Source organism: Sarcophilus harrisii, chromosome 3, assembly GCF_902635505.1.
Source record: "Sarcophilus harrisii chromosome 3, mSarHar1.11, whole genome shotgun sequence".
In the NCBI taxonomy this organism is placed as follows: domain Eukaryota; kingdom Metazoa; phylum Chordata; class Mammalia; order Dasyuromorphia; family Dasyuridae; genus Sarcophilus; species Sarcophilus harrisii.
In genome coordinates, this window is record NC_045428.1 from 5,196,450 (window position 1) to 5,340,628 (window position 144,179).

Genomic DNA, 144,179 nt, shown 5'->3' on the forward strand with positions numbered 1-144,179 from the left:
TAATTCACAATGATGGGTCAGAGGAAAGGACCAAGCCTCCCTACTCAGCTTCCCCCAAATTCAATGAAGCATGTAGCCTATTAAAACCCCATCCAGTCTTACCGTGATTTGTCCCCAGAGATGGATGATACTTCTAGCATGTGGTGGAAAAGCCTAATGATCTTAGTGGCAGTTATGAAAAGACATCAAAAGCCTAAGTATATATTTTTCTTCTTTTGGGTATCTTTTTAACCAATCACTTTTTCTCTGTAGTCCAAGTCAAAGCCTAATGCTCTTGGCCATAAGAGGTTTCCAGCTGTATCACGGTAACCTCCAATTAATGCTCTCTGGCTATAGGATGCCTAGAGCCCCTAAACCTGAACTAATCTATAATCTTATAAAATTAGAAGGAAACTTCAGGGGCATTTAGCCCAAACTTCCACCTTGTAATGGCGGAATCTATTTCTTAATGATTCTAGAAGGAGGCCATTCTGACTCTATTTGAACATTTCTAATGGCTTGGAACTCCCTCCCTCAAGAAGCAATTCATTCTGGGTTTTGTTAGTTTAAATTATTTAAAAATTATTTGCTTCAATAAGCAAAAGAGACCTCCCTGCAAACTCAATCTATTCATCCAGTTTTTTTTTCAGAAGAAAAAACACTGAACTTAAATTTTAGGCTCTAAGCTTAGATTTCAGATTTTCTATTCACTGACTCTTAAGATCTTAGAAAAATTACCTACTTTCTTTGGGCCTCATTTTAAGAACAATTAGAAAGCTATTGCAATAAAAGAGGTGAAAGGGGTAGAAGTCCTGAGCTAGGGTGGGAGCTGTGTGAGTAGAGAGGTGGAAAAGGGGGAATTAAGGAGACATTGTAGAGAAAGAATAAGCCAAAGTTGAACACTGACTAGGTAGAGGAAAGGGAGAGAGGCAAGAGAGAAGTAAAACTCCTGAAGCTTCTTGTCCAGGAAAGGGACGTGACCAATCCTGTGCCTTGGGAATGTCACTGGCAGGGGTGGGGAAGATGGATTCAAGTCTCATCCATTTTCTTGCTCTTTTAATCTTCCAGTTACATCAAGGTCCTTTGGGAAGTAGATCAGGCACGAGCCATAAATAATTATATAGCACTTACATGGATTGAGTGCTAGATGCTTTTATCATTATCATCAACATCATCATCATTAGGACATGACTAGATAGCAATAATTATACTTTATTTCATTTAAAGTTCTATATTTCATCATCTTCTAAAATTTTGTAAAATAGACTCACTCATAGTAAGCTTTCAGCGTTTTCAAAAACCCAAAATGTGTCCTTAGAACATTTAACTTGTAATACTCCCCCCATTCTATATTTACAAATCTGATTTTTAAAAATCTATTTGTAGGATCCTTATACTCTTATCATTTCCTGAGAGATATTCAAAGAAATCATTGGCTTTCATTTCATAATGAAAGTACAGTATCATCTGAGGAGACCTAGGGAAGTAGGAGAATTTTCATAAAGCTCTACCCTTCCCAAGGGCTTAACCTCCAAATAAAGAAGGCAAGATGTTAAATCTGAGTTCATTTCCATATGATTGAATTAAATGAAACCAAACCATGACAGATTTCTTTTCTTCATCCATGACATCTTTACCTAAAATCAGATCCAGTCTAGAAGTGGAATAAGATCAGCTTATACCCCACAGAAAGGATCTGAAGATGAATCAAGAAGCAGCTGTCAGACATATAACTTTCAGAACAGATGATTATTGACATACAAAGTTCATATGTTATTTAAAGTACTTATTACAATACTCAAAAGTTTTCAGTTTCAGTAGGAAACACTATTCTCTTTCACAAAGCAGCATGTAAGTTGTATCCATGTCTACCTCGACCAACATATAGTTAGTTAATACTGAAACATGCATATATGTATCTGTATGTGTGATTGTATAGACACACGTATATATATTCTTAGTAGAGCTTAAGACTTTGTTTCTCTTCCCTGTTATATTTACTTCAAAATTCTGTTTGATGTTCACACGTATCCAGCATTTTGTTTTTTGGATCAGAGTTGTGACTTCTTTGGTGGAGGAAACTCCCAGAGGAAATTTGCCAGAGGGATAAAAGAAATATAAAATTAAGCCCCTTTCCTCTCCCAAAGAAGATCAGTACCTGCTCTGTAACTTAAAATTTTACTGAGTTATCTGAAACCTCCAGAGAGTAATTGCCTACCCAGATCCCATAGTTAACAAGTGACAGATCTGGGACTGCAATTCAAGTTTGGTAGCTCCACATTCAGGCCTCTGTCCATTGTACCAAAAAACATCATCATTATAAATTTGAATTCTTCAACTCTGTTACAATTTTTCTTAATTTCTTACAAAAGCAAACAATGTCCTAACACAATCTTCCCCCCCCCCACTTTTATCTTTTTGTTATTATTATTATTGTGTTATTTTTGTTTTGTTATTATTGTTATTATTATTAACACTAGCTTTGTATTTTCAAAACATATGCAAAGATAATTTTCAACATTCACCTTTGCAAAATCTTGTGTTCCAAAATTTTCTCCCTCCCTTGCCTCCTTCCCCTCAACAGCAAGTAATCCAATATATAAGTTAGAGATACCCAATTCTTCTATACATATTTCCATATTTATCATACTGCACAAGAAAGATCATCAAAGGGGGGAAAAAAGGAGAAAGAAATAAAAAGCAAGCAAACAATATCAAAAAGATGAAAACACTATATTGTGATCCCCATTCAGTCCCCACAGTCCTCTCTCTTAGAGATGGCTCTCTCCATCACAAGTCTATTGGAAATGGCCTGAATCACCTCATTGTTGAAAAGAACCAAGTCCCTCATCTGATCATCATATAATCTTGTTGCTGTGTAGAATTTTCTCTTGGTTCTAATCACTTCATTTAGCACCAGTTCATGTGGGTCTTTCCAGGCTTTTCTGAAATCTGCTGATTTTATCATTTCTTATAGAATAATAATATTTCATTACGTTCATATACCATAACATTTTCAGCCATTCTGCAGCTGATGGGCATCCGCTTAGTTTCCAATCCCTTGCCGCTACAAAAGGGGCTACTGCAAATATTTTTGCACATGTGGGTCCCTTTCTCTCCTATAAGATCTCTTTAGGATATAAGCCCAGTAGAGACACTGCTGGATTAAAGGGTAAGTACAGTTTGACAGCCCTTTGGGCTACTTCCAAAATACTCTCCAGAATGATTGAATCAGTTCACAACTTCACCAATAATGCATAAGTGTTCCAGTTTTCCCACATCCCCCCCAACATTCATCATTAGCTTTTCTTGTCTTCTTTGCCAATCTGAGAAGTGTGTCATGGTACCTCAGAGTTGCCCTAGGACAATTTAAGCTGCATACATTTAAAGAATGGCTGGTGATTTTCCAGTGAACCAGAGATGTAGAAGAAACTAATATAAATAATATATGACAGAAGCAGTTTGCATTTTCCATTCCATATGTCCAGATTCAGAGAATTCTGAGGAAAATAAGTCCCTACTACTTTCAAACATATGTGTCCACCCAATCCCAGTTGAGCTTTTCCTTGCCAATCTTCCATTCTACTGTCCAATACTGACCTTGGTTCAGAAGCCTAATTAATTCTGGTTGTTGGCATTTGGGAAAAACTCAAGAAATTGCCCCAAAAAAGTCCATTATTCATAGTCTAAACAAATCATCTCAAAATATTCCTACATACTGATGAACTGATATTTACAGAATCATTTACATGTATTTTCTTTAATTAGCAAACACATCTCAATGATTGATATTCATAACTTCGAGCCGTGGGTTTGTCCAGTTGTCTATCTCTATGTAAATGTTTCATAATATCTATATTTCTGTTTTTCTTAGTATTCATGTAAAATTATCCACAACTCTCCCAGTGATCTTGGTAGAAAAGGAAACCAGAAAATTAAACACCTGTCTCATTGGGAAGTGTAATATTTACATCTCTGCCACCCTGTCTCTTTCTCTAAGATCCCTATTGTAAACATGTTTGTAGTGACTTTCACATACTTGAAACTTTAACCCAAGGTCACAAAGACAGAAAAGCTGTTTGTGTTGTAACAATATAATAATAATAATAATAATAATAATAATAATAATAATAAATACAGGAAGAAGAGGAAGGAAGTAGATCCTATAAGCCACATGAGAGCAACAGTCACTCTACTGTTATAAACACCAACATTTAAGTACTAAGGACTTTGATGAATGGCTGACCTATTTTTTTCCTTACTTAGGAAACATAGGACAGATTATCTGCATGACTTGATGCCTTAAGGAAATGAGTTCAATTCCCTGTTGTTCCCAGTGTTTCAATGGAAAGATGCATTTTTTCATATTAATAAATAGTGTTTCCAACATTTAATTAAATTGGAGATATGGCTTGTGACCATCAATCAATGGTGCATCTCTTTTCCAGGAGTTATTGATCATAAGAAGGATTGTCTTGGATAAAAATATGGAATGTATGAGTTGGGAGGGACAACAAGACTGTCCACTCCAATCCTCATATTTTACAAGTCAGGGCTTTCCAGCCCTCTGGAGATGTGAGTAGTCCAAAGTCAGACAGCTGCTTAGAGGAAGAGCCACTTCTTCTGACTCCCAGACTAGTAGGCTTTCCTTCAAACTATAAAATTTCTTGCAGCATTAATATTTTGGACTAATTCACCTTTTCAACTATTCTCTTTCCTTTTTCTCTCAGTCCTTAAAATTCACAGTCTTTATAGTTTGACAATGTCAAAAAGGATGATCTTTCCTCTTTAGGATTTGTGATACAACTCCCACCTGGTCTCCTCCTACTTATCTGCACATATGACCGCTTCTTTGCTCCATCATCCATATTGAAATAACTCCTTTACTGTGAGTAGACCTTACTGTTCTGTTTTGGATCATCTTTTTTTTTTTTTTTTTTTTTTTTTTTTTCATTCTATTTGTCTTGATGACCTTCTCATAGACTTGATTGTGAACTTCATTCATATAGCTACCAGATCTAAAAGTCTGGGCTTAGTCTTTCTATTGAGCTCCAGTCCATTATTTCCAACTATCTATTAGACATTTTCAGCTTCTCCAACTAAAGCTCTCATACTCAAAATGTTGAAAAGAGGGCTCATTATCTTTTCATCCAAAAAATATCCTTCTTGATTCTCTTAATTCTGAAATATGTTGTCATCTTTCGAAACCCAAGCCATTGTAACTATTCATTCTCCTCGATTTCCAGAATCCATTTAGTTGACAATTTCATGTTGATTCTCCCTCCACAATGACCCTCATTTTTTCCCCCTCTCTTCGCTCTGCTCAGTCACTCCTCTAGTATATTTCTCTAGCTATTTCTCTTATTATCTCTTAACTAGCTTATCACCAAAGCCTTCTAACCGGGTTCTCTGGTTCCTGTCTCTGCCCTTTTTGATTCATTATCTATACAGTACCAGAGTGAGGCTGCTAAAGAAAATGTCTGACCCTATGACGCATCTATTCAAAATGGACCAGTGATCCTCTTTAAAACAAAACAAAAAAACAAGCAAACAAACAAAAAAAGCCAACCACAACAACAAAACAAACAACAAAACAAAACAAAACCTAGTTTTCTCTTTATCTGTTAAAGCCCTTTCCAACCTTCACTTTCTAGGCTTAATATACGTTATTGTCTTCACACATTTTATAGTCCAAACAAACACACTTTCTTGCTATTTTTCAGAACATAGTCGATCTCTGATCTTTATGCCTTTGCACAGGCTGCTCCGGAACCTCAAATGTTCTCCTTACCTTCACTAATTAGAATCGCTATCTTCTCATTTAGTCTTCACCTTCCTAATTCACTCACTAGCTCCCTCAACATCACAATGCTCCCAAATCTTTGCATCCCTCCTCAAAACACCCATTGCTTCCTCTTCCCTCATCTTCTCAGTTGAGAACTTCATTGGAAGAAAAAATAAGTAATTGCTGAGAACATCTCATTTCCTCATTTGCCAGATGCCTCCTACAATCTCCACCTTCACGTATGTCTCACATGAGATTGTGCATTTTTTTTTCTTTCTTCTTCTCCTTTCCCTCCTCCCCACCCTTCTTTTCCTTCTCCTCATCCTTCTTCTATTCATCTGTCATAAACACATTCTACAATCCAGTGACATTGCCTTCTTCACTGTTTCTCTAACAACTTTCCAGCTCTTGATTCTGGGTATTTTCACTAGTTTTTCTATATTCCTGGAATTCTCTCCAATTACTTCTTTTCCCTAATTTCCTAAAAAGTAGCAGCTAAAATCCCACCTTATAAGGGAAACCTTCCTGATCTTTACTGATTACAAAAGCTTTCCTTTGTTATTCTTTCTACAGCTTGTTTGTATATTCACATATTGTGAATGCCCTACTAGATTGTGAGTACCTAAAAGGCAATGACCCTTTTGTTCCCTTTTTTGTTTTGTTTTGTTTCCAGTACTTCTCCTAGTAACAGGCATATAGCAGGAGCTTAACAAATGTTTATTGAACTGCTGATCTTTCCTTCCAAGATGAGCATAATTGTCCCATGTTCTTGAGGTCTTTCCATGTGCTTTAAACTACTTTTGTCTCCCTCTCAATTTTCTTTGTAATATTTGGTGGATTTATTTGCTCTGCTCACAATGTATTTATTTCGATATGTACATATCGTGGCCCAAATAGAATACAAGACTCTTGTAGAAAGGAATTAAAAAAAAATCCCTAGCCCTGAACAAAGGCCTTTTATTTTTGTCTTTTTTTTTTTTTTCTCCCCAGGGCCCAGTGCTAAGTCTGGCACACAGTAAGGGTTTGAGAAAGCACACTCACACACATCGCCCCAAAGAGAACTACAACACTCCAGTACATTATTTTGACATAAAACAGGTTCTAAGGCTCTCATATAAATACAATGGGACTGGTTCATGATGTGGTTTCATGTTTTCACATCAAAACACATACAACCATACAAGGAAAAGTCAAACAAAACTTGATTGATCATCATCTCTGCATCCTTGAACAATCATTGCAGATGAATTATATGATCTGAGAATTAGAGATTTGTTTGAGGAAATTGTACAGCATTTCTGGGGTCCCTGAGTTTCCCTAACATGCAACTACAGTGAGTGAGTGTGTGTGTGTGTGTGTGTGTGTGTGTGTATTGACAGGAAATGACAGGGGATCATGATATACCACCAACAATAAAAATGTAAAAACTCAGGTGATTCAAAGGAAAAGGGCACAAATAGACCATAATATATTAGCAGTAAGACTTTACAAAAAGGGTTTTAAGGGATGTCATTTGAGATATAAGGGTGAGCTGATTGTTCCTGTGGCAAATAAGGATGACAGATAGTTAACTCATGTGACAGTTAGGGAAGGGACCTAGAAGAAAGCCTCCAGATTGTTATATGGATCATATACGGAGGATTTATAGAAGATGGTATAAAAAGGCATGAGTACATCTCAATCTGTACCCATGTAGAGGATTCCTGTAGAAGAAACGACAGATATATTGAAGTGTAAAGAGCTAAGTTTCCTACTATGTTTATCCCAAGCCTTCAACTTCATCTATATTTTTGAAGCCATTATAATGAAACAAAGTAAAGATGGAGACCAATGCAGTGGCTAACCAAAAGGACAACTTTATTAAGAGAGGTGGGCAAGACCGTTCACCTCAGGAAACAAAACAAGCGGGTCTACACACATATGACCCTTTGGTTCAAAACATAATTCATTAAATTCAATGTCAGACTTGATTTAAAAAACAATAGTATGTGATCTGTTGAGAGAGGAAGGGAGGGAGAAAAAGGGAGAGAGTGGGGAAAGGGGGAGAACGAGAAGGAGAGGGAGAGAGGGAAAGGAGAGGGAGGGAGTCGATTGCATAGATGAGTTATTGTAAGTGTGTAATTTACAGAGTGAAGCCCCAAGTTCAAGCAAGGGTAAAATAGGATGTTGAACAAAGCTCTGTCATCCAGCCATCCAGGAGACATCTGGTCAATCACAAACACCTCAAGAATTTTCCTATTAAAGTCTCAGCAAAATAATGGCCAGTATGTGGGGTATGGTGACCAACTTGCTGGCCATGGCCCCATGCAAGGAATGAGTAGAAGGTCCATCTGTACCTTCCAGCAGATAAAAAGTCATCTTAAAACCAGTTACTCACTACTACTTCTCCTAATGAGTCTACCACAGCCAAAATATACCTGTAATAAAAATAGAGTTTGGGAGAGATACCTTTATTGAAAATCCCCCCAACATAATTCCTGAAGTCTCCCTGCGGCCTACCAAGTACTATCAAATATATATTACAAGGTTTCAATTGTGTTGGTATTCATAAAGTAGCCATTAATGCCTCAGGGCACTGCTGCATCTCGATTTTAAACATTTCAACATCTTAAAATTTCATGAAGGTCCTTTCAAATCACCAAACAATCTGCTGATGTCTTTTCATAGTGTCTACAGTGTGTCATTTGAGGTCAGGGGGCTTCTGGGCCTGAGTAACAGCTGTTCATCTCTCAGTTTCTAAGAATGACTGTCCTGTGCCCTCCCCTTTCACCATTTCCAATATTTCAGAATTGAAAAATAGAGTTATTGCATCCTGGAGCAACTTTTCAACATAGGGCATTAGGCAGGCAAATTTATCTCAAAAATCACATTTCTAGGAATCCTTCTTTTTAAAAGCTGCTCCCCTCACTCCTTTTCTTTCAAGGTTCAGACTTCAAAATTAAAACTTATTCAAACTTGGAGCCAACAGGCAAGTAAGCTGTAACCGACACCTTGTGGACTGCTTTGTGATTAGTTATTACAAGGGCCAAAGTGACAGCTACCGTAATCTTGAAGACCCACTTTATCAAAAATAGGCAAAGAAATCTGCTGTTAAAAGGTGTTTCACCCAACAGCTGGAAACTCTTTAGAGGATGTTGGACATGCGTAGGACTGAAATTCCGTGGAGAAAGCACAAAATCACTCTTACAGGCTGGGTCAAAACATTTTCTTCCTAATGTTTCTAGAAAGGTAAAGTTCTGAAACTTTATGATCATCCCATCAAATCATTCACTGCATTTTACCCCCCACAAAATAATCCAGATTATTAGGAAACAACGTTTAATGTGCATAGCTCCTTAATGGCTATCGTGTGAAGAGAGTAAGACAGGCCCTTCCTGTCTTACTCAAGTATTAGGGCTAATACTTGATTGAAAATAAAAGTTCAGATGATCTGGCTTGCCAAACTCTTCTATGAGTTTCCATTATATGACTGTAATAATGTGTGTGAGACCAGGCAATACTACTGGATGGCATTTACAGCATATTGAAGTGAGCAATACTTATTATACACATTTTAGTGAATGAAAGTGATTTTTCCATAGTTTTTTTTTTTTTTTTTTTTCTTGGTGGCACTAATGGAACTTTTCAAAACAAACTGAGGTTCACTCAAACTGAGGGAAAAAATGGCCAATTCTTGCCTATGAAGAATCACGGTGAAGGTTTTCTTTATATTTGCTATTCTTCCATTTGAAATAAAATGAGTTCATTCATTCCCACCTCCTCAAGTGAGTAAAAAAAGTCACCAAAAGGAGAACTAAGAATTAAAAGAGATCCCTTAATGAGAGCAATCAAAACTCAATTATTCTGGAAATGATGAAGTGGAATGTGAGAGACTCAGGCCACTGAACATTTCCACTTCTTGCAGGTATCATTCATTTTGTATTTTCTTACTGTGTATATGTATCTCCTCGGTAGAATAGAAGCTCCTTGAGGAGCAGGGGCTGTTTCCTTTTTATCTTTGTAACCTCGGTGCCAAGAACGATGTCTGCTACGTATTAGCCCCTTAATAAGTATGTGTCCAGTGGAATTGGATTTCTTCCTCCCACAAGATTTTGTTCATTGAACGACTAATTCAATAGATTAAGAAATGAAATGATCAGAAGTGAACTACACAACCATACAATCTGTAACACACTCGCAGCTCCCGGGAGGAAGATGTTCCAAGCAATGGAGGGGTGGCCCCTTCCCTCCATGAGCAGAGATAATGGAGAGCTGGCTGGGGCTCACAGTTAAGTAAGATATGTTTGACTGCAAAGTCAAACGTGTTTAAGGCAATACTGCTCTTTAGAGACACCGCTCTTTCTTTGTCTTAAAGTGCAACTTTCATCAGAAAAGTGACTCTTTTGATGAGTGTCCTGGTTTCCTCTCCCCTGGTTGACTTTTCTAGATCCCCTTTCCTGAGGACCGGTTTTGATTTGACAGCACCAAGGAGCACCTTTGATTTCAACATTTCTCCACATCTCTTGATCTCTCTCCTTGCATCAGAAAGAAGAGGAATTTAGCTGACACTCTGCTCAATGCAGCATTAACAGGACAGGGCCCCATCAAGCTCCCCTTTGGCATAGGGCCCAGAGGAAGGAAGATTTGCTGGTGTCAATAAAAGGGAAGCAAATATGGCTTCGTGACCTGCAGGCACCACTGGAGACACAGGAAAGGAGAATCACTTTCCATAGTCACTTTTCTGACTCTAAGCAGACTAAATAAATAAATAAATGTCATCTGGAACTAAATGGGTTTACTCCTTTTGTAGGGATACCACTTATTTGTATGTGTGTAAATAAAAAAGGCATTGCGATAAAAGAGCAGCATCCAGGGAAACTCAACCATCACACTTTTCCTATGTGTTTGCTGCCCAGAATTGACCCATTTCTTTCTTGGACTTAATCCTGCTTTGTTTCTAAGTTTAAAAAAAAACTCAAAAGGCCCCTGTATAATGGGGTTTCACTATAGTTCAATTGGGGCTTCATACAGCTATGACTAGTATATTTCCTCTTTTTTTAAATTAGCACTGAAAACATGAATAACTATCCCAAAGCCAATGGACATAGAGGCAACACTTAGAAAAAAATCAAGCCCCTGAATATAAAATAAAACATATACACAAAAAAGTAGAATATTTCCATGATAACAGCAGTTTCTGAAATAAAACATTTGGCACAGGATTCAATGTACAGAAGGTCTTCCAATAGTATTATATAAAAAATAAAATAAAATAAACAAACAACAAAAACAAAAATAAACACCACCAAGATTAGTTGTTTTGGTTCCTGGTAAAACTCCCCAACCTGGCAAATCCTAAAATGTAGAAAGGTATGAACAATCACCAGAAACGCGCGATCAGAAGACACTATAGGGTCTTCTCAGAGATGCAACATTTGATGTTGGACCAATATGGTAACTGTGATCCAGGAAAGGGAGCTTCTCGTTGGCCTTTCCTTTTTAACATGAAATCAGTCTTTGTAATAGACCATACATGTAACAAAGAGAAAGGAACCTCAAAGTTTAAGGTCTAAATTTCTAAATCTCGCCCACAGATTTTCCATCAATTCTTTGGCCCCAAAACTGGGGGGTGGGGGTGGGAGTCGGGGAATATGTATCTGAAGGATCTTATTTTTCATCTGAAATTTAAGCGTCTAGTGAACTTTCTGCCTTTCTATCCAGTTGGCTGTGGCTTATGATCATCGATGTCCCATTAGGAGGAGAGGATGATTGGAAGAATGGCAGTAATGGATCCAGTGGCTTTCCTATATGCTCTTCCCCCACGCTCCACTTATATTTGGGAAGGAACCAGCAAGCCAAGTCCCTGCACTACAAAGAAATGAAATCAGGGGAATGCAATTAAGTCTCTTGAGATAAAGGGACAAAAGCTGATGGGCTAGGGAGTTTGGAGTCACAGGTTTAAAGCATAAAATAACATGCCTACAGAGGTTAGTTTTGCACATGGCCCAGAGAGGGTCAGAAGAGTAAAAGAAAGATTTGCTATCACATTATAAAAGACTTTAAAGCACAAGGCCATTTGACTGATTCACTGCCCTGGGTTTGGAGCAGAGGACTGACCTTTTTTGGTATTTCTTAACATTACCACAGTGGTCTAGATTTCAAGGGAAGAAGAGTGGGATTCAACTGAATGGACTGTAGTATTTACTCCATTTTCTGGTGAGAAAAAAAAATTGCTCCTCCAAAAAAAAAAAAAAGAAAGAAAGGGTTTTAATTACATATAATAGACAAAGAGGCTAATGTATGTATATTTAAATTCTTCTCTTTTCAAAGCCTAGGCACTTTTCACTGAAGTGATGCTAAATTGGCCAGCCATTAGGGCAGAAAAAGATACTCTCAGCCCAAACCCAATGCCAGCGGCTGAGCCATGGGCAGAATCTGGGGAGGTGTCTAAGATATTGTGGGCTTCATCACAGAAGCATCTTCTGTGGACAATTTATGGAACTATATACAACTAGAGAAAACATGGGGGAAACCAGAGAAAGGGAAAATTGTGACTTTCATAAAGTAGAAAAATAAACATTTCTCAAGTTTTTCAAAAGTAAGATATTGTTTGCTAAATTATGAATTAAAAAATGTTGTGCATTTTGTTTCTTTAAAGTCACTGTGACTGGCAAACTTCCAGAACATGGGACACAAACAACAGGGCAGGCAGAATAATACCCAGATTGCTAGAGTTGGCCAGTTTCTATGTTTGAGTATCAGAGGCCTCACTACAGTTAACTCAAAATTTGGCAGGTTCCATTTTCCGTTCTACCTTCAAATTTTCTTTTCCTCATGAAATGATGTCATTTCCAGAGACATCAGCTTTCTCCTAGTTTCATAAGTAACTAGTCCTCTTGCTTCTCTCCCTTCAGAATAAACGCTTCTCCCTATTCACCAAGTACCAATTGGTTTTCAAACTAACGAGTTATAGACACTCACGCAGAATGAGAGCTTCATTTTAGTCTGTTTTCAGAACTGACTGTGGTGGGGAACACCAACTTATCATGGCCTCCTGGTTAGCTTTTACCCACTCACACCTTTTCTATCTGGAGAATACTTGGCAACAAGCAAGGTGCATACCACCAAGAGAAAATCCCCTCCAAAACAGGATTGACGAGCGACTACCATTGGTTATTTTCCATTTCCATTATACAAGCATGGACGGAAGGTAAGAGCTTCCATGAGAGCAGTATCAAGGCTAGAAACTAGGTTTCTCTAAGGCATCAATTAATTCCTGTTTTCTGAACGTTAGGAAGACTGTTTCTGAAGAGTTCGTTATCCAGAATATTTACTTGGGCATCAGCAAAACTTAGAAGCCAGCACGCATGGGAGGGTTAAACAGATTTGCATCATCTTTGAGCTCACATGGAAAGTAGCTACCATGTCACCAGGCCAAATAGATAATGAGGATGGCTACAAGTACTCGCTAAGTAGTAAGGAAGATCGCATTCTCAGAGCCGAGAACACATGAGTACTATCATCAAATTATTTAAGTGGGAACAAAAGGAGGAGGGGGAAAAAAGGCATCACTGGGGCCAATGGAGCTTTATCCGTGCTCTCCTTTTTCCTGACTGGCTTTACTAGGGAATAACAAATGTTTTATGAGATGATATACATCATCTGTGTAACAAGTGACAAATATTACACCGAGGGCTATCCCTCCAAGTCACTTGAGCTCTGCCACAGAGAATCCACCAAGCTCCATTCTTTAGGAAAAGAAAGGGAGCTCAGGCTAAGGCAAAAACTCTGTAGCACTTTTCCTATTGGGCTAGAGTTTATATATAACAGGAATCTTTCTGCTTTCTGCTACTGAAGGGGAAAGATTCCCATTGTATCAAGTCATCTGTCCCTTTGTAAGTCATGCTTTTTCAGTTTATTTTATATTTCAGGAAGGGGATGTAGTTTCTTGCAAAGCATAAGTGCCATCTCTCATAACATCACCCAGTGCGCAAATAATTAAAATGATTTCTTTTAGGAGTTTTTTCTGCTATAAAAACCAGGAGGCATCAAAGCCTACTCTTCCCTCTGCTAATTTGGATCACAATGGGATTCCAAAGCCCTCAGCCAAAGAAATGGCTGCATTGAGGCAGCAGCCCAGCTCTAGAGATTACTATACTGCCCAAATGAGCAAAAGCAATAAGAAGCTTTGAAATGAACATATACTTGTATAAGTGGCCAGGGGAGAGTGGAGAGGACACAGTTCTGGTGATGCAAACTTAGGAGAAAGAACAAAATGAAACAAAATGAGGAAGGCATCGGATATAATCCAGTAATGTTGACTACAGGCAGCCAGATTCAAGGTCGGTTCTTGGTCTTTACTGTTTAGAACGGTGACCTAGAAAGAGAAATGCAGAGAAGAAAGCCAGTGAGAAATCTTTGGATACAACTTTCCAGACAATCCATTATTTACATTCTGAGCTAATGAGAACATTTTTCTTTTCTCTGATTTTTAGTCGATCTGCTCAGGCGTCTTCAAGAATTAGCCCTGCTGATTTAGAACTGGAAGGGACATTAGAGGTCATTCTATCCACCTCCCTCCCTCACCACTACTTCCAGTTTTTCATATGAGGAAACAGAAAATCAGAAAGTAATTCGCTTAAAGTTACATGAGTAATAAATGACACAGCCAGAAATCAAACCCAGAGTGTTGAACTTCAGGTCTATCATATTTTGTATTGTACTGCTTTGTCTCTCAATTTAAGGCACATTGGGTATGTGAAAAGTCATGGATTGGGAATCACACAGAAATTGGTTGTTTTTAGTTTTTGTTTAACAGTTTCACTTAGAATGAAGCAAGCTGAGTAGCATTGGAGTGAGCTGGCAGATCTTTTGCATCCATATTGAGATGATCATCAATTTAGAAAAGGAGGGAAACCTTAAGGTCATTGAATTCAATACTGGCAGAGTAAAGAGACAAGGAAGGTGACATCATCTTGCTGAAAGGTATCATAGGTAATGAAGTTATAGTAATACTCAACACACATGCACCAAATGATATAGCATCCATATTCTTCAGGGGGAAGTTAAGTGAGTTACCTAAAGAAATAGTCAGTAAAACTATAGTAATGGAGGACCTCAATTTCTCCCTCTATTTATTTAATAAGTCTATTTATTTATTTATTTAGCTCCAAACTTTTGGAGCAAAAACTCATTATTTGACAAAAAGTGCTGGGGATATTGGAAAACGGTATGGAAGAAATCTGACATAGACCAACATCTCCCACCATATACTAGGTACGTGATTAGGATATAAAGAATGAAACCATAAACAAATTAGGAGAGCAAGGAATAGTTTACCTTTCAGGAAAATGGAGAAGGGAAGATTTTATGACCAAATGAAATGAAAATTGGAAAAAATATTGGACAAGGAAAATCAATATAAGCAAGATTAGAAAGGAAGCAGAAAGATGGAAAACACTTTTTAAAATCTGATAAAGGCCTCATTACTCAAATACACAGAGAACTGAGTCAAAATGATTAGAATATAAGTCATTCCTCCAATGGATAAATGGTGAGAAGATATGAGTAGTTTTTAGAAAAAGAAGCTATCTATAGTCATATGAAAAAAAAAAAGTTCTATTATTACTGATGATTAGAAAAATATTTTGAGTATTTTAGAAATACAAATTTGAGTATCTGAGAAATACAATCTAGAGAGCTAGCCAGGTGGTTGATGGAGAGATTTAGGTATATGCATGTTACATACACTAAGTACATGAAAGGGTGACAATGAATACCAAAGCATTTATTAAGTGTTTACTGTATGTTAGATCCTGTACACTCACATACTAATATAGTCCTTAGGCAGACAAAGTAATTGGATACCAAGAAAGTCTTGAGGTGGAGAACAGCTTCTTCTTGAAACTAATGCTCTTTCCCTCCTGTTTTTTGGGGAAGTAGGTTGAGGTGGATTTCTCTGGTGACACTTTATGCTTCTCCTGCCATCCCCAAAGTCCTGAGATGTCTGAGGAGCTCGTGGCAGGTTTGTATCAGCTACAACCCATGACATTCAGGAAACTGACATAGGAGTGAAGGTCAAGGATATCATTTAAAAGGACCCTACGGATGGAAAAGATGGGGTGGTTGCATGGCAAGAATGAGACCCCCACTAAGTGACTGGATCAAGTGCTCCAAAAACGTCCTCAGAATGAGAAAAGGAAAATATGAGAAAGATCACTTCTCTACTTCTTCGGAGAACCCTTGGTAACATTTATGAAAGGATAGAAGTGAACAAAATTCATACGACATAGAGTGACTCAGTGTGAGTAAAGAACCTCATGATGGGCAGGTAGGAAAAAAGGAAGAGCTGCCTCATGGGAGGTGAGTTCATGGATACTCTCAGTAAGAAAAAGCCCCCTACCTATAGAAGCAAAAGTAGAACGGGGGGAGAAGTTGAGGAGGGGAGCAGATCCATCTCTGGAGGACTTCAAGAGATGCCTGGATACCTTCCTATCAAGTTGGATGCAAAAGGATTCCTTGCCCAGCTCTGGGATGGACAATTTTGCCCCCAGAGCCACTTCTTACTCTGTGATCCTGACTTCTACTGAGCAAATGTACTTTGATTTAAATATTCAAATATCCAGAATTAGACTAAAGAGGTATCAATTTATGGGGAAAAAAAACTACATACAAGACACTATTTCCTATCCCCTAGCCTTTGGTCCCTGGTTCCCTGCACCAGAGGCAGCTTAGGGCTGGAGGAAACAAGACCTTAGTTTAAATCTAACCTTAGACATTTACAAGCATTTTGACCTTGGAAAATTTATTTCATTTCTGATTCCCTTAAGTTTCCTCAACCATAAAATGGGGATAATACTAGCACCTACTTCTCAAAGTTCTTTTTAGGACCAAATTAGCTAATTATTTGTAAAGTACTTAGCACAGTGCTTAGTATATAGCTGGTATTGTAAAATATTTATTCCATTCTTCCAATGGATAGCAATATTACAGAATAATTCCACTGCCAAATTTAGAACAATGAATTAGCTCACGGTCTCAGATGGGAAATCATCCCTGACCATGCACAGCTGCCTCACCCCGACTGCTTCCCAGGGCCTACAGGTCCTGAGAACGCCCGACTTCCTGCTCCTACCTTTGTGAGATGACTCAGCTTTGGAAAATGGCCGCGTGGAACTATGCTGGTTTGAGAAGTGTGTGTAGTCTGAGTCCGCAGCGTCCACCATGGTGGGGGGTGGAGGCCTGAAAGAAAAGTCATGGTTACACACTGCTCCTGGTGATGGAAATGCTGACCCTCAGCTGCTAGCACAGCTCTACGGACGCCAAGGCAGGAATCACGGCTTTATTCTCAGCTTTGTCCCTAAGCAATCACAGAAGGGGCCCAGGGCAACTAGTCTATCATTCTGGGAATGGAAGGGCTTTGAGAGGAGGCCATGGACTGCAGGGGAGAACCCGGGTTCCAATTCTAATTCCAATTCTAAACTCAAGACATTCTCATTGGCTGTCTTTCTTGCCTTCAAAGCTCTCCCTCTTCATCTCTGCTTCTTGGCTTCCTCCAAGTCCCAGCTAAAATCCATCTCCTGTAACTTTTGCATTTTTTATCATTCCCAGCACCTTCTCTACTGATTATCACCAGTCTATCTCGCATATATTTTCTTTGTACATAGTTGTTCTCATCTGATCTCTCCCATTAAATTGTGAGATCTCTGAGCCAGGGCCAGTCTTTTTCCTTTCTTTGCATCCCTTCTGCTCAGTATAGTTCCTGGCACATAGATAAATACACGCTTGGTAAAATGTCTATTGACCGACAGATTAAATGATTTAAACTGGAATCTTCAAGGGATTTTAGAGAAAAGAACTAGGTAGTTCAATACTGAATTCATTTGCTACAAATGATCTACTTTGTGGATTTTGCCAGTGACAGATTCTAAGTGGATGGCCTTCCCAAAAGGCCATCAGAATGTTTCCCCTCCTGCCCCTCTGCATAAAAAGGCACACTGGGGCCCGACAGCAAATATTCCCACTGAAAAACCTGACGGAGATGTCAAATATGCTAGTGGTTTGGGGTTATGCACGTGGCTGCTAGAGAAATAGTGTTAGCATTAACACTCCCTCTGGGTAAAGAGGAAATAGGTCTCCCAAGAAGCAGGGCCTTACTCTGGCCCAACCAAAATCTCTGATTCTGGAAGGATTTTATAACTTGGAAAGAGAAGGATATTTTTAAAAGAAGGATAAAATGTAGTAAGTTCAAATCTGGATAAGAAAACAAATACGAGGAAGAGGGAAAGAAGGAAAGAAATGAAGAAATGAGGAGACAATGGAGTAAAGGAAAAAAGGAAAAAAAAGAAGAAAAGACATAGAAGTGGAAAGGAAAATGGAGATAAACAGGACAAGAGAAAGGAAAGCAAGCCCAGAGTGGACAAGATGAGTGAACCCTGCAGCCCACTAGGTGGCAGTGCAGTGCTTTGATTCAAGGATGGGCAGCTAGCCCTTGTCACACACTTTCCTAGGACTGCTGTGATTTTAATGAGTTCTTGCAGAGGTTCTTGGGGAGTAGACTAAAATTCAGGCCCAATCTCACATTCAAAAAACGTCCCAAGTGTGAGCTGTGTGACAGGAGCCTTTTTGGCCATCCAGGACAAGAGACAGCCAAAAGAAACATGGCGCGGACTCGGTTCCTGGGACTTCCAGAAAGGGGTTGTTGGGGGCAAAGACGGTTCTCAAATGTCCATTTTTTTCTTGATGCCCCCTTCATTCTGGACTTTATTATTAAGAAAAGTAAAGTTTAAAAAGCCTCCAGCTCAAATAGCAAAAAGACTTGAGAAAAGGGCTCACTTTGGGCAAAGTCATTGATGAATCCCTTAGAGGGACATGCAAAGATGGCTGGATTCACCATCTTAAGCCCTGACTACCCCTTAGTGCCCTGTAACAGTGGTCGAGTCATTTTACTTTCTCTTGGCTTCCTCAGTTTCTTATTCTGAGCCCCTTAACGAGGGGTTTGGAGAAGGTGACCTTGAAGATGCTTTTCAGCCTGTTAAATCCGATCAAAATCAGCCACTCCGGGAGGATTCTTTAAAAGGTCAAATCATGTTTATAAAATGATTTCATTTCCTAGAAGTAAAAGGTCACTAAGGAATATTAAGAGAAGGGGAAAAAGGCTAATTAAAATAGGGATGGGCCTTGGAGCAGAGATAAAAAGCTTATTGTTAATGTGGTTTTCCTAATTACTGAATCTTTGAATTTATTCAATTTTCCAAGAGGGTTATTTTGTTTTCTTTTGCTAATTTCCTGAGAAAGAGTGGGAAGTGCTGAATGAGATGGAAGAATTGGATTCATGACCCAAGACATCCCAAGCACGATAGCTCCCCTGATGAAAGAAGAAAAATTAGGAGAGAGGCAAGCCCAGATGTGCTAACCACTGTTTCGCATTAATGTTTCTACTTAAACGACCTTGAAATCTTCTTTGTTGAATTGTTACTACCGGCCAAAAAGACTTTATTTTCTTCACCTACCGAGGCTTGATTTTGTTTTTTTCCTGGATTTGAAAGGACATCTCGATGTGATGAAGATATAGAGTTGCCCTTAGTGTTTACATATATGCTGATATGTATAGGAACATATGGTGTAGAATAGAGCCGGCCTCACAGGCACGAAGTCCTGATGGATCACAGAGCAAGTGACCTGGATGGCTCCCAACATACCAAGAGAAGGACGAGGTACCCTGTATGAAGAGTGCCTTCCCATAAATGGAGGAAATCACAGGTTGGGAGCAGAAAAATTTAGATGAGCACCAGTGTATCTTCACATCTCAGTGGAAATACATTTAAGGAAACACCAGCAGAGAATTTCCAGGACTCTACTATCAAACAGCATGAAGATTTGCTCATGACTCTAAAGGTTCTCTTCCTTTTCTCCCTTCCTGGATCCTTCACCTTCCCACTCTCTCAAGAAACACTATTTTTCTGGATTAAAATGTATATTCATTTCATTTTAATTAATTAAATGAGTATTAAAATGACCTCTGAGAGAAGAGGAGCCAGCTACTTTCTCAGCTGCTGATTCTAAAGACTTAAGGAACAAAAGTGTCCTAGAAAGCTCTGAATTTCTCTTCCAAAAAAACCCAAACAAACAAAAATGGCTGAACCTAGGCTGAAAGTCAGGCTTCTAGATTCAGAAGTGGCACCCTGTCACAAAGGAGTGATAAGAATCTGGCAGCAGCATTTCCTAAGTCACCTCTTTATCTTCAGCCCTTTCAAACAGAAGATGTCTTTGGAAAAATACAAAAAGACCCTCGGTAAAGATCTGGCACAGGATGTTAGGGATGAGAGAGGGGTTTTCAGCCGAAAAGCTACCATTCCTTCTCTACAATACTGCTCATGTTTTAGAGATTTATTAATACTATAACAAACCCAATCCAGATTCAGATTATTATTATTATATTATATTTTTATTAATGTTGTTATTTTAATGATGTTTTATTTATTATTACTTATTTAATATAATGATAATATATTATTATCATAATATTATAATTCAGAGTAATCAAAATATGATTTCTGTCACTTGGGTCTCATTTCTCTTTAATAAACTTCCCCTCACGGTTCCAGATGCTTTTTCTTTTTCTTTTCTTTTATTTTTTTCATTTCAGAAGACAACAGAAAGTATTATAGAGAGCCTGAGTACAGATCACTTCATTGACTCCTGAAAAATACTGGCCCTCCAACCCCCTCCCCCAGTCACTCTGGCTCTCAGGGAAAGAAAGGCAGCTCAGAACAGCTGAAGTTACACTCCATAACCCTTTAGGACAAGGAAGCAGAAAGTGAGGAAGATAATTGCAGCTATCTGAGCCAGGGAGCCTGAGATGGGCACTTGTCTGGGCCTCCGAGCCTCGGGTAGACAGATGCACGCAGACACATGAGCCCAGATGCCGGGGAAATTCAAGAATGCACAAGAGATTTGATGCTCTGGGTGATATCCCAGGAGAAAAGACTTTGGCTTCTTTTCTCCATCAACTCAACCATCGCTTCAGTTCACCTTACTGGAAGGTCAAAGGCACATCCTTTCCCACATCACGTTTTCAAAGATCTGAAACTCCCCTGCTTTGGCCCACACACTCCTACCCAGAATACCGCCCATGAAAGCAATAAGACTTCAAGACCGAGATAGCCGGCACGTGGTCGGCAGCCCCAAAACTGATAGATTTGATTGCCAAGCCATCATCTGGGATCTGTGAAAGATACCAGAGAAAGCGGGGAACGTTAAGTAGATTGACATTCAAAAAAGGGAAGACAACAGAGGCTGTGAAGTTGACTTAATTGCCTGGCAAAATTCTCAGAAGTATTATTAAAGGGAGGGTTGGAGAGGATTTAGAAAAGGAAACGTCAATCACTGGGAGTCCTGAGGGCTCCCTCTAGAATGGGTCGGATCAGACTATATCCAGTTCCCTTTTGGACCAGAGTTTCTAAACTGGAAGCCTGAGGATTGAGGGCTGTATCTAGAATTTTAGCAGTAGGTGTGATAATCACTTGACTATGATTCTTATGGAAAAGAGGGACCTGTGTGGGCCTGTCATGAACAGCAACAGCAACTTAGAAGAAACTGTATAATCAGTATCTTGTAGAAACTCATTTATTCCTAAGCCATTTCCAAAACAGGCAAGTTAAGTGTCTGATGGGAACTTTCTATTGGAGGTCACATTTCAGGCAGCAAAGCCTCCTTGCTGCCTAGATCCAGATAATCACCATCCAAACCATGGGGCAAGAGTAATAAGGGAAAATAATTGGTGCTGATCCACAAAGTTGCAAAACAGAAAAAGGAGGCAATCGAGTTACATCACTAAAATCTGCAGAACTGTTTGGACAGGAGATTTCTCTGCCTTAAGGATAAGGAAAACGACTTGCGTCAATATTAAGTCACTTAGGGAACAAAATCTGGCACAGAGAAGAAGCCAGAGAGGTCTGATAAAGATATAAAAGTTGCAGGGGGAATTGGGGAGCCGCTAGGTGGTACAGTGGATAGAAAGTCAGGAAGACTCATCTTCAGCCACAGACACTTACTAGCTGTATGAGAATAGCCAAGGTACTTAAATCTGCCTTAGTTTTCTCTAATTGAGTCCAAGAAGGAAATGGCAAACTATTCTAGAATCTGTGCCAAGAAAACTCCCAAATGGAGTTAAGGAGAGACAATTAAATAACAGCAAAAGGGGGAATTATGTAGTCTTTTATCCCAGCTACCCACATACGTGGATTAGGCCTCCATGTATGGATTCTGGCTGTAACATGTGACAATCAGTTTCTCATTAACTTAAGTTCTGTCTCCTGACTTTTATGCCCTACACTCCCCCATCCCCCTCATGCTGAGTGAATGTGACTTTCCAAATTGTATTCTGAACAGCTGCCGTTTCCTCTCTTCCTCCTGGGCCATCTCACCAAACTCCAGACAACCTCTTCCCAGCATAAACACTTGCCCAAAGCCAAGGTCAAAGGTCCCCCTTTTCCAAGCTGAGCTTTTGCCCAGTGATCTTACCGAGCTGGCTTCTCATTCTTAGACCAGGAGCTTTCATGGGCCTCTTTTGACTTTGGCCTTGTTGTTTCTGCTGTTTTGGACTAGGAAACAAAAAGGAAGTTTAAGGAAAACTGGATAATGATATAACTGCTTTAAAAAAAAAAAGTATTTTTCAATTTTATGTAAAAAAAAACACGTTTTTCAAAATTTTGAGTAACAAATTCTCTCCCTCCTCTCCACTCTTTCCTCAGTGAGAAGGCAATTTGATAATGTTATACATATGCAGTCCTGCAGAACATTTCCACATTAGTCCCATCATAAAAGAAAATGCAGAACAAAACAAACAATAATGAAACCAAGAAATATAGTGTTGGTTTTTCTTTTTGTTTGTTTGTTGAGTTTTTTTAAGTGTGTTTCAATCTATATTCAGACTCCATCAGTTCTTCCTCTGGCTTTGATAGCATTTTTCACCATAAATCCTTCAGAGTTGTCTTAGATCATTGTATTACTGAGAATAGCTCCAGTGATCAATATTATTATTATGGTATACTGCATTCTCCCGGCTCTGCTCATCTCACTTTGCATCAGTCCGTACCAGTCTTCTCAGGTTTTTCTGAAAGCACCCTATTTGATATTTCTTAATACAATAATATTCCATCACAGTCATATACCACAACTTGTTTAGCCATTCCCTAACTGATGGGGTATATTCTCAATTTCCAATTCTTTATCACCATAAAAAGAGCCGCTATAATTATCCTTGTACAAATAGGTCCTTTTTTTTTTTTTTTTTTTAAATCTCTTTGGGATATAGAACTAGTAATGGTATTGCTGGGTCAAAGGGTATGCCCAGTTTGATTGCCATCGGAGCACAGTTCCAGAATGCTCTCCCAAATGACTGGGTCAGTTCACAAATTCACCAATAGCGCATGAGTATTCCAATTTCCCCACATCTACTCTAACCTTTGTCATTTTCTTTTTCTGTCATATTGGCCAATGTGATAGATGGGAGGTGGTATCTCTGGGTTGTTTAAATTTGTAATTCTCTAATCAATAGCAAATCAGAGCATTTTTTCTATATAGCTTTGATTTTTTCTTCTGAAAATTGCTTGTTCATATCCTTTGTACATTTATCCTTTGAGGACTGACTTGCAATCTTATAAATTTGACCCCATTCTTTAGATAGCTGAGAAATGAGAACAACTTGCTAAAATTTATTTTAAACTTTTCTCTTTTCTAATGATAGACCCAGACTTGGAGTTAGCAAGACCTGGAGTTTGCAGTTAACCTCAGGAACTAGCTTTTAAGCTTGGACAAATAATTTCTCTGTGCCTCAATTTATTTCACTAAAATATGAAGCCCTTCCCTGCATTGTAAAAAGGTTAAAATGCTATCACGTGTGCAAAGGGCTTCAGAAGCCTTGCATTCCTACATTAAGGATAGTGACCATTTCAGTAGGACTAAGATTTGCAAAGCTCTTCACACACACCAGCTCACTGGATCCTCACAACAACCCCAGAAGAAAGGCGTTATTTTATTCATACATACATATATATACACATACACATACATGTGTGTATATATATATATATACACATATATTATATATATGTATATATGAGTGTATATGTGCATATATATATGCAGGTATGTATATATACACACATACACACAAACATATATATGCATATAATATACTTTTACATATATGTATATATTAGTTGTTGTTGAGTCAATTTATTCATGTCTGAATCTTCATGACCCCATCTGGTTTTCTTGGCAAAGACACTGGGATGGCCCGCCATTTCCTTCTCCAGCCCATTTTATACTTAAGAAAGAGGCAACAGTGTTGAGAGTCCAGAGTCACGCAGCTAGTACATGTCTGAGATCTGAAGCCATAAAGATGAGTCTTCCTGACTCCATGTCCAGCCCTCTCTCCATTGTACCACTTCACTGCCTTAACAAATAGGGTTAAGAGACTTGTCCGGGGTCAGACAACTAGTAAGTAATTGAAGCTGCATTTGAATTCGCGACTTCCTGATCTAAGTTTAGTATTTTATCCACCGCATCATTTAGCAGCAGATATAAGACTAGAAAGGTAGGAGGAAGGGATCGTGTTATGTTTAAAACCAAGGGGGAAAACTTTGAATTTGATCCAGTAAGAAAAAGCTACTGGAATTTACTGAACAGGGTTGGGGAGATTGATCTGGTCCAGCCCTCACTTTGGCAGCTGAGTGGAGGATGGACTATGGCATTCCACCATGAGTCCAGGTGTGAGGCAATAAAGGCTTGCCCTGTGTAGAGGTAGCATCAGGTGACAAGTGTCCTACATAATAGGTTAGAAAGGTCAAAATGACAGGACTTGACAAGGGACTGGATATGGGAGGAAGGATGAAGAGTCTAGAGTAACTCTTGGCTTTCATTCTCCAGGATGTGGACAGCCTGTGTCACAAAGGGCCCACTTGGTTAACCAAAATCACCCAATTCCCTTATAAGAGTGGGGCCTCTGGAGAAAGGAGCTGGGCAAAAGTACCTTCCAGTCTGGGTCCTGCTTCCTCTTTTCCAAGGAGGACTTCTCCCGTTCCTTTGCCTTCTTATAGGCTTTCTTCTCTTCAGCCATGAGCATGCGGGCGATCTCCTGGAAGACAAAGCCAGCATCGCTGGGAAAGGCCACCCCACTGGAGCCAGGGAAGGATGCCTCTCAGCTCTCACTGGAGCACAGGGTAACTTACCTCATCCTGAGCTACTTGGGCGGCTCTCTTGTCCACCTGATTAGCCTGAAAGGGAAGGAAATGTAGAAATGAAGCGACACTGGGCAGCCGCATGACTTGAGTAAGACTTCAGAGGATGAGAGACCCCCATAGGATTTGGAGAGAAGGTCTGAGAGAGGACTGAGGTCACATCTCAGATCCCTGTGGGGAACATTCCCAATGGGAATTGTACTAATAACTTTCCTTGTCCCAGAACTCATCATCAAACCCGACACATGGGATACTGATGTGTAAGTGACAAAAGGAGATGTTATCATCAGGACCGGGGAACAGAACAAGAGAAGATGGGTGGGTGAGGGGCTGTCACTGCCTTTCAACATCCATCTGCCATTGACTTACCCAGATGGAAGAGAAAAACAAGTACCCTCTCTCCCATTCAGTCACACACACACACACACGCACACACACACGCACACACACACACACACGCACACACACACACAGTCTCTTCTCCAGTCTATTAAGCTAGTGAGTGCCATAGAACAGACAATTTCACTGGGGTTATGCAAAAAATAAATAAAAATCAATAAATCTGGCCCGGATCTCTCCGTGTCTATCTTTGCTCACCATGAGTTCTTCTTCCTGAAGCTTCCTGGCAATTTCGGCATCGTACAGTTCCTGGTCCCTGTGGGTCATTCTCGGTGGTGTATAGATGGTGTCTTTTGTCCCTCTTGGCTTCATTCCTAGAAAAACTCAATGCAGTCAGTCAGCCTGCTCATTTCCCAACCAGGGTGAAAAGTGAGGATGAGGAAATCTCCCCAGAGCACCTGGCATCCCCTGGCACCGTGTACAATGCCCGTCTTTTCTCAGCACCAGCCCTGGGCCAGTTCTAGCTGTTTCCTGCAAACAAGCTCATAGAAGAGCAGACCCTCATCACATTCACATCCACAGCTTGCTCCTAGACCTGCCCGGAGCTATTTGCAAGAAGCCTGCTTAGAAAGTTCCCCTCTCACATCCTTTCTTAGTGAGTATGAAAGCTGCTGCTGAATCAGTTGCAACTTTAGACATTTATTCCAGTCAACTTGGCCCATCTAGAAATGGGAAATGAGAAAAGAAGAAGTGAGAAAAACGAAAGCAACCACAAGAAGAGGGAGTTGAGGAAGAGAAACTTGGTAGAACATTTCCAAACTTCCAAAAGCCTGGGAGAATTTTTTTTTTTCCCAATCTACTATACCTCAGGGGAAAAGAGCAAATCTTTGTTAGACTAAAAACCCCAAATGTAGGTGACGCTAAATGCGTCAGACAGAAGTGAAAAACCAAATCATTCACTGTACAGTGAAATCGGGACCCTTCTTAAGGATGACGAATAGGTCTTCAGCTAAGGACATGAGTTAGGCCCAACTCATGCTACACCTTCTACAAGAGGCTTTTCCTAATCCCATTTCCAACCCTGGGTTGCTATCATTCTCCCTCAAAGTGACTCTGTATTTGATTTCTACGTGTAATGTGCCATACCGAACTGTGAACACCTGCATTTTCCTTTTTTTTTTTTTTTTCTTGGATTAGAAGAAGAATGGAGGATCCTGGATAGAAAGAATATGGAAATATCAGCAGGAGAAAGGCTGACTGGAACAAGAAACCCTGAGTTCTTTTCCTTGTATATTTTACATGTAACTTCTTTGTGGGAGGGGATTATTTCATTTTTGTTTTTATATTCCCAGAACCTTTGAGAAGCAGCTTGGAATACTGAATAGAGCCAGCCTGAGAACCAGGAATTCCTGGGTTCAACTCTTTATTCTAATACTTTGTGGACTGTATAGTCAAGGGAAAAGTCATTTAATCCTTTACTATCTCCAGACAACTTTGAGACTCTCACCTGCTGAGGTGTGAATCACCTGCACTGGAGAAGAAAGTTCCTTCCTCCTCCTCTTCCTCATATCAATGAAATAATAGATTTGGGCAAAAATGTCAAAATAAACATTGCCTAGTGCTAGTGCTATGCCAGGCACCTGGGAGGCCCTTCATAAATGTCTGAATGATGGGATGTAGTGTTAAATTCACCTATTTTATAATAACACAGAATGATCATCCAAAGCATTTTCCAGCTCATCTTTCAATCTGGCCCTGACATGGTGAGCTCCTTTGGTAGGACACTACCCTCTCCTCCCCAGGCAGGAAGGGCAGCCCCCACTATCCTTCTCCTAGCACCAGGCTGTCGCAGAATCCAAGTGATCCATTTTCCCCATGAGATTTCTGCTCAGGTTGTCTGACGATACACTCAGATTAGAGAACACCACTGGCGTTAGAGATGGCAGAGACTTACTTCAAATCACACCTCTGATATTTATCAGCAAGTCACTCAACTGTTTGCATTTCAGTGGTAACAATCTCTGAAGAATAGGGTTATATGTCTTTAAAAGACTCCAGGGAAGTTAAAAGGAAAGCCCCCAAAGGAATAATGGACCAAATGCTTCTCTGGGGCCCAGACCTCACTGAAACAAAATCAATGGTTGCCAAGAGGGAAGTGATTTAATCCCAGTAAATATTATCACGATGAGGCAACATAGTAAACCAAGACTGTTCTACTACTGCAACAGTGACGGTCTGAGCCGTGCAGCAGTGAAGAACCCAGAAGCTGCACTGATATAAGGATATATCCATTTGGATCCCAGAGCACCTGCTGTGGGTCACAAGATCTAGAGTCTTGCCCAGCTCCAGTCCAAGCCCCTGGCCAGGGTGGAGTCCATCAGATGATGCTGATGCTCTAGGATTCTAACAACAGCCTTACAGACCCTTACAGGTGAAAATGCCTCTGAGAGAATCCAAAAGCCCATGCTTGCCTCCAAGTCCTGCATGCCTTATTGCTAATCTGACCGTCTCTGTAATTATGTTCTTCTGAAACCAGGAAAGGAGAAACATTAAGGGTTTATTCATTTGTTTGGAGAAGAAGGGATTATCCTCCTCCCAGAATCCACCGAGCATCTCCAGAAGTGCCCCTGGCATCGGGCCCTTCCCTGGCTCTGCCCTTGGCATGGGAGTCCTAGCAAAATGTGGAAGGAGAAGTTAAGAGTCCGAAATACTTTCTAGCTCCTCTTTTCCTCAACTAAGTTCACTTCCACGACAAGAAAGGGCAGTGGGCTCATGTAAGTGAGGCTGAAATGAATCTGATCCCCCAAATGCTTTCAAACCTAGGAGCTCACAAACAGAGAGGCCTCTGCCCAAATCACCTACTGCCCATTTCAGCCAGGCTCAGTGTACAGTGAGGTCTCTAGTTTCCACGGTCCTCCATTACCTGTGTCATCGAAATAGTGTTTTTCCTCCCTCTTGGAGGAGACAGGCGGCCTTGTCCTGGGACCTTCCTTTTTATCTCTGGATTCCCCCATCCCACAGTCTCTCTTATGCCTTTCTTCTTTCCTATGAGCCCCTGGCTTCTGGGAGCACTTGGGCGAGAGTCGGTCTTGGTGGTGGGATCGAGAGTCATCGGGATGTCTCGTGGAACCATGGCTAAAGCTGTGGTCCCGATCGTCAGATTCCACGCTCAGGAAAACGTCCCCACCGATCTTGGGAAGGGGAGATCTCGGGAGTCTCTCGTGTCCAGAGAGCTTCCTTTCCTGGGCTTCCCAGCTAGTCTGGGGGTCATCCCTGGGCTTGCTAAGCCTGAGGGAAGGCACAGAATTCTCCCCGGCATACTGCTCCTCGCATTCATCCGTGTCTTCTGAAGGCCTACTGGGTCTGTCCCTCCTCCGCCTCACAGGCCTGTCTTCTTGCTGCCTTCGAGACCTTGGGGGCTCAGAACCCAGCTCCCTGTTCCTCCTTGACCTTGGAGGGTCTGGGGATGGAGCAGGGAGGTATGACAAAGAGAGAAGCAAGTTAGCTCAAAGTTAGCACACGGGAACAGCCTACACCAACTCATACAATGGGGGGGGGGGGGGCCCTGTTCAACATGCAACAGAATGGACAAGACGCCTGCACTGAGCTCACGAATCAACCAAAGCTTGCACAGGCTGGCACGGTAGAGTGAAGGACATGAGCATTTGCAGCATCTGCAAGGGGCAAGTCAGAGAACGACGTGGGCAAAGCAGGCCTCACAGAGCTGACGGAAATAGTGACCGAGTCAGTCATTCATACATGCCCTTTGAGGTCTGACTGTGATTGAGGAAGCTGCCATCTTCCGGAGGGCTCTGCCAATGAGGAAACACCCTGTACTGAGGCAGATGGGTTCCCTATGGCACAGAGAATTAAAGCGATGCCGGGACGCTGAGTCACACAGCCAGTACGGATATACCTCAGCCACCCTGACTCCAATGCTGGAGGCTCTATCCACTAAACCACACTGTTCCTCTTAAGTTATAAGTTACTGCCCATACTCTGAGCTATACGGGCTGCGTGTCTCTGAGCAAAATGCTTCCCCTCTCAATGCCCTGGCAGCTCTCTGAGACTTGGATGGGCAGGGTAGGCTCAGATCTCCATGAGCAGAGAAATCAGCTCACTGGGAGACCCCCCACCCTAAGGAAGACACGGCCCGAGCCTCGGCCCACTCTTCCAGGCGCCAAAACAAAAGTTTACACATGTGCCACTGGATACTTCTGATTTAGAACGAAATTGGGTATGTTTGCAGACAGAAACAATTTTGTAAGTAAATATGTTTACGTGTATGAGGTTTAGAAAATTCAAGAGACTTCCTTTCTGGGTAATTAATATAATGCTACTACTTCATTAATTAAGGGAATAATCATTTGGTCTCTTTTTGACCAAAGTTAAAAAGGGCAGAGGATTCACAGTTCATATGCCCTTGGAAAAATGAGTGTTTCAAAGGATGGCAATCTACTCTGATTAATAATTAATAATTAATGAGGATGAATATCATAATGAGAGGTGGCCCTATTCTAAGGGGTTAGGGGAGGTAACTTTGCTTCTATCATTCACTTCTAAATTACTCCACCTTTGGCAATCTAATTAGTTTATCTTAGTTTATAGCCTTTAGTTTATAAAGATAAATAGTTTATCACCACTCAAATGTGTGGAGATAGAGCCACTTTAGATTAAATTTCCTGTAAATCTGGCTGGGTCTGAACAAGATGGAGGACAAAACTGATTCGAACTTGTCCTTCAGAGACTAGAAAAAGTGGTGACTCTGGATCTCCCCAAGTCACTTATTATTAATTAATTAATGGTTATTAACAATGATCTCTCAAATGCTTCACCAACATGGATAGCTAGTCCATGGATGATGTATGGATCTCATGTTTACAAAAACACAATGGATCCTCTTCTAGATTTGGCTCTGGCCACAGGCACAGGAGATTTACATTTGATAAGGCTGAAGTACATGTGTGTGAATGTGAATAGCATCCTCTGTTCTTCCATAGGCTGAGAAGCAGCGTGGGGTAGGAGATAGAGCCTCAAAGTCAGGAGCATCTGGGCTGCCTTTTCAAGATCCACTACAACACACTGGCATATCTAGAAATAGAAATACATATCTATACACATACACACATGTGCATGTATGTATTTGGACATTAGAGACACTGATATGTACGTGTGTGTGTACATACACACGTACAAAGCTGTCTCACTGTAGCTCTACCTGCCCACGTGATGCTCCCTTGTGAGCTGGCGTCCCCAAGGAGCAGTCCTGTGAACAGATCCCAAGCTAAGCTTTCTATATTTGGCGTCCCTTGGGCATATGGCATCTGGAGGATTCCCAATTCGAACGGGATCTGCAAATGCTCATTGGGGAAGGAGTCCGATACACCCCTTGTGATCTGCTGATCAAAGGGAAAGGCGATCCGACAGGAGACACAGACACGGGGGGAGATGGTTAGTCGATTAGTCAAGCAAGGTGCAAATCAAACCGAGCCAAGTCATCCACACAGATGGAAAAGCCAAGAAGCTAGAGCGGGAAAGGTATTGGAAAGGGCTGGTCCCAAGAGGTAGAGAGATCCTGGGGGGGGACGATGGGCTAGCTGGAAACGCTGCTCCCAGGACGGCGGGCTGGCCCGGATCAACGGCCAGGGAATTGGGACACCTGGCAGATGTGGCCTCTCATTTCCTGAACAGGAACATGGGTGAGGACAGAACACCTGGGAGCACGGGAGCCCACGACAGGGCCCGGGTTCCGATCCCAGCTCTGTTTCTCGCCAGTTTGTACCCTGGGTGAGCCCTGTAGCATTCCTAGGCCTGGGGGCAGGGCTTACACAGCTCCATAGAGGAGAGGTAGGACCCATCGGTGTCTGAACCTCTTTCCAACTTTTGATTTCTGAGACTCACACTCTCTCTCTCAACTTTCTCTCCTGTTTTCTGTCCTGCTCAGTTTCTCCAGGTCTGGCTCTTTCCTCAGAGGGGTCAAGCACAACCTCCCCTCTTCCCAAGTGGCTCTGAAAGGCAGCATCACCTAGCGGAGGGACTTTTGATTTGTAGTTGGGAAGACCTGGATCTGAACCCTGGGTCAAGGCCCTTCAAGCCTGAGTGCTCCTGGGTAAGGGGCTCCCTCTGAAAAGAAGAGACTGGGGAGACATGGGTTCTAGGGTCCCTGCAGGCTCCAGGGCTCAAATCCTATGACACTCACTATCAACACACTCCTCAAGAGGTCACTTCCCTTTTCTGGGCCTCAGTTCCACATCTGGAAAAATGGGAATGCGAGTGGGTCTGAGTCATGGAGTCTCTGAAGAGATGATGCTTCTCTGCAAACTTTAAGGGAGCGTAGAAATGAAAGCCATTACTGCCATTAATTAAAGAAAAATATTGACCGTGTATCCACAAAACCCTTTTAGACCTTAGATGTGAACCTCATTAACAGCCATCTGTCTCTGCCGTCTCTGGGTAAAATGGGCACTCACCACTCCACGGTAAAAGATGGACCTTGCCCAGCAGGGATGCAGGAAGTTTGACCCTGGGGACCGAGGAAACCCTGCAGGGGCTTCTGGGAACGAAGGACCATTTTAAGCTGACCCTTCCCAACACATGGGTCAGAGAAGAAAAGATCCACCACCAGCACACAGCAAGGGAGACAGCAAGCACCCATGGGGGCCTCGCCTCTCGCCACCCGAAAGCTATTTTCGATCAAATATCAGAGATCATTAAGGCGAAGAAGTGAAGAAAAATTTGCAAATTGGATCTCACGTGAAATCAGCAAAATGGATCAATCAAACGTGTCAATATCCCAGAGGAAGTAGCTGAGAGGAAGCTGTTGTCCCCCACACCAGCGCATCTCAATTAATCCCATCGGGGTGTTTAATCAGCATGGCGCATGTTGGAGAAGGCTTCTGGGAAGGTCACCCCCCCCCCCAACCCACACACACCCACCATTCCCGGGCCAGGCCCGATGTGACATGCTCAAAATATGAGTCATAGTCCAAGGAGGGAAGGAGAGAAGGGAGGGAGGGGAGGAAGGATGCACAACAGCCAAGCTTCCAGCCCCCTGAGGCCGCTGGGAGCAGTTTTCTTTCCCACTCTGGTCAGCTAGAGCCCTGATCTCTTTGTTAGCGTCAGACCCAGGGCAGCCGCTTTCCAGATCCCAGGAAGAAGGGCAGCCAGATCCCAGGCCCCTTTGCAGGCCACCCAAACAAAAAGGAGTGGCTGCCGGGCAAGCCTAGGAGGGTGAGGCAGCAGGCCCCAGAGGGTGAGGCAGCAGATCCTGGAGACCATTACCTCCATTGGCCAAGTAGTAGCCATCATCATAAGGGGTCTCTGGAGAGCGCTTCTTTCGCCTTTTCTCTTCTTGTAACTCTCTCTCTTGCAACAGGCGAGCGATGTCCTGGAGGAGAGAGGGAAAGAAAGGAGAATCACTAGGACGCCATCTCTTGTTTATGTGACACTTGGAAGGTTTTCTCCCGGCCAGCCCCGGGTCAAGGACGCGAGTATTATGAGGAGGGAAACTGAAGACGATGACGTTAAATAGCAACAAACGGCATTTATTATTAGCTTTCATAAAGCATAAACATCCTTATCTATAAAAGTCTCTGTGTGTGTGTATATATATTTCCACACACACACAAAATACAAATGTATATTTATATGTACATATGTACATCTATTTCTATTATATGCATGTGTGGATGGACGGATAGATTATGTACATGTATAATTTAGATAGATATATTATGTATATGTGTAACATTTAAGTCTTCCAACAGCAATGGTAGATAGGTATAACCCATTTTATAGATGAGGATACTGAGCATCAGCAGCAATATTAACTCTATATAGAGATTTCTTTTTTCTTTTTTTTTTTTTTGCTGAGGCAATCGGGTTAAGTGACTTGCCCAGAGTCACACAGCCAGGAAATGTTAAGTATCTGAGGTCACATTTGAACTCAGGTCCTCCTGACTTCAGGACTGGTGCTCTATCCACTGCACCAACTAGCTGCCCAAGCTTTCAAATTTTCAAAGCACTTTATGCATATTATCTCCCCTGGCCCTTATCCCAGCCCCAAGAGGGAGGTGCCATTGTTACTCCCATTCTACAGATTTGGATCCTGGGGCTCTGAGAGGCCCACGGTCACACAGCTCATCAAGAGGAATCAGAAGCCAGGTCTTCCCATCAGCAAGTGGAGCCTTGCAGCCACTCTCCTGAGCTGCTTCCTGCCCCAGACCGCGCAGCCACAGTGTCTGGCACAGGGAGGCACCGTGCCAGGTGCCGGAGGTGCCAACACAAAGAGCGAGACAGTCCCCTCTGACAGGGAGCTGGCGTTTTAGGGGAGCCGCTGTTGTTCAGTCACGTCCGACTCTCCATAGCCTCATCTGGGGTTTCTCCCGTGCCATTTCCTCCTCCAGCTCGTAGGAAAGCTCAGTGCGTAATCTCAGCTAAGTGAGGGAGCAAACAGTGCTGAGCGACTCGCCCGGGATCGTGCAGCTAATAAGTGTCCGAGGCCAGATTGTAACCAGAGTTACTGGACACTAAGCCGGGTGCTCTAACCACTGTGCCTCCCCAGCTGCCCTCAATAGGAGAGATGAGTATGTCTCCTTCTATACGGAACACAAATACATAATCAACAAGCACAAACAGACGTAAAGTTGTTCAGTGTGAAATGATCTGGGAGAGAGGGCCCAGGCAATGGGGGAAGATCAGCAAGAGATGCTCCCTGATAGGAGCTCTCCCTGAGGTTCAAGAGAGGAGAGTGCCCTCCAGGAAGTGGGATGTCCACTGCAAAGGCCCGGTGATGGGAGATGAGGAGTTCTGGATGAGGAACAGAGAGCTCGACTGGGCTGGACAGAGAAGGGGAGAGCAGAAACCACTGAGGCTGGAAAGGGAGCTTGAAATGGGGTGACTAAAGCTCTTGGAGATCAAAAGGAGTCTCTCTTCTAGCTGTAGAAGCGAGTAGAAGCTCTGGCCTCCTCTGAGCAGGGACTCTTGTGTTCGGGCCATGGCTGCAGTGAGAGGGGACCGTGCTGGAGGACACGCAAATCAATGAGAAGAGGCAGGGGGTTGATATAATGTGCTGAATGGCAGAGGAAGAGGAGGAGGAGGAGGGTTTAAGCCAAGATGGCAGTTGTTTGATGCAAAGAAGAATAAGGAGCCAAGGGCTAGAGAAGCTGGGATTCTGAGCTTCGGGGGAAGAGGGGAGGATGGAGATCAGGGACTATACCAAGTCCTGCTTTCACCAAGGTGACTTTGGGAAGTCTATGAGACATCCACTTTGTAACGTCCCATCAGTAGCTGAGAGTATGGAAAGGAAGCTTAAGGGACAGTAAGAAAGTGGGAACTCCTGATCCCATTACCATCGTCATCCAGGCAAATGTCGGCTTTGTCCTTCCTTCCTTTCCCCCACTTTCCCCATCCGCTCTCTCTGGAGCTTTCTGGCCATCACATAGTAGAGCTCATTCTCTTGGTCTCACATCCCGTGCTTGTGTTTAATACACCGAAAGCTAGCTTCCTTTCCATCCATGTTCCCACCACGGATGCTTTAATAATATTCTTAAACTGAAATCTTATAATATTTCCAGGAGAGGGAAAACAGGAAAAAAGAGTGACGAAGACGTGCAAGAGTTCACCTGTCCAAACCTGTCTCTCCACATTGGACACCTCCCAAAGCTCCTAGTCCTGCCCTTTGGGGCCAAGGAAACAAATGAAATCTCTTTCCATGTGACAGCCTCGAAGTACTTGGAGGCAGCTGCAACGTGCTGCTCACCCCTTCCCCCAGATATTCATCTCCTACAGCTAGTGTTCACACAGTCCAATTACCTCCTTTTACAAATGCAGAAATGGATATAGGGGACACACAAGGAAGATGAGCATCCTGTCAAAGGACGCTCCCACAAGGGAGCCAAAAAGTGGAGATTTGATCTAGCTGTAGAACACCGTGACCCTTGAAAGCACATCAGAGGATTGTCCCTCGGGAGCCTTGGCTGCCCCATAGGAGCACTGGTTGAAGGAATTATGTGTTTTGGGGGGGTCACGATGGAAGCCACTTGGGAGCCTGTGAAATGCTTTGCTCGTTTCATGACTGTGATCAAGTCCTTTCTTATTTTTCCCTGTGTTAAATGGGAAAATAGCAGAAGTCCCCAGCTAGAAAAAGTCCCCACCAGAGAGAGCTCTGCCTTCTGGGAGGCACGGCCGTCCAGGACTTTGACAAACTCCACGTCCTGGGCCCGCTCACACTGAGATGATTCTGAGGTTTCAGCAGCTGAAGGCAATTTTTTAAAAATGATTTTTGTTCTCGAGGGGAAAACCAGGGATTAATTCAACAAAGAAACAGAAATGTGTGTGAGAGGGAGATAGCAAAGGCGAGGGGAAAAAGCCCAATCCTTTGCCAAAACAAGCAAATCTAAAACATGGGAAAAGGTCACGGGGAAACTTGGAAGGATTTGGCGCCTCCAGATCTGCTTTGCAGACACGAAGCCCTCTATGCTCATTTCTCCTGATGGGCCCCCAGCCAGGATGGCCAGTTCTCCTCCTGGCTCCAAGAGAAGAGTAAGATGGCCAGTGAAGCCGGGCACCATCTTTGTAATGGTGTGGAGAGGTGGAGGGCAACAGAATCATTCCCAAAGCAGGCACAAGAGAAGAGCTCCCAGCTCAAGGATCCCCGGCCCTTCACAAGATTTTTGCGATACCTCACTGACAACTCCTCCCCACCAAAAAAGCCTCCCTTTTTATATGCTTCTTTTTCTCCAGGATTTCTCCTTTCTTAGGATGGGAACCCTCAACGGCAGAGACCATGTCCTTTTCCCCTTTGCTTCCCCAGTACCTAGCACAGTGGGGACAGAGAATGGGCATTTGACAAATGCTTCCTGATTGGCTGAAATGACAGACTGGTTTCCTGGCCAGGGGCTGATTCAGAGAGTCTTCGCCTTTCCCCTCAAAGAAAGAAAGTGGACTGATCTCCCAGACACTCGGAGGAGAAGGGCTGGAGGGAATCCCCAGGATGGATCTCACAGGAATCTGTGCCGGCTGGCAACACGTACGTGAGCTCGGGGACGCCCAACGTTGCCTTCCCCCACGACCGAGGGAGATCTCTGAAGGAAAATGCACCGGCATGACTGCCTGGCAAAGCAGACTTCCTCACCCATGCCCAGAGAATCTCTGAGTTGGAAGCAAGGGTCTTGTGGTTAAACCAATACCTGAGCAAAGATGAGCCCCTGACACCAGCAGTTCAGTGCCTGCTGGCAGCCCTCCTGGGAAGGGGAGCTCAGCACCCGCCGAGGCAAGCCCGAACTTCCTGGAGCTGCTCTGCTGGTGAGGAAGTTTCTCCTTCCACAACAATGAAAGATCTCAGCCCTTTGATCCCTGCAGTCAGTGAGCACAGCTCCTGCTGAGGCACTTCCTGCCTCTCAGGGAATCCATTTTCAGAGAAGGACAAAGTTCTGGTTAGGTTATTTATGACAAGGGAGATGGGTTGTAATGGACAGTCTGCAAGAAGAACAATTATATTTAAAAATAAAAAGTAAACGGCATCGAGAACCTTTTCAAATGTTTCTGATCAATGGAGACAGAAGGGGCTGGCCAATGAGGAAGATCTCCTTTCTCTCACTTATGTTGGGGGTGAGACTCTGGGCCAATGGCTTCAAGTTCAGTCACATGGAGCTGCTGATCTGCATCAGTAGATGGAATTTCCTTGCCCAGGAGTTCCCAAAACGTGTCTGGTCCTCATGTTTCTTACATCAAAATGAAAATGTCCTTCTGTATTTTACCCACAAGTCCTTGTGAGGACCTTTGAGGACAAGTTGCACAAACAGAATCCTTTTCCCACGTGAGTCTGCATGTGCTCAAAGAGCTCCCACCCCCAAGTCAAGTTTTCTCTGCCCGTCCCACCCCTTGTAACAAACACCTCCAGCTAAGCAAAATTTAAGCAACGCACTGGCTACGCCCCAGTCCACATGTAGGACAGCCCAAAGGACTTACGGAAGTTTTAAGCTTTAATGATTTCAAGTGGGTGAATGTTACTACCAAAAACATCTGCAAGACTAATTCTTGATGTTTCTAATATTATGGTTCTTATTAAAATTTAACCTAAGCACCATCTTGTGATAAGCGTCTCTCTGGTCACTTTTCAAGCTTTCTTGGAACTTTCACCAGCTGTTGCTCAGAGATCACAACGATCGCTTCGGGTCCTCCAAAAAGTTCCTGCTAAGTTCGTGATGTTTCAGGCTCCACAAGGAAAAAGTGGCCAGTAACGACTGAGGTGACTGCAGTGGCCAAGGAAGCAGCTCCCCTCGCCCCTTTCCTTTTCCACCCCGCTCCTGCCCCCAGCAATCCACTGGTCTGAGAAGGTGTCATCCAGAAACTTCTGCAAACACATTGCGTAATCCCAGAGTGCCCATTCTGGTTCAAATTAAAAGTAAACATGTATTATTCCAAATTGGCAAAATGGCATAAGTTAAAAGGAAATGAAAGTCGGCTTTCAAGCGATGGTTTCTGTTAAGTTTGTAGCATTTAGATCTCTGAAGTGAAGCTTCAAATCCACACTAAAACTTTTTGGGACAGGTTAGAAGTATATATATATATATATATATATATATATATATATATATATATATAGTATGTGTGTGTGTGTGTGTGCGTAGTCCAGAGCAATTGCTTACTGACAGTATTTTCTACAAACAAGATGAGCTCCAGAGAATCTGTCCCTTCTTTGGTTGAGTTCAAAGGATTGGACTACATGGTGATTAGCATCCCTTCTGGGGGCTCCAAGGAGCTCTGATTCAGTACTGGCTTGGAGCAGCGAGTCATGGTGGCCACAGCCAGGAAAGGGCAGTGTTCTGCAGACACCGCTGCTCCTCCCAACATTGGTCCTGTGTCACAACAGCCGTTTCCCTTTCTTCCATTTCCTAAAAAGTGGCCTACTCTGCAGATGCTATGGGGCAAGGACAAATGCTCCTAGAACACCAGCCCTAGGGGAGCTGTGCTAAGAGATCTCAGAGCTTGGCCAGACTCCCCAGAAAGATCCCAAAGTTTGGGACTCACACGCCAGGGACTGATGTTGTGCCAGACATGGTCATTCTCCCATTTTCAACAAGCATTTTTAAAGCACTTGCTGTGTGCTAAGTACAAGAGGATCATGGTCATTCTCCCAAATCAATAAAATCAACAAGCAGTTTTTTTTTTTTTTTTTTCCCTGAGGCAATTGGGGTTCAATGACTTGCCCAGGTCACTTAGGAAGTACTAAGTATCTGAGGTCAGATTTGAACTTGGCTCTTCCTGACTTCAGGACCAGCACTCTATCCACTGTACCATCTAGCTGCCCCTGAACAAGCACTTTGAAAGCACCTGTTGTGTGCTAAGTGCTAGGGAGTCAAACAGTAAGAACTATATACTCCTATACACGCAGTAGGTTTCCATTTCAAAAAGTGAGTCAAGAGAGCAGTGGTTCAGAGCCAATCTTTGGAGAATCATTACTGGAGATCTGGTGCCCTTGAGAATCCCTTTAGAATCTCATGGATCCCTTCAGAAATAGTATCGTTAAATGAAGAAAATAAAATGCAGAGGATTATACAGGAAATTAGTTGTACGGAAATGTTTTGTGTATATAAATGTACATACATATATACATGTGCAAGTGCATATATACACATGTAACCACCTATTAATGCTGCCAGCACTAGGTATGCCCTAAAGGCTAATTAGGTGAGGGGATGTTTCCACTTTTTGGGGTTTCCTCACTCATTAGCGCTTGGGCAACGTGGCCTCAGGGTTAGGAAGCCCTAAGCTTTGCCTCCCAGCATGCTCCTCCACATCACTGTTGGCCAGCCAGGACTTTCCGGAGATGGCCCAGCCACAGAGCATTTCCAAAGCCACTTACTGTGATTTTCTGAACTTGGGGAACAGGCTAGACCCAAAGTGGGCATCCCAAATTATCCCAAGCCAACCTTCTTTGGCCCAGAAGTCACTGAAGTTCAGAAGCGAGCTCCAGCAAAGAAGAAGCTGGCTCCGGAAGGAAGGGGCTTCCATCCCCACGGCCCTTCTGCAGCTCCCCATGTACTCCCTCCATTCACCCAAACACACTGTCTTCCCTGCTGTTCTTCACACAAATCATGCTAATTCCCATCTCCAGGCCTTGGGTTCAATGGAGCTCATGCTTGGGCCGCCCTCCCTCCTCACCTCCATCTCCTGGCTTCCCTCAGGTTCTCTTTAGATCGTCCTGGCATCCCACACTCCATTGCTCTCTTTGGGTCATGTGTGAGCTCTGCAGGCAAAATGAGTTGCCTCTCCTCCCCATAGGGACTGTGCACCCCAAAAGGGCAGAGACCATGTTCGTGCCTTTATTTTTTAATATCTCCAGAGCTTAGTACTTTATCTGGCATACAGTGAGCACTTAACAAATGTTTATTGACTGGCTTGGCTAATGCGACCCAAGAAGGTAACAACAAGCATAACTGAGACTGCCCAAGGTTTTACCTTTGTGGGAGGAGTACACAGGAGGGAGGGGGGTACTGTGGGGTACACGGGACAATGGGAAGTATACAAATTTGGAGGGAGGGACTCTGTCTGACAGCCAGTCATCGCACCAGGGTGGGAGGCAAAGATCGCACTTGTTCCCTACGTGACCTGGGGCAAAATCCCCCATCCCTGATCCTCCTCTGGAAAATGAGGGGGTTGGAACAGGGGGCTGCTCTCAAGTCAGACTCTTAGGACATCGAGGAACCTCAGTTTCCTCATCTGTAAAATAGAAATGAAAATGATCCTTGTACAAACCATCTAATGAAGTTGGAGGGAGGGGAAGGGAGAGAGGGAGGAAAGAAGGGAAGTGAAAGGCCGGACTTTGAGGGATTGCTTTCCATAGTTTATTGGATGTGGTTAAATTATAACCAAGAAGGAACCACAGACCTCATTTACACACACACACACACACACACACACACACACAGCAGGTCCCACAAGTCTCAGTATTGATCTGAAGCCTTAATCAATTCAGAGGCACAAATGCTACCAACTTAACAAAAAACCATCATTTGAAAGTTAACTTGCATTTCCTTTTAACTTATGCAATTTTGTAAATTTGGAAAAAAAAAAAAAAAGAAATGTTTACTTTGATTTAAATCACAGTGGACACTGTTCAGGAAAGAAGGAAGCCTCCCGCCATGTTGAGGTCAGCACCAGCCACAGTCCCCCAAGATGACCTGCCCACCCTCCCCCCACAACACACCCATCAGTTGCTCAGGTTTAGAGACATGAGATGGTGCAGTTGACAGAATATTGTTCTTGGGATCCTCAATTCTGCATGACTCTAAATGAGCCCCCTAAACTTGGTTCTTCAGCTGTAAATCAAGAATAATAATTCCTCTCCCCCCACCTTCTCAGCCCTCTCTCACATCCATTTCTCCCCTTCACTCTTGCCCTAAGCCCTGGTACTCATCAGCATTATTGTATTGGCCAAGAAAGAGCTTGGGCTCTTGCGGCAGGATGAGTTCAAATCCTGCCTCTGAAAGTAAGTTGACAAGGCCACTGATCCAAAGAAATTTCCTCCAGGCTAAGTTCTTCCCCCAGGATGGGGGAAGAAAAAGGAAGGGGTGGGGGGAGAGGATTGAGGGAGAAGGTTGATGGGGGAGGGGAAAGAGGGGTCAAGGTTATACTTTTCCCAATTTATAGGGGATGCCACCCAAATGGGGGATTGTTTGGGAGGAGCTGCAGGCCCAGTCCCAATGCATTTCCAGGCAGCCACCACACGGGATTCCTTCTCCCTGGCTCAGGTTCTGTCTCCCTACAGATTCACCAGCCCAGGTAAGAGGCTACCAGCAGAGACAGGTCCCCCATAGGTCCCCACACTGGAAAGTAAGGGTTGACTTTCCCTGTCCTCTTCCTGCTAAAATAATACTCACTGCCCTGTCCCCCTTCCCCTGACTAGGACATTGGGTGCATTGATGGGGACCCGGCTCCTCCTGCTGCTCTTTTTAAAGACTGGCCTTCCTGTCTCCCAAATACAACTGTGTCTTTCAGTGCCGGGCTGAGGTCCTGGATAGAATCACAGCGGGAGGAAGGCCACACTTCCTTTCACAGAAAGATGCCTTGTCCTGCTAAAAGGAAGGAGCAAAAACAATCCACTGCATCTAAATAAGCATTTTCCAGGAACCTGGTGCATAAACGGCCCGATTTATTCTTCTGGGGGGGGGGGGAAGGAGTCCCTAAAAGCCAAACCTCCTGTTCTATTGGCTGCTCTGCTGACATCGGGTCTTACTCAGGCATAAGAACCCAAAATGGATTTTTCTAGGAGAGTCACATGTGCCGAGCTGTGATTGAAAAAACAAAAGGAGAGACGTGTCGGGAAGGCCTATTTCGAACATAAGGTGAGGCAAGGTTTCATTTACTCAGGTGTCTCTATTGTAAAACCATTGACATTCAGGAAAACGAATGACAATGTCTAGTCAGGTAACTACAGCGCTAATTAATAATCCCAATACCTTACACTATTTTAGAATTTGTAAAATGCTTGAATATTTTGCAAAGGACTTTACAAATATCCTCACAAGAACCCTGGGGAGGGGGTAGATATCATTATTATTACTCCCATTTACAGATGAAAAAACTGAAATAGACAGAAGTAAAAAGATGACACAGCTAGTAAATGTCTGAGGCAACATTTGAACTCCAGACACAGTGTGTTACCCACTGAACCACCAGCTGCCCTAGAAACGGAAGTATTAACGCAGTACCTGAATGGCCCCTTTTCTAGGATGTCACATTTGGGACACCCAGTGGACTCATCTTACTTGCTTTGTAAAAGCTGAGTCCAGATGTCATCTCTGTCACTTCCTCAGCCACCTGTCTCCGGCCAGTGTAAAGCACTTGAGAGCCTCCAAGGTCCCTTCCAGCATCCCCCACCCTCCCTCTGGAAAGGGCTCAGAGCAGGCGGTGGAAGCAAAAGGAACGGCTCGTGGGCGGCTCTGCAGGCAAGCAAGGCTGCAGTTGGGCACAGGGCCCTTGTTTGGCCACAGCTGCCTGGTACCGGCCTGCAGATGACAACGGGGGCGAGGATCCTGCCGCCTGCCAGCTCAAGACCTTGGCCCAGCCCAGGGTCAACTCTTGGCTATTTAGAGCCATTTTACATTTCTAACAACCCAACCTCCTCTCCAACAATGGGGTTCAGAACCCAACTGCCTGCCTCTGTGGCTCTGCTTCTTCTGGATGGCTACAGCGAGAGTGAGAGGAAATACTGGGGAGCAGAGCCAGGCTCCCGATGGCTCCCCCAAATTACCAGAGGCTGGCAGTGCTTTGGCCACTTTCCCAGAGGCTGCCCCGAGCTCGCATTTGGGATCAGGGTGAAACTCTCACAATACCTCGTCCTTCTCCTCCTGAAGGCGCCTGCGTTCCGCCTCGATGACCAGCTTCACTTGGATTTCCTGAGCGATTTCACAGTCCTGCTGTTCTCTAAGATGCACAATAGAGACAAAGCCATGTTACTCAGAAAACTCGGAAGCATTTTGTCCTCCTGGCCCTCCCTTCCTCCTACCCCCAAGCAGCAAGGTTTATTTCCTGCGGGACCCAGGTCTTTGCTATCCAGACCTTAGGAATCAAGCTCCATTGCAGGGGTTCTCAATATGGAGAAGGGATGGAGGGACTAAACAGAGATATGGCCCCTTCTCTGCACCAGGCACTAGGCTCAGGCCTTTACAAATAGGATCCTCACAACCACCCTGGGGCTGCTATTATCCTATTTTGCAGATAAGGAAACTGAGGCTTGTCCCAGGTCACACACAGCTACTGAGCATCTGAGGACAGATGTCAAAACTCGGTCTGCCGGACTCCGGGCATCCCCTCCACAACCAGCGGGGTTCCATGAACTTCACTGGTCAAACTCTCGTGATACCTGTCTCACAACATGATCACGTTTCCTTTGTAGTCCTCTGTATTTTATCGTATACATTTAAAACCATCTCTCTGAGTCTGAGCAGACTGCCAAAGCGGTCCAGGGTACAGAAGCCCAGGTTTAATGGAAACCAAAGGTGCAAAGGCACCTCGCTCCAGCAGAGGGAAGGGAGGCAGCTGGGATGCCAAAGGCAGGGAACCAGGAAGCTCCCATCTGCCCATCATGCTCAGGTCCCCCCAGAAACCTCTAAGTCCCCCACACACTCTTCATCATCTCACTACTTCCTCACAGAATCTGAGTTAGCCAAGACAAACATGCACAGCATTGCTCTAGGACGGATGGAGAAATGGAGCCCTGAGAACTTCGGCGGCTGCGAACAGCAGAGCTGACATAAAACCCCGCTTCATCTGACTCCCCGAGGCTCCTCCAGCTGCTCCAGTGGCTCCCAAATTTTGGACTCTTTATGTTCTTAAAGATTATTGAAAGGTAGGTTCCCCCCCCCAAAAAAAAAAAAAAACTTTGCTTTATGTGATACACATACACATGGATAGATGGATAGGTAGACAGGTAGGTAGACAGGTAGGTAGGTAGATGGATAAGTGGGTAGGTAGGTAGGGAAATGGGTAGGGGGTAGATAGATGGGCAGGTGGGTATATAGATGGGCAGATAGGTAGATAGGTAGGTAGGTAGATAGGTAGTTGGGTAGATAGATCGATAGATAGATAAACAGACAGAGAGATAGACAGAAAGACAGATAGATAAATAGATAGATGGATGGATAGACAGACAGATAGCTAGATGGATGGATGGATAGATAGAGATATATACATGTATTAGAACCTAAAATGCTTTAGAATTATTATAAAAATCATTATAAAAATCAGTCTGGGGAGACTGATAGGGTCTCCCCAGAGCACTTTGAGAGCCACTGCACCAGAGCACGGGGAATATGGCAGGGCTCTGCTCAGCTCCACTTTCTAAACTGGCAATAGCTCAGAAGGCTTGTAAGCTCCCCAGGAAACACCGAGCTAACAACCTTCCTTATACAGGATGCCTGTCAGACATCTTGCAAACACTGTAACATCAGGGACACGCCAAGCCCTCAGCCCCTTGCCAGATATCGGCCCTCGAGGGCAGTTATATCCAGAATGGCCTCTCCTGAAAAGCCTGTTCCTGGAGGTGTCCATGCTTGATGCTGCCCAGTGCTTGCCGCTAAGCTTCTCTGGAATTGACCTTGGAGAGAAACGGGATCACCAAAGAACAGGAGGTGGCTGCTCACTCCGTCTCAGCAGAAAACGAGGGCAGCCAGGGAATGCCTGGCCCAGGTACCCCTGAAGGACTTGTGTGTCCTAAATGAAATCAGAGGCAGCTGCTAGAGAGGTTGGACGACCCAGGGACTAACACCACGGACCTATGTGGGTAAGGACGTGTATCCTGCAAGTGTGAAATGCTGTTTTGTGTGTGTCACATCATGTACATGTGTTTTGTGTGTTTCTGCAGCTGTGGTTTCACTGGATCAGGCCAGCCAGAGGGAGGAAAGCCCACCAACTGATGGAAACTGGCTCAGCAGATTCTCCTCTGTGGGTCGCCTGGGCCCCTGAGTGAGAGTGTGTGAGCCCGGCTTCCCGGTCAAAAAACCGGCCGATGGCGCAGGCAGGATTTGGACCCTGATTCATTCCTTTCTGCCACAAGTGGCCGGCTGACATCTCATTTGAAGTCACATGCTTCCACATGTGAGCAATCTTGGCGCTTGGGTGAAAGTACACACACAGGAAAACACAAACACACAGGGCCAGCTTTGGAGTCAGGGAGACCCGGGTCTGGGAAGCACGACCCAAAAGGGGGCATTTCACCTGTGAGTGCTCCCAGACTCCGAGTCTGAGGTACAGAAGAGCAGAGATCTACATTAGTGGAGGGAATCTGCACACTGAGAGGCCCACACAAATTTAATAACAGATGAATAAAACCAAGCCTTCTAAAATGCCACAATCTGGTGGGTGTGGATGCTACAGGGCCCAGCAGAAATTCTCTAGCAGATCCTCATGGAGGGGGTGCAATCCTCACGAATTGCTTCGGAGGAAAGGGGCACAATCCTCGTGAGTTGCTTTGGACAGAAGGGGCAGCCTCCCGGGGCCACGCTGGCTATGAGCCTTTCCGAAGGTAGTCGGGGGCTTCTCCGATGCCAGGCAGGTGATCCAGGACCTGGCCCAGGGGTCAAGCACATGTCTTAAGTATCTACTGTATCCCGGGCCCTGTGCCAAGTACAGGGGATCTGACGTGAAGAACATCACTCAAGTGAACAAGGCTTTGCAAAGCAAGGTGGGAGTTTGGTCTGTCCCCTACAGAGGCAGCAGGAAAGGATGTCCACATGGCGCGCATTTAACCCCCTTTGTCCTGAACAGCCCGAAGCTCTTGGCCTCCAGTGAACAGAATGCCTTGTGTGCTTTACCAAGCTGCTGCTCAGCGCACCCTGAAACGGCCCAGCCTCCTGCCTCCGAGCCTTTGTCCGAGCTGGGCGGCCACACTGGCAGGGCTCCGTCCCTACCTCCTGCCCTGTCCTGACTGCTCAGTGCCAGGCCTGCTCCCTCAGCCCCAAGGACTCTGGGACTCAATTCCATCTAAAAGAGACCTAATCCCTGTGGGGAGGAGCAAAGCCCCGTTCTTTTCTACAGCTTCTGGTCAATGAAGGGAAGGGATTTGTCAAGAAGGGCTGCGAGGCTGCCGTCCACTCACACGGGCATGGTCATGCAGGGGCCCGATGGTTAGAGGGCACACGAGGCTTTAGAACTGCCTTGTAAACGCTGTCTCCTTGGGCCCTACAACAACCCTGAGATGCAGACCAGATGTGACAGATGAGGACAGATGAGGCCGAGTGGGCTTGGCTTGATTAGTCAAGCCAGCGAGGCAGTATCCCAAGTGGAAATGACTTGTGCTCCAAGGTCAGCCCTCCATCCCGGGGGGCTGGCAGGCTTGGGGTTAGCTCGGGGACAGGGGAGGGAAGAACTAGTGCAGTGGTCAGAACCAATCAGCAGGGACGAGCCGGGGAGATGGCTGACCTCCCTGGCTTTGTGGCACCTCAGCCACAGTGCACACGGGTGGGGGGAGGGAAGAGTCCGGCCCTGGCCAATCAGCCTCCTTCCTCTGCCCCCTCCCTGCCCCGCCCTTGGCTATGGCCAAGAGCTCACATTTGTCTCAGGGAGGAGGAAGGGGCTCAGCCTGAGCATCCTGAGGAAGGAAAGCCCAGGGCGTTCCTGAGCGGGCAGCGGGGGCGCCGGCAGCTGGCGCGGCCCAAGCTCCGGGTGGGCCGAAGTGGGGGCTCCCCAGCTCTGGGAGACGGCTCTGCCCTGGGTCACTGTGGCAAGATGAGGCACAGATGATAAACTGGGCGTTCACGTGGTCAGAGCCAAAGAGAACTGCCTCCCTATGGAGGAGGCACGGAGGACGGGGCTCTGCCGTGGAGGCCCCCGCCACACACTGCACCCCCAGAGCAGGTGGCTATCCGCAACCCTGGAGGGACTATGCACCCTGGGAATTCTCTGCAACAATGACACCATGAGTCTGGACCAGAAACTTAGAGCATCTACAAGACCCAAGGGTCCCAGGACCGCCCCAGAGAAGTAGAGGAGGACAAGGAAGGGCACATGAGAAATACCGGGCAGGTGATGCTGGGGCCAAATGGGGAAAAGTCATCAAACTAAATAGGAAGTTGAGAGGGGGGAGTGAGGGAGTTCTTCCAGCCAGGGGAGGCAGGAGGGAGGCCAGGCACTTGTAACAATGAGGAGCAAGGAGGCTTTCTCAGGCTCGGGGACAGGAGGCAGAGAAGCAGAGCAGGGAGGACAACAGAGGAAGACCAGGGAGCAGCCGCTGCCCCGACCTGGCTGAGAGCACAAAGGGGAACAATGGCAAACCAGGCTGCTGCCTAACTGTGATGAATACTGAGAGCCACACTATGATATCTGCTCTTTATTCTATGGGAAATAGGGAGCCATGGAAGGTTTTTGACGTCAGGGGAGAGGGCAGGTGGCAAAGTGGAGAAAGCTTCAGAGAGATGGACGTTCTAAACAACACAGAGAACAACGTCACCAAAGGCAGAGTGACGGTGATTGGGAGGGATGGTCAGCAGATCAATGCAGCAAGACCACAGGTGCCCATGAGAAACTAAAGAGGCGGTAGCTTGGTGCCCGATGTGGAGGGGAGGGACCAAATGCCAAAACAGGGTCATGATTCCATCAGTGCTCAAGGAGCCACTGGCTGAACTGATTCATGGGTGAACTGCCCAAGTCACGCAGAGGATGTCTCCATTGTACTTCAGTGCCTCAGGGTTTGAGGGGATCAAAGACCCAAGACACTGTTGGAAAAGGTGACTTCAAACCAGCCTCTCCCATGGGGGAACTTGGGCAAATCAGTTAAATAAATCAAGCCTCAGTTTCCTCATCTGAAAAATGAGGGAGTCAGCTTGGATGTTCTTTAAACTCCCTTTACTTGAAAGTCTCCCTGACTGCCTTGAATGGAAGCAGCCCGTTGCACTCTGGGACAGCTCAGCTCGATTTTGTTTTTTCCTGACATGAAGTCGGACTTTGCCTCCTGCCCTCTTCCCCCACTGCTCGTACCCCTGGAACCTCTGGAACCAAGCAGGAAAAGCCTCACCTCTGTTCTAAGTGAGATGACTTAACCATCTCATTGTCATTTCAAACCAAGCCACAGAAAGCTGGACATCTTTCTGTCATCTCGGTCCCTGCCTCTGCTGGCTGGGCCCCCCGCCATGGAGGGATGGCGCTGGGAGGGGCCCGACAGCCGGCCTCTGGAATGGGGCCGCTGAAAATAAAGCGTCCATATTTGGACTCGGTTCAGGGACCAGCTGCTGGAAAGCGGTTTCTCTGCCCCTCCTGCGGCCTGCACGGAACACGGGCTGGGCGCTTTGGCTGGGCGGCTTGGCCTTCGTGGAGGGAAAAGGGCAGGGCTGATGGCCATCACAGGCCCCGGCCGGACCAGCTCACAGACCCACACTATAGGAATGGCTGTGGCCGACATGTCCCAGAAGGGACGGGATATTCGGGGGATTAAGTAATGACTGATGTGTTTAGAATGGCTTTTTCACATAAACTTCAGAAGATCAGAGCAAAGAGCAGAGACTTTGGTTCCAGGAGGAAGCTCTCCCTCTCCCGGCTGCCCCAAGAAGAGTTAGTTGTCAGCAGCTGGACAGTCTCAAACAGATTCAGTCTCAAATTTGATTTTCTTTATCGGAGAAGTCTCAGCAATTTCTACCTAAATAAGGACTTTTTTCTCCCACAAAACTTTTCTTTATTCACAATCTAGGGAGGGGAGTGGGGGCTGGGGGGACAATGAGCACCCTCGTTGAACACCAAAGGTTGATAGTTTTTTCCCCTCTAAAAAAAAAAAAAAAATCCACATTGTCTCATCACGTGGACACACAACTCCAGCCCAACAAGGATTTCATGGTCCCGGTCTCCTGTTTCCAAGTTGCTCATAGGCGACAATTTTCCTTTCCACAAATGCAGAATGAGAAGGCATCTCGGCAGCTAAAGCTCCCAACTTCATGGAAAAGAGAATCCCCATAAGAGCGAACAGGGCCGAGGCCACGGAGCCACTTCTGGAAGCCTTTGGATTGCAAGGACCCAGACGCTTCCGGGGTAGCGGAGCCACTGTTCCCAAGGGTGTGTGTGAATGTGTGTGTGTGCGTGTGTGTGTGTGTGTACCACACTTCACAAGTACCCAAGTGCTATGGAGCCATTCTTGTTCTCACTACTCTAGAGACTGACCCTAAGACACCAGTAGCTGGAAAGAAGCATGAAAGTGTCTGGCGCAGCCAGAGGGATGGGAAGAGCAACGGGGACAGACGCAGGACTCGGGGGCCCGACTTACATGTCTTTGTAGCGTTTCTGGATCTGGGCCCGGGCCTTCAGGTCCTCCTCTTCCTGGAGCTGCTTGGCCACCTGAAGATCATACTGAACCAGGCGATTTCTCTGCACGTTGGACGCCAAGTGATGTTCGACTGAAAGGGAACAACAAGAGGTCAGGGGGCAGCGAGGGCCCGCCCACCCTGAACTCTACCCTCAACGCTTCATTTTTATTTTTAATTTGGACCAGACCTCAAATTCACTTCAAAATCCTTGTGAGAAAACGGCCTCTGCCGATCCCCAACAAGGGCTGCCCTGCACTCTCTTCAAATACAAGACGCTATGTTTTGGACAAAATAATGAATGATGGCAAAATATAGCAAACTAATTATGTAAAGAGACACCGGTACATTTGGGCTGGGTTCTTCCTAGACATACACACTATCTCACACACACACACACACACACACACACACACACACACTCTCTCTCTCTCTCTCTCTCTCTCTCTCACACACACACACACACACACACACACACAAATCAAGAAGACAATAAAAGGGAGAATGGGGCCCCTCGCCTTCCCCACCGATTTCCCACATAATGTTTCCCGGTCCCGTGTCTGTCTTTGCTCCCAGTCTTAGCGTCTCGTGTCTGCCCTGCAAGGACCGGTGGCCACAAGGGCCGATATTCACGGCCACCCGTCTGTGACCCATCTGTGAACGAGCAGCCTCCGCAAGGGGTCGAGCCCTTCTAGCTGCCTCCTGGCAGAGGTTCTGGACGGGTGATTAAGCAAAGGCTTCCCACATAGAAGGAGCCCGAACCCCCACTCACTTTCTTGCTCCTGGAGATTGTGCGCGAGCGTGTGATCCTCCAACACGGCAAAGTCCCGGCACACTGTCGGAAAGAAACACACAGAAGGTGTTATTAGGGCTTGATGTGGCCAAAGGTCACCATTAACCCTCTGTTAATGTGGCAGGTGACTGGCATCCTCACCTGGAACAGGAGTGGACCAAGTGGAGAAGGTCCCCCCGGGCCAGGAGTGCAGAGGCCCTCACTTTACACATGGCCACAGTCACTCCCACAAGCTGGGACTCGGGCCCCCCCCTTGGACTCTTCCCACTTTGTCACTGAATATCAATGGCCTTCTCCGTGGTTCATGAAGGGATTTAACAAAGAAATAGACACGGTGGCCCCTGCCCTCAGCAGGTGATGGACCCGGAGTCCCCTACCAGCGGTACCGGGCACTGAAGGCAGGGCTCACTGCCCCACTACAGAGCCCTTCCTGAGGTAATAATGGGACTGAACTGAAATCAGTGACAGCTTTTTCACAGCTGAAGGACAGAATTCAAGCCATGACAGCTGCGAGCCGGGTCCGAGATTGGGCGAGGGAGGGAAACCTAGGCTTTCACTCTGAAAAAACAGTCATCGTCTGTGCAAAGCCAAGCCAGTCAGTGCATGAGACGCGCTGCAGAATGGCCTCCGACCTGGCCAGAGCAACAGAGGTCAAAGTGGTAAATGCTGAGAAGCAGAATAAAAGAAGGGAAGGGCAGATTCCCGAACCCACGGTGATCTCCTTGCAGACTCCACCATTGCATGCTGGGAATGAATGACTGGCTAAAAATTCAGATGGATCCAAGGGATGGTCCTTTGGTATAAACAGCCTGAGGATGGATTTTTTTTTTTTTAAATGCAATGCAGAGACGGAAAGACCAGCAATTTTAAGTCCACAGAAGAATTCCCTCCTTCCTCCCTCCTTCCCTTCTTCCCTCTCTTCCTTCCTTCCCTCATCTGAATCCATATTTCAATGTGCCTGATAATCCATCTGGTACAGAAGTCAAGGCTGAGTCTGAGAATGATGGCAGTGAGCCAGAGAAGCACCAGGCTTCCGCTAGGTTTGCTCTGTGTGTGCGCGTGCACACTCCTAATTCTGGAAGCTCTGGATCTCCCCCCCCCCAAACCGATGAATCCAGAGGCGCCCCAGGGCCATAAATGTGTCCGGCCATAATGCTCTGGCCTGCTCTGTGGGAAGCCTGACCTAAAAGTCCCCTGGGAACAGATGACATGTGAGGAGATCCAGGGAAAAAAGGAGATCCCTTCATGGTAGAGGATTGGTTTGGAGGGAAGTAGCGAGACCTCAAGGGTCAGCCAGCAAAGCACGAGGCAGAACAGAGAGGGGCCTCCCCAAGGGCCAGGCCATCCCTCACATACAAATCGTCCATCCCCCTCCCCAAGGGCCAGGCCGTCCCTCACATACACATCACCCATCCCCCCTCCCCACCAGCCAGGGGCTCCTTAACCCGTTCCCCTGATTTGTACCATAAATAAATTGAAGAGAATGGCCTACACATACTCTAGTGTCACTTCTCTAACTGGGAAGCACCCCAGGCATCTATGTTACTTCTAATGGGAGTAAGCCAGCAGGGATTAAAGGAAGCAGCAGAAGCTTAAAAGCCCACACACACAACACTCAATGGATAAACATTTATTAAGCTCCTACTACATACCGAATGCTAGGATATAAAAATAAACCAGCCCCTTCCTTCAAGGAGTGAGCTCCCTTCCGGGAGAGAGAAAGAGAAGAGAGGAGAGGAAGACAAAGGGGAAAAGAAAAGGGGAAGAGATAGAAATAGAGAGACAGAGACAGAGGCAGAGAAAGAGCCAGAGACATATATGATAGATGCTATGAGATAGACAATAAACTGCCGGATGGATGATAGATGGATCCTGTGTACAAAATAGACGTGCTACGGGGAGGGAGGTCACCAGTGACTGAGGCAGTGCAATTAGGAAACACTCCATCTAGAAGGGTGCACATAAGCTTCTTCCTGAAGGAAATATCAGACTCAAGAGGAACAGGTGGGGAGAGAGGACCAGGGACAGGCCATTACAAAGGCAGCGAGGCTGGAAATTGGGCACCACATTTGAGAAGCCGCAAGCAGGGCATGACTGGGTCACCAAAGATTAAGTGAAGGAGGGAATGTGAGGAGATTCGAGATAGGCCGGAGCCAGATTGTGGCCCGAGATCAGTGACTAAGAGACTTGCTCCCAAAGATAAGAGGGGCTGGCTGGATTTTCCCTAGAACGTGGAGGAGGAGTCAGACAGCAAGGCAGGAAATCGAATTTGAACTTTAGAAAATGCTTTTTGACCTGAGTGGAGGATGGATTGAGGTAAGGAGAGGACTGAGGCAGGGAGACCAAGTAGGAGGCCATTGTAATGGATCAACTAGGAGGCAGTGGGAGTCTCAACTCATGTGGAGGCTGAGAGAAGGGAGGCAGGGAGATACTTGAGCAAGACTATGGAGGCCAAAACAAGCTCCGGTGATCAGCTGGCAAGGGGAATAAGGAAAGGTTCTGAAGGGCCAAGAAGAGGTCTCCTGCCGGCCCGATGGCAAGGATGGCGGCACCCTCAACGACGACGGGGATGTCCAGTAGAGAGATGAGTTGGGTGAAAGAGGATTATGTTTTTTGGACATGTTGATTCTGGGCTGGCTAAAGGACATCGCAGTCCAAAGTGGAAGAGGGGATGTAGGTTGGGGACTCGGGGGACAGATGAAAGATTGATGCACTTCAGAAAAAAACCATGGAGCCTGAATGTAAATCAACACAATTCATGCTGCCTTCTTTTTTCTGTTTTTTTTTTTTTCCCTTTCCCATGATTCTTTCCTTTTGCTCTGATTTTTCTCTTCCAACATGATTCATAAAGCAAAGTTCATTAAAATAGAGGAATTAATAAATAAGAGACTTATCACAACAATAATATATTAATAAATAAATAAAAGAGAGATAGATAAATATAATAAAAATAAAGAAAGGAAGATGAAACCCAGGGAGCAGATGCTGTCAGATGCTGACTGTGGGTGGCTGGACACATAACCTTTAGGGGTCTTTCCATTTTCAGGTTTCATTTTCTGCAAAACCACAAAAGCCACCGTGAAGCTGTTTTCAAACGCCAGATGCATCTCATGTGGGCCCCATCTCGGGCCTCCGCTTGTGTTTGTTTGCAAGACCGATCTAGGGCAAGTGTGAGAAGATTCAGATAACCAGGCCCGTCTACTGATCTGGAACCTGTGGCTGAAAGTGCAGACCACACAGCCGGGCCCGGCCACACTCAGCCTCTGCTCCCTTTTTCATCCCTTCCCCATCCCAGAAAATTACATAAACTTCAGATAAAGGCCAGAGAACAGTCCCAGGCACGTAGGCAAACACCACCCTTCCCCCCCCCACACACACACAAACTGTTTGAGATGAAAAACAACCCACAATCCTCTGTGTCTCCTTATTTCACATTCGAATGCCCCGGCAGGCTGGGTCCCTCTGTTCCATGGCTCCCTTTCTCTTTGGGTCACTCCTGCCCTCCCAAGCTGGCTTGTGACTCGGCCAAATAACTGACTCGCACCTTGTTATTTACAGGCTTCTGAAACACACTTCCCGACTACCCAGAAAGCCCTCCAACCCTGTGGCCCTCCTCAAATTAAAAAACAAGATGGTGCCTCCTTTTCCCTGCTCCACAGCCAAAGCAATCCATCCATCAGCAAGTTGTGCATTAAGAGCCTCAATTGCTCCCCAGCTTTCCTCCCTGAACGGGTACAGCCTTAGTCAAAGTGAGACCTATTGAAGAATTTAAGAAGGCCCAAGTCTCCCACTGCATCTGGGGCCATCTCCAGTCGTCCTGATCTCTATCTGGCCGCTGGACCCAGAGGGCTCTGGGGGGGCAGTGAGGCTGGTGACCTTGCCCAGCACATCACAGCATCCCCTCCATAATGTCACGGCCCTCTTCGGGAGCAAAGGATGCACAACAACAGATGCTCGTTATCAGAAGGGCCCGGCTCTGCCCTCAAGGAGCTTCCACTGTGCCAGAGGAAAGAGCCTCTGTGTGAATATGGCCTTCCCGGCAAATCAACGCCAGGCGACGTGGTCAGAGGGGAGGGAGAAGCTGAAAGCAGCCTCCACGGAAGCCCCAAGATGGGAAAAGAAATAAGACCCATAAGGAAGTGCAGCGGACCACATTTAGCTTCTCCAAGTTCAATGTGGGAAATCAGGGATGCTGGGGGTCAGGGAGAGAGTAAGATGGCATTCAAGGCAGCCTGGCGGATGCCCTTTGGATCCCAGCTTGGCTCCCTACATTGGCTTGACCCCTCCTTGAGCCTCCAGTTTCTTATTGATAAAAGGAGGAAGCCAGAAGGGGACAACTGTTATGGTGACTTTCCCATGCTGAGGCAAGGATGTAAAGAGAGGATAAGAGGAGGGTGCCAAAAGAAGGCTCTCCAAGATCACTTCCTTGGAAATCAAGGCCGGCTTTCCAGGAACACCAGCAAGAAGGGCCACAGGCCGAGCTGATGTCCCTTGAGCTCTGTTCATTTACAGATCCCTGATGTCATCATTTTTATGTGAGTCTGGGTGGGAAAAAGGTCCCTTGGGTGCTGAGAAAGGGCAGAGGAAGCCGCCGAGCCTTCTAATAGCAGGATCCTTCACAGATGCAGATGGAAGCAGAACTGGGGAAGGTTCCCAGAGGAACACGGGGCCTGTGTTCTGGGCCAGTTCCCCCCTTGTAGTTCCCCAGCGAGCTTCAGCAGAGAAGGCGAGCCAAGCCAAACTCCACAGGACACAATCCCTCCCAAACTCCACAGGACACAATCCCTTCCCAAACTCCACAGGACAAAGGCCTTTCCCTGGCTGGTCTGGAGCTCAGCCCGGGGCCGAGGAGTCTCACTGAAGTCCCAAGATGACCTTCCAAGGGCCGCAGAGGAGCTCCCAGGGGACTGAAGGGAAGTGATCAGGGCCCTCCTCCATCATCTGAACCAGACTCTCTGCATCCTGTGCCACCAGCTCCTGGCCATGGAGGCAGGCAAACAAATGGCGAGGGCGACAACTGAGATTTCACCTTCTTGGGGTGGACATGGAGGAAGAGGGAGGCAGAATGAATACATCAAACTATTTTTTAAAGAGCTTTTAAGACCCATTAAATGGATGAAAGCCTCTGGCTCTGTGGGTGAACTCTCCGGACTGGACTTGGGAGACAGGGAGAAGGGGAATCACACGGGATGAGTGAGCAGGCGGGCCAAGATGGCCCATGAGCCCTGGCGCCAAAAAGAATGTCCAGATGGAAGACATCAAACAGCATCACTGGACTTGAGTTGGAGTAATTTTTTTTTTAAAAATCGGGGATTTAAGGCTGTAATCACTCTGTGCAGAAACAGGAAGGAGCCAGCTGTGTTCTCCTGACCTTTCCCTCTCTGCCCCCACAGGCAGTCCCTGGAACTCAGCTTTAGACTTGGGCAATGGGGATTCCATCCGAGTTTGTATGGGCATATATGCCTCGGAATTAGCCCCTCCCAGCTGGCTAAGGAGGCCCTGGAGGAAATGCTGACCTCCTTCAGCCTCAGCTTTCACAATAAAATGATGGGACCTTCCAGAAAAGCATTATAGAACACAGAACTCCAATAAATAAGAGTAATGGCCTGTGGAAAAAACGGAAAAGAGGAAAGGGGGGGGGGGGAGTTGGGTTATTATGGACTCCCCCACAGTCACCAGGATCATTATAATCCTAAAGTCTGATTACTTGAAAGTCTCAGTGCAGAGTCAGAGAGTGGGTTTGGCATCAGAGAAGGCAGTTTCAGATCCATGGCCTTATACTGGGTGTGACCTTGCTCAAGTGCTTTCTTTTTCCATGGGACCTGGATCGAGAAAAATTTGGACTACATGACCTTTGAGATCCATTAAACACAAAGACATCCTTTATTTCAGAATCATAGAAGACGAAGTCACTCACCCCCCATCTCAATGCACCCGAGAGATGGTCACCCAGCCTCTGCTTAAACACTCCCAAGCCACCACCTGCCCAAGAAGCCCACTTGCCCACGGCTTTCTCGGTTCTGTGCTTTATTCCATTGCTAAGTTCTTCCTTAGCTTCCTTAGCTGCCATTTTGGAAAGCTGCCCAAACAAGCCTACCTTAACCCCCTCCTGGTTTTTCTGACTTCATGGACTTCAATACCAGCCTCCCGAGGGTCTCCCAGCTAAAAAGTGTCTGAGCCCACGTTTGACTTCCTGACTTCAGGCCCGGACCGTTCCACGGCACCGGGGTCAAATGTCTCAAAGTCATGGAGGAAGAACCAGCGATTGAGGCCAGTGTGGCTGGAAGAGGGAGCTGAGCATGGAATCTCGCCTCTCAGGAGCCGAGTCCCTCCATGTCCCTGTGGCCCCCCAAGGTCCCTAAGGCCCATCTACGAGTCCCAGAAGGGCCGTTCTGCTCCAGCAGAAGGAGGATCTCGGCAGCCAGAGAGCATGAACCCCAGACACCTTTGCCTTTGAACCCACCATGCTGATCAGAGGGTTTTGAACACGCTGAAGTGTACAGTTCTCAAGTCAGACAGACGACTAGTTTAACAAACCACAAGATAATTTCTTGGAACAAAGAAGGCTGAGTCAAAAATCTGCATCTGACGAGGCAAATCACCATGGGACGGCGGGCAGAGGAAGTCTAAAGGGGCTGGAGGTGGGGGATGCCGCGATTCAGCTGAGTCAAGATAAAGTTTAGAAAGGAAACGACCTGGGGGTCAGGCCCCCAGGAAGACGAGGGTCTCCAGGCCAGAGAAGAGGAAGAGAGGAAAGGAGATGGCCTGGACCGAAGGCTTCCCTGAGATCTCCCACCGAGAAGACAAAGGAGGCGGTCCAGTGGGGTCAGAATTTGGGTCGGATGGTCCCTTAGGGTTCTCCCAGCTACCCTGATGGCTGACGTCACTGAATGCAGGGGGCTAGGGGCTCTCGGATGGAGGAGGGGATGGGGATGTGGTTTGCTTCCTTTTACAAGGATAGTGGTTTTTGGAGGCGACGGCCGAGGGCAGAAGGCCTCCGAGCCCTGCTCTGAAGCAGCCCAAGGTCCTGCTGCTCACTGGCCGGTCTGGGTGAGCCAGGTGAGAAGTTTGCCGGAGCATGCTACACAAACAGTCAGGCCCCGGTGTGGGAGGGTGAAAGCTCACCTGGTTCTAGGTTAATGAGCTGAAGGGCCCGGGACCTCCTTCTGGGAGCATGAGCTACAGGGAAAGGAATTCAGTCCCAGGAGAGGCCGCCCCATGGGCTGAACGTGCTCCAGCTGGACGGCTTTGGGGCCATGCTCCCACAAACGTGCCCTCGTTTCCTCCCCTCTCCCCTAAGTTCTTGCTCAGCGCCCCGTGGAGTCGGGGGAGGAGGGGTCTGTGGCCAAGGCTCCCCACGGTGGCCGGCCTGACGGAGCCTGGGCATCATGGTGCTAAGGGGCACGGCCGACTCCGTCACTCCCAGGCCAGAGAAGAAGATGCCATTTTTGGCTGGTGTCCAGCTAGGAGAAATGTGCCTGATTCAGGAAAGTGAGCTCTGGGAGGGCAGGACTGGTGCCTTCCTGTCCAGATAAGACTAGGACTAATGGGAGGAAGGACTCACATACTTAATATGCACATTTGTGAGCTGACCCACTGATTAGGAATCCTTACAGATACACTGGCAGCCTCAGGGCATGGAGGGAATCAGGTGGCAGCCAGGGGGTGGCCAGGAGTCAAAGAGAACTGAATTCAAATCTAGCCTCAGACACTCAAACTATGTGACCTTAAATCACTCACATAACCCCTGCCCCCGTTTCCTCATCTGTAAAATGGGGATGATAGTCACATCCACCTCCCAGGGTTGTTGTAAAGATGAAATGAGATGAAACTGGAAAGTGCTTAACACAGGGCCGGGCACATGGGGAGGTTCAGTCAGGTCCCCTTTGGGGTTTTTTGTGCAGAGACACTGCAGTGATTTGACATTTCCTTCTCTAACTCATTTTACAGATGAGGAAACTGAGGTAGACAGGGTGAAGTGACCTGCCCAGAATAAGTGTCTGAGACTGAGTTATTTGAACTCAGGGAGATGAGTCTTCCAGATTCCAAGTCCAGTGCTCTAGCTACTGAGCCATCCAGCTGTCCCTTGGCCTATGGCAAACGCCCTGTAAATGCATTTATTAACCATGAAAGGGTTCAAGAATGGGGATGACCAGCTGTAGAGTATTTTTCAGAGGAGTGGGAGGGAGGTTCCCTTCTAGTTCATAAATTCCAGGTTCTAAGGTTCTAGACATAGTTGAGAACACAGATTGACAAGAATATAGAAGGAACCGCTTTCCCTTCCCTAAAATCATTCGATGCCTTACTTGGTGATGGCGTCACAGTTTGTGGGCGGCAGAGTGGCAGGGGTGAGCAGGATGCATGTGGGTTCTTGGGCTGGGGTCCAGATCCCCACCACCTCTCACCTAGATTACTTCAACAACCTCAGATTGGTCTCCAGCCTCGGTCTCCCCTTACAATTCACTCCACATTGCTACCAAGTGATGGAGCCAGGGGACTTTCTCCCTCACTCTCTCCCATCATTCCTTCCTTCCTTCCTTCTGTTCCTCCCACCTTCCTTTCTTTTTGCCCTCTCTCTCTCTCTGTCTGTGTCTTTCTCCTTTAGCATTTGATTATTAGTATTCACTTTTAAAACTTCCAAGTTAAAAACTCTCTCTCTCCTTCCCTTCATTGAAAGGACAAATAATCCACTATAGGTTATACATGGATAATCATGCAAAATATTTCCACATTAGTCACTCTGTGAAAGAAAACAGTCAGTGGACTTTCTGGACTTCTCTGCCTTGTTTTTGTGGGCATTTTCTCCCCATTAGAAGGCCACACGTATCCTGCTCACCTTTGCCACTCTGTGGCCCACAAACTGTGACGCCATCAAGTAAAGCACTAAATGGCTTTTGGGAAGGGAGAGCAGTTCCTTCTATATGCTTGTCCTGGCCAGGAGGCACTGTCTTCTTCCTTGTATTGCTATCTCCCTAAGGCAGCTCCAGGGCCTACCATAGCACCTGGCTGATGCATAATAGGCATTCAATAAAGGCTTATTTGGTGATCAGTTGGAGTGTTACTTCATATGTTGGCTGTCTCCTTTGCATTTAAATACTTAGTCTGGAAGATGATGCAGAATTTAAGAGCCAATAGGACTCTTGCAATCCAGGGTGAGAAGCCTATGGGCACCTTCTCAGAAGAAGATTTTCCATACATTAAAAAAAAAAAAAAAGCTCACGAAAGAAACCAAAATTTAGAGAAAATGAAGTGATTTCTTATTGTTGTTGTTTTCGGAACAAAATTATGAGCCCCCTGAAATCTATCCATAGACTCCCCTTCCTGGAATCCAGATTAAGATGCCCTATTCTAGCTTAAACCCCCCCCCAATCCACTGATTCTGAAGATAATCAATTGCCAACTTTAGCACCCACCCCAATTGCACTGGCCAGTAGCCAAGTAAGCAGTGAAGCTGGGCAGTGGGACACATGCGCAGTTCATAAAACTCTACTGATGTGTCATCTGCTTAGGCTTCCCTTCTTCTCAAAAGTCTTCAGTGGATCCCTATGGCCTTTCAAAGAGAAAAGGGCAGAAGGGGAAAAACACCAGGGATGGCAGACTTAGATTTTGAATCATTTATGAAATTATGAAAATGGGCCCATCCCTTGGGTCCCCATTGGGAAAACCAAGATGGCAGTGGGAAGAGAGGCTTCAATTACATTTTAATAAGGAATAAAGGGTATAGGAAGGAAAAGATGCAGAAAGTATAGGGATAAGGGGCAAACAGAGGCAGATCGTGTGAGGGACAGGATGGTGAATACCAACCAGTAGGCAGCAGTAGGGAGAAGATGAACCTAGAGTTGGATGCACTCAAGCAACACAGACCCTTAGGAGATAGAAGAGGCCTAATAGGGGAAGCAGGAACTTGGGGTCTCATTTTATAGGAAAACATTAAATCTTACTTGTGTCACTTTGGGTTAGTTCACTAACATTTTGATCATAAAGTTGCGAGTAGAACTTTAAAGTTAATAGGTCGTCTCAATCGTATTAGAACATATGGTGTTCCGCTGGCCTTGCTGTGGCTACCCAGGGCATGTCTGAGATTTATAGGTCACAAGACCAAGCAAGAGGCCCTGACAATGGCTTTCCCTGATTCAGAACCTCATCTCAGGATGTGATTTGGGGTTAATACGAGAAACGATTTGCAAATCGTGTTCCTTTGATCTTGGGGATGTCTAGAGATGACAACGTTGAGGTTCTCCTTTGTAACTTTATTTTCTGCTAGTATTACTTTATTCTGACTACTTACAAATGTTCTTATTATATAATTGGGGCTGGTCAGGATAGGGAAGAGGAGAGGGAGAAGCAGTGATCAGAGGGACCAGAAAAAGGACCCATTTTCATACAGGTTTGAATCCTAGTTCTGCATTTTTCAGCTATAGACAGCTAACAAAAATGATGTTTATTTCAATTCAACACTTTTTAAGCTTATCTGCCATATTGAAATCAATCCCCCACCCCCCAACCGCCCCTCTCTGTCTTTATATGATTGAAGTCTGAGTAGAATGTTCTCTTGGCTCTTTCTTCCCTCTGAATCGTTCCATATCAAGCATGTCAAAACAAAGCATAAATCGACCCAGATTTCTCTGAATTCTCCCTCACTGCCATTCTGTGGGACACAATAACCATCCATCACACTCACAGGTTCACCCAGTACCCAATTGTAGGCCATGTGCTCGGTCTACAGCTCTGCGAGAGCGAGTAGTCCCATTGGGAATGCCTCTATAATGCAAACATATGGGTCTTTTCTTGTCAATAATTTTCCAGGCACAGAGATTCACTGGTGGAATCTGGATAAAAGCACATCAGAGGCTTAGATTTTCTTGCATGACTTAAAATTGTTTTCGAGAACAGATCCAACCAACAGTGAACTGCCAGTCTGTCTTCTCACTGCCCTTCAAATACTGACTTTTCAGTTAGAGACAGCATGACACACTGGTAGCCATCTGGCCCCAGAATTGGAAAGACCCAAGTGCAAGGACTACTTCGGTCACACGCTATCATGACTTCTTACTCATTATTTCCCTCTGAATACTCTGGTCCAGTCATACTGGCCAACACTCCATTTACAATCTCCATGACTTTGTTCGTTCTGTCCTCTGTCCATGGGGATTGGAAAATTCTTTCCTGCTCATTTCCACTTGGCTCTTTTGAAGATTTAACTCAAGTCTCTTTTATCTACTTAGTGATTGAATGCCTAGGATTGTTTTCCTCAAAAATTAGAATATGGATTCCTAAAAATAAACAAACAAACAAAAAACAGAAAGAAAAAGAAAACAAACAAAAAACAGAAGCTTTAAAAATAACAACAAAAGAAAAAATTGTCTGGTATTCCAAGCACTCTTAATAAAGGTTTGTTGATTCATTCAATGATACTGGCTAAGTGACTCTGGGCAAGTCATTTAACCTCTTCAAATCCCAGACTTAGAAAATTCATTTATAGATAGGCAGATAGAATGGTTAGATGGATAGATAGATAAGATAGATAGATAGATAGATATAGATAGGGTGGTTAGATGGATAGATGACATAGAGAGATGGATAGACAGATAATCAATGAGTGGACAAAAAGATGAACAAATTAGTAGATAAATGGATAAAGACAAAGAAAGGGATGTAAATTAAATGTGAACAAGAATCAGTCTGACAGTCTTTGTGATTATTAAATTTTCATTGTGAGCATTTCCATCTCAGAAATCAGCAAATAATGATGAGGTCCTCAAAAATGATGGGTGTGGTGGGCAGAAAGGAACTGAAATACTGATAAAAATTAAATTGTTTCCTGGGGCAGACAGGAAGAAGGCTCTTAGAAATAAGTTTTGACAGAGATAATTTTAGTTCCATGATCCCACTCTCTGTAGAGATAATCCAGTCAGAAACCCAAATTATGTCAAGTCCCTGAGACTAAATTTTCCATATAAAATAACTTATGGCCCATGGCTTTGCTCCTGTCCTCTTCTGGGTCAATTAGCCACTGGCACTCTGCCTTGTGGTGTCTTTCCCCCCTTACTCCTCCCCCATGTCACGTGGTACCTCTCCTAGCCCCACTATGCTCCTGACCCCCCTTCTCCTTATAACTAACTCTTTCAGGATTTAGCCTGACAGCTAAGGGTATGTCCCAGCCTCATGGGGTGCACCCTATCTGCTAGGTAATTGTGAGTTCCACTGAGGAACTTGTCTTTTATATGCTTCCCCACTCTCTTCTGTATTTACCCTTCCCAGAGTCTATGGTATCCCCTTTATTTCATCCGTCATCCCTTCCTTAAATCAATCTGCCTTTTGCCAAAGAGAATGGCCATTGGGAATTCTGCAAATGACCGGACCCCGATGTTTGGGGCTTAAAGTCAACTGGTGTCTGCATTAGCCACATCAATACTACATACACACCAGGTCATAGAGTATTGTTCTGTTGATTGGCTAAACTTTAGAAAGTTTTGATGATGGTAATTAAACTTAAGATAAAATGCTTTATACATATATATATATATATATATACATATACACACACATACATATATACATAAATACATATACATACACATATTATATACATATACACACATACATATATACATAAATACATATACATACACACATATATACATAAATACATATATATACACACATATATACATAAATACATATACACACATATATACATAAATACATATACATACACACACATGTATTGTATGTATGTATGTGTATATATATATATATATATATTTGCCTTTTAGTTTTCCTAGTTATTGGACAGAAAGGATCTTCCCAGGATTCCCCATTGCCCCTCCTCTTCTCAAAAGAGTGAGGGACTATAGGTTTAGATCAGTACCTAGAATCTAACACCAGTGGGTGATGTTGGGTAATTCAGCTAAACTTTTTGTTTGCTCTCATTTTGCTTTTATCTTTGTTAGAATGCACCCCTCCTTGGTAGGGAAATAAATACAATATATTATATAGAACGTTGGTTATAGAATATAGGTTCTACAGGACATAGAAATATAGGTTAGAGGGGGGAAAAAAATCACTGGCTTTCCATGCCGTGTGTGGTCTTGGGTTGGGTGAGACCAGCCTGCACAGATATTAGTTGTTTCTTACCTATTTGATTTTTTCCATTAAGCAACATTTTCATTTTGTTTTTCACAACGGTTCCACACGACTGAAATATCATTTGAAATGTAATTGTTTCATGTATCAGATAGACTTAAAGATTCTACTGAGTCACTCACTGGGTTGGGTTGAAATCCAGTAAAAAAAAAAAAAAATACCCTCACACAAGTCATTGTGCAAGCCAGGCAGAAGAAAGGATGCATAGATGAAGAAGAAATGGTTTTCATGCTCAAGGAGAATCAAAGGGAGAAAGGGAAGAAAGGTAGGAGTCCAGTACATACCTGAACATCATCACAAGAACTCCCTAATGAATTTAGAAAATAATACAAGAGATTATCACCAGGGAGAACATGGATTTTTCCAAAGGAACTTCTGGTCAAAAGCATTCAGGCTGATGTTATTAGCCAGAGCCTCCTTCCTGGTTGACATCAGGAATTCCCATCCCACCCCGACTACTATCCCAACATGTCAGAGACAAAGTGGATGATGAAGCATTTCAATGCCTCAAGCAGGAGCTGGTGTGCAGCAGGATAAAAAGATCAAGACCTAAGAATTCACTGGTTACACTTGGAGTCGAATATTCTCCTAGAGTACGATGGGAATGGCCCTTTTCTCCCTCACACTCCAACATGCCCTCTAAGGGTTTGGCAACTAGTGGTTTGTTTGCCTTACCCAAAAGAGAAAAACCGCTTCTTTCCTGCCATCCCAGAAGCATCAACAGCAGCGGTGATCATGAAAACCCCAAAGACCACGGCCAGCCCAGTTCAGGCAAAGGTTTATAACAAGAGTGGGAAACCATTTAGGTTTATTGGATTCACTTGAGAAGAGAGTAGCCTCAAGCACTGGTTGCCACAGGTTGTTCAGGAACATTTTCCATTTTATGTTTTCTCTGCAAATAAAGACCTAGCTCATCCTTTGCTTTCAGAATAAACTCAGTTTTCTTTCATTTGACCTATGGCCACTGCTGAAGCTGCAGAATCTAGATGGGATTGCAGAATTAAGATTGGAAGGGACTTTAATGTCATCAAGTCCAAGTTTCTAATTTTATAAATGAGAAAAGTAAGACTCTGAGATGTTACCTGGCCAAAGTACACTTATGGCTAGTGTACAGCTGTAAGCTGCACAAGATTTGAAATTGGTCCTTTGATGACTAATTCAGTGTTGTCTTTACTGCCTACCAGGATGATGAGGAAAAGCAAAAACTTTTTTGGCTTGCCATCGGAATACAAGTTCTGTCCAGCTTTCTTTGCCTTCACTGTGATTAGTTTTCTAGTAATCTCAAGCTATGATAATCCATATTGAAGGCTAGGTTTCTGAAGTTTAGATCACTACAAAAAGGACTTTTCTAATCTTTATCTCTTCTGCTATTAATATTCTCATTCATTCTCTCTCTCTCTCTCTCTCTCTCTCCATTTCCCTCTCCCTCTCTCCTTTCCCTGTCCCTCTTTCCTTCTCCCTCTCCTTTCCCTGTCCCTCTCTCTTCTCCCTCTCCCTTCTTTTCCCTCTCATTGTCTCTCTCTTTTTATTTGTCCATCTCTGTGTCTGTTTCTCTCTCCCCGATGTGTGTGTCTCTCTTTCCCCCTTCTCTCTCCCCTTACTTAGAGAAACTCATTTTTCTGAGTTCAAATATGATACTTAGATACTAGATGTTCCTAGGCAAGTCACTTAACCTTATTGGCCTCAGTTTCATCATTTATAAAATGATCTAGAGAAGGAAATGGCAAACCACTTCATTATCTTGGCTAATAAAATCCCTGATGGTGTCACAAAGAGTCAAACAACTTAAATGACTCAACCATAAACACATACATATCTATAGATATAGATAAATATAGATATGCAAACGTACATACACATAAGTATGAGTATGTAGCCATATACTTGGACACATGCCACATTTCCTATCCTTCACCACCATCATCCCCTTCTCCACCATGTCAGATAATCGAGGGCAGATCATCTTTTCTTGTTAATATTTATATCACAGAATCTAGCATGGTACCTAACCCATAATAGGATGTTTCCTGAATTTAACTGTGTGCTATTATACTAAATCTCTTTAGTTTAACGGTTCCTCACTTCTGGGAGCTTTCTCATTTGATAATGCCATTCCTAAAATGTGACACTTGAACTGTACGTAATAGCCAGCAGAGGGGAAAATGAAAATTTCCCTGGGGAGGGGTGGGATGGGGTCTTGTAATGTACTCTAAGATATCATGAATCTTTTGGCAGACACATCCCAAGGATGACTCCTCTTAAGCTGAAAATCAAATAAAATGCCTCATTGGTTTCCATATGCCTCGCCACCTGAAGAGTTATGATTTAATGAATAGATTTCCACATTAAACTCAAATGTCTGCACCAATAGAGCAGATAATCCAAAAGAATTCTCTATGTCTAATCTTAGAAATGTGTTAATTTTTTAAAAAATATAATTTGCATGTTTGCATAAGAGACTCTTCTTTCTAGTTATATTTTTCTCACTTTAAAATTAAAATCAACTTCCATTCTGAGTGACCTGGAAGACAATAGCATAGAATGGAAGCAGTGGAAGGAACATAATATATGATTAAAAATTAGTCACATTTAATTCCCAGACAGATAACTAAGGGATGTCTAGTTTTAGAGGCGGGAACCTAATAAAAGTGCCACTATAATCACAGAAATGTAACTAGTATTGCCTCCTGCTCATCAAATTAGCAGCAGCACCAGAAACGTCAGAAATAATAATAATTGACAAAGAAATCCTAGTGGTAGAGGTATGCAGAAAAGGAAGCACTTGTACATATATTTTCAGAACTCTCTTTGGCACAGCAAACCAGCAGCAAGTGACACTTTAGCAGACCAGAGGGAGACCCTGAGCCCTAGTATGGTGGAGCAAGTGAACAGCAACACCAGAACTCCCCACGTGCATCAGCATAGTCAGGGGAATGGGAAGATTTCAGCTTCAAGGACTGCCAGATGTTTCAGTGTAGCCCGGAGCAAATAGGCAGCCAGACCACCAGGTGCTGCAGTGTAGCCAAAGTACATGCCAGACTTCAGCACTAGGACTCTAGCTGAGCACCACACAAGCTGCCAGACCCCTACAGCCTCCAGCAGCACCAGCTAGCTCCCATCCCAGCCCTTAAGTACAATACCAGACACAAGGATTCTTCTCCCCTCCTCCCCCCCTCCGCCCAGGGTCAGGAAAACAACATCAGTGCAGCATCAGATAAACAACCAAAGCCTGTAATCACTAACACAAGAAGCCTGAGATAACAATTGTCACTTCTACCCCTGGAGCAGAACTCGTCTATTTATTTATTTATTTATTATATATATTTTAAAATTTTAATTTAAAAGAAAAAAGTCAAAAAAGATGACCAAAAAATTCTAATATTGTATTTAACATATACTTTAACATTTTTAACATGTATGGGACTATCTCCATCTGGGAGGGGGTGGAGCGAAAAGTTGGAACAGAAGTTTTTTGCAAGGATCAATGTTGAAAAATTACCTATGCATATGTTTTGTCAACAAAAAGCTATAACAAAATAAATAAATAACTCAAGAATCCCCCCTCCCCCCAAATCTGATCATAGAAACTCATCATGGTGATGGGGAAAAATCAAGACACAAACTCAGAAGAAGACAAATGTCAAAACACCTCTGAGCAAAGCCCCAGAGGAAAATGGGAAGTGGTCTTAAGTCCAAAAAGATCTTAAAGAAGTGCTCAAAAAAGAGTCTTTAAAACCATTTAAGTTGAAAAACAAAAAGCTTTAATCAAAAGAAATCATTTAAGAAGAAAAATTGGGGGAAAATAAAATAATGAGAATTATGAAAAAGAGCCAACAGCTTAGAAAAAACAAAGAACTCCTTAAAAAGTAACACTGGCCAAATGAAAAAGGAAGTACAAAAGTTAACTGAGGAAAATAACTCCTTTAAAGTCAAAATCGGACAAGAGGAAGCTAATGACTCATACATCAAAACTCAATCAAACAAATTAAAAAGAAGGAAAAAAAATAGAAGTAAATGCAAAATATCTTATGGGAAAAACAACTGATTTGGAAATAGATCCATGATGCTGAATGGTTGTATACTTGGAACACTGCCATCTTTGAAGATTCAAACATATGAGTGACTCATAAGGCAACTGAGTCACATTGGATGTTCACATCAACTATAGCTTGTTTCTTGTGATGAGCTGTGCTAAGTAGCATAAAGTGTCCACCATTCAAGAAATGGAAAAAGCCCGATCATGTGGCAAGAACAGAGGCAAACAGATGGACAGTCTGCAGATTTCACATGAGTAGTGAATACTCATGAAATATAAGGTCTTTCTATAGACCTGAGGCATTCTGGGTAGATCCTATGCAGAATATCTCTGGAAGAACACAGACAAGAACGTCCTTCTTTGGATAAGAAGATGTGAAGGGTTGATATTTGTACCAAAGAAATGAATATGTACAAGAGTGAGATTGGAAATCCATTAAAGTGTTTCTCATGCTTGTTGATTTCTTTATTCTTAAATTCTTAGAAAGACAGGCAGAACGATTAATGAAAATAATGAATCCCATGGTCCCATATGAAGTGGTCACATGTATTCAAATTCATGCTATTCAAAGCTATATAAAATAACAAAACATGGTAATTGTTTCCAGCCCAAAAGAACTATGAAGTATGGATTTAAATCATGTAGTCAATTTAAGAGACTCCTTGTTTACACAAATTGGGTCTACCCCTCTACATATTCAAGACTTGGATACTTTCTCGGTCTTTCCTTTTCCTGTTCTTGTCCTTCCCTTCTTTCCTCACCGTCTCTCCCCAATCTCATCTATCTCTCTGTCTCTTTCTTTGTGTATTTCTCTGTGTTTATCTCTTTCACACACACACACACACACACACACACACACCCCTCTGACTGTTCAGCACCATGGCAAGAATATTTACATAGAAAAAGTGATCTGCAATGGCAGGGTGTCTTGGGAGAAGAGCTGAGAAGGATGACAGAGACTCCCCCAATTTAATCAACCCTTCTCTTGCTCCTGTTCAATTTCTACATCCAGCTCCCTGCCCATCACATTGTCATTTGTCCCAAGCAGATGCACCGATGAACTAAGTCACTAGACATACTATCTAACTATATGAAATAGGCCTATATAAGAGGAATTTTTTTCATCTCATTTTTTTCCCCTAAGGTAATCACTGACAACATAATGAAACTTAGAAATAATATAAAGAGATTGATAAATGAAAAAGGATAATATTTAAAAGCTCTGTGATTTTGTCACCATGTGAAATTCCTTATATATGTAGGGACTTTCTTCCCAGCTATGAAATGCAGCTCAATAACCCCTTTAATCAATAGGCCCAAAACAGAGTGATAAACTGGAGTTAGGTGACCTTCCCAGGTTACATTATGCAATTACAACCCAGGTTTTCTTGGCTTCTAGCCTGTTATCTTATCTACAATGCTATGCTGCTCCTACTAAATACAATTCTACCAAAAAAAAAAAAAAGAAAAAAGAAAAGAAAAGAAAAGAAAAGAAAAGAAAAGAAAAGAAAAGAAAAGAAAAGAAAAGAAAAGAAAAGAAAAGAAAAGAAAAGAAAAGAAAAGAAAAGAAAAGAAAAGAAAAGAAAAGAAAAGAAAAAAGAAAGAAAAAGAAAAGAAAAAGAAAAGAAAAGAAAAGAAAAGAAAAGAAAAGAAAAGAAAAAGAAAAAGAAAAAAAAAAAGGGGGACATCAACAGCCACAAAATGTGAGGGGGCTCTGAGAAGGGTCTAAAATGTGTCCAGACCATTGCTTTTATTCAAATTGATTTATTCAGATGTAAAGAGCTCTAATTGGTTTTGCAGAGAGTGATAATTAAATTTATGCTAAATCATTTATCTAAAAAGAGGAGGGGAAAAAAGTCAGAAATGCATTTGAGCCCCACACTTTGTTTATAGGGAACTTTTTTTTTCTTTTAAAAGAGAGAAAAGAGTTTTCATTGAAAACACTATGAGTTTGGTTAACTGTGAACTTTGGACTGCTAGTTGCCCCAGTGGGCCTGCTGGTGGAAGTCCTAACCTCCTGAACTCAGCCAGAGTTGGGGCCCAGGCGAAAGCAAGAAGCCACGGGCCTCTCCAAACCAAACTGAGGGCAGGATGCAGCTCCCACTTTCATTTTCCCTGGACTGTTTATGTTAATAACAAGAGTTAATGAATTATGTCAAGTGTTTCTGGCCAAAATTCCTCTCCAAGCTCCACTTGAGAAAGTAGCCGTGTGCACCCGTTTCCCTTGCAAACAGACCCGCAAAGGGGGCCCCCCTACAAAGGATATACATTCTCCTTCATTCGGAACACAGAGAAGTTCCCATTAATGAACGCTCTTTTCTTTTTATTTACTTCTTTTTTAAATCAAATTGATTTTATTTGAAGAAACAGAATAAGAAAAAAGATAAACAGAAAAGGAATAAAAAAGGGAACAAAAAAGAACACTGCCATGTGCTGAGCAGGAACTCTGGGAGGATTCAAAAAATATGACCACAAAAACCAATTTAAGAAAAAAAAATTTTCTTATATATTAAATATTAAAATTATTTATATTATATTATAAAACATTAATTTTTTTAAAAATAAATAAAATAAATTTCTTAAATATATATTAGTGGAAGAAATTACATTCATGAGTGTCCATCTTTACTTCCTTGTAAATTGGTTTTTTTTTTTTTTTGGTTCTCTGTTGCACACTTTTTATACTTTATTCTTCCTCCCCCTTTCATCCTATAGTTAAGGATATATTTATATATACTTATGTAGATAGACACATACACATACATACACACAGAGAGACACACACATAATAGCTTTTTCATCCCCCACCAAGCTACAGTCAATACACACCCACCACACACACACACACACACACATACACACACACACACACACTCATCTTTCCTATCCCTGCTGACTCTTTCATTAAATTCTGCTCCATAATTTGGCTCACTATTATTTAATCTCCCCCCACCTAGGGATGCTTCCCTTGTCTTCTTCCCACATCCTTTGCTTCCCCATGCACCCATCCCTCCCCTCTTAGTTTCTATTTATTTATTATTTACAGATTATTCCCAGGGTGTCATGCCCTGCATGGTATATATGTAGTATTGTCCAGTGAACCCAGTGCCAATGTGAGTAGGCGTAATGAACTCCTCTTTTCAAGACTACAACCCACTTGAACACTGAACCAGGAAGCAGAGGACAGTGCCAGACTTGACTCTGCCACCAATCTGCTGTGATCCCAAGGGAGCTCTGAGGACCTCTCCCACCCGCAAAGCAGAAAGAATAGTCCCAGATGGTCTCAGTTTCTTCAATTGTAAAACAGTAGTTGGCCACCGTATTTCGTGTCTGACTCACAGAGCAGGAAGTAAACAGTCTGTAAGCATTTTATATTGAAAATCTAAGTTCTGGGAAGACAAATACAAGAAGGAAGCCAGTCCCCGGCCTTGCCCTAAGGAGCTCATGGTCTGATGGAAGAAGAAGCTGCGGAGGGGGAGGTAGGGGAGAGACCCAGATGCCAGCTGGGGACAAGGGAGAGAAAGGGGGCTGTAAGCAGGAGAGCTAAGGCCTGGGACCCATCTGGCAGAAGAATAGAGGCAGCCTGAGGAAAATGGAGAGGCTCCTCCCCATCAGCTGCCCTCCTCATCTAGGCAACACCAGCTTCCTACAGCTCCTTACCTTCCTTATTCCTCATGGCATTCTCCAGTCCACCTCAGCTACCTAGGCAGGCTATGCCCTGGGTCTTGTCTTCACTCCCAAGTGCACAATGTCCATGTTCAGGAGCTTGGAAATTCCCATTTCTGATCTCCATCTGTTGACATTCCAACTCTTCCCTGCCTTGTATCCCCAAGCAACCTCTCCCTCTCTCCACTACAGCCTTTCGAAAACTTTGCATCCTCCTCAAAACTCCCATAGTTCCCCTTTATTGCAATCTTCTTAGTTGAAAACTTTGTCTTAAAAGGCCATTACCTTCCATCAGTACATCAAATGATCACTGCCAAGGGTCCAGAGAGTGTAGAGAGACGTAGAGGCAGGGCAAAAGCTCTGTGCTGGTAACTTATCTCCCCTAAGTGGGAAGTGAGAGGCAGTGTGGAAGGAAGGAAAGAAGCACTTATTAGGCATCTACTGTATGCCAGGCACTCTCATAAGAGCTTCACAAATATGATCTCACATGATCCTCATAAGGAGATGAGTACTGTTATTATCTCCATCTTACATCTCAGGAAACAGACAAACAAGTAATAATAGAGTGCTTAAATGACTTCCCCAGAGTTAGAGTCTGAGACTAGATTTGAACTCAAGTCTTTTAGCTCTAAATCCAGCACTTTTATCTACTGGGATATCCAGCTGCATAGAATAGTATAAGCAGATGGCAGACTCAGGAAGACAGAATTCAAGCTTTGTCTCAAACTCATTCTAAGGGGTGGGGGAGGAGGAAAGAGGGAAAGGGGTGGGGAATGACTAAGAAAGAAACTGATCTCTCAGAGTATTTGGAGAAAGAACTGTTGGATTAAGCCCATTTGGCCCAAGATAGCAGAACCAGGAACCATGAGAAAAAGCAACATTAGGCTTCAAAGTAAGTGAAGGCCAGAGGATGGAGAGTTTAAGCTGCAGTCCCCATATCTGGGTTCAGCCAATTGTCAGTGGCAGCATTTGCTATACAATCATGAAAAAATCAACAAGACACTAAGCCCCTCAGTCTCCTCATCTGAAGGTAACAATACTTTCATCAAGAAGAGTCACTGTAAAGACTGGTGGTGACGGTTGCTGCTTCTGCTGCTGTTTGTCCTTCATTCTCTAAGAGGACCATAACATCAGGGAGGTGATGTCATGACATGCAAGTGAACTGGATTTAGTGAAGGAAGGTTGCGTGAGGTCACCTGCCTCAGTTTCCTCTCCACAGCCATCTGGGTCCAGTAACCAGATAGAGATCAAGCAAACTGGACTTGACCCTGGATGCAATGGGAGACCTTGGCCTTTTAAAGTTCAATTCTTTAATAGGTTTCAGTTTGCTGATAGCAACAGCTGTTCAGTGACTAAAGCTAGGGAAGAACTAAGACAGAGAAGGTATTCTTCAGACCTTAACACTGGAAACCATTGGACCTGCCGTTACTGTTAATAAGAAAACTACCATCATAATATTCTATTTTATAAGATTACTCTGTACAAATCATAGAAATAATATGATTGACAGGCAGCACTATATAGTAGATAGGAATTGATATTCAGGTCAGGGAAATCTGAGTTCAAATCCTCCCCCTGACGAATTCTAGCTGAACTGATTGGCATCTCAGTCAACTGTCAAAGTTGAAGGGTTCTTTTTTTTTTTTTTTTTTTTTTTTGGACAGGGAAGTTCATAGATCCCTTTGGTAGCAGTGTGGGGAAGTCCCCACAGTCTTCTCAGAAGTTTCTTCTATAATTTGTCTGACATTTGATGCCTATTCTACTTGAACTTTTTTCTTTAAGAGAATAAATAAATCACCACCATTAGTTACTGTTGCTTAGACTTGCTAGATGTGCAAGCATCGACTTCCCCCTTCTTCCAAATGACTCTCAATGCAATGTCTTAGAAAAAGCAATGAAACTTCCCTTCTCTAGAAGTTTTTCCCACAAACTCTCCAGGATCAGAGTAAACCCAGTCAGCCTGTGGCAGCTCTCTGAGAAGGGCTCCTGAGAATGACTCTGTGCTTCCACATCCGCAGTCCGGTCTGGGGAAGCCCAGTGCTCACATGTCCGGGAGTATCCTGGGCCTCTTCCTACCCCCACTGGGGACTTCTCCTAATGATGCCCTCAGTGCCACCAGGTTGTGTTTTATGGAATCTTCCACGGACTTCTTTGGGGTGGATGTGGCTTTGAATCAGGCCTGGAAGGCCACTTGTGCTCTCCTGGAATTTCCCCAGAAAGGAAGTGAAAATACACTAGGATCAGCTCGTTTCTGAACTGAGTTTCTACTGACTGCAGGCTTTTCTACTTTGAAGGATTCTCTTTCACTTTGTAACCTGCTATTTACAGAATCAGCCTAACTTCCACACAGGTGCTTCACATCTAGGTTCATAAATACACATATGTGCACACACACACGAATGGGGGGGGGGGGGTCAGTGAACATCTTTGTCCAGTGCACAGTCCTGTTCATACTATGTCATGATAATCTCAGTTTCATAATGTGCTCCAGACAGAAAAATATACATTCTTTATTCTTCTGTTTCAAATGATACAACTGAACTCTACCCATTCCTAGGCACACAGATATTTGATAGATACATGAACAGAGAAGGAGGGAGGAAAGGAGGAATGGAGGGAAGGAGGGAGGAAGAGAGGGAGGAATGGAAGGTAGAAGGGAGGAATGGAGGGAAAGAGGGAGGGAGGAATGGAGGGAGGGAGGGAGGGAGGGCGATATGGAGGGGAAGGATAAGGAGGGTGTGTGTGTGGGGGGAGGTGGGTTACTAAGCAAAAAACATATATTAAACTGCCAAAGGATTTAACTCTGCCCCTAACTCTACAAGGAAGAGGGGAGCAGGACAGGTAGAATAGAGCCTGCTTCACAGTGTTCCTTACAGGGAGTATACTCTACAATCTGATCACATAATTCTTTTCAATATTTTTTGTGGCTTCCTCCTACTGTCAAATAAAATCTAAACACTTTGGCTTGGCATTCAAGACCCTCCAATCCATTTTTCTCATTCCCAGTCCTTGTCTATGTTATTTGCTCTAGCTAAAAATGCCCTCTCACCATTAAAATCTAGTTCCCAGGTCACTTTATCCAGACAACTTCCCCCCTGCAAATTGTTTTCCTTTTGTAGATGTCATGAATCTTAAAGCATCTTATGCACTGTCATTTACGTGTGTTATTTTGTACATTCCATATAAAATCATTTCTCCTGGAGGGGAAGGAAGCAGTGGCCAGTCCCCAACACCACACTTTGCTCTTGATCTCTGACTTGTATGTGTTGTATTGCTCCAGTGAATGGTGTTAAAAGCAAATGTGCTTAAGAAGAAAAGAACAGCAATCTAAGCCTTCATTTGGACCATAGTCCTCTTTCTGCCTCTGCCCCAAATTCTGTCTGCAGTTTCTCTTCTGTTCCACTGACCCATTTTCCTAGTTTTTTTTTTTTTTTTTTCCTCTCAGCAGAAGAAAGTTGTAATGAGAAAAGCCTTATCATTAAGTCAGGTTAAAGAGATCTTAGAATTGGAAAGAGCTTCAGGACGACTTAACCCCACCCAAGCTTAAACTAAAATCCACCTGACAAATAATCATTTCTCCAGTTTTGAGGGGGAACTGCCATCCCATCACCCCAAAATAGCCCATTCTACTTTGAGACAGCTCTAAATGGGAAAAAGCTTTTCCCAAAAGTCTATATCTGTCCTCTAAATGACAACCTCTTGCTCCAAATTCTACCTTCTGGAGAACAGGACTAACCTTTCTTCCCAATACTTGACAGCTAATGATCTCTCTTTTCTTCCTTCCCAAACTTTCTCTTCTCAAGAATAAACATCTCCAGCAGCTCCTTCAATTGATAGCACAGGGCAAAGGTGTCAAAGTTAGGACAGACCAGCAAAATCCCTGGGGGTACATCAAGAAGATTAAAATTTAACTTTAAATGTTTGACCAAAATAAATAAAAAAATAAAACAATACAAATAATGTAGCTTTCTCAGTTAAAATGTGTCCACAGGCACCTTTTTCTATTTAACACCACCATCTTATCACAACAATCTCTAAGAAAGTGTAACTTCCTCTAATGAGATAATGATGACAAAGTAGCCTCTTACTGAGCAGTAGAATGCCCCCCCCCAAAAAAAAATCCCTTAGGTAAACACCTAAAAACTTAGGTAAACAAGTATCCTTTTGTATATCCAAAGAATCTGACTTTAAATAAGATACTGTTAGAGCCCCAAATCAGTGCCAGCAAGCTTAGTAAATATGGGCCACCCAGCAAATTCAAGATGATGTGAGGAAGTGATGGGAAAATAGATTGGGGGGGGAATAAAATAAAATTACTTTCTGCCCTCAAAGAGTGGGGGAAGGAGAGAGGAAGAAATGGGTCCCATGTCCTCCAGTCAAAGCACAGTTAAGGTGCACCATAGTGCCCAGAGTGCCAGTCCTGAAGTCAAGATTACTCTTCCCAAATTCAAATCTGGTTTCAGACACTTTTTTGCTGTATGTTTTCTCATCTGTAAAATAATCTGAAAAAGGAAATAGAAAACCATCTTTATCAAAAAGACCCAAAATGAATCACAAAAAGATCTGACGTGACTGAAAACACTGAACAACAAAAACAACAAAATCTCTTAAGGAGAGCAAAGTTTCTCATGGAACTGGCATGAAGAAAGCTTTGGTAATTTCATAAAATATTCAGTATACTTTTGCAAGTTATTTTGAAGGGCCTTGTCATTATTCAAAACTATCAGATCAGGGCCCATCCTGATGCACTACCCTTCCTCCCCATTGGCTCTCCTTCCGAAAGAGACAAATGGGGCTACTTTTCAGCCACAAACAACAACCACTGGAACTTAAAAGGTACTTCAAGTTTGCAAAGTTCTGCATTTCTCAATACATCATCTTAACAGCAGTAGGGGATGTGAACATTTTTTAAGGAAACTGAGTCAGGAAAACTTGCCCAGGAAGTATGTGAGATTATAGTTGAGCTCTGATCTTCTTAATTCAACCTCCATTGTTCTAGATCAGGGATGGGAATTTTTTTTCCCCTGCCAAAAGCCATTTGGACATTTATAATACCATCCATGGGCCATATAAAGTTATCAACTTAAAAACCAGCCTGCTCCATTTGGTCTAACATTTAATTAATTTACCCCTAATATGAAGGCTGAAACTATGTGGAGGGAGTAGGACCCAGTGATTTCATGGGCCTTATGTGGCCCAAGGGCCAAATGTTCCCCACCCCTGCTCTAGATTTTAGGTCACCTAGATTCCAGTACTGCTAATGGAATAACATCAGAGGACAGATTATCAGCAAGGATGGGGAAGAAAAGGAACAACTGATCTGTCCTGTCTGTCCACTTTGGAAAAGCTCCAGTTGTAGTGTCTATGGGGCTGGACTTATACTCATTGAGACCTCTTTTCAAATCCTGCTGATTCTTCCTAATTGTTTGGCAACTTCTTCTAGCTTCAGCTGCCTCATCATAGAGATGATGATGATGATGATGATGATGATGATGATAATGTTCATAATGGTGGTATTGACGACAATGACTACCATTTTAAGATATGCAAACAATTTAACACAAAAACCTCTAAGATTTGTTATGAGCATCAAATGAGATAACATGTGTGTGGGTATGTGTACATGTATGTATGTAATTTGCCTCAAAAATATTAGATCAATATATAAATGAGATTTGTCATCGAAATGACAATTTCATTGCCACTGAAAAGATGACCTTTGGACATGAGCTCTCCTACAGAAAGTGAAAGCCTGTTGTGTCTCCTGTACTAAAATTCTAGCCTTCCTGGCTTGGCTTTTGTCAGATTCCCCCACTCTCCTTCTCTCAAAAGGAATTTCCACTTCCTAAATGAGGAAGTCCCTGAACAGCAAGCACAAGACACAGGAGTCTAAAGCAGGGAACAAATAAGCATCCCTGGATGCTGCCTTTGAAATGAAAATGAGGAAAATGACAATGGGGCTGTCAGCTGCATTGGCTTGGCTTGGGCCAGAAGAAGGCCTGGCTCTGGTGCCTTTATCACTCTACTCACTACCATCTGTTCAACAGCTGTTTCCCACAGTTCTTGGGAGTCCATGTGCTCAGAGTAAGAAAAGAAAGCTCCGTTGATTCTACTTGTTATGAGGGAGAGGGGAAAGAAGCAGTGATGGAAAAGAGAGCAATGATTTCAAAAAGGAAAAGGAAAGAAAGAAAAGAAAGTTGATGAGATATTTGCAAATATACAGTAGCACAGAAGGGGACTTAAACAGGACCACAGAGGGATGACTACCATGTGAAATTGAATATATACTTTTGAGGGGGAAATCCTTTTTTGTGCTCTTTATATGTGGAATTTTTATGATGGTTTTTGTTTGTTGACTTTTTGACTGGAAAAAAAAAAGAACGAAAGAAAGAGGAAGGCTCAAAAGTCCTGGGAAGGAGGGAATATTAAGAAGCTCCAACATTCATATCTAAAGCTCCTGGGCCACAGTGGAATGAGCCTAAGTAGGTGACTGATCAGCAAGGAGAAACCAATATAGGAACTGCAGTGTTCTCAGGGAAGAACTGAGGTACCACAAAATGGTGACTGGGACAGGAAACAGGACAGAATCAAGATGCTCAGAGCAGTAGTTGTGTCTGAGCCTGCAAAGGGCCACATCTAGACATCATACCCAGCTTCCTGTTGCCCCTGGTGGGTCACTCTAATCCAAAGGAACAGTACATGATGAGCCAAAAGACAGGGCCAGGGGCCAGTAATTGTGTGCACAGCTGTAGCGAGATGACCACACACAGGATAGACAGAAAAAATGTCTTAGGGACACACAGTGAAGTCTCAGTTGAGCATGGAGGCTAAGTTATGACAATGGGATCAGATGAAGCAGCCCCCCCACCCCCCTGAACTGGTTCCATTAGGAAGCTCTGCAGGACTAGAAAACTGGAGACAAACTAACCCAGGTGCATGATAGGAGAATGGCTAGAATTTGTCATTCAATCAATAAGCCTTATGAAGTGGCCAGAATGTGCCAAACACTATATACTAAGTTGTAGGAGCTTGGGAAAAGGGTCAAGAAGGCAGTGTGATGAAATTCCAAACATAATTCAAATTAATAGCTATCTATTAACCATGGATAATGACTAAGGCTCAGTGCTGTTTGTTGGGGCTTAGGTTCTAGTGGATCTTTCTAGACAGAGTAGTCTAGTCAATAAAGTTCTCCAAATTGCAGCTCAATCTAGAACACTCCCCAGAAGGCACATGGGGTACACATCGGGAGGTTTAACTTAGTGCTTTGGGAGGCTTCCTTTTAAAAGTTCAGAAGGAGATACAAACAGACCGATTCTGTCTTGATAAGGGGAAATTTATATGTGCTAAAAACAAAACAAAATTACCCAGTAAAAGTCCATAGTTTCACATTCAATTCCCTTTTTGCTTTTTGGATATTGAACCACTCATTTTTATTGATAATTGTTATTTTCACAATAAAAACAAAAACAAAACAAACAACAATAACGGGCACCAAAAAACTTTTTGGGTGATTGATTCCTTGGAAAAGAATATAGATATTCAGCTTCACTAGCCCAGAGATACAGGAATTGGCAGAGTTTCCCCTCCAGGCTCTGCCACTCTGTACCCCTCACGTGTCTGGCCACTGGGCAGGATCTCCTTTAGGCTCAATCTCCTCATTAACATAATGAAAGGGCATTGAACTCAATGGTCCCCTGCCAGCACCAAATCTTATGTCCTACATACCGAGAGTGAAAATATCACAGAACATGGATCGATTTTTCCTTGGGGTCTTGTCTTCACATTCTGGTGAATCATAAGAAGTGAAGACAGAAGCAAAAAGCAAGAGAGACCAATGGTGCCTCCCATCACATTTGGCTGGCGTAGTTTTATCACTGGAACAGCTGGGATTTGGCAGGCACCAGTGATCTTGAGAAGAGGTAGGAGGGAAATGCAGTAACCTCTCACCCATTCAGTCACCCGCCTATGGAAAATAACAGAAATCCAAGGACTACACAAAAGAGGTTCCTAAACAGCTGACAGATGGCCCAAAGTGTGTGCATTAATTTCATGTACTGCTCATACCAGTTTTTTGCCAGTGTCAATTTTTGACTCACAACTATATTGTGTTCTTGGGGAGCTCATTCAGTCACTAAATCTCTACACAGAGGACCTCCAAATTGATATATCCAGCCCTAACCTCTCTTTTTGACTCTGATGCTGCAAACCTCAACTGGCTGCTTACCATTTGTGCTTGGATGCCCTGCCAATATCTCAAATTCAGCACATCCAACATCGTCTCCCTAAAGCTCATTTTTCCTAAAAATAAAAATAAATAAATAAATAAATAAAAAATCCCTGTGTAAATTGAGAGCCCACCAACCTTCCAGTGACCCAAAATTAATAGGAGGTCTCATTTATTCAGCCGTTCTCCAACTAATGGTATCCACTCAGTTTCTAGTTTCTTGCTACTACAAAAAGGGCTTCAACAAACATTTATATATATATATATATATATATATATATATATATATATATACATACATACACACACACACATGTATATGTGTGTGTATGTATTTCTTGCCTGGCATAACTATAAACTGCCACATCAAGTCGATGAGTCTCCAAGAAATAGTCCCATCAGGTCTCTGCTCCATAGGATACATAATACCCAGACTCCTCAGAGCTCACACAGATTACCAAGAAACTGAGACAAAGACATCCCATCACTTCCATTTGAGAAGACAGAGAGGGAAGAAGACTAGATTTAGAAAGATAATCACAATGGAATAAGGTATAAGCTTGAGACATCAGGAAGAGATACTTGTAAAGAAAACCTGTTTATCTGAAAATGCTGAAGAAAGCCAGAGCTAGAACAGTCCAAAGACCACAGCAGGGAGGCTGCCTTTACTCAAAAAGCTCTGACCCTGCTCCATCCTTCATCCATCCAGCAAGGATCGGATTATTAAGGCCCTGTAGAGTGTGGAGGCTTGACGTCCCTTCCCATTTTAAAATTTAAAGGGTATCTTAGGTCCTTAGACTGCTGACCAAGGCTAAGAGCTCCAAATGGACAAGGCTTGCTTTCTTAAAAACCATCATGAAGAGAAAGCAGAGATGAGCTCCTATTTTTATGAAGCAGGTGAGGAGAGACACACACACACCTGAAGTTCACCCTCCCACTACCTTCTGTTATCCATGAAGAGATTCACTGACCAAATATGGTGAAATCTTGGGAAAAGCTTTCAGAATGCTGACAAAATTCTTTCCTGCATGCTCCTTTTTTTTCTCTCAAACACTATTCCTTCCAAGTGCCTTTTTAAATAAGCTAAGAGAGCTTTAATGTCATGTCCATCATTCTCCTACTCTTCTTATGGGGCATTTTCTTGACACAGGTGTATGACTTACTATATCGTTTAAAGACTGTCAGCTACCGAAACAAAAATAAAACCTGAGTATACCAAGTACTCCTAAAAAAGCACGGACACCACCTATAATTACCTGGGCATTCAAGTTAAATGCTATTCTAATGCTACTGAAAATATAACAGAATGAGCCAAATTTATCTGTTCTACAATGAAAATATAAGTTTAAAAAAAAAAAAAAAAAAAAAAAAAAAAGGATGGTCAATTCTACAACTCACTGGTGGAACTAGGGATCAAAACTTACTATCTAGTACCTAGAGAAGGCAAATATTGTAGAAAAGAGATAGAACCAGGACCAGATACAGGGAAACCTGAATTCAAGTTCAGTGCTTGGCATTTTCCAATTTTCCATTCTGTGACGCCAGGAAGATATTTGAAACTCCAGACCTCAAGGAGCTCCCCAACATTCAGATGCTGTACCAGGAGAAGAAATGTCCTCACCCCAAATTCCCTCGACTGATCTAGTAGTTCCAAATCTGGCCACTCCAACCCTCTCCCCAAAAAAGATTCTCAATGTAGTCTGCTCCCTGCCCTTGTGTGAAAGCTCCCCAAATACTATCTCTCCTCCAGGGATCAGAGCATGTTCAGGGCAAGTATTCAGTTATTTCTTTCCCAACCCTCGACATTTGTCCTCCAGGGAGAGTGAGGACCCTGCCTTGAATTTATCCCTGAAACCAGGGCTTCTTAAACTTTTTCATTTGTGACTCCCTCTTCCCCAGAGAAAATGTTAAATGTCTCTCTGAATATACAGATATTTAAAATATACAAATCAAACATTTATTGACAATAAATTACAAGGAAATTGATTTAAAACAATTCTTTGGTATTCAGATGATTTTACCATCATTCATTAAAGATAAAAGCAAATTTCCACAGTAACAAGATGACTACACTTACTTACTTTTACCTAAAAAATTAAATATTGGTGAATATGTGATACTTTTTTTACTCTTACCATTTTTTTTTGCAAACCCCCATTCAGTTATAAGACCCCAGATGGGGTAGAAACCTATAGTTTAACCAGCTTTGCTTTAAGAACCTTATTCTATTGTTGCTATTGTGATGTCATGAATACTGGAAGATATCCAGGGCAGAAATAAAAGCTGACCCAAGGGCGGTGGGCCACCCAAAGGCAGGAGCAAGTACCAATCTGATACTGGCCTAGAACTGGGGGAGAGAATTGGCAAGAGTAAAGTCAGTGAAGGTGGATGCTAGGAGAAGAAGGTGAGCCAATCACGTGTGACAATAAGATGGCTCGCTGTGCTGCTGGTATCCAGATATCCAATGATCTGGGGGCTAGGATCATTAGGTAGATGGACATACTCCCTGAGGGGAGACTAACCCTAACCCTAAACAGCCATGGAAGGATAAGGATGAATGGAGGGACCAAGACCAAGTTAGACCAAGGATCCAAAGCCTCCCTCCTTCATGGGTAGCCTCTGATTTCACTTGTGACACGTAGAACAGTTCTTGCATGGGGAGAAACTCAACGAAAAATAACAATGGTTCCTACTTATAATTGCCTTTCAGGTGATCCTCACAACAGCCTTGTGGGGAAAAAAAAAGGGGGGAGGGTATCATTATCCCATTTTGCAGACACATAACCAAGCCTGAGAGTCATTCCACAATTTGCTTTGAATCACCGGCTACACCTGTTTCCAGCACCACACCTGATCTATAATCATTAAATGAACAATACTCACCTGTCTATCTTGACTCAGTGTTGGACCTGCCATCTATGCTTGGAAATTACTGCTTATCTTTTGGTAAGAAGCTGAGTGGGTAGGAAGCCAATCCTGACAAAACAGGCCATTGCTGTTCCCTGGGGCCTCTGTACAAGCCTGGGATGCACTCCCTCCTTACCAGGAACAGCCTTTCCAATCAGGACACTTATTAGCACTCCTCAACTGCCACTCATTTGACATTCAGATTCATGTGAACAAACATTTCAAACTTTAAAGGCCACTTCTGCCCCCACTTCCTCATTTTATGGATAAAGAAAAAGGCTCAGAATGATGAGGGGATTTCCCCAAAGCCACACAGTGAGGACCTAGAAGATTGGAGACTTGCACCCAAAGCCCCTGCTTTCCTCAGCTGGCCCCCTTCCCATGGCACCACACCTTCTCCCATTACTTTCCATATATTCTGTACTTATTGATTTCCACATAGAATCGAGGACTGAGGGCAGCCAGGTGGTGCACCAGGCCTGCAGTCAGGAGGGCCTGCATTCAAATAACACTTCTTAGCTGTGTGACCCTGGGCAAGTCACTTAACCCCAACTGCCTCAGGGGGAAAAAAAAAAGAAAAAAGAAGAAAAAAAGAAAAAAAATTGAAGACATGAAGGATTTATTTATTTATTTATTTTTACCTTTCTAACTTCCAACCCTAGCACAGAACCTTTCAAAACGATGTTTAATAACTACAAACTGGTTCACAAGCTCACAGATGGGCCATCAATGGTGATCTAGTCCAACAAATTCATTTAAAAATTGTTTTGTTAAATATTTCTCAATCGCATATAAAATTTTTCATCAGACAGATCTGCACATATATGTACATAGATATATGTATTATTTTGAGTTCCAAATTCTCTCCTTCCCTCCCTTGAGAAGGCAAACATTCTGATTTCCATTATATATGTCATACCAAACATTTTCATTTTGTAAAATTTAGCCATTTTTACACACACACACACACACACACACACACACACACACACACAAATAAAGTTTACAAAGTCTACTTCAATCTACATCAGAGTTGATCTGTTCCCTCTCTGGAGGTACCCTGGTCCTCTAGAACTGTCTTGGATCACAATCACATCTTTCCCAGCTGATCATCATTACAATCCTCCTGTGACTATGGACAATGTGCTGATTTCACTCGTTTCACTTTGCATGTGTTGGAAAAAATCTTGCCAGGTTTCTCTGAAACCATTCTGGTGGTCATTTCTTAGAGAGCACAACAGCACACCATCGCAACCACACACCACAAATGTTCAGCCATATGCCAGTTGATGGACATCCCTTCAATGTCCAATTCTTTGCCACCACAAAAGGAGCCGTTATAAATATATATTTTTTTAAATACAAATAATCCATTTCCTTACAGAGCAGGAGTGGAACTGCTGGGTCAAAGGGCACACCCAGTTTTATAGGCCTTTGGGCACGCTTCCAAATCTCTTTCTAGATTGCCAATCCCCCCATTTTACAGAGAAGGAAACAAGTCAGAGAAGTTAATAGCTTTTCCAAGGTCACTTGGAGTAGGGAATAGAAGTCAATAGGAGACTCAGGCCTCAAATCCCACATGCTGGATCTCTCTATATCCTCCTGGACCTCTTCCAACCCACAAAGCAATGGAGGCTGCCCATAATCCCATGCTCAGGGAGCACCTGGTGACCAACAGGTACGCCATGAGAAAGGAGGACTGCTTGAACCCCTGACCCCTAGGAGCCTCCAGGCTCTGAGGAAAACACCATCTCTGCAGAGTCACATCCCAGTCAGCCCAGGTGAGAAAAGGCTGAGATGCGAATTGGACCCAGGGTCCCAAGGTCAGGAGCTAACTGGTCCGGAAAATCCAAAGCTGTTCATTAATCTAAGTAGCACACCACAAGATGTCAACAAAGGCTGCCAGAAACCACCCTGTCCATAAGGAATGCTCTTTACTCTCCCTAAAAGGCCCACGGAGGCAGAGATTAGACTTCAGCTGAGGAGAGTGAACTGGCAATCTTTTTTTTCTCAGTCCTCAGTTTCTGGCTGGTACCACAATGGACACAAATGAGGTGCCAGGTGGGTACCTCTCAAAAAGCCTCTGCCTCCCAACCCATGCTGGCCAGAACTGCCAGGGTGAGCTTACAGAGGAACTTCCACAGAGGCCACTCTGTGCTAAAAAGCCCCAGAAGAGCTGGGGGAGGGGGAAAGAGGAGAGGGGGGAGGGGGAAAGAGCTGAAGAAAAGCTGGGGGTGAAAGAGCTGGAGAAGCTCAGAAAGCTTGGTCAGCAGCCTGCCTATTAAAAAGAATTGCTAAACTAGGGTAGAAGTTCCCTTGTCAGAACAACTCCAACATCTCCTTCCCAGGGCACATCTTTCCCCGGAACTATTTTTATTCTTTTAATTGGGGTCAAAAGATATTATTAGGGAAGGACTGGCCAGAATGAGAGTGTATCCTGCACCTTCCTCGGAAGAAATGAGCATGAATCCTACCCAAATCCCAGTCCCCCTCCTGCCTGCTCCTCCCAGAGAGCACAAACTTTGACCTTGGCCACCAATTAAAGTGGAAAACTTAGGATAAATACCAATTCTAAAAAACCAAGTAGACACCAAAAGTAGTTCATTAAATGAAATTTCATCTACTCCAGCATCACGCTTCCAACCTTATCTGGTCAGCAACCGTTTATGAGACACCTACTGCTTGCTAGGTTCTCTCTCTCTCTCTCTCTCTGGGCAAAGCGCTTCCTTTTATGGGACTTGATTTCTTCTCCTGTAAACTTAGGAGAGCCAGGGTGATAAGTGGAATGACCAGGGCATGCTGGGTCAGAAGGAAGTGGTCTCAAATCCAGACTCAGGCTTCCATGACCTTCAAGTCACTGGGCCCTTCTTTCTGAGTCCCAGCTTCCCCTTCTTTAAAAAGAGGAGGTTGAACTCTGTAACCTCTAAGGTTCCTTCCCATTTTAGACTTAAGAATCAATGATTTCTGTCCTCAAGGAGCTTACTTCCTAAAAGGGAAATGTGTAGACAGATAAGTGTCCTCTTCCGACACAGGATGAATGTGTAAGTGCTGGCCCCTCTCAGTGCTGGATAACTTTCTAAAGCCTGGGCCCCAGAGAGGTGCTGGCCCACAAGCCCTTACATGGGGAGCCCAGAACCAGGGACATCATAGGTCCGGTCCTTTGGCACTATATAGGTAGTACAGTGGAGAGAGTGCTGGGGGGGAGGGGAAGGGGTCAGGAAAAATCACCTTCCTGAGTTCAAATTTCCCACTTCCTAGTTGTGTGACTCCGGGCGAGTGATTTCACCCAGTTTGTCCCTGAAATGAGCTGGAGAAACGTCTGCCAAGAAAACCCCAAATAGGACGACAAAGTGTGGGCTGTGATTGAACAGGAAAGCAGCGGCGCCGCCAGGAACGGCGGGGGAATCGGGGAAAGCCTCCCGGAGGAGGAAATTTTCGAGCTCACCTTTCACGGGAGCCAGAGTCTAAGGGGGATTGGGGAGTGTGTGTGTGTGGGGGGGGGGGGCACCACAACTTTATTTTTATTGAAAGCTGAGAGGAAAAAAGGGGCATCTTGAATGGGACCCACTGGGCACCCACTGCCCCGGAGGCTGCTGGGACACCGGCCCACACAATGCCTGGGGCTAAGTGCCCCCGATCAGACTTTAGTTACTGAATGAGGGGACAGGGAACCCGAAGTCCAAAGGCAGGAAAAGCTGGGGAGAGCCCAAGGCCAGCCGGCCACTGCTGGGGGCAGGGGGGGCACAAAGCCTCCACATTAGGGAGGCGGCACCCGGGGAGCGCGGCCCGGGGGGGGGGGGGGAGAACAGCACCCAGGGAGTGGGCAAGGCCGGCTCTGGGGCCCAAGTTCAGGCGAAGGCATTTGCAAGTCAAAGGCCGAGGGCCCCGAGCTTTCCCGAACAATGGCCCGCCCCGGGCGAAGGAAGGAACTTGGAGGAGGGCGCACCGCTCGGCCCCGGGCTCCCAATGCGGGAGGCGCGCCAGGCGCTTCTCGGGCCCCGGGGGCCGGGACGCAGGACAGGCCCCCTCCCCGCCCCCCAGCCCGGCGGGCCAGGGCTCAGACCCCCCCCCCCCCCCCCAGAATTTTCCCTTTTCCTTTTTCTGGAAGCTGTTCCTTGGTGGCAGAAGGACCTGGCTCGGCGTCCCAGTCCCCCGAGACGCGGCCCCCTCCTCCTCCCCCCTCCCCCCCCCCGGCAGTCCGAGGGGATCACCTCAGGCCAAAGCAAAGCAAACCGGCGGCGGGGCTGGGGGCTGGTGATGGGGGAGGGGGTGATCGCTCAGCCCGGTCCTTTAATGGGTCTGGGGGACGCGGGTCCTAACCAATCAAGTTCGCCCCCCAGCTTCCCCAGCCTCCGGCAGGGCCCCCCCCGGGGGGGGGGAGTGGGGGGAGTGGCAGCCTCTGCTCCGGGGGCCAGGACGTCCCGTGTCAACTTTGGGAAAAGCCCCGAGCCCGGGAGGGTCTGGAGCTGCTCCCACCTCGGCTGCCGGCGGCGGGGACCCGAAGAAGGGGCTGGGGAGACACCCGCCCCCGCGTCCCCGGCTCCCAGGCGGGGCAGCAGGACCCAGGTTCCAAGTGATGTGCGGAGTCCCAAGGACCCGGCTCCAGCCTGGAGGGAGCGGGGCAAGAAGGCGGCGCCGGGGGGCGGCTCTCGGGGCCGGCGCCCGGGGAGGGGGGGTCTCAGGGCCGGCGCCCGAGGTTACGGGAGAGGAAGGGAGGAGAGGGAGCCTCGGCCCCCGGGGGCTTACCTTCCTTCACTCCGGGAAGCTTGGACTGGTCTATGCTGATTTCAGCCATGTTGGGAGCGCTGCCGCCCCTCGCGCCTCCTGCTTCGGCCTCGGCCCGGGCGGTGCTCGCGGCGGGGAGCCCGGACAGCCGCCCAGCCCGGCTCGCACAGGGAGGAGGAGCGGGCGGCGGGAGCTGGAGAGCAGCCCGGGCGAGGCTCCGGGAACAAAAGCCGGCAGGAGGGCAGGCGGGCACACGGAGCGCCCCCTCCTTCCTCCTCCTCCCCTCTGCCTCCGGGTCGGCCTCGCCTTCTCCGAGCTCGCCTCTCGGCGCTAGGGAAGCCGCAGCCACCTGGACCACCTGCTCATCCTCTTCTCAGGCTCAGCTCCCCATTGACATAAAGTAACCAGAGCCAGGAAATTGACACAAAGCGTCCGGTACGGCGCGAGAGAGGGGACAGAAAGCCGCCCGGGAAAGAGGGAGGCGGGGAGAGCTGCAGGTTTTAACCGCAATCGCCTGTCTGGCCGGGGAACGGCGAGAATGGCCGCAGCCTCCCGGCCGAGCCTCCCCTGCAGGCCCCTTGGTGCTACTGCACCCCGAGTCTGGACAGACCCAAGGCGGGCCCTGGGAGCGCGCTCCGGGCGCGCGTGGCTCAGGACTCCGGGGGAGGGGGGAGATTTGGGGGTTACGGAAGGGGAGAGGAAGGGTGACAGCAGGAGACGGGGCTGGGGGCGGAGTGGACACCCCATCACTAACCCTTCCCCCTCCCCAGATCCCTCCTCCTGGTCCCCCGTGGGGCAGCCTCGTACCCCGGCCCCAGGGCGGGCGGGGAGCCACCGATCTCCCCCAGGGAGGCCAGCCTGGGGCCCACTGAGGCGGGGGGGGGGGCACGGGAAAACCTGGAACCCCGAAGAAAGCTGATGATCAGAGGACGGGATTTGCCCGGGATTTGGCAGGACGCATCTACGGGACCCCACATCGAAAGCCCTCAGGACGGCTAGGCGGGAGCACTGGCTGCCAGAGGGGGGCAGAGGGCGCGCCCTCAAAACCCACCTGAGAAGTGCGCTTGCCCGAGTGACTTTGGGCAAGTCCCTGACATCAGAGCAGCTCTGGCCGGGAGGGGAGAGGGGAGAGATGGCCGCTGGGGTCCAGAGCAGGACTTCTGAAACTAAGTTCGTTGTGACCTGGAGTCCGGGAGGCTTTGGGGCTCTTCTCTGGCAGATTTCAAAGTGCATAAAATTATATATAGAGAGAATTATAATGGAAAACTAGTATACTGAAATACAGTATGGGAGGGGGTGGGGGGGGGGGACTGTGAATGTGCACAGACGTGTGTATGTGTGTGTGTGTGTGTGTGCGCCTAAAGTTAATGTAGCCCCGGTTAAGAAGCAGCCCGAGATGCTCCCAGACAGCCCCAGAACTCACAAGAGCAGGAAGGAGACTGTGGCTCTACTGAGTCTTTGGGAAGAATCCTGGATTTCATCCCCAGAATGCCTTTCATCTGGGAAGTCAGAGATAGGAGGGATTTACGCCCTGCCTCAAGTCTTTGAGAGAGTAACTGAGTCAGGGGCTGTGTCCTGTCAGAAAGAAAAGAGGGAAGGAGGGAAGGAAGTAGAGGAGGAAAGAAAGAAGAGAGAGAAAGGGACCCTCCCTCAAGCCCTTTCTCTGTACCAGGCAGTGGCCAAAGTTAGGAGATGGTCACTTGATCAGTACAATTCCCTTAGGGTCAGACCACTTTTATGCACCCTTTGAGCCCAGTGATTACGGCCAAGCTGCCTTTCTCATTAGAACCTTCCATGTACTCTAATAAGTCTCTAATCAATGGTCTTAAACTGAGAGACTGTGTGGTTGAATGGAAAGTTGTCTGGATTCAGAGCCAGAAGATCTATTTCATCCTTACATGTCACTCCAAGTCTAGATTACAATTTATTCATGTGTCAAATGAGGTCGGCTAGTGTCCAGTAATGTCTGTCCCTCTTCTAAATCTAGGGGCAACCTTTTGCTAGAAGAACCAATGATATGAACCTTTTGCTGGAAGAGCCAATGATATGGAGCGCTTCTTTTTGATGGATGGTGATTGCAGAATGCTTCAGGCCTGCAGGACAAAGTTGGAAAGAGAGGTCTTCTGCCTTCCAGCTTCAAGAAATAAGCAAAAGAAAATTTCAGTCTTTCTCTGGGTCATTGAAAGGAGAAAAAACTCCATGAGAGAAGCTGGCAATCTCTACCACGTTCCCCTCCCCAGCTTATTACATTGGAAATTTGGGGGAATTTCCTCCTGAAGAAGACCTGGGACACTCTCTCTCTTTCTCTCTCTCTTTCTCTCTCTCTCTCTCTCTCTCTCTCTCTCTCTCTCTCTCTCTCTCTCTCTCTCTCTCTCTCTCTCTCTCTCTCTCTCTCTCTCTCTCTCTCTCTCTCTCTCTCTGTTCTTATTCAGTCTGGTTGCCTGACATAAATTCTTTATATATATATTGGTTTTTAGGGGGAGAAGTGAGGAAGGCAGGCAAGCTGCCACAAGGCTTGCCAAAGATATATCCTGGATTCTGGAGTCCGGAGTCTCCAGTCTCTCTCCTCCTCCTGCCTCTCACTTCTCTCCCTCCACCCTCCAATCCTTGTCTATGATCATCTTACTCCCAAACATTCAGCAAGCACCAATGGGGAGGAGAGCCATCATCCAAATATAGGCTAATAGAGTCATTGTGTCCCATCCAACAGGTAGCCTTAAGTGCTCTCTTGTCTGATTCAGAGTTTCAGGCCTCTGCAAAATGGGTTTCTACATTACTTGCTATGTTCATTCATGGTTCAAAAGATGTTTTCTAGGAAGGATTTTGTCTTAGGTAAGAGAGCTTGCTCTCTCCCTTTCTTATTAAGAAATAAAGATGAGTGTTTTAAACCTAAAAATTAAATGCTCCTGACTAATAATATTTAAAGGAGCAGCTAGATAGAACTCTTGTTTAGTATCCCCTTTTTTTCTGAGGAGAGCAGAGTGGTCATCCTCTGGCTCAAAACCTGGCAGGAATCAGTCTCCTTTGGATAAGGGCAGGGGGAGAGTTGCTAGAGATGCCTATTCTTGCCTCTCTGAGAGGGTCCTCCATCCATCCTTTGTGGGCAAAACAAAATATCACCCGTATAAGTCTAGCAATTACCTATGTTACTCTAAATGTTTTTGTGCAAGTTAGAGGTAGAAGAGATCTTAGTGATTAAGCAGATCATTTCCATGATTCTTTTAAGACAAGGACACAGGCCGAGGGAGACTTCTCCAAAGTCATAAAAAGAATAAATGATAGAACGGGACCCGTAAACCTAGAGTCCAAGTCTCCTTCCGATCATGTTGAGCTCAGTCTACTAAAATAGTAATAGAACAAAAGAAACCAAATTGGGTCAAAGTTTTTTAAAAAATGAGGTTGGATATGTTCAGAAGCCAGAAAAGAGACAATATTGAAGGATTTAAATGAGGTTGGCAGGGGGCGGGGTGAGCGGGAGAAAGGATAGAAAAGCAGGTCAGGGAGTGCCAGACAGTATTCCTTCATGTACAATCCCGGATTCGGATGACCTGTATCTTAAAGAATTTGGGCCTGGACCTCCCCAAGAGACGTACATTTGGGCATGAACATTCTTGAAGCCTGACATCTTGGTCCAAGCAGGGACTGGCAAATGCTCATTATGAAAACATGAGCACTCTGGCAGGATGGAGACTGGAAAAAAAAAAAAAAAAAAAAGCAGGTTTTGTTGTTGGATTTGTTTGAAAATGATTAGCCACATAGAGTAGGGGCTGATGGAACCAGTGAGAGAGATGCCTGCTTCCATGGAGTAGATTGGCTCTGTCCCCCCCAAAATATTCTCTGTTGTTGCTGTTAGAAGTTCTTTTTATTACCGTTCTTCCTTTTCAAGAAGCCATAGTAAAAGGGCTCATACCTTATCTAGCAGGATGGAAGTGGCTATTAACACCTCAGTGCTCATTAAATCACCTGAGTTAATCAGAAAGTCAAATGGGACTTTGAACCAGTGGAATGTAAACAACTTGAGGTCATGGTCTAATTTTCATTTTGTTTTTGTCTCTTCAGTACTCCATGATTTTGTGGTCTATAGTGCAATCAGTAGGTGCTTAATAAATCCATCTGGAATTGGAATGAACCAAAGAGAGAGCAGTAGCAAATAGGATAGAGAATAAGATACCTGAATTATTATGGGAGAAGACTAAAGAAACTGATCTGAAGATGATGGTTGCACATAAGGAGATATCTATCTTGAATGAGAGCATCATATTGGTGAATCTTGGGCAGTTGGGGATAACAAGAGTTTGAGAAGATGGCCCTCATTGGAAGGTGGAAATAGCACGATTCAATAGCATGAATCTCAAAAACGGAAGAGATCTCAGCAACAACAGTGAGACTGTCTGATCCATACCCAATAAAACTACAGTGACTCCTGACTAGTTATTACCTAACTTCTCAAAAGCTTTCAATGAGCGTAAGGTCGCCAACTTCTGTAACAGTTCATTCTACTTCATAGTGTATGTCATAAGGCAGTTTTTGCCATTGTCATTGTTATGGTTTCTGTAATATTTTAATTGCATCAAGACAAATTTTGAGACTTTTCCATTTCTCCATGCCTTTTCCTAACTGGTATCCAAATCTTTGAAGCTTAAGTAATCAGGCTAAGATGACAGGAAAAGATAATGATGAATCTTGGAGGGGATGTGGGAAAACTGGGACACTGATTCATTGTTGGTGGAATTGTGAATGGATCCAACCATTCTGGAGAGGAATTTGGAACTACATTCAAAAAGTTATCAAACTGCATACCCTTTGATCCAGAAGTGTTACTACTGGGCTTATCCCCCAAAGAGATGTTAAAGAAGGGAAAGGGACCTGTATGTGCAAAAATATTTGTGACTACCCTTTTCATAGTGGCTAGAAACTGGATACTGAATGGATGCCCATCAATTGGAGAATGGCCGAGTAAATTGTGGTATATGAATATTATGGAATATTATTGTTCTATAAGAAATGACCAGCAGGATGAATACAGAGAAGCTTGGAGAGACTGACACGAACTGATGATAAGTGAAATGAGCAGAACCAGGAGATCATTTTATACTTCACCAATAATATGAGAATCAATTCTGATGGTAGTGGCTGTTTTCAACAATGAGAGGATCCAAATCAATTCAAATTGATTAGTGATAAACAGAACCAGCTACGCCCAGTGAAAGGACACTAGGAAATGAGTGTGGACCACAACACAGCATTTGCACTCTTTCTGTTGTTCTTTGCTTGCATTTTTGTTTTTCTTCCCAGGTTATTTTTACCTTCTTTCTAAATCCAATTTTTGTTGTGCAACAGCATAACTATAAACATGTATACATATATTGTAAAAAAAAAAAAGTTTAATCAATCAATGTGTCTTCAAGCATTTATTAGGGACATATTATGTACTAGTCAGGATATTAAGTTGAGGATAAAACCCCAGAATGGTACAGTCTCTGTTCTTAAGGAGTGGAAATATACAAATCTATGTATGAACTATATGTGATTAGGATTACGCAATACAAAAGTAAATTTGCCCAATATAGATAATGAATAGATATACAGAATGGAATCTGATTTGTTCCATCTCCGAGGGAACCTGCACTTTTCACCTTTGCCAGAGAGGGGACGGAGTTCTTCTGGCACCACCAGCAGTTTCTCAGGGGAAGGGACAGGCAAGATCCAGGACAACTATGATTGGGTAATCTCTCCTTTAGCTTTCTATCTCCATGAAAGATATGGGACTACAATTATATCTATCGATGACGCATCAAATATCTGTATTCTTGGCAGAGGGATCTGATATGCTGAAAATAAAAGGCAATTTTATTCACATAAGTAGAGTATAAAACTTAGCTTAGTATCATCAGCATAGTTCCCACCTACCAAATGGATTACAGAAAGAAAATAGCTAATGTACATATTTTACAAAGGCTGTTATAAACAGAAATCAGGGAAGTTATAGAGATTAGAAAAGGCCAAAGAATACATAAGAGTGGATGAGCTTCTTAGGAGCAAGTTCTTACCAGGGGAGTCTACTTCTTGAAGGCTCTAAGACTGCATGCACCAGAATCAAGGGACATGGTTGAAGCCAGTTTCCACATGTCTGTACTTCAAGAGAGATCAAGGAAAAGTTTTATTTAGAAGATAATAATTTGTACAATTTTCAAATCTAGAAATTCTATGAAGCAGAGATAGGGAAGAAATGCATTCTGTCATAGAGGACAGTTTGGAAAAATTAAATTGAGGCAAGGAATAAAATGAACAAGAACAACAAAACCAGATTAACTACATGATATATAGAGGAAAAAGAAGAAATGCACGATAAGCCTAGGATGGAAGATAGGAATTAAATTGGGAAGGGTTTTAAATATCAGACAAAGGTCTTCTTCGATTTTAGAGGCCATAAGGAGAAATTGGAGTTTCTTGAAGAAGAGGGTGATGTGATTCATGGAAACAAAAAAAGGCAGTAGATATTTATTAGATAAGGCAGAAATATAAAGCATTGAGATCAATCAGGAAGCTACCATTACAGTAGAAGAGAGAGATAATGAGGGATTAAACCAAAATGATGGTGAAGGGAATAGAGATGAAAGGACCTCTGAGAAAGTTTTTTTTTTTTTTTTTTTTTTTTTTTTCTGGAGGCAAAATCAAGAATACTTGACAATTGATTTGATATGTGAGGGAAAAATAATGAAGAATGGAAAATAACTCTTTGATTTTGAGCCTGAGAGACTGCAAGGATAAAGGTGCCTGCAGAAGAAATAGAGAAGTTGTGAAGAGTGAGTATAAGATAATGAATTGGTTTTGGACAGGTTGGAGCTGAGATAGCTCCAGGATGTGTAGTTTGGGCTCTTGGTGATGAAGTGTGTGTGTGTGTGTGTGTGTGTGTGTGTGTGTATTTATGTCTATATCTATCTAGATAGGAACACACAGAGGGAGAAAGAGACACAAAGAAACAGAGAAGAGAGACAGAGAGAGAATAGATGAGTAGGTGACATAATGGCCTAGGACTGGATATGTGTGTCTAAGAGTCACTTATATTGAGATGATAATATAATAGAACCTACAGGAATTGATGATGTCACCAAATGAGAAAGTACAGGAGAAAAGAGACTAGTATGTGAAGATTTCCAAGGATACTAAAGAACAATTGAATAGAAAGGATAATCAAGATAAAATGTTACAAAACAGAAGGAAAGAGGAGACCGTTCAAAAATAGCATATCCTGCAGCTAGGTCAGGAAGCATGAAGTTTGGGGACGGGTCAGTGGATTTGACAGTTAAGAAATCACTAGTAAGTAGAAAGAGCAGTTTTAGTTGAATGGAGTTGAGGAATGAGTAAGAGGGGTGGAGGTGACAAAAATAAATATAAATAACTTTCTTTGAATTTCAAAGAGAAAGAAAGGAACTTTAACTGTACTTTGGGGTCCTTTACTGGCTCATCATTTTCACAATCCTTCTTAAGGAGCCAACGGATCTTTCGAGCTGAAGATTGCTCTGTTCTCTATATATTTTACTAAACAGTGTGGATATAGACAGAAAATCTGCTTTACTTTCTTATTTCTTCCTAGTCTCCATGAACCAAAATCAAGTCTATGTTTCTGTCATCTCAGCTTGAGATGGCACGAGGTGTTTGGGCTGTCACAGAACCATGTTCACTCACATTGATTTTTTTTTCCTTCTAAAATCTTCAAGATCTTATTTTTTGTTTTTATTCAGAAAGTCTGCTGAATCCATTTTTTCCCTTCTGTATAGGAAGTTGATTTTTTTTAAATCCAAGTATAGGAGCTTAATTTTATCTTAATTAAATTTCATCATATTTGATTTGGCTGATGATTCAAGATTGCTGAAATGCTGGCAGAAGGGAGGGAGCTACTAATTGTGTCAGGCATTAGGGAATAGAATTCACAGTGTCCTGGACTCCTGGGTCAGTGTGTCAGGAGAGTCCAAGCATCTTTGGGTTCAGGGAAGCTCCTAGACCTGCAAAAACATTATGGCCAAGTCAGGGACACAGCTGCACAAATGTTTTGACCTGTAGGAGCCAGGTCTTGCTTAAGGCAGAATAAGGGCCATGTTACCCTCAGGTCACAGGAAGCCTGATAGGAATCAGTGAGGAAACTGGCAGCTTCCAGCCTAGAAGATTTCAAATTGACAAGTTTCTACATATGTGTGTGGGATGGGACAGTAAAGAAGAGTAGAAGCAGAAGGATAGAGATATAAGGCTAGGGGAGGGGATCAAGGAATATAATCTGTGGAAAGAGAGAGAGAGAGAGAGAGAGAGAGAGAGAGAGAGAGAGAGAGAGAGAAGAGACAGAGAGAGACAGAAAGAGACACAGAGACAGAGACAGAGGGTATGCTTTTCTGAACTACAAAGTCCTTTCTTCATTCTCTCAGCTAATTTTACTCTCTCTGAAATTATTTTGCATTTATGTCTCTGATAATATATTGCCAGCTTAGTGTTTAGCTCAGTCCCTTGCATAAACTAGGCTGTTAATTAATGCTTGTTGCATTTAGTGAGTTGGATTACTTTAGTTTAACCAAGTTGTGTTTTGGACTGAGTTCCTGACCCACTTCCAAGTTAAATTCTAGAAACTGCATTCTTTCCTCCAGTTGTTCTTTCCTACCCCCACTGTTGTGGAGTCTACCTCACAATAGGAGGCTATCTTGGATAATGGTATAAGTTCCCTATGGCTCTCAGTGAGCTGGCTATCACCTTTTCTTTAGCACATACCTTCTGCGGGAAGCAAAAGTGTTCCATTGGTCTGTGTGGTCAGTCCACCACATCTGAAGCATCACTGAATACTCCATTGTTTTTTCTCTCTGGTGCCTTATGTGGGATTCCCTTGCACAAGCATAGCATCATGTACAATGGCTTGATTGTACAGAGTAGTAACAGTATGCAGTCATAACAGCTCCTTGCAGTACAAAGAGTCAAACCAAATGCATTTAACAAAGCTTCACTCATTTCCCTCTTACTCTTCGAGAACCCCCTCCAAGTTGAGCCATCTCCCAAACGTTTAACCTTCAGAAAAAATAAAATCAACCAACCAAATAAAAACCACAAATTTCAAAGAAACTTATTTGACTCAAACCTCTTCTCCTCCATGAGTAACCAGGATTAAACTATGATTTATTTGGATAAGAAAACACTTTTTAGAATTTTGATTTTATTTATGTGTTTTGTCAAATTGTAAATATTCACAGACTACTTCTATTCTGTGAGAGCTCATATATAACAAAGTAAAACAGTTAAATGAAACTAATAATACAGTGACTGAAAATTTGTGATGCATTTCATGTCAGTGGTAACCACTCTACCTCACAATTTTTTTTTAATCAGCAAAATGTGTCTTCTTCCATCTACTTTCTACCCCACTAGAAAAAGAAAAGAAAAAATTAAGCAAATTTGTGGTAAAAATTATGTGTAGTGAAGCACACAGCAAATTATTCCAATGGTGGATTATATGTATGTAGATGTATACAATTTCTCATTACAAATCCATCATCTCTTTGAATGGATATCATTATTTTATCATTGCTCCAAAGGAATCACAGATGTTCTTTGTATCAGTCAGTTTTCACAGCTTTCAACATTTGTTTTTCATTCTTGTCATTTTATAAATGGTTCTTCCATTTCTGATAATTTCATTCAGAGAGACAGACAGACAGAGAGAGACAGAGACAAAGACAATCAGAGAGAAAGAGACAGAGACAGAGAGACAGAGGGAGAGACAGAGAAAGACAGAGAGGGAGAGGGAGAGAGAGAGAGAAAGAGAGAGACACAGAGAGACAGAGACAGAGACAATCAGAGAGAAAAAGACAGAGACAGAGAGACAGAGGGAGAGACAGAGATCTTCACCATTAGTATATTCTTCTTTCCCATAATCTCCATCCACTTCCTCCTTCTGTCTAGCTGGTCTGTCTTTAATTAGATCACTTCTGTTTCTATCTTTTCTGAACCTTCCTATTATATATATATTTTTAATATGCTCCAGCTTATTGTCAATCTATCTTCCGTATAGCTAATAAACTGATATTAATAAAGTATAGCTCTGACTGTCTCTCCCTTGCTTTCTTGTTCCCCAGTGCCTCCCCACTGCCTGTAAGATTAAATACAATCTCTTCATGTGTCATTTAAAGTCATTTCCTGAGTCCAGTCTGTGTTTCCAGACATCATGCACATGAGTTCTCTTCATGTAAGCTATGTCCAGTCTCACTGGCTCCTTGTTGTTCCCCATACCTAGCATTACTTCTCCTGCCTTTGCCCTGGATCTTCCTTAGGCCTCCTAAGGGAGGAATGCACTTCCTCCCTATTTTTGCTGCTTAAAATCCTCCTTTCTTTTAAGGCTCGGTTTCCCTGATACCTCCTACATACAACATTTCTTGACTTCCCTCCAAACAATTACTTCTTGCCATAATGTCATTGTATAGATTATTTTTGTTACCCTATTTATCTCCCTATTTTTTCCTCTTCTCTCATCAAGAAAAATGCAAGCTTCTTGAGGTCAGGAATAGTATGTGTGTGTGTGTGTGTGTGTGTGTGTGTGTGTGTGAATCTTCAGGGTTTAACACAGTGCCCGGTACATGATAGGGATTCACTAAATCTCAACTGTATATTTCAATGAATGAACTCCCCGAGCATCTCCTACCTACACAGTATCCAAGACAAATTGGATTGCTGACTCCATGCTCAGGACTGTGGCCCCTCCCTAAGCCAGGGCACCTCCCCTGAGCTATATGCCTATCAAGCATCTAGATATCACCAATTCTGAGGGAGTGCTTCCAGGTTGGATTTGCTTCCTTGTCACAAGGAGTAAGTTCATCTTGTTTGGGTTCACTTGTACATATACATATGTAACCATGGTTTTTGTTCCATCTTGAATAAGCTAGTCAATTAATGGTTCTCAGAATCACTATTATCCATATGTTGAACTGCTGCTTTGATAGTATCTGACTTAATTGCTCTTTTCTCCCTTTCCCATCCCTTTTCAGTTTAAAGTCTCTTTGATCAGAACCCTCTTCCCTCCCCCCTTTCTCCTAAGCCTTTGACATGAAATTTCATTCCTGGCCAAGAGTCCATATCTTTATGTGTAACAATGGAGGAAAGACATTTCAAAAGAAGCCCAAAGTCACGTCAAAATCAGAGGGTCATTTGGATCATAACCAAACCAGTGTTATAAGCTAGCCAGAGTCAGGCCATACATGAAGGTGAAAATCCAAATGTTGCTTGATCTTTTGTACACAATTCACAGAAGACCATCCCTAGGAATGTCTTATTCATATTTCATTATCCAGATGATGAAGACAAATTGCAAGCACACTAAATATATATATATATATATATTTATAAATGAAAGGGAAAATGTATGTAGAATAATTCAGGGATATGAACACTTCTAGGAATAGACCAAGTAAACAATGACAAATGGGTTTTAAAATTTAAGTCCTAAATAGACAGTAAGTAAAAAGGGGGTAGAATTCCAGAGTAAGAGAGTAGACAATTAAGAAATCCTAATAATGTGCAAAGGAAACTCTATAACTGTGACAACAAAAACTTATGACCCATTCTCAGTTAATTGATCTTCAGAAATTTGCATAAATCTTTCCTGTTGCATTTCGGACTATCACAAATTCTACATGTTATTTACAAAAAGAATATACGAATTAATTACAAATAGAGCGAGTGTGCTATTATACCATCACGGGATCGGTTTTCCATGGTGGCCACCAGAGAGCAGGCAGAGACAAGGGTGAAGAATAGTAGAAAGTCAATCTGAGGACTTGGTTAGGAAGCCAGTGGGAAGCCAGGGGCCTTGGCAGGGAGCACGGCAGAATGTCAGTAATAGGATTCTTGTCCTGTGGCACTCACCACCAGCTGGCACTTGTATATATGCTATCCTTTGCACTGCAGTTAAAAACCATGAGTAAGCCGTAAAGTAGACAATGACCTTAGAGCATAATGTGGCAACCTGAATGGTCCCAGAAACAACGGTGTAATTTGCTAAGAAACAACATGGGGAGGAGGCAATGGATTGTCTTCCACATTAGCCAAAGGGGAATTTTGCTTTTCCTGCTTCTGGTGAATCCAATCTTCAAAGCTAAGTTGTGTTAAGTTCCTCCTTTGCCTGGAGTCAATTAAGAGTGTTTGGTTTGGGTTCAGTTAACCATCTGTCTGAGGGCTCATACCCCAGAATCATGGCTCACTGTAGTTCTGAATTACCCACATCTAGTTAAATACCACATTTGGAAGAGGGAAGGGAATACAGTAAAGGATCCATGTCAAACTGAGAGTTCCTTCACCCAAAGACTAGAAGCATAGAGAAATTCCTAAGAACCTTGGTTCAAATCGATCTTTTGAAAATACCTATGTGATTATAGGCAATTTCCATAGCTTCGCTGGGTCTCAGTTTCCCCACATGTAAAAAAAAAACAGTTGAGAATAAATATTTCTGTGGTCTTTCTAATTTAGCTTCATTATCTTGAGATTTTATGCACTTATTTGAGAGATGTCTCTTCTGATGTTTGGGAATCATCATGCATTTTTAAAAACAGGACTCCAAGGAGTGCCTATTCTATATCAACTGTGTTATGTATTATGGAGGATGCAAAGATGCATAAGAAATAGATGGGTCCTGTCCTCAAAGAACTTAAAATCTAGTAGGGAAATGTAGCTGCTGCTGCTACTACTACTACAATTACTGTTGCTGCTGCTATTGTTTTGTTGTTGCTACTACTATTGCTGCTGCTGCTGCTGCTACTACAATTCTTACTGTTACTACTGCTACTGCTACTATGTTACTGCAACTGCTGTTACTGATATTGCTGCTGCTGCTGCTGCTATTACTACTACTACTACTACTACTACTACTACTACTATTCTACTACAACTATTGTTGCTGCTACTGCTAGTACCACAGCTGGTGATGGTGCTGCTGTTGCTACTACTACTTCTACTACTACTATTACAACTATTGCACTACTAAATTGTTGTTGCTACTCCTAATTCTGCTACTGCTACTACCACCACCACTACTACAACTCAAGGTCTAATAGGTCTTGAATTTGAAATTTAAAAGTGCTTCAGCAAACAGTTATCAATCATTTCACCATGGAAACTGAAGAAACAGGTACAAGTGCTAAAAGCCCTTCATCTTCTGCATCCCATTTTGGAATCCATATGGTTGGAAGAGAGGAAGAAGTAAGGAGGAACTCATAGTGGTTGAAGTCCAGACTCATTTTAGCAGTCATGGGACTTTAATTTGCTGGGCAGAAATAATGGGTAAAATACTAGATCTTCTCTACAATTCTGGAAGAAAGGATGGTCTTCTATCAAGCAGATCTGTCTCTCTGTAAGAGCCAGGTATTCTGTCAAATTTCCCTAAACTCTAAATTTGGTTTGGTCATAACAGAAATGACTTCTTACAACAATAGATAAGTATAGTTCTTGTAGAGGGCCACAGATAGTGGGGGAACTCTGGGTGAGATATCAGACCTTTCAGTCCAGAAGGAATCTGCTGACATTCTAGTTTGGCTCCCCAGATCCCCTAAAGGATCACAGCCTTCCTGAGAACTCAGCAGGTGGTGACAATTTATGTTATAATTAAAGCAGAATGATACCAAGTGGCAAAGAGATATTTACACACAATAGCAAGTTGTGTATGTGGTCATGCATTTGCTGTATATAGTTATCTCATGTGCAGTGTGCTTTGGTTATGTAAGGGTATTAGAGTATATAAGGCTAAGAGAAATTGGAATAAAGGAACTCCATTTTGACCATCCATATAAATCCCACCTCTTCACTCCTCTTCTAAGACCAAGGACTCTGGCTGGTACTGAGATCCTCCAGAGAGCTAGTCTAGACACAAGTTCTCATATATGGCAAGTGTAAGTGTTAGTACTACAAAGTGGAATATAAATGCTCACTCATGACAGAATATATATATATATATATATATATATATATATACACATGCATGTACCTACCCCTCTCATATATGTACATATATGGGAAACTGTATATATGTGTGTAAATATACATACCTATACATACATGTGTGGGAGAGTAGGTATAAATGCATGTGCATATGTACACATATGCACGCACACACACACACATATATACACAGACACATGCACACATACCCTGGTAGGTTTAGAGTTAGAGAAATCCACAATCTCCACACGTTTACAACCAAATCCTTTTAGAATTCTAAGGTTAATCTGATAGAAGGAAAGTCTGCCTTTTCTCTTAAGCATTCTAGCTTTTGAGCCTCCATCCAAAGAGTTTTCTCTTTACATGGCCAGTCACTTATAAAGTAGCACATCCCATCATATGTGATATTTATACATCTAGTCACTTAGATTAATGAGTATGACATCTGATACATAAGTTTAAGTTTAACAAAAAAGACAAAAAATATTCTATATATGTATATATTAAAGCAAATGCAGGAATAATTAAATAAACATAAAATTGTACATTATACTCTCCCACCAATTTTATTCCATAACTATGGTGAAAAGTAAACCTATTTATAGAAACTTGACAGGAAAACATACGGTGGGGCGGGGGGGGGGGGGGGGGGGGGGGGGGGGGGGGGGGGGGGGGGGGGGGAGGATTCATGGCTGAATCTAGCCTGCAGGTTTCAATGTTAATGGCCCATTAGGGAACATCTAGCCCATAGGAGTATCTTTCTCAGCTTGTTTGCTCATTGATTTTCACAACTGTTCAGACAGGACAATCTCTTTCCTCCTCCTCTTCCTTCTCCTACTGCTCCTTCTCCTCCACCTCCTACTCTCCTCTTCCTCCTCCTCCTCCTTTTCCTCCCCCTGCTCCTCCTTCTTCTCTCCTTCTGCTTTTTCTCTTCATCTCTATCTTCTTCTCTTCCTCCTCCCTTTTTTTTTAACTTGACTATTATCCTTTAAAGGGCATTTAGAAAGTAAAAAAAAAAAAAAAAGATTTTTTTTAAAGCAGTAATCTTTACTAATATATTTACTACATAGCTAATTATGTTGTTGCCTCTAAACCCAAGCAGGTCACTAATGGTTCAGGCTCTGAAAGCAGACTTTCTAGAGAAAAAAAAAAAAAAAACTTTTGTTTGCATGCAAACATATCCATTCCTGCTGAAAGTGAGCAAGGGAGTGGTTGTGCAGGGCACACAATGTAGCTCTTAAGGTTCTCCAAGTTCCACCTCCTGTAGGACCAATTTTTTTTTTTTTATTGAAGACTCAAGAATTTTGACCGCAAGGTACATTGAAATCCTGATGCTGGTTCTTTACAATTTTCTAGCTTGGGGAAGAGATCTACAAATCCTTGTTGACGGAACTACCTCATCATTTGTGGAACAGGTGGAACAGGAACTCAATCTCAGATGCTGGCAAGGAGAGACCTGAGGCTATTCTGCTCTGCTGTCTGACACTTCAGTGAACTTTTGATCATGGCTGACCAATAGAACCTATCTGCTATTGTCTCCATGTGGGATGTCTTGTGCTGAGTCCCTCCTCAGTTCCCCTGTTTAATAGCCTTCCATGTGTACCCTGCTTTCTCCTCCTCCACACTGAGCAGCTAAATCAAACCTCTCTGAAAAACAAAAGGGTGCCATTTATAAATGTGAACTTAATAATCCTTGGTACGCTGAAGGTGGAAGTGGACAGATCGGTGCAGAAGTCAGCCACCTCCAGGTGGGCATAATTCTCAGAATGAAACTAGAAGACAGAGAAGTTGAAGAGAAATGCAGCGATAGAGGCAACCTTTGGTAGTTTCTTCTTCTGTGCAAAAGTAATTAAAAGGCCATCTCATGGTATGCTTGGTCCCCTTGCTATTCATGATTTTTGATGGATGCTAAGTAGGTCATCACCCTGTTGTGGAAAATAAAGACACCTTTAAATGCTCTCAGGACTTCAAAAGAGCATCAGAAGCAAGACAACACATCCCCTGAGATGAGCTGATTAAAAACTGAAGAAAGACATGGCAGCAGAATGGGATCTTTTAGCTTTCAGGTATTGAGACTACTAGTGGGAGACATGAGCTACATGAGGATGTCATTGATCTCCCAAGGGTGGGCACCCGTGTTCCTGAGAAGGTATAGCCTCTGCTCCCTTCTGTTCTTGCTTACATCCGGCAGTCATCTCCCATCTTGTTCCTCTCACTTCCCTCATTAAATAGTAAGAAATGCACCTTTCTAGGCCACCACAGTTTCTCTTTTCTACTTTTTTTTTTTTTTTTTTTTTTTTTTTTTTGCCATGCAAACTCACACCTGCAGGCCATAACCACGGGATTCACAGCTGTGAGCTTTAACCTCAGCCCCAAAGTCTCTCCTCAATTACTTTCCAGCTGGAGTGCCATCATTGGTGCCCAGGAAGGCAATCAGCCCCCAGAAGGGCAGCACTTCTTGGGCTTTTGTTGGCATTCAGTATTCCTAAGGACACGCCAGAATGATAACCATCAACTTGTATTTTCAGCCATGCCCAGAAATAGCTGAGGAAGAGGAAATTTTGCAAAGAACAAGCACTAGCTATATTTGTCTTCTTTACCTCCCCTGCCCCACAGATCTCAGCTTTTGTTAACACTAATGGAGATTGTTCATGGGCAGGGAACCCCTCTGGAGAGCTGAAAGAACCTGGAGGAGCACCAGGAGCTTCTATGGGTGCAGGGAAGGGGAAGGACACCCAAGTGTGCATTTTCTTCCCTAGTCCCATCAAAGCGTTCCCTAACTCCCTCTTATGTGTTGCCTTCCCCATTAGAATAGAGGCCCTTTGAGGGAAGAGATTCATGTTGCTTGTATTTATATTGACAGTGAAAATTTACATGCATAGAGCCAGGCACATAGTAAACTCTGAATAAATGATTGTTGAATGAATGCATTGAGTGCTCCAGCTTAAGATATTGATAGTGAAGAGGTGGCCAGGCAGCCCTTCCTCTCCCTCACTCCAAATTTGGCTATTTCCTTCATTTAACCTTATCCATAGAATCATCAAACCCTCTGCCCTTGACCATTCTCTGACTTCTCCTTCAATCCTCTAGCATCATTTGTCTCCATCTCAACCGTGAACATTGAATCTGCTCCCACAGATCCATCTCCCAGTTCCTCTCAGCCTATCGTAACCCTCCCTCTACCCATCTCCTTTAATAATCTAGCATCATGATCATTAAATCAAAACATCTAGACTATGGAGCTGAGAGGAGCCTTATCAGTCTCTGAGTCCAATCTGTTTCCATAACTCTCCTTTCCCTTTTCCTTGCTATGACTTTTCCTTCTTCTTGAAGTATCCCCAAACTTCTCTGACACTAACTGGTCTCCCTTCTCTGGGATTGCTGATTTGCTGATATTACTGATATTGCCCTGATGTTGCTATTTGGCTCCTCCAGCTCTCTTGTAGTCTTTTAGAGTCATTTGATCTTCTGAGCTTCATGGGACTGAGAGGCAATCATCTCAGCCTATCTTAATTTTTACCAAGAACAACCAATGCCCTATTAGGGCACTAGCTTCTGGATGGCAGAGCCTGCTGCATTTGTCTTTCTCACTTTGTGTTACATTGGTTGGAGAAATGCCTGGCACATAGTAGAGTTTAAAAAATGCTTCTTAATAAACTGAGTGATGAAATTCAGATAAATGAAAATGACTGTCAGGGTAACAGAGAGCCAGGATTCTGATCTGATTTTCCTGGCTTTCATTCCAATACTTCCCCACTATTTATTACTAATGGCTTTTGTTCTTCGGTTCTTTCACATAAATGTATGGCACCTCCCTCTAAAGAGATCAATTTATTCCAAGACAGGGTCCATTTTCTATACAGTTCTTCTGTCTCTCACCATATTTGCTCAGAAAACCTTTGATTGTTAGGTTTATTTGGAGGGATATAGCTCCTGATCTGACTTTCTCCCAGTGCTTGGCAATGACTCTCCAGCATGACATCTCACCCTAGGTGAGAAAAGGGCTGTGTGTCTACTCCTTCACTTTGGGATGAGTCCTAAGGAGATCTCCCTTGACCATTTAGCCCCTCCTGGTAACAAACTTTTAAAGGATCCTTTTCTATCTCTCCCAGCATAGTTCACAACAAGGCTATTAAATCTCAGCTCATAATTTTAGAGCAGTTAATGGGCCTGAGGACAGCTGAGGCCTGAACACAGATGCGGGCAGGAGTTACAAATTACATGAGTCAGGCTAAAAGCTTCATAAATATTGACTCCCCTTAATAGTTCCCCATGGAAGAGGAAATCTCCCTCAGAAATGTCATCTTTCTCTAAAACACTATTCTGAAATCTGAGGTTAAATGACTGTGGAAAGACCTTTTGTTCCCCCATGAAGTTAAACCAAAAATGGTCTGAGATCTCCAGAACTGAACTTAATAAATTGTACATTTTAAATGAATGAAAGAAAACTCACCTCTTTCCAAAAATATCTTCCTCTTCCTGTATTTTTTTTAGGTTTGTTTGGGGGGTTTTCCCACAGTAGTTCCTTTTTGTTTCTTCATGATCCTTTTTCAAGGGTGCTTTTGCTAAAGGTTTGGAGAATAACTATTAGGCTAAAGGGAGAGAGATCTGGTCATAACCCAGGAATTGTCAATCCTGCTGTATCCTGACATCCTCTCCTAATCAGATAGCCCCCAGACCCACAGGTTCTGCTCTGGATAGAACATATTAGGAAAGGCATAATGAGGTGAGATCACATCTAAAGATGAGGAGCCAGAATATGAGGGGCCTCTGGGTCAAGGCAAGTGAGGGTCAGTTGAAGAAATAACTTTCCTGTAACAATAACAAGCAACCCAATAACCAGATACTTCAATGGCTCCTGTTGCCTCTAAGATCCAATCCTGATGCTTCTGTCTGAAACTCGAAGCCCTTTGTGCTTTGGCCAAGAGCTCCCTTTTCATTCTGCTCACATGACATCCCATGTGCCATCAAACCGGCCTCCTGGCTATTTCTCACATACAGGATTCCATTTGCCATCACTACACTTTACACTGGCTTCTTGGCAATTCTTTTCTATATTTTCTCCTCATTTCTATATCATAGACTTTTGAGCTCCTTTTCAATCACACCTTGAATGTGCTTTCTGTCTTTAGGAATTTTGTTTTAATTTTGTTCTAAGACACCCCCGTTACCAGCTGATAGTGAATACTGAAATCACTGTGTCTCTATTTTGTATGAAGTTCACCCATTGCTTAGTCTTGAACCTGTATTTGGATGGATGGCCGCCAGAACTTTTCTAACAGCGGATGGATATCTGGGATAATCAGTACGTATGGAGAATGAGTCCATCACAGGACAGAAAAGGAAGAGGGAGTTTGTTTCAGGACTGCAAGTTTCTCACGGAAGGGCCAACCCTTCAATATAAATATCTTACAAGAACTGGTGTTTATCTATGAGATGTGGAAGCCTGGCAATGCAGAGGCACATGGTAGGTGTGAGTGAGCTGCCACATATACTCAAAAGAAACTCCGCAGAAGAGTAAAGGAGGTCATAAAGGACCCAGATTACTAACGGAAAAGTTGGACTGGTTCCATGGATGACAAATACTCCATTTGTCCCTCTGTAATATCAGGGGGAAACAAGGAAGGGCTCTGGCACATTCACTCCATCACCACTGATGAAAAATGGGAAGAAAGTGACCAAGAACCTCATAGCCTCCGTCAGCACAGCTCATCCTGACATCTGTACTGCCAGAGGCAAATCCTACTGTCACAGACACACTTTGTTATCTGAGAGGATATTTTTTAATGTTAAAATATATATTAAATATATGTATACATATTTATCCAGTTATCTTGCCATACAAGAAAAATCAGATCAAAAAAGGGGAAAAAAAACTGAGAAAGAAAACAAATTGCAAGCAAATAACAGAAAGAGTGAAAATGCTATGTTGTGGTCCACACAGTTCCCATAGTTTTCTCTCTGGGTGCAAATGGTTCTCTTCATCATAAGATCATTGGAATTGGCCTGGATCATCTCATTGTTGGAAAGAACCATGTCCATCAGAATCGATCATTGTATCATCTTGCTGTTGTGATGTACAATGACCTCCTGATTCTGCTCAGTTCCCTCAGCATCAGTTCATGTAAGTCTCTCTAGGCCTCTCTAAAATCATCCTGCTGACCATTTCTTATAGAACACTAATATTCCATAACATTCATATATCAGAACTTATTTAGCCATTCCCCACTGATGGGCATACACTCAGTTTCCAGTTTCTAGCCACTACAAAAAGGGCTGCCACAAACATTTTTGGTACGTGTGGGATCCTTTCCCTCCTTTAAGATCTCTTTGGGATATAATCCCAGTAGGAACATTGCTGAGTCAAAGGGTATGCACACTTTGATAACTTTTTGATCATAGCTCCCAATTGCTCTCCAGAATGGTTGGATTCATTCACAGTTCCACCAACAATGTATCAGCGTCCTAGTTTTCCCACATCTTCTCCAACATTCATCATTATCTTTTCATGTCATCATAGTCAATTTGAGAGATGTGTAGTGGTACCTCAGAGTGTCTTAATTTGCATTTCTCTGATCACTAGTGATTTAGAGCACCTTTTCATATGACTTTTTATCAATTGGAGAATGGCTTGGGTGTGAATTCTTATAAATTTGATTTAATTGGGAGAATATTTTACATCTGCCTAGATGTATGCATGTAATTTCTTTTGTTAGAAAGAAAGCTCTGGGAAGGCAGGGACAATTTCATTTTTGTCTTTGTATTCTCAGTGCTTAGTAGAATGTCTGGCATACAAGAAGCATTTAATAAATGCTTGCTGGTTGATCTGACAAGAGACATAACTGGGCTGTGACAAGTGTGTGAAGGATTTGAAGCCCTGTTCTGTGGAAGAATGAGACTTGTTGTGTTTGACTTCGGAGGAAAGCACAAGAAGCAATATGAGTGAGTGAAGTCCAGAGCAGCAGATTTACCAGAGAAGCCTGGTATAAAGGAGAGCTTCCTATGGAGTACATGCATCCCACAGTGGAATGGGCTGATGGGAATCCCTGGATTAAAGGCTGGAGATGTCCTTGGCAGAGATACTGTACAGTGGCTTCTTGCACAGATGCCAGTTGGACTACATGGGGTAGAAGAAAAGAGAAAGAAAAGAAGGGACAAGGAGTGATGCAAAAGGACTAGAAGGTGAGGGATCTTCAACTTGAGACCCTGGACTTCTATTTTTGATATAGTTTCATAATTATAATTGATTATTTCTAAAGTCTCATGGTGCGTAATTCTTGAATCCTTTTTATCTCTTAAGCTATATCCTTTTGATACTCATGTTACATTAGGTGGCTTACCAAGACAGTGGAAGATCCCTGATATGAAGGACCATCTCCTGGTGTAATACCTATGAGAGCAAGAGTCATACATGATGAAAAGGCTTGAATGTAACATGACCTTCACCACTAAAGTCAACGTCCAAACTAATGTGAACAAAGATTCGGGGACTTATTTAAGTGTGGAGTCCAAACAAAATAAGAAATGGAATTATGATTTGGTCAAGGGGAAAGGACTAGATGATTTTGTTCTGGGAGTCCCCAGCCCCTACTCTGCCACATTAAAGTCTTTAACCAGTGGTTTTCACAGCTCTAGTAACCTACTTCCTTGGGGTTAATCATATAACATATAATTTAATAATCATTAATGCTGACCTCGATTATGGGCCGTGAGAGACCTCAGGGCTTCCATCTTCAGCTAGAATGCTAAAGGATAGTGAAGTCCAGGAGAAGACTGTTGACTGGCTGACTTTTTAACTGAGACCATTGCAACTGAGTTTCTGAGACAATTCAATGTATAGGTATCTTCCCTGGTACATCCCATTATCACCTTTCAGCTAATCTGCCCCACATCAGCCTTCTAGAGGAGACCAAAGTGAGGACTGAACATAACCTCCTAGTTTCCTGGATCAGCTGGATCCTTATATGGGCAGGAGAGTGCCTCATGAATCCCTTAGTCAGGCTGTCGATTCTCTACAATTAAGTAACTGCTTCCATGTGTCAAGTACTATGCTAGGCACTGGGGGAAAAAATTAAAAAAAAAAAATCAATCAGCTCCTGCCTTTCAGAAGCTTATATCTTATGGCTGGGGTGGGGAATGGGGGGGGGGGAAGAGGGGAGAAGAGGAGAAAGGGAGGGAGAATAACAGCAAATAACATATGGGAGTTTGACTGTGTCATCTACTTATCTACCTATAGATTTATCAATATGTATATATATATATATATATATACATATTGATAGTGTTGACACATATTGATACATATGTATATATATATACAAATTCATACATATATACACACATTCATACTATATATATACACTCATATATATTCATACTATTTATATAGTATATACATTCACACACACTATATGATAATATATATTCAGACTATATATATTCATATATATTCATATTATATATACACATGGATACATATGTATATTCAAACATATGATATATATATACACTATTTACATATATACAGCATATATATCCAGAGACATATACATTCATACTAAATATATACATTCTCATGCTATATATGCATCATACTATATGTAAATTCATACTATATGTGTACATTCATATATATACATTCATACATATATATATATATATATACATTGATGCATATAAACATTCACACACTATGTATACACACATTCACACTATATATATTCACATATACATACATTCATATTCTATATACATACACTCATTTTATATATATATGTATATATATATATATATATACATATATATATATATATATATAATTTTGGATGATTCTTGGGATATGTCTTAGAATCTTTGAATTAAAGAACATGGATATTTTACTTTATTTGCATGTTTCCAAATTATTTTCCAAAATGACTGATTCACTATTGTGTACTTTGTTGTTGTTTCAGTATAATATATATATATATAATATACATACACTCATTATATATATAATTATATATATATATATATATATATATATATATATATATATATTAGGTACAAATTCACACCCACACATGTGCCCCACACCCACACACAGATATATAAAAGGTAATTTGACAAAGTGTCTGATAGGACCAGGAAAGGAAAGCCTCACCTTAGCCATCTGAAAGTGATTTTTCTTGACCATTTTCCTGGACTGGCTGCTAGGTGGGTTCTCTCTCATGTCAATGACAATAGCCCTTGCTGGGCCACTGATCCTCCAGCGAATGTTCAAGGGCCCCCCAGCGCAAAGAAGCTGCTTCGGCCCAAATGGCAGCTGGACCTTTCACAAGATTCTGTACTTAATGACATATGTAGCACCTGGGCAGGAATTCAGAACTGAATCTACATGTAAGCAGGGAGAGAGCTGGACCGAGGACAGTGGCAAAGTACCAAGAACACAACCTGTGCCTTGGTATCTGCAATCGATGTGATGACCCCTGACTTCATCTCCAACTGGCTTTCTGGGCTTTTGCAGAGCCAGTCACTCATTTACTAGACTCAGGGTACCTAATCTAACCCAGATCATGTTCATCATTGCTGCCCTCTTCACCTAGTGAGCAGCTACCAGGCCTAGAAATCCTTTTTGTTGCCTCTGGCCTTACCTGACTGCTGCCTGCTTACTGAATATCAATTGAATATTAACTAGACCTGTCCCACAGGTTGTTGACTAAGGCCTGACCAGTCTGAGAGGACCACCTGCCAGTAGGGTAGTGGATACACTGAAGCCACAGCTTTGCTTGATGGCCCCATGGAGTTTCTGCAGGCCTCACTTTCTCCCTGCCTCCTATCCATTGAGTTTCAAGGGAAGTTCTCCCTGCAGCTGGGGTATGACTGGGGCCAGTCACCTCCTAGCTATGTTTCCTGTAGGGCAGACACTATGGCTGCAATCCAACCTCAGTTGGGAACCAAGATGGGTGGGGATGGCTACACTAAGGACTCCACCACATAGAACTCATCCCGCTTTCTCTCTCACATGATCGATATCTTTTGTCTATCTCATTTTTTATTTGTTGGTTCATTTTGAGTGACAGAAAGTAGGGAATCAAGTTAAAGCAGTTGGACACTAAAACAGATCCAGTTCCTGATGAGATTTTTAGTAGCTAAAATTCAGAGGCCAGTTCTCCGACTGATCTCCCTTCTACTTTTCTTCTCTTCTCTGTAAGCTGTGGACCTCACTCCTTGGGAGACAACCCACAAAAGGCAGGCAGGGACAGAGTGAGCCAAGAAGGAATTGTGTCATTTCTCTTACTTAATGGATTTAAGAAAAGTGTTTGATGGATAATGTCACCAACATCAGATTAGACTTGTTTGCTATCACTCTAGGGTGGGCAGAATGGGGACCAAGACAGGGGTGGGAGACACTGCAAAGAAGTAAATGAGCAATATAAAGAAATGTGCCTAAGAATTTGCACTGCCCAAGTTGTCTCTGGAGGTGGGATTTTCCCCTCCCTGACAGTCAAGTCTGGGCCCACACTGGTCCAGTACTATGTGGCAAGACTCTGGTCTGGCTATGGCTTGAACTAGAAGGCTTTTGAGGTCTCTTCCAACTCTGAAATGCTTGTCTTTTTTGGGGGGGTTAAAATGTTTGGGCATAGACACAAATGTTTATTGCAGTACTTTATTATTATTATTATTTTATTGTAGCAATGCTTGGAAACAATGGGGACAAGTCATCACTTGGGAAATGGCTGAACAAATGATGAATGAATGGAAAAGAAAATGATGTGCCCTAAGAAATTATGGAGAAAGCTTCATAGAAGCAGAGCCTTAGATGAGCTGAATCAAAGGAGGGGAGCAGCATCCAAAAAACAGTTTATACCAGGAGGAAAGTATTACCAAGAAAACAAAGTGGGGAGTATCTCCAAATGCTCAGGGCAAGGGGTAATTCTGGATTGGGAACAATTGTGATGTGCATTTCTACCCAGCTTACAAGGAGCTGAGCAGCCCAAGGAGTCCAGTACATTCACACGTGTTCTACGAGGGGGTGTCTTTTGTTGCACTGTGTTTAGTACGAAGAGGGGCTTTTAATTTTGGCTCGGAAAAGAGATATTGGACAGTTGGAGGGTGGAGGTAGTAAGGGCAAAAAAAGAAGAAATTTTAAAAGGACTGTTGACAAATTAAAAAAAGAAAAACTAGAAAAAGACAGAAGTAAAGTGCAAATGAGGACACAGACATGCAAGGAAGTGTTAGCCCTAAACCGTTTGTTTTAATATATACTTAAAAATCTACTAATGGAGATTTATGAATTCCTATGTAAACCTTTGTTCTTCACATAAGAAAATACTCAAATTGGTTGATATTTGTTAACATATAAATAAGAAAAGAAACTTTCAGAAATGACGGGGATTTTTATCACTTTTAAATAATAACCTCTGTTCTCTCTTTAGCTTTTCTTAAAAGTGAAAATTGAGAACTCCATGAGTCAAAAAGACTGATCTCTTAGGTTAGAAGGTTGAAGCACTTTGAGAGTTTCTGACTTTGTGAAATGAGAAGAAGAAATTTCTCTGCTGCTTCTTCAAAGCTGTGGTACCCACCCAGGCAAGTCCCTGCCTTTTTTTTTTTTTTTTTTTTTTTTTTTTTTCCTGAGAGTCAGTTCCTCCTGCATGAAACAGAAATAAGCTGGCTTGTGTGGGAGCCAAGTCTCTGGTAAAGCCCAGAGTGCTAGGGAAATGCCACTGATTAGTGTTATTGTGGCTATTATAAAGTAATCTGCATTTCATATTAGTTAGGAGAGGCAGTGAGAAAACTGGCTGCAAAGTCAGGAAGCCTACCTCCTGCAAATACTGGTTGGTGATACTGGAAAAGGCAGTGATAAATGACAAAATATTGATAAAATATTATCATTTAGATAAAATATTCAATGGGACGTCCTCCTATCCAAAAGATGAACCCAAAGCTCCAAACCAGAATATCCATATGAGCTCCCTACTTATGCTCTGTCAGTGGCAAAGGCCCACGGTGAGGGAGCAACCATTATCCCAATGCACACATCCAGACCTGGGGTTCCGGGAAGGGAAATGAGGACTCCCACACACCCAGTTAATTAGGATCCCAGCTACAGCTCCCGGAAAAGTCTGCCTTCACCCCCAGGACTGGGCCCCCTGGTCTTTGAGTGTGTGTCAATTATGATAAGTGATAAAAATATTATCTAAATGATAAAAATATTATCATTTGAAGAATGGATGGCAAACTACCATTGGTGAAGGGAGTTTCTTCCTTGTGGAGTTCCCTATAGTAATAAAATAATAATTATAAATGGTAGTGTATAATATGACTATTTTATGTATGTCAGTGTGTGTATTTCTATCTGCCTATGTGTATAATATATATGCCTTTTCTTCATTAAAGTGTTAAATCTGGGGTTCACCATGGAGGCTGGAGTAATTTTGATGAGTGAAATGAGATCAGGGCGTTCTAAATCTCTAGTGGAAGAGGCCTTTGAAGCCATCCAGCCTAACTTTCTCACTTTACAGCCAAGGCCATTGAGGTCATAGTGGCGTAAGGGACTTGCCTAACGTCACACGTGTGATTGTGGATTAGAGCTGGCAGGCAGCTCAGAGGTGCCTCTGGTTCAGCTTCTTTCATTTGACAGTTGAGGGAGTTAAATGCCCTGTCCAGAGTCCCACCGGTATCCCTGGCAGAGAGCCTCTGGGCCAGGGCTCTTTTCTGTCGGCAGGCTGCCTTTCCTCCTTCCTCCCCAGGTGTTTCATCGGACTCCCTCTATCGATTTGAGTAAGTTTTGGGATCAGCTTCTATAGGAATTGCAGTATTGTTTCCAGGTGAGGCAAACTCATGTTTTTATTTATTTGTTTATGTTTGGTTGGGGAGAAATTGGGACATAAGAGTTTCCGTCAAAGTTTCTTCCAAATGCAATGAAGCATGGGACAGAATTCAAGCACTGGCCTCCACCCTTCATTATGGGACCTTCCAAGTTGTTATTGCTCAGGAAATTGGACTGAACAAGTGAAGCTGCAAAGCATAGAGGCTCATAATTGACACACACTCAAAGACCAGGGGGGTCCCAGTCCTGGGGGTGAAGGCAGACCTTTCTGAGAGCTGCAGCTGGGATCCTAACTAGCTGGGTGCGTGGGAGTCCTCATTTCCCTTCCCGGAACCCCAGGTCTGGATGTGTGCATTGGGATAATGGTTGCTTCCTCACCGTGGGCCTTTGCCACTGACAGAGCATAAGTAGGGAGCTCATATGGATATTCTGGTTTGGAGCTTTGGGTTCATCTTTTGGATAGGAGGACGTCCCATTGAATTTGGGCCCAAGATCACTTGGGAGAAGAAATAGGAGCTGATGCCAAAGACCGACATCCATTTTCTTTTTTGGACTCATAAAATTGGAATGGAAGGCGTGACTTCATAACAGAAATAGGTTTTAAAAAAAAACTCTCAGGAACATGAAGCCAAGTCACTAAGAAAAGCATTGAGGAAACTGCCAACTCAGATGATTTGCTTCTTCTTTTCTTTTGGAGAATGCTTGTGTAGACCCAGCATGGTTTTGTTCTTCTTCATGTTCCCAGATAGGATTTATCTTCAGCCTAAACATCTGCCTACCTGGATCTGCTTGTTTATGGATAAGAAGAAGCTTCATGAAGTACTGTGAGGAGAATGAATCGATCCCTCTGGTGCTTTCTTAATGCTGCCCTCCATTTTGGAATTCATTAGGTTGGAGGCTAATTGATGAGAAATGAAATAATAAATTCTGACACTCTGCCTATCTCTTTCTCTATGCAGCTTTCCCTCCTATGTTACTTCCAGGAAATACTGACTGGGTATATTGGAAAAGTCACTTACATTTTAAGTATTGGAAGGCAACTCTCTAAATGATAAAGTATTATCATTTGAAGAATGAATGGCAAACTACCATTGGTGAAGGGAGTTTCTTCCTTGTGGAGTTCTCTATACTAATAAAATAATAATTGCAAATGGTAGTATATAATATGAATATTTTATGTATGTCATTACATAGTCCATGGGCTTCTGTTTCATTTGCATGAGTTTGAAGGTAGCCATCAGATTCTTCCAGTCTTTGGACGCGGGGCAGACTTAACATTTCTCCAAGTCATCCAACCTATCCATGTGATGTATTATAGCTGTTTGGGAAGATTCTTTTTTGTTTTTTCTAAAGAACATTCTTGATTTTTTTTCTGTTTCTCAAAAATGAATTACCCTTTCATCTAGAAATATTGAAACAATCATCTAAACTCAAAACATTGCTTTTTCTTCTATGAAACATGGTCTGTCCAGTTTATTTGATCCTCAAGGATTCAAAGCCTTTATACATGAAGATGCTTTTGTAGTTGTTTATAAGAGAAGCCATAACTTCAACTGAATCCTGCCATTGTATAGGTGGATAAACAAATCTTGGTTTCCTAGCTGTTGTAGCTTTAAGAAGAACCAGTGATAGTTTGTTGTCCTGGATTCAAATCCCATTTCTTTTTCTTTTTCTTTCTTTTCTTTTCTTTTCTTTTTTTTTTTTTTTTTTTTTTTTTTTTTTTTTTTTTTTTTTTTTTTTTTTTTTTTTTTTTTTTTTTTTTGCTGAGGCAATTGGGGTTAAGTGACTTGCCCAGGGTCACACCTGGGCACACATGCCCAGGAAGTGTTAACTGTCGAGGCCAGATTTGAACTCAGGTCCTCCTGACTTCAGGGCTGGTGTTCTATCCAGTGTGCCACCTAGCTGCCCCTCAAATCCCATTTCTGAAGCCTTTTGGACATTGATCAAATCTCTTCATTCTCCTGTATCTCCCTCCATTTAAACATGTTCTCTGCCACATATTGAACCAATTTCAACATGATATTGGTCTTCTCTAATCAAATTAGGGTGAATTTAAGCATCCCTTATTCTGACTAAGACTCTCAGAAATCCAAAGGACAAGATGACATTACTAGTGGGCTATGTGTATAATTCCTTCCTATACCAAGGAGCAAAGACGTGACATTGAGGAAAGACCATGCATGTGTCTGAGTGTTTAACTGAATCCAACTCTCCAAGATCAACATGAGAGCCACAGAATAGCTTTTCATCTGGGTTTCTTTGGGCATGAGGAATAGTTGGGTCTATGACATATACTAGGGGAAGAATTTAGGCTAAAGGATTTGAAAAATGGAATCCAGGGAAAAATTTTGTCATTCTGGTTTTGCGAAATCCATTTTCAGCTCCACCTTTGAATGTTGATCTGATTTTTCATATCTGTAGTTGCTCTGCTTTGGTGATTATGATTTGGCTCACTTCATGCTCCTGAATATGCGATGATTAATTATTATGATGGAGCTAGCCTGTACTGCTTTACCTCATACTGGTCAATGAGTTGATCCATCATCAATCCTGTATTAAGTACCCACCATTTGGGGCTGCAAAAGTTGCTCAAATTTGGGTAAGTCCAAAGAAATTTCATTTTATAGATTTTCCCCCCTTAAAGCATGAATCAAATTCAAATGGCTTTAATTTTAGCTACATCTCTGATATGAAAGGGGAGGAGGGTCGATAAAGAAGGGGCAGGAATTTGCTCCCATCTTACAGATGGGGTAACTAAGAGCAAGAACAATCGGAAAACTTATGTGAGCCAGGAATAGGAAGCCTGCTTTCCAATTTTGAATGGCATTCAATTCCCTGGCCCACATGGCTTGAAACTAAAGTAACTGCAGTTTAGGAAACTCCAGCCTGTATTGGGATGGATGTTGCAATGACCCTTGTGGCAGGAGAGAGGATTTTGACAGTGCAAATGAGGACAATGGAAATAAATTACACTGGCCCAAGCCATTTTGCTAATGCCTTTTTCCACTGGAAGGGAAACTGGAGGCAGTGTGGAAATGTCCAAGGGTGAGGACTCAGGACCTGGACTCAAAACTCAGTTCTGCCCTTTTGCATTTGTGTGAGCCTGGATAATCTTCTCACCGCTCTGGGAGGCAGTTTTCCTTATTAACCTCTGAGCTTTCCCTCCCCTGATACAAATCTATGATGCTTCTTTTCTTTCTCTCCTCATCATGATAGATCTCATTCTTGCCAAACTTATTCTTGATTGTCACCTTTTGCCAGATTATATAGAACCAGAATCTCAAGAATGATAAGATTATGCAATTGCTTGAGGAGTGGGCCAAGATTTTATTCTGCCAGGAATCACAGATCTTAGAACTGAAAGGCACCTCCATGGCCGTCTATATTTTGTTTGGGCTTCATTCAACCCATCTTCAGAGAGGATTCCTTGACTTCTTCCCATATCTCCAGGCTTTAGCCTCTTCTATAGCCCAGCATCACCACCCTAATGTCTTTGTTCTCCTTCTTGTTGGATCCCCGCCCTAGTCAGAGATGGCAGCTCCAGGCCTGGGAAGTGGAAGAGCCCACATTGTCCATGAGTAGCATGTCATGGGCTCAGGAAGTAGGGGAATCATTGGTTTGATAGCCAGGGGAGGCAGGCCTGGATGTATCTCTTTGAATAGAGATCAGAACACATTTCTTTTTTTCAGAGATCCACTTATATTGGGACATGTTTCTGGGCAGTTTTCCTGTCCCTGTGAGCTTAAGCCACCAGAAGTCAAATGGGCTTGAAGAATTCGTTTGTAAATATGCCTAGGCCATCATGCTCCTCATACCTAGGCCATATTTGGTGAGTTGGCTCTGCCTCTCTTGACCTCATTGACTTCAGCTGTGGTATGGGCACTTTGAGATTTCTTAAATGCCCTCAAAGTCTATTTCTGGAAAACATTTTGGCGTCCAAACGACATACTTAAAATTAATTCTGGAAATAGCACCTTCTTCTATGAGTTTAGTCAAGTGGAAAGAGACCCAGAATCACTGAAGCTAAGTCCCAATTCCAGCTTGTCTGTTGACAATCTGGACGAGATCTTGGACCAGCGTTTAGACAGTTTTCCTTGTGGCCTCAATGGCCACTGCTATCCAATGAGTGATTGGACAAAAACAATTTCTAAGGTCTCTCTAAGACCTAAATAAATAAAGCTGCTACATACCCCTATGCATCTCCAGGAAATTAGTTGACTTTTGAACCTTTCTTCAAGCACACACGTATATAAGTATGATAAAGGATAGGAAGCAAGCATATTTCTTTCTGGGAAGCAAACACAAAATGCATCAAATGGGTTGTTTGGAAACTGGCCAGTCATGTGAGAGGAACCTTAAAGAAATCCACTGGTGTCTATAATTAGGAGTGTCTCAGGAAATGAAATGCCAACAGGATGTTCCTATACAGAGTATCTTCAGTGAATCAGGGTGGGCCCATTTTAGGTGAGCCCAGTGTAGCAGCAATGGGGTAAATAGAGCTGCTGCTAGTGAGGGAAAAGATCCTTGCCCTATCCAAAAAGACAGGAGAGTACTTGGGTTTTTCCTAGTGGAGTGTGCACAATCCTAGCATCCTAGTTCTCAGGGAGGAACAGTCTCCCTTGCAAGGTAGAGAGAATTCACCCCTGAGAATGTAGAGAATAGGAGCACAAGGAATCAGTCTAGCTTTGGGCTTTTTATCTCTGAACTCTAAAAGAGTGTGTGTGTGTGTGTGTGCTTGTGTATGTGTGTGTATACACGCACATATGCATACACCACATATGTAATTATTCAAATTTAGAACTCAGAAATAATAAACATGCAGGTATACATTATATATGCATATATGTGTCTCTGTGTGTATATATATTTATGTGTATACATGTATATACATATGTCACATATGTATATATATACAAATTCAGAATTGAAATAATATTCATACAGGTATACATTATATATCTTGTGGGTCTATTTGACTATGTATGTATGTGTATGTATATAGTTGTATCTATGTATGCATATATGTGTATATATACATACAGATTTAAAACCCTCAAATAATATTTATTCATTTTACATTTATGTGTTTCTGTGTATCTATGTGACTGTGTATGTGTGTATAGCATGTGTGTATAAACATATAATCATCTATCCCACATGCATATATACATCTTTAGAACCCAGAAATAACATTCATACATGTATATATAATATATGCATGTATGTATCTCTGTGTATGTTTGTGTGTACACATGCATATATTATATCATATGTCTATATACAACTTTAGAACTCAGAAATAATATTCATATATGTATATATCCATGCACATAAGCACATACATAGGGGAGTGGAGAGGGAGTGGTGGTATCTGTGTCTGCATGATTTTGTATGTATGTGTATATGTGTATGTCTGTTTATGTATGTGTATATATATGTATGTATATGTGTATATATGTATGTGTGTGTATATATATATATATACACACAGATATATATATATATATATATATATATATATATACATATATATATATATATATATATCACATGTTTATATACAACTTTAGAACCCAGAAATATTCATACCTGTTTACTATATACACAGTTTATGTCTGTGTCTTTGTGTGTGATTGTGATGTGTATATTTGTGTTTGTACACACACACACACATATCACATAATTCTATATACTACTTTAGGACCCAGAAATAATATTCATACATGTTTACATTATATGTGTGTCTGTTTGATTGTGTGTGTATTTATTTGTGAGTAGATACACATGTATACATGTTATATATGTATAAATATATACCATTTTAAAACCCAGAAATGATATTCATACATGAATATGTATCACATGTATGCGTTTGTGTGTATATGTACATAATCACTCCCACAATTACAAGAGTCCCAGACCCCACTTCCCCGATTGACTGAATTGTTCTGGGAGCTTTTGTCAGACTAGATATCTTATGTATAAGTCCTTTATTTATTTCAATATTGGTGATCTCTATTAATTTAAGATAAAAAAGTTCAAAATGCTGAAACAAAAAGAAAAAAAATCATTTCCAGTCTTATCAAAAGATAATCTTTTATTATGCAAAGGAAATAAAATAACATGACAGCCCCCAGCATTTCCTCTGAAGATTTTTTAACCCTCTCTTCAATTTAAAACCCAGCACCATTTCCTGTTTAATCATAGTAGTTCCTTACCCCCTGGAGTCAGCTGGAGCCTGATTTTTTTACTAGATACCGATACAAAGTTCCGAGAAAAAATAGAATATTTTGTCTGTTGTCATAAAGTCAATATAACAGCAATACAATGTGTGATTCCCCCCAGATGATCTGCATATTTAAGCGAAAGGTATATTTATCAAGAGAGTCAATCATTACCCAAGATAAATGCCTGCTTTCCACTGGCTGGAACTTTCACACAGAATTGATTCTTTCGGCAATGGATTGTGTATTCTTTACCAACAGCTCAGAACAAATTTAGAGCTCTCAGAATAGAGCTTCCTGCCGTAGCAAACACGCCTCAGCCTTGAGTTTAGAAGGAATATTTAAAGAATGATATTTTGAAGACATAATGAGCACTTTTCTCCCATTCTAAGTCCCAGAGTTGTCCATCTGTCCTCATGGGAGGAGTTTCCTCATGGGAGTTACCTGTGAAATGGAATCACAGATCAAGACCAAAAAAGGAAAAAACAGAAGAACGATGAGAAATGATACCTTCATTACTCGAGGTCTTTGTCTGCTTGGAAGCCTGCTAGGCTTTTGGGACAGATGCCAGCCAAGTTCCTGTTTTGAAGATGTGAATGATTTTTAAAAATCAAGGGCAAAGAATCAAGTGATTGTTCAGCAAGTTTGATCAGCATAAAAAAATCTGGAGAATGCAGGCCCCAGCAGCCTTTTCTCCTTCTACAGAGATGTTTTTGCTGGAATTCTGCACAAAATTGCTTTTGTGGCTGCAGTGAAAGATGGCATGTAAAGAAACCCCTTTTTAGCTTAGGGCTGGTTGCAGGGAATTGTGTGAAGGTGGATCAGAAGCCAAGGCCCCCCCACTGTGGCTCATGGGAAGTCTCCTTCAAGAAAGCAGCCTTCTTCCCCATCCTCCCTTCTCCCCACCCCACCCCCACAGTGCTGGCTTCTATTAGCACTGACCTTGGTGCTGGACTTCTTGGTGCAGAATGTCATCTCTGTCTAGACTGAAACTCTCTGCTCTATTAGCCAAGTGACAAAGAGAAGGGCCGAAGGATTTCAAAAGTGATGGAGGAGTCTCTGTCTTGTCAATTTGTATCAACATGAGGAGGATGGTTTTCCAAGAAGCAGTTACTGGGAAAGTAACAGCCCCAAACTGGTTTCTTTTTAACTAGCAAATAAACAATTTGAAAGAAAGAAACACATTTTAATTAAGTATCTACTATGTATCAGGCACCAAGATAGGTACTTTAAACATGTTCTCATTTTGTTCTCACAGAGCTGGGAGCTATCAGAAACCTTATTTTAAGATGAGGAAATCATCAGAGGTAGAGGGACTTGAGCAAGGTCACAGAGCTTGTACGTTGATGAGGCTGAAATATAACTTGGATCTTCCAGAATCCTGGTGAGATGTGACTCCTACTGCTGCCCCTAGCTTCTGACTTAGAAAGTTATGGAGTTCATCTCCATCTCGCTGTGTTACCTGGGTAAGTCACCGAGTCTTAATTTCCTCATTTGGAAAATGGGGATCGATAACTTGTCAGAAGGTGAACATTTCATCTAACTCACAAATTGCTAGGGAAATAATGATTACTAAAATTTCCTCACTTGAAAAATGGGGATCAATGACTTGTTATAAAGCAAACATTTCATCTAACACAGAGAATGCTAGAGAAATAATGATTTACTAAAATTAGTGTAGGTGATTGCCCGTCCGGAGAAATGGAGGGGGAGGCGAGTGGGGAGAATAGTGGCCTTGGAATTAGGATGTTTGAATATCACCTACAAAGTGTTAGCTGTATGATCACAAAGAAGGCCCTTGACCGCTCTGAGTCGGGTTCTTCTGAAAAAAGGTTGAACCCATGGCAAAGGGTTGTCACAAGGGTCTGGTGAGATGGTGTAGGAAAATGCTTTGCAATCTTGGAAGTGCTCTGTTATTAGCAGCTAATATCAATATTGTTGCTGTTTAGTCATGTCTGACTTCTTGATCTCATTTATGGTCTCTCTCCCCCCCCCAAAAAAAAAAAACTGGAGTAATTTGCCATTTCCTTCTCTAAATCATTTTACAGATGAGGAACCTAAAACAAAATAGGGTTAAGTGACTTGTCCAGGATCATACAGCTAGGATATGTCTGAGGCCAGATTTAAACTCCTGAAGATGAATTTTCCTGACTCTAGGCCTGGCTTTTTACCCACAGAATCACCTGATCTGCCTTGATATTAATATACACAATCCCTTATATATAGTAATGCTTCTTCTAAAGAAAGGCTTTTAACCTTGAATTTGTTAAATGTATATAAAATGTAGGTGTATGTCTATATGGCACAGCTATGTTTTATGTATGTACATACACAGTTCAAGTCTATATATTACATATATTTATATGTATACATTGGTAAATGTATACACATACACACATATGTGTATTTCATTGTAACCCTCTGTGCTTTATTTTATGCATTATGAACCCCATTATTCAGAGAAGGGGTACAGAGGGTTCCCCAGACTTGCAATGGGTCCCATGTTCTAACACAAGAACCAAGAAATCCCGATTCCTGCCAACATCAGAGCCTTTTCCCCACAGCCTCTGCTCCCTGTGGAGGTCTGGCCTCTTTGGGACAAAAGCAGGGACTTGGATGAAGATTTGCTTTCAGTTCTCCTCTCGCAGTTGCCCCAGTATGTGATAGTCTGTTTTGAATAATCTCCTTTCACCCAATTACTTTTTTGGGGGAGGAAAGGCATTTAGAATCAAGTGACATGCCCAAAGTCACATATATTTTCTGTCTTAAGTAATGTTGGTTTAGTTTCATGGATAGTCCACAAAAGCCTTTTACAAAGGTTATCTAAGCCTGAAAAGATCTGCTTGATCATGTTTTCCAAGGGTCCCTTTACAGGTGAGAACACTGTGGGCCAGAGACAGGGACAGCAACGGGGGAAGCCGGGACTCAAGACTCAGACTCCCAAATCCCAGGCTAGTACTTTTCTCCATCCCCATTTTGTCTCTGTAATATTGCAACAAATTATTCCTCAGTGTCTGGGGCTAAAAAGCATTTGTGAAATGTGCTGGAAATTCAATACAACATTTATTAAGTACTTACTATGTGCAAGGTGACAGAGGCACATTGTGCATTAGGAAGGGTATTTGATATGGACTTAGGAGATCCTGCTCCCAAAATGTAAGAGCTGTATGATTCTGGATGAATCACTTAACTTCAGTCAATTCCAGTCACTCCATAAGACTCAACCTTAAGGTACGAATGGGTTTAGATCTCATTTGCTGGTGGTGAGCGGGGTGAAGGTGGTAACAGCACTGCTGGTGGTCTTGGTAACAATGGGGACGATGGTACTGCTGCTGGTGGATGGCAGTGCTGCCATTGGAGGCTCTGAAAATAGTGATGGTGGATTCTGGCAAAATCTGGAGTCCTCAGGATGCAGGTATCAGTATCTATGCACTGGCCACTGTCCTGGGTGCTGGAAGCACAGAGGCAAAACCTAAATAGCCTCCACCCCCTAAGGAGCCTACTTCTGAAAAGATAGAAAATGGTCCCAGCTAAGTGAAGACAAATGATTCCAAGTGGGCACTAATTGAAAAAGTGGAGGAAGGACTCCAACCTCAACTGGCATTAGAACTCAATGTCAAGGAAAGCTAGGGATCCTAGGAGGCAAAGGTGAAAGGGTACTGCATCTCAGGCACGGAGAATAGTGTGAGCAAAGGCTTGAAGGTGGCAGATGCCAGGTTAGGAAATTGCTAGTCGGCCCGTTTGGCTAGCATAAAGTGTGAATGAAGTAAAATCAGATGAGAGGACTAGAGATGGGACTTTTGATTTTGTCAGTGCAGATAATATACTGAATGAGGAAATCTCTGCCAATGCAGAGAGAATATTCCCTGAAAAATTTAATCATAGAAAGTCACAAGGTTATGTGACTTATCCAGAGTTACTAGTTAACATAGGAAAAGGTAAGACTTCATGAAACCAATGCTGGCCTGTTGCCTGTGATACCAATAACGGCACATTATGGAGAAGTAGAGTATTGTCCCAATGAGAATTCATCGAAGGTGGATAGTTTATCCTAGAGCCAACAATAGGGAGCTCTCGTGACATTTAAGCCAGAGTCAGATAGATGCTTTAGGAAATGAACTTAAGATTTTTGAGAGGAGAGACTGGGAGGCAGAGAGACTTCACCACCATTTCTGCTGCCACCTCTTTCTTGGGTTCACTCACCTGATTTCCAACAGCACCGTTTGTGAATCAGCCTGTGCGTGGGTGCAATCAAACTCCCTGGGTGGAGTTGTGGTTGCCCCAGGGATTTTCATTGCAAACACACTTGTGTTGGCAAGATGTTGATAGTTTCCTCTGGAGCAGCAGTCCTAAGAATAAATGGCTTTTAAAAATATGATTATAAAATGCATCCATGTGGATGAACTCATCGCCTTGACTATTTTCCCAATTGGATCTTTGAAATTCATAATTGTCCATGCTGGGAAATGAGGGAAAGTGGCACTCCATTATTTCTGGTCTCAGGCATGGTTTTGTAAGTTAAGATTTCTGTCTTTGTTGATCAGGATGTTTATTGGCAATTGATGACGTCTAGTGTAATGAAGGACATTCTGGAGGCCCCAGTGGTTAAGTCCATGTAAATCTGGGGGTTGAAAATGGCAGAGTTTGACAAATTCACCATATATGCGATTGGATCGCATGCTTCAAGATCCCTGAAATCTGGTGCATAGTTGAGAAACAGCCCATACATTTCCAGAACCCCATCATCTTGCAAACAAATCTCCCATGAGTTTCACAAGGACCCAGTGAGGTAGATGGGTAGGCACTGTTTTTATTTCCATTTGACAGGTGAAGAACAGAGGAATGGAGTCATTCAACTAATTTATTCATGGCAATCCCAGTCCTAGAATCCAGGATTCCTACTCATAGGCTTTTGCTCTTTCCTATAGTCACAATTAGGGGATCCTAGGGGTTCAGCACTGAATGGAACCTCAGGGTCATCTAGTCTAGTCTCTATCTGAAACAATCTCCTTTACACATTTTCTGACTCGGGCAAACTCTGCTTGGAGCCTCCGAATGAGCTGATCAGAGAATCACAATTTGAGAAGTGAAAGAACCTCAGAGAGGATTGACTCAAACTTCTTAATTTTTCAGATGAGGAAACTGAGGCTTCTATATCCATTTACTCCTTACAACAACCCTGGGAAGTATATGCTATTGTTATCCCAATTTTACTGCAGAGATATTGAGTACACCAGAGACTTTTTTGGTTTTATTTTGGTTTTTGTAACCTTTCTAGGATTCCACAGCCAAAAAAGGTCTGAGGCAGGATTAGCAACTCTGGTTTTCCAGAGTCCAAGTCCAGCACATTTTCCACTCTGCCACCCAGCCCCCAGGTAACCCATTCTACTCTGAGACAGCTCTAAATGTTAAGAATCCCTCTTCCTTTCTGGAAGCTTAAATTATCTCTCCAAAGATTTGCTCATTGATCTTCATTGTGCTTTCTGTCAAATTCCCATGAGTGGACAAATAATTGAATATCCCTTAGATCTACCCAGCCATTCCCTTTTTCAAACAATTTCAGGGGTTCCCCATTGCCTTTATGATAACATCTTAATCATCTCTTTAGTTTTAATGCCTTTCAAAACCTGCACCAATCTAAATTAGGGGATTATTCTTACTTTCATATCCCATGTCACAGCCAGCCAAACTGTTCTTCACATATAGCATTCCATCTTCTACTCCTCAACTCCCTCTGTCTCTGTCTCTCTGTCTCTCTCTACTTTTCTCTGTGTGTTTTTCTTCTCTCTTTTCTCTGTTTCTCCCTCCTCTCTTTCTCTTTCTGTGTTTGTTTCTCTGTCTCTATTTCTCTGTCTTTGTCTCTCTCTTCTCTGCGTGTCTCTCTCTGACTCCACTTCTCTGTCTTTGTCTCTCTCTTCTCTGTGTGTCTCTCTCTGTCTCTCTGTGCCTATCTGTCTGTGTATATCTCTCTAACCCCCTCTCCCCCCATTATTTTATGACTTTACTCTAGGACCATCTTAATGAAGCCTTTCCTGATCATCTACCTGGAAGTGCCCATCTTACAACCTACTTTATCTTCAACTATATCATATTTATCTCTGTGTAGTCTCTTTAAGTTTATTCTGCAAAGGGAGATTGCTTCTCATCTCTCGTTAGGTATGTGAGTTCCGTTCAAACTGTGGACTTTCTTTTCTTTTCTTTTTTCAGTTTATATTTCTAATGATATTGTTGTGGTTGAAGTTGAATCATTTCACTTGTCTCCAGTTATGGCCCATTTAGGGTTGTTTATCTCAGTTTTCTAATCTGTAAAATGGGAGGATCATAATAGCTCATACCTCCTAGACTTATTGTGAGGATCAAATATGATAATAATAATGAAGTGCTTTGGAAACCTCTTAAATGTAATGAATCATTATTCCAGTTCCCTAGGCTTGGCATCTTGAAATCATCTTTGACTCTTCATTCCCCTTCACTATCAGGCCCCCGTCCCCACCTCCTGGTCAGTAATCGTTAACTCTGTCCATCTGACATCTCCTCTGGATCCATTGCTCTTCTCTGCTCACCCACAGTCAGATGTCTCATCTCCGTTCCTTAGACTTGTTTGAATCGGGCTCCTTATTTGAAATGTTCATCGGGTCTGATTCATCCTCCACCGAACAGCTAGCTCATGTGTGACCATCGCACTTCTCTGTCATATGCTCCAAAGACTCCCTCCATGCTACCTGAGGAGAAAACCCAAGCTCCTCCATTTGGTATGTGAGTCTCTACTGAGCCATGGACTTCTCGTGGCTCCCCATCACTCTCTTGACAATCTGGCCTAACCGGCCTCTTCTCTTCATTGTCTCAAACATTTCACCTCCCATTTCTGCTCATGTTCTTGGGCTGTTTTCATGCCTGGCTCGCTCTCCCGTCTACCTCTTAGAATCTGTAACTTCTTTCAACAACTTCAGCTCATGAGCCGTCTCTGGTGAGATTTCCCTGATTCTGCCTATCCAAAGGTTCCTTTCCCATATAATGTGGTGTTTTCTTTGTATATGTATTTTGATTAACTTATCTATTCATTGTTTTAAACCAGAGGAATAGAAACTCCCAGAGAGCAAGAGATTTTATTTGTTTCCCTATTTATTCAAGTTCTTGTATAAGTCCTAGGCAGACAATGAGTGTTTGATAAATGGTTGTTGGGTGAATAAATGAATAAGGAGGGTCTCTGAGACCTCACTCTGCTCTTATAATATGCAGGTCTTCAAAAGACAGTGTATGTGCAGTGAAAGAGCTTATTTAAAATACACCCAAGTGAGCAGCTTCAAGGAAAGCTCAGGGATTCCAAGTGCTCAACACTTCCTCCCTGTGTGGACCAATTAGGGAAGTCCAGGAATGGAAAAGCCATTTTGTTGGAACGCTTTGAAAAGGGCTTCTCATTATAGGTGCTATGGGAGCAGATCCAGCGCCCTGGATTTTCTTTACAGGGACCCTATCAATTAACACCCACGACTGCCTTCCTCCATCACAGACCTGTTTAGACCTGGTTTCCTGTTGAGTCATAACCATTCCTTGGCTAAGCACAGTGTTGGGTGTTTGACTTTTTACTTTCTTGGGGGATGGGGTGGTGCTGATGGGAAGAGGGAAGACAGAGGGTGATTAATTATATTTAAAATGAAAAATCCTTTTTAACTGGAAAAAAAAACTAAAAGAACAGCTTTCTGCTGATTTGTCCTGTGTTTTGGACAACCTGCCCCTCCAACTTGTGCCCTGCTCCATCCCTAGCCTTAGATCTGCTACTTTTTCCCTTCTCAGCTTAGAATTGTTTAGAGGCCCTACAGTTCTATTCTTTGATTCTACAGATAAAGAAAATGAGGCACACAGAGTGAAGGTGATTTACCAAGCTCTCAGAGCTGAGAAATTTCTGAGGTCAAGATCTCTATCCACTCCAAGCCTTGTCTCTTGCATTAAATGAATAGTGCACAAGTTTAAATGCTTAAAGGATATGGTAGACATTACTAAATGTAGACATTAACTGCTTAAATCATGGCAAGCTGACGTTTGGATGGGTCCATCTGCAACAAATTTAGTTCTTCTTGTTATTGTTGGTTGTTGTTATTCCCCCCCCCCCCATTTAATTTTGATTTGATTTTTTTCTTAATTACATATAAAGAAATATGTTAACATTCATTTAAAAATGAATTCTTAGAAAATGAGTGAATATCCTTCAGTCAGAGAATGGCTTGAATAAGTTGAATAAGATGAATGCAATGGAATATTATTGTTCTATAGGAAATGATGAGGTGGCTGATTTCAGAAAGTCCTGGAAAGATTTACATGGACTGATGCTGAGTGAAGTAAGCAGAACCAGGGTATATGGTGATAACAAGATTTTGTAATGATTAACTGTGATGGACTTGGATTTTTTCAACAATGAGGTGATTCAAGAAATTCCAATAAATTTATGATGGAAAATGTCATCTATATCCAGAGAAAGAACTATGGAGACTGAATGCACTTGCTGGGTGTTTTTTTTTTCCTTTCTTATGGTGTGTTTTTTTCCCCTTTTGATCTGATTTTTTTGACCATGATAATGAGTAGGAAAATATATTTAGAAGAATTGCACATATTTAACCCGTATTGGATTGCTTGCTGTCTTCAGGAGGAGGAAGATGAAAAGGAGAGGGAGAAAAATTCGGAATACAAGGTTTTGCAAAGATGAATGTTGAAAAAATATCTTTGCATGTATTTGGAAAAATAAAATACTATTAAAATGAGATCTGCATTATTTATCTTTTTCCTGTCCCTTCCCCCAGATTGAGAAGGCAATCACTTTTACAAAGATTACTAATATGCAGTCATGCAAAATCTCCACATTCACCTTCTTGCAAAAGACTATGAAAACCAAACGAAACCAAACCAAAACAAAAACAAACCCAAAACAGCAGCTAATAAAAATAACCAACCAGAGAAGAAATGCAAGAATAACAAAGAAAAAAAAAAAAAGAATGTTTTAATGTGCATTCAGATTTCAAAAGTTCTTTCTCTGAAGGTGATGCCATTTTTCATCACGAGTCTTTTGGAATTATCTTAGATCATATTATTGGTGAGAATAGATAAATCATTCACAAATGATCATTATATGATATTTTTGTTACTATATAAGCCATACTCCTGGTTCTGCTCTCTTCACTTTTCATCAGGTTATATAAGTCATCTAAGTCTTTCCAGAATTTTTTTTTCCTTGAAAGAATCCTGTCCATATTTTCTTCTAGCACAAAATTATTCCATTGCAATCATATCTCATACTTGTTTAACCATTCCCCAACTAATAAGATCCCCTCAATTTCTCAATCTTTGCCACCATAAAAAGATACTATAAATATTTGTGTTCATAATAGTTCTTTCCCCCCCTTTCCTTTATCTCTTTGAGTTATAGATCTAATAGTGTTATTGCTAGAATAAAGGGTATGCACAGTTTTATAGCCTTTTTATAAATCTAGTTTTTAAAATTGATCATCAAATTTTGAAGCATCACATTTGTATGTTGGAAGATGAGACCTCTGAGTGGCCACTGAATCAGTCAATCATTCAGCATCATTAAAAAATGAAATTAGGTCTTTTAGCATATCTTGGTCATTTATTAATTATCATTCTGAAAGATGAGAAACCCATTAAAAGTAAAAGTAATTAAATTAATTAATTAAAATTAAAGGTAAATTTGGATAAATTAAAGGGAAAACAGTCTCAAATTTAAAGTTGCCCAACGAGTAATGAACTATCTCAAGAGGCATTGGGTCATTCTTCCAGAAAGTCTTCAAGGAGAGATTGGTCAAACATTGAATCTGAGAGGTAAAGCTGGCAATTAACTTTGAGGCAATGAAGTCTAACTCCTGCCCTTTACTGTTGAGGAAACTAAGACCAAGAGAGGTTTTAAAAAAAAAAAAAAACACTTTCCCAGAATTACATAGTAAGTCTTAATTCAATACCACATCTTACTCACCCTAAATTCAGAGACACTTTCTTCATGATGCCTCAGGCACTGCATAGGGCTGTCAAGATTCAGGTTCAGGTACTGAGAAATTCCTCAGTGCAGATGAATAGACCACTCCCCTGCTCAATAAACTCCTGTGACTCCCGATTGGCTCCAATGTCAAATATTTTAGATGTTGAAGGTCTTTCATAATCTAGCCTCCTTCTACCTTTTCAATCTTTTATTTTCCTCCCAGACATGAATTCTTTAATCACTGGTTCTGGCTTCCTGGCTATTCCATGAAGACACTCCACTCCCAACCGTGGGCGGTTTCTCTGGTAGTTTCAATTCCCGGAAGGCTCTCCCTCACCTCTTCCTACAGGTTTCCCTGGCTTCCTTTAAGCCCTGACAAAAATTCTTCTTTCCAAGCTCTCTCAATTCTAATAACTTTCCTTTATGTATTATTTGCTGTTCATCCTTTTAATAACTTGAACATATTTGTTATTTATTAGACTGTGAGCTCTTTGAGAGCAGCAACTGCTTTTTCCCCCTCTTTTTTGCAACGCACATAATGAACTTTTAATAAATGTTTATTGACTGGTTGACTAACTACTAATTGGACCAAATGGTGGCTGATTTCCATCAATTCTACCATTCTGTTACATTGTGATTCTATATCTCTATGAATCATTGTCACCAGCCTTATGTACTCTACATTAAGAAATGTTCACTGCAGGTATTTATGAAATGCTCAAATGACTAATATTTCAGTGAGATGGTTATAGTATAGAAGATATATATATATATATATATATATATATATATATATACCCACACCCACAGACATATGTGTGTGTGTGTGTGTGTGTGTGTGTGTGTGTGTATGTTTAAGATTTAGACACAGAGTGATACAGAGACAGTAATAGAGAGATAATGATGGAGAGAGGGGATTTTGAGGTAGGAGATAAAGTTAAAGAAGAAAAGGAACATTTAGACTAAGGACAGGCAAATAGAACTTTTATTGCCTATTTAAGAACCAAATGTTATTCTTTAGAATGTTCATTCCCTGGATACCCATCAATTGGAAATGGCTGAATAAGTTATGGTATATGAATGTAACAGGATATTATTGTTCTATAAGAAATGATGAACATGGTGATTTCAAAAAATCCTGGAAAACTTACCTGAATTATGCTGAGTGAAATGAGCAGAATTAGGAGAACATTGTACACAGTAACAGCAAGATTATGTGATGCTCAACTATGACAGACTTAGCCCTTCTTAGAAATATAGTGATTGGAGATGATCACTTATTCCAATAGACTTTGGAAAGAAAGTGCCATCCAAATCTAGAAAGAGAACTATGGAGACTGAATGCTGCTGAAAGTATACTATTTTCACCTTATTTTTTGCTTTTTTCTTAAGGTTTTCCCTTTTGTTCTTATTCTTCTTTCACAACACGACTAATACAGAAATATATTTAAATGATTGTAAATGTATAACCTATATGAGATTGCTTATTGTCTGGGGAAGGGGAGAGGTAAAAGAGGGAGAAAGAAAAAAAAAACATTGGAACGCAAAATCTCACAAAAATGAATGTTGAAAAGTATCTTTACATATAATTGGAAAAATATTATTAAAATTAAAAACAACAAGAAAAAGATCGTTCACTATTCCTCACCACTGTTGTATAAAGTGTCCTACCTCTTATGATCTGGCAGTTGAGGAGGAAAAATATAAATCTGTGTGATTAGAGAAACTGGTTCAAAGGTGGTCAGATCTTCTGAAACCCAGATAAAATATTGGATATAACCAATGTTGGTTCTCCAAGTCATTTGATAATTAAAATTCTGTCCATTCTGAAGTTATTATATATATATATATATACATATATATATACATATATGAAAAAAATCTCACACAATGAGAGGAATGGAAATTCTTCACTCCTGGGAGGCTTATGTATGGATAGCAAAACAAATGTTCACCTAGCAGTCAGTCCTTTCCATACAGTTGAGGAACAGTGACTCCCAAATTTTTCTGAGGTATATTTTCTTCTTTTTTTGCACACAATGCAACTCCAATTCTTGTATGACCTGTCCAACCTCTCTGTGTTTTAGTTTCTTCTTCCATGAAATGAACAGGATTTTCACTTGGTGATTCTGAAAGTCCCTCCCTACTCTGAAATTCCAAAATTCTAAGACTACATTCTGGGTGCATGCTCTAGGCAAGCTTTTGCATGCAAGTGCACATGACTCTATTGAGAACGTAGGAAAATATCAGTTATGTAATGGATCAAATGAGCTTTGTCAGCATTGCAGAAAATACTGTTTTCTATTTGGGTCTCCCCATTCATATTCTCTCACACCTTCAGAACATTAAAAAAAATCTGTTTGGATCACTAATATACACGGTTCTGTAGCTATTTTGGGTTATGAGCTCGTGGAGGACAAAGACTGGTTCATTTGGCCTTGATCCACAATTCCCACTACAGTGACTGGGACATGATTGGTGCTTCAGCAAGGATTGCTAAGTTGAATGGAATTTAAAAGCAGCTGTCTCTTCCCCTCCCTCCAATAGCCTTCTACTAAGTGTCTTTCTTCATCTTGCTTTCTTTTTGCTTTCCTGCAGGCTTTCAGAAAGTTGGTTTTTACAGTGTTTCCTCTGATAATTAAAAAAAATCCAGTCATCCATAAAGAATCCACTTCCAACAACTATATCATATAAAGAGTGTAACCGTTTCTATGCTAATTCAACTGTAGCATCACTACAGTTATGTCTGTACTTCCTATCCCAAGTGACTTTGGGAATGCTCACTAAGAAATTGAGAGACTTGGAATCCTTAAAAAATACTCCTCCCCACAAAAATAAATGCTCCTTTAGAAACTCTGGTGCTGTATTTTAGGGAAATTGGGGAGGAAAAAATTGAAATGCTACTGTCTATAAGTGTAAATATATATGTATGTATGTATATATACATGTGCATGTTTATATATGTATATAGATAGATACTGTGTATCCATTTTAACTCCCCTGTAACTACTTGGCTCTGCTGTTATAATGTAAAGCATTTTATCAGCTTGATGAAATAAACTTGAAAGTATTCAGTCATGTCCCTCCCTCCACCCCTCAAAAAAGAGTCATAATGGTTCCTTTGTTTTGCTTTGAATTCGGAGGGCACAGGTTGCAATCTGCCTTATGTCTCAGATGGATAATTGACTTTGACAACAGCAAGTTCTCTCAAATTTTCCAGCAAGAGCTGCCTCTAGGCGCCAAGGTATGGCCCGATGCACTTTTGGCCAAAGGCATGGTGCCAGATGTTTACAGGGAAGCCAAGCAAATCCTTGGCTAACAGTCAGGTCCTGAGCCCTTTGGGGAGATAATGGAATGGTGTGTGTGTGTGTGTGTATGTGTGTGTGTGTGTTTGCTGGGACTGAGGGTAAGGAGAGATCCCAGATTCCTTTTGTTTTCTTAAAAACAAGGGAACAAAATTGAATTGTTCACAACTGACCTCCCATAGTTTTTGTTGTTGTTCATGTAAAAAAAAGGATTACAAACAGCACAGCTTCAAATGTTCTCTTCATCCCAAACTTTAGGGCTGGATCAGAATCCCCAATATGAAGCCATTGGCCCTAGTCAAGCAGCCAAATCTGTTTATAATGAAATAACACAGACCAACCTTTCCCAATGTCTGGTCAAGGCGTTCTCCAAGTCATCCTCCATTGATTTTTGGAATTCTCCAGACCAAATTAACATTATTTTTAAAAGAAAGAATTTGAATCTGGCATTCACAGTGGGGTAAAGAGCAGGTAAAGGATTATAGGAAAGAGTGGGTGTTAAAAATGGTGCTAGCAAACATTGCCTGCCAGATCTCAGGAAAGACAAGAGGAATATTTCAGTCTGAAAAAGACACAAACCAGGAGTCACCAGAGTAAGGAGAAAAGCAACTTAATAGAATCTTTCTCACACATTTTAGTATGCAATTCAGATTGCAATTATGAAATAAGATTATTCAGCTAATGCTAATGGGGAAAATTTTCACTATGAGAACTGTTAATCTCATTTTATTGTCAATAAAGCAATTACCCTATAATTTATCTCTAGACTAGAAAATTAATATGTACAGAAAATATAAAAGAATCTAAGCAAACTTAAATAAAAGTTATTTTATTAAGTAACATTTTTTTTCTTCATAGGCAAGTAAGGAAAACCGCTTTGAGAGTGGCTGAGGAGGTAGTAAGAGAAAGGAAAGGATATGATAAGTCTCATTAAACCACAAATTCAGTTCAATCCTATAAACTTGCATGAAGTCTTTAATGACATTTTTTTCCCTTGCCCATAAAGGTTTCAAGAAAATCAACATGTACATAAATAATGCCCTAACGTGATGAAGGTTTCTGTTGTATTAGATTATGCAGTCAAGGTTAAAAATGATATTGACTGACTAGAACATAATTAAAAATTATGCTTAGATGTAATCAATGTAAAGTCATACATTTAGGTTCAGAAAATCAATTTTACAAGTACAAAATGGAAAAGGTGGAGCAAATCAGTTGTGTTGAAAAACAAAATATGAAGGATCTGGGAGTTTTAGTAGAGTTTAGTACTTTAGTAGCTCATTATGTACCATCAGTGGGGGACTTAACAACCAGTCATCCGCAGTGTTTTGAAAATAATAATATAGAGGAGTTATATTCAAATGAAATAAAAATGAGGTCACTGGAATATATATTAGATCCCTTCAGTTGATTTACTTATATTGATTGAGTTTTTAAATATAATATTTTCTATGTTTCATTGTGCTCCATTTTTATTATTATTATACCATCATTATTTACTAATTTTGTTAAATATTTCCCAATTACATTTAAGTCTGCTTCAGGCTAATTTCGGGAATAGAAATAAGCTACACAACAATTTTTTTCTTGTGTAAAAAGACCAGTGTTGTTTGGTACTGACAGAAATGAATGCTAAGCAAAGATCTGCAATTTCTGGAAGGGATGGACATTAAAAATAGGGAATGAGATGCAAGTCTCTTGTGGTCATGGAAAAGTAGAGATCACTTCTAGCATCAAGCCAAGATCTTTGATTCCTGCCTTCAAATCCATTTGCATGGCAAAAGGGAGCTCAATAGGGACTGATCCAGAGCCATCCTGCCTTCTCCCACCCATTTTTGATAGTTTTATCGAGTCACTAAAATGATCAGAAAAACAAAAGCTATCAAAGATTTTACATAAATTAATATAAATTTCAGAAGTTAATATAAAATTGCCAATTCCCCATCAGATAATTTGCTGAGAACAGGGATTTTGAGGTAGAGAATCAGTTAGTAGGATAGCATTAATCTCCGACCAAGGCATCTGCCATTACTCTGGCTGGCTGCTCCTGTCTTGGATTTAGACTATGTGGCTTACAAATGTTTCGCATGCTCATTTGCAAGGAAGCTGATTGTGACAGGTCTCAGAGCAGTCGATATAGTAGTCAGAGACCAATGAAGTTATCCATTAGACACTGCACAGTGTTTGCCAGAGTCGGGATGCAACATCCAGTAGCAATTCATTGCCCAGCAGTAACTGATGCCATAGAGAGCTTCAGAGAACAGTACACGGGGATCACCAGAGGGTGTTGGGGACTGCAGCATTGAAGGTGTGAGTTAAGCAGTCTCCTTGTTCCTTAATCACTCATGTCCCTATATATGTTTGCTTCTTTACATGGTACCTGGTCATATATATGGTGTGTCCTCATGTTGCATTGTCACTTATGAGTAGAATTCTTTCCTGTCCCCTGGTTCTTTCTGTCTTACTAGCCAGGAGGGATTATAATATTGGCCAATGGACAATTAAAGAAATCCTATGTAAATTGTTCTATACACACAATTCCCTTCTTTGTGGAAGTGGGGGTCCACAGCTGTTACACATTGCACACATTTGTGGACTTTTTCAATATATTAAAAAAATCCATTGTGTAGCTTGTTAGTTTTTTTTCCCCTAAAAGTGCTATTTGTTATATGGAATGACTCTCTGGGAGAAGAAGCAGAGATAGTTAAGATATCTATGATGATATAAAAGATAGAAGACATAAAACAAGCTTATTTAAAAGTGCTCTATATAGTCAAATTTAAAACCTTGGGGAGGGAATTTGAGGCCTAAAGTAAATCAACATCCAAGGCCTTAAGACAAGATTTGTTGGTACCTTAAAATTATCTAAGTAAATAACACCTCACTCTTTTCTTGCTTCTCCATTTTCTTCTGGCTCCGAGATTGTGTTTCTTCTTCCCCCTATAAAAATGACTTATGTATTCCAGACACCTAACAGCAGATTCTATTGTATTTATTTTTTTCTGGGAACCAGAATAGTAACATTTATCTTAAAAAATACAATCCAATAAGCATCTTGAGAGGCATTTGCTATTACTGTTCACCTGGAAAAGGTTTCACAACTAGTTTTCCACAAAGGAAGCAGCCTTCCAGATGGCAATTACCTTTTTCCCTCCCTAAGGAGAGAGAGAATAGTTGATGTGGTTGGCATTTATCGCTGTATCCTGTTTGTTCCAGTTAAACAAGCAATGAAACTACTTGATTGAAGAAACTAATATTCTATTTTTTCCCCTTTCATCTGTTAAATTCATAAACATTTTCCTTACTATAAGAAATTCACTTTCGGGGGGGAAAAGGCCAGAACCCCCACACAAAGAGATGTCTGTGTCTGGCGTTGCAGCTGGAAAAATGCTTATTAAGAACAATCCAAAGGTATTTGATTTTCTGCCATCTATATTTACCTTGTCCTAGCTTTCTTTAAATCACTGTTAATACTGCCTTTCCACATGGATGTCACCTTGGTAATAGCTGCTTCTCCCCCATCCATAAGTCTGATAAGCAATTTGTTCCATATTCTTCTAATTTTCTGGTAAGAGCTCTCTTTAAATCTAGTTCATGCATCCATTTATTACCCAACCTTTCCAGGTTTCCCAAAATTTTTTTTATCAAATAATGAATTCTTATTACAAAATCTTAAGCCTTTACATTTGTCAAAGATAAGTTATTATGTTTATTTGCTACTATAAATTGTATAGCTACTCTGTTCCATTGATCTACTTTTCTATTTCTTAGCCAGTACTAAATCTTGTCCCTTTAGTCCACTAAGTAATGCATGCACAAATACAGCCCCTCTTCCCTCTGTCTGTCTCTTTCTCTCTGTCTCTCTTTCTCTCTCATCCCTGTCTCTGTCTTGCTCTCTGCCTGTCTGTTTCTCTCTGTCTTTGTTTTTCTGTCTCTATCTCTTGTTTCTGCCTCTTTGTCTCCCCATCTCTCTGACTGGCTCTCTGTTTGGCTGTTTCTCTCTGTTTCTGTCTTTCTCTCTCTTGCTCTACTTCCTTCCTTCTTGCTATTTCTCCTAGCTTTCACTTTCTTTTTTCTCATTCTTAGTCTTTATCCTCATTATCCTCATTTTTATTTCTCTTTCTGCCTCTAACTCTATCACTTTTTTCTCTCTTTTTTTTCTCTGTTTCCAAAGAACAACAGATAAAGTCTTGTCTTGCATTAAAGATAGTTTAGACTTCAAAAGGAAGAGGTAATGACAAAAGAATCCTTAATTCTACCAAACTAGCCTAGCCCAATGGACTCAAGAAAATACTTGCAAACTTCTTTTGCTTTAAAAGGTATTTTATTGAAAATAGATGGACTGATTCTCTGCTTACAACAGCATCTATGTACTCTTGCTTTATGTGCTCCCTATGTGCCTATTTGCTATATTATCTGTCTAATAGGGGCTAAAAATGCTTAGATTTATGGTTAGAAATGTGTACCTGATCTGGTTATTTTGATTGTTTTATAAAACCTACTCATTCATTGTCACTTTGTTTGCTCTTTCACGCATTTTGTTTTATAGATATGTAAGGACTATTGTGATATTCACATATTACAAATTCAATCAGTCACTTAGACCAATCGTGATTGAAGGACCTGTCTAGTGATTCTTTCGATTGTATCATTCATCTCAATTTTCTGTGGATACATGAACAATAGTATTTGAGATACTGGGCTAATTATCTCAGTTCTGCTAAGAGCGAATATATGTTTGATGTTATATTGTATATATAATTATTGATTTTAGTTACATCTCAGATGATTTAGCAAGGGGCTGCAAAAAAAAAAATCAGATCTAAGGGGATCTGTCACAGGGGATGGAGAACTGATGAGTAGTTTGAGATCTGCAACCCAGAAGGACCTGCAATTTCCTCCCAGCCCTGTGATTGACTTAGTTTGCCTGGTCTTTAAGTTACAAGGAAGAAGTGGAAGTTGAGTCCAGGAGTTTTAAAAGAGACATACACAGCCTGTAAGAGAACATAAATACAAAGAATGATGAAGCTAAGAGCTGTACAAAATGGCGGCTCCCATGGAGAGACTCCCCTTTCCTGTCAGATGTAACCAATTGAACTGGAGCAAAACTGAGGTAAAGGAGCAAGAATTTAAAAGAGAAAAAAATGGAAGTATGCAAGAGGCTAGAAATTATGCTGGAATGGAACAATCTCAGAAGAAAGGACTCTGACTTATATTCACTTCTCCAAGATCAGAGGTAAATTGCATAAAAAGGTACTCTCTCCTTGACCTTTTCTCTCCACACCATTTACTAACAAATACTGTAATGTCCTCATTCCTGTTCAGTCTACGGAGTTGTGTCCCACTCTTGTTAATCCCATTTGGGGTTTTCTTGGCAAAGATACTGGTTTGTCATTTCTTTCAATAGAATATTTTATGGAGGAGGAAACTGAGGCAAAGAGAGTTGTGACTTGGCTAGGATCACACAGCAAAAAGTATCTGAGGCCCAATTGGAACTTAGGAAAGATAAATCTTCAAGATTTCAGGCCTATCCATCTATTCATTGTGCCATTGAGCTGCCTCATTTCTTTTTTTTGATCTTTCTACTCTCATCTCTTTCACTGGAACATTTCCTATGCCTTAATTTTACTTCAAATGTAGATGAATATAACTAAAGAGAAACACAAATTTGATTTAGATCAGAGAACTGAGATCTGAATGAGATGATTCCAAATATGGGGCTCTGAGCTATTATTATTGTACTCATTACTTTTTATCTGCCATAACCTCCTTAAAATAGGAAGCTAAGTGACCCAATGGATAGTTTGTCTGGCCTGGAGTCAGAAGATCTGAGTTCAAATTTAGTGGGAGATACTTACCAGCTATGTGACCCTGGGCAACTTATTCAAACTTGCTTGCCTCAATTTCTTCAACTGTAAAATGGGGTTAATAGCAGCATATTTCTCCTAGGGATATTGTGAGAATCACATATGATAGTGTTAAATCATTTAACACAGGTTCTGGCACTGTGTAAGCATTACATAAATGTTAACTAGGTGATGATGATGGTGATGGTGATGATAACAGAGTAATATAACACATGAATGTGAGTAGTACTATATGAATCTAGGCTAAAAATGAGGCAGCTGTGATTGCAGAATATGTTGAAATAGTTCCCAGCCTCCAGATTGAGAATGGAAGAGGGACAGAGTGGAGACCAATAGGAAATAGCCCCACGAGGCTAAGTTGAATCCTAATCTCCATTTTTTATAGACAAGGGGGGAGGGACTGAAAAGATCAATTAATTGTGACCACTGACAATGATTGTTACATCTGTTTCATTTCAGTTAGGACATCATTTGTATTAGGATAAGAAAGCATACACACAAATATATTCAAGAAAGCATATGCACAAATGTGTTCACAAGGTCTTTTAAGAGTTGTCAGAGATATAAACCAGGACAAGACTCACAGCTAAAAGCACATTCTTGAAGAAAACAGAAATCCCAGGGAGGGTGATTCCAAGCCATCTTTATAAAATAAAAGCTCTCCCCTTCTGATGGGACCTATGGTATTACAAAAATAAATCAGCTTCACATGATGCTAGGAGATATGCTACATGTGGCTCATGGCTTCCAAAGTCAATTGTGATTTTCTACTAGCTCCTGGCCGTGAGGGACTTTAGCAGTAAAGGAGAAGACATTCATATTTATTTACTGACCTTGGGCAGTAGGTAGAAATTTCCATGTGATGCCCTATTCATGGGTTTACAACTTCTGTGGAGAATGAGGGATCCCTTCCCTGTAGGTACGCTTGGTTAATGATGAATGAAAAACCATTTGGGCACTTTATCAAAACAAAGGACAAAGTAGGTGATAAGCAGGGACCTGGACTAGGTCAGAGGAAAGCACTCAGGGCTGTCAACAGTCTTTTGTTTTCATAACTTCAGCCTAATATCAAGGGCAGGCCCAATATATCCTCCAATAGTCTTCCAATAAATAAGACAGGATATATACACTTTATGCATGGACTGGCTTTCTCTTTCTTGTATGGTTGCTGCTGATTTAGTACAAAGTCATCCATTTAGAAGCTGCTTACTATTGAAATATGGGGAATATTGAAGGAAGGATTTGATCTCTTGTCTCCAATTATTCTTTCCATTTCCAATGCACTAAATGGTGTCCCTAACTGCACAAGGTCTCTCTATGTACCCTACTGAGGAATATACTGTGGGGATAATGGTTTCCTTGTTACTTATTTGCTGTATTTAAATGTTTTTTGCTTTTTACTACACTACTGTACCCTTTCATATTTAGGGGAAATGAAGATATCAACGACATCCTGGGGACTTTCTGTTGAGTGAACGCTGATGGATAGAGAGCCTCCAACTTGAAGCATCTTTCTGTAAATAGTGTGTGCACGTGTATGGTGAATGCGTGTTCATCTGTGTGTGAATTTGTGTATATTTATGAAGGGAGAATCATATTTCTTCACTTAAATGTGTCCAAGTTGAAATTCATCATCCCATGACCTAGCTCCATCCAAGAAGCCAATGAAGCATTTTTTAGACTTTATTGATTATGTGTAGTAAAAGACATAATCAGCTTTGTCCTTGAATTCTCACAGGGGTCCTAGTCTCAGAAGAAATGATACCTCTGCCTCTGCCCTATAACCATCTGACCCCATGAATCAATGCTTTGATTGGAGTTACTAATTCATGTCTCTACCACAGCTACAGCTAGAGTTCAAAAAAGGAAGTTTATCAGCTCTGCTGTCAGAGATTGAAGCCAATATGGAACAGTGATTTCCTGCATCTCCCAGATGGTTTTTCTCTTTGCTTCTCTTTTCCTTGAATCCACCTGAAAAAACACATTTTGGAAATTTCCAGGCCTCAGTTCACCTGAAAGATCAGATTGACCATTATTTCCATTTTATGTCATCTTTCAAAAAAACCACACATTTTTCTTGGTGTTCTACAATGTGTGTAAGGATTTGCTGAGTAGTATGTACATTTTAATTTGTAAGCATATATGCTCAGAGTAGGCTGTGGACTTGAAATAGTTTAACTGAGAATTGTGAATATTAAATAAAATTTGGAGATCACTGATGCAGAGGACTGGTATAGGGCTTTTGGGTAAAATTTATTTGGCCAAAGTTAACAAAAATTAGATGGACAGTAATCATCAAATATCATTATTTCTGGAAGTTTTATTTACACAAATTATAGATTTCCATTTGTCAAATAAGCTTTGTGCCTGCATTGTGGAGAAAGGCAAATGAATATATATATATGTTTTGTTTAAGCAGCTGGGGGTAAGTGACTTGCCCAGGGTCACATAATCAGGAAGTGTTAAGTGTCTAAGGTCAGATTTGAACTCAAGTCCTCCTGACTTCAGGACTGGTGCTCTATCCACTATACCGACTATCTGCCCCCAGATAAATGATTTTTTAAAAGGCTTATGACCTCAATGTAGCCTAAGAAATAGCAGGCAAATTACCCTATCAAAACAAGATGTCAATAGAAATAAGGTAGGGATAATCTTGGAGGGACGACATTAAGACTAAGGGGCACTGGGAAAATTTTCATGTACCAGCTGGGATTTTAGTTGGAACTTAAAGGAAGCTAGGGAAATCAGAAATAGAGATGGGAGGAGAGAATTCTAGGTATGAGGGAGAGCCAGTGAAAATGGCTGGAGTCCATAGATGGAGTATCTTAGCCACTGATAGTGTTTGAATAGCCAGGTATCATGTCAAGCTAGAGTTCCAAGAAGTTCAGTTTGACAGATAAGTGGAAGAAGGACTGGGATGGTAAGAGATGAAGCAGAGACCCCTTCCAGAATCTGAGATTATGAGACTCTGTAAGAGGGTCTAGCACTTTAAGAGGAGAAAAGGGGACATATGTGACAGATGTTATCAAAATAAAATCAACAGGTTTTAGCAGCAGATTGGATATTGGGAATAAAAGTGTGAAGTTGAGACTAATGCCATGGTTGTGAATCTAGGGGAGCAGGAGAATGGTGGTACCCAGTGATAAGCAATAACAGCAAAAAGGAAGGTGGGAAGAGGGGAAGGTCTACAGGTAAAAATAATGAGTACAGTTTTGTGTATACTAAGTTCAAGATGCTTATGGGACATTCAGTTTGTGAGGTTCAATAGATGGAGATAGAAGTCTGGAGCTTAGAAGAAAGGTTAGGGTTAAATAAGGATATCTGAGAATCATGGGCAGAGAGATAATAATTGATTCATGGGAGCCAATGAGATCACAGAGAAAAGTATTATACAGGAAAAAAAAAAAGGGTCCAGGATAGAGGCTTGGGGACATAGACCCTAGGAACAAGGATTGTTACTTGCTTTATATAATAAACATGCTCCCTGCCAGAGTTTTAAGCTTCCCAGAAACACTATATATATATTTGTTACATGGGAACATCTTCTCCAACAAAGAAAAAAGAGTAATTTTTTGGTGAAATAATTAGTTTTTTTAAAATGTACTTTCAAATATTTCCCTGCAGAAAGAACAGGTTGGTTCAGAAGCAGGAATATCTTAAGTTACTGCAATGATCTCTTCAGGTAATAATGAGGTCCAGTACAAAGAGGGAGGGAATAGAATCCAAAGGCAAGTGATGTTATCTCATTTTCTCATCTCTACCTTCCTCATTTTACAGTGTCAAAGATACATATGATTGTCATTTAGAGAAAACCTTGAACTTAATTGTTGTTGTTGTTTATTTTTTAAGTCACAAGAATGATCAATTTTTTCTCTAAGTTCTTACGATATGGTTCATACAATGTTTTGACAGTTTGACCTTGTGTAACATATTCTATTTTATATGAAAACCATAGGATCCCTTAGGGCACAAGGTCATATGTCATATCATTTGTTTTGTACATTCCAGAAAGCCTAGTCTTCCACAGGAAGCAATTAATAAATATTTGGAGATTTTTTTTTTAAGGGCCAAATATATAATGAATTTACTTTACATCCCCCAAAGTCTTGACTACGAGGAGCCTTTATGATGCAGTAGATTTATCCTTGTCCTGACAGAGGGTGATCATGGAGTTCAGCAAATGAAATGAAAAATACCCAGTCTGGAAAGGAGAGGAAAACTTCATGTTATGTAAATGGGAAGTCAAGGGATGATCAGTCCTTAGAGAATTTTTTTCTAAAATATGGGAGGCTGATGAATGGCTGATACCAAAGATGGTCTCAGGAAGAAATGGGATAGCAGTTCTCTACTTCTTATAAAGTTTTTTAAAAATATGAACTCTCCTTCATCTTTCTAAAAATTCCCTGATCTTAAGAAGTTTACATTCTACAATAAAGTGCATATAAAGACTGTGTCATCTTTACCAATGCTACATAATAATTGAATATCTATTTTATTGCTTAATCACCATAAATTCGTCCTTAAGAATAAGTTAAAACTTTGGATAATGCAACATTTCCTCCCCTCCATCCTATCACTAACAGTTTTCCAATGAAAGTGAATGAGAAATAGAATTTTTAGTGTGCAAATATACTTCAGAACTGCCAGCACAACAGCATTCTATCTAAAGAAAAAAATTATGGGGTGGTGAAAAGAGTCCTGGACTTGTCATTAGTTGGTCAGGATTTCTGATTTCAACCCTCATTATACCTCAGTTTCTCTATAAGTAAAATAGAGATAATAACACTAAACCTATCTACCTCATAAACTAATATAAGGAGAGCACTTTATTAATGTAATATACACTTATGTATTTATGTATAGATAGAGGCACACATATGCATATATATATGTATATATTTAAAGTTGACTTCTTAATTATCTTTTCAAGACATTGATCATGCTCTGAAGTATATAAGATCTTCAGGGGAATCTTTTCTGTTTCCTCTTTCCCTCTGTTCCCTCTGTTCTTTCCCTAATCTCACCAAATGTTTTGTCTACTCTTATCTGGTTCCTCTAGGATACAGTCTAGTTGAATATAATTGATGTAATCTACACCAATCCAGTTGATGTAACCTAATCTGATGGAATGAGATGATTTGGGTAAAGTGCTTTGCAAACTTTGAAATACTATGTAATGGGGGTCTTTGTCTTCCTCCAATTCAGCCTGATACAGCCCAATAACAATTCACTTCAAGCTGATATAGTCCAACTCAGGTCAATGTGACCCAATAAATCCAACCCAACCCAATCCGATATGGCTCAGTCTCTATCTAATCAATTCAATCTGTATATAGTAAGCACTCATTAATGTCTATTATGGGCCTAGGAAAAATGCTAGATGGTGATAAATGACACCTGGAAAACAATCCCTGAC

General features: G+C 42.3%; 1 protein-coding gene across 3 annotated transcripts; it reads right to left on the minus strand.

Annotated features, from left to right (window-relative positions):
• Nucleotides 1-7,595: 7,595 nt before the first annotated feature.
• Nucleotides 7,596-87,212, minus strand: CCDC50 (coiled-coil domain containing 50). Of its 3 annotated transcripts, XM_031957418.1 has the most exons (12): nucleotides 86,634-87,203; nucleotides 49,888-49,950; nucleotides 49,079-49,208; nucleotides 42,666-42,756; nucleotides 32,608-32,713; nucleotides 28,250-28,786; nucleotides 25,585-25,700; nucleotides 24,979-25,023; nucleotides 24,780-24,884; nucleotides 22,268-22,347; nucleotides 16,878-16,984; nucleotides 7,596-14,120 (listed from the first exon to the last, which is right to left on the minus strand). In XM_031957418.1, the coding sequence occupies exons 1-12, from the start codon at nucleotides 86,680-86,682 to the stop codon at nucleotides 14,101-14,103; spliced, it is 1,449 nt and encodes a 482-aa protein (XP_031813278.1). In that variant the 5' UTR covers nucleotides 86,683-87,203; the 3' UTR covers nucleotides 7,596-14,100. The 3 variants fall into 3 exon arrangements, with proteins under 3 accessions (XP_031813278.1, XP_031813279.1, XP_031813280.1); XM_031957419.1 differs by lacking the exon at nucleotides 16,878-16,984 and having other exon boundaries at nucleotides 86,634-87,212; XM_031957420.1 differs by lacking the exon at nucleotides 28,250-28,786 and having other exon boundaries at nucleotides 86,634-87,184.
• Between the last annotated feature and the right edge of the window lie 56,967 nt (nucleotides 87,213-144,179).

Coding starts and splice junctions, on each gene's coding strand:
- CCDC50 (XM_031957418.1), bottom strand. CDS start 86,682: ATGGCTGAAATCAGCATAGACCAGTCCAAGCTTCCCGGAGTGAAGGAA. Junction 24,885..24,978: donor CCCAAGTAGCTCAGGATGAG/GTAAGTTACCCT, acceptor TTTGTCTTCCAG/GAGATCGCCCGCATGCTCAT. Junction 22,348..24,779: donor AGCAGGACCCAGACTGGAAG/GTACTTTTGCCC, acceptor TTTGTTTCCTAG/TCCAAAACAGCAGAAACAAC.